Here is a 121896-nt window from a genome sequence, read left to right as displayed (position 1 = left end):
ACTTTTGCCCTGAAAGCAAACATATTGTTGGAAAATTATTAAAAATATTACAATTAGAGAAAATTAAGATTACAAGAGTTTCGAAAGCATCAGAAGACCCCATCCGAATAAAATTTACAATACATATAAAACCCGATTTAAAACTAAATAGTTTATTGGTTCAATATTTCTTAAAAAACATGGAGCGCTCTCAGATTTCGGTGATTTTGTGAATTTTCCCCGTATTGGGTCTTTGCACGAAAAGAGTTCCCGACCACTAATCTAATGCGATCTTCTAATAACTCGAAGAATTGTTTTAATTTCATGTCGCCTTATTAAAATTCACCGACCGTTTTGAGCACATTCTTTTTTTCACAAAATATTGATTAGCCTACTTGACCATTTGAACTTACAATTTATGTAAATTTCATTAACAACACCTTATATTAATTAATATTTTGTTATGGGCTTCATGGGAGTAACTGGTTTTTCCTGAAAAAAAATGGAGGAAAAGCCCATCGTTACTAGTCATCGAAATGTACTCAATGTGTCATCGAAATCTACTCAATGAATCGATATCTTATCAACTTAATAATTTTACGAAACTGCAAAAAATATGGAAATGAAATGATTCTTAGCTTTTTAAGCATTCCAATTCATATACTAGTGTTCGGCGATACACGAGATTTTAATTTAGTGTGATTTAACAAAACATTTTTAGATTTATCACATGCATCATCGCGTGGTGCATGCAACAAATTGAGGTCAACTGGTAATAATCAATTTGGGATAAATTTACAGATTTGTCGTTAATATTTAATCTCGAAATCGAAAACAAATCGGATTGATTCTGAATAACTGGATATATTTACTGGAATATGAGCGAAGCTATCCAACTAGCTTGAGGAAAATATAATCAACTGCAATGCAGTTTTTATCCACGACTTTTCAATGCGGTTTTTCGTGGAACGCATCTATCGCGTAAATCGAGGGACGGGTTAGTCCACAAAATGGTATTTTTGATTTTTAAATGCTTTTTATTATTACGAAATTATGTTCACAATACATCTTATATCTACTATAATAGCTACTGATCTACTGATCATTTTCTATTTTACAATTTAATTTATTTGGATAGTATTCATGGTATTATATTATTCTAATGTTAATCTACAGCATAATAGGAAAAAGAGCTCAAAAACCTATTTACAATCCTTATAAATGCTCATAATACATCTGATATATAATATTAATTAAAGACTCACTAAAGTCGATGACCTAAAGCAGATTGTGTTTAGGTAATCTGTGTTTATACCTGAAGGGTATAGATATTTTGTTGTAATCACCGAGACTCTTCACAAGTGTGTTATGTAGTATGGTTATTAGTGATTCTGTCATAGAATCTACTGGTTAGTTTGTTAGTAACGTCTGTAACAAACGGAATATTATATATGGCATGCAGTTTTTTCAAGTTAGTATATATGGGTGTATTATAAATTATTTTTAGGGATTTAACAAAATGGTATGCAGATAGATCTACATACCTATTTTGAATAATAAATTCTATTCTAAAATTTTATATTCCATTAGATAAAGATTATCCATTGACGGTTTAATATAATAGGTCACGCAGCCTCTTTAAAAATCACTACTGTAGTTTCGTAGTCTGTAGGAGTGAATGTTGCGAAACCATTCGAATAGTATGGGGGTAAGGGGGAAAATGGTGTGGGTTCTATGGGGGTTCGACCGTGCGTCGGAGGCTGGGCGCCAGACTGGCGCCATCAGTGGCTCGGTGTCCTCCAGTTGTGCTGCGGCGCGCCACTAACAACCATGGCCGTCGTGTGGCTGCTGCTCTTTCTCCTCTTCCAACTCTCCAACGCTCATCCAGTCAGCTCCGAGGAAAATCAAGACGACTATCCAAATAAGTTTCAACTAGTTTATCAATGGCACACCGTCAATTTTACTTGGCCCTCCCATAGACACTACAAGAGTGTATTACATCAACGTTTATACATCCCTGAAAATGTATTTATATCGAATGTTAAAATTTTCAACGACACGATGTACTTGGCCATGCCGAGATTAAAGCTAGGAGTGCCAGCAACTCTGGGGCAACTACCTTTGGAACCGGAAGTTATCACGGACAGCCTCGTCACACCGTTTCCCAATTGGGAAATGAACACTTTGGGAAAATGCTCGTGCTTTCAATCGGTGCACAGTTTCGAGATCGATTTGGATGGCGTAATGTGGGTGATCGATAATGGAAGACCGTCGATAAGTTATATAAGAAATAGGAATGGAAGAATATGTCTGCCGTCTCTCGTTTTAGTCGATCTCAAAAATGACAGCGTCATCTTGGAGCGGTACGTCTTTCCTAATACAATTGTTGGTGCTGATAGCTACTTGAAAGACATAGTAATTGACGATGTTGATGGTGGTTACGCATACATAATTGACAATAGTAAAACGAATCCTGGAATTGTGGTGTACAGTAGGAGAGAAAATAGCGCTTGGAAATTTTCGGATTCACGTTCAATGAAGGCGGATGCGAATGAAAACCAACACCCGGGTGATATGGATATATCCGGAAACATTAATGGAATAGCGCTCGGTCCTCGTTATACAAAAGAAAATGAAGTAATTGAGAGATACGTTTTTTTCTCATCACTTTTCAGCTTTAAATTATACGCAATGCATGCATCTTGGTTAAGAAACAGATCGATCTCGAACTCGTTTTCTATGATGACTAGAAACATCATCGAAATGGGGAGCAAATCATCTTATTCAGACGGGATGATCATGGACGAGAAGGGCATCCTCTACTATGGACTACTTCAGGATCATTCAATCGCTAGCTGGGATTCGTTCACGGTGAACTTTTCGATCGGTCATAGCATTCTTGCTCATGACACGAAACACATTACTTGGGTGGAGAGGTTTGCATTCGACGAAGCTAATAACTTATACGTATTATTGACGCGTTTTACCAAGTTCGCAATGAAAGTCACTAATCCGAAAAAAGTGAATTATAAGATTGAACGGATCAACGTTGGTGCTAACAGCTATTTGCAACCGTCTGAAAACGTTACAGAACCAGAACCCAGCCCACCTGGCGGCTCAAATTCAATCAAAGCAGTACGTGTGATTTTAATGTTTTTATTGTTCATCATTACATCAATGAATGAATATATTTTCAACGTGTTCCATTAAAATTTGTATTTCAAGAATAGTAGGAGTGGAAGTTCTGGAGAGTCGATGTGCCAAAACTTAAACATGTACTTAATATTTATATAGAAGCTGTAAAGTTATATAAACAAAATGATACACAGTAATAATGATAACAGTAATAACGAAGTGGTAAAAAATTCGATAGTTTCAAAATTTTAAGTTCCGCATAATCAATTGCAAACCATGATATTTATAATTTGATGACACGCTTAGGAAACATAAATTTGTCACATTTATGAGTAATAACCATGATATAATTCGTATATATGTATGTATGTATGTAGCTAATTTTCGGTAGGAAATAGGGGGTGAAAGGCTGTGACACGCATTCGAATGAATAATAAAATAATTTTGTAAGTAATTTTGGTAATGAATTTATAATACTTTACATATTGGAATGCATTCGTTTTTTTTTTACTGAGTTATAACTAAATATTAAAAAAAATTACTTTTTGGATAAAGTGTTTCAGTCCTACAAATCTGGCACAGACTCTTTAGAACCGCCATTCTTTAGTTACCTATTTTAAAAATACGTGACAACCATTTTATCTCGCATATTTGATGTTTTGTGGATGCAATTGAAATGTCAATTTTTTAACTTAAATGCAATATAAATAAAACAATATATATAATAAATTGTGAATTCCGCCTCATTAACAAAACAATTTTGTGTGTATAATAAATATGACAATATTATGTAATAAAGAAAAAAATTATAGGTAAATATTATCAAATGAATATTTTATTTTCAAATCTTACATATGATTTAATTGAGAAAATTAATGTTCACTTTATTATAAAAACGTAGCAATTAAATTTAGTCAATCTAATGATATTTCAATTATATAATTATTGTTAAAGCTTCCAAAAATTTAATTTATGTATTATGTGAGTAAGTGTATATATATTTTATCAATCTATTACATATTATATATAAATAAATTTATTATATTATAAATGGTTTAACTTAGTTGAAATAAAATAATGAAAATATTGAGTGTAATGAAAATAAAATTAACTTTCAATTATTATATTAAATTCATCACGAAAAACTTAGCTGATATTTTTATTTAAAATAATACCTAGCCTTCGATAGAAACAATATATTCAAAAACTGTTTAATCGCAAATCCATATCGTCCATGTGAAAAATAACGCAAGTACGTGTTAGGGGTATGTATATTTTAATTTTATTTATGATGTAGTTTGATTCTAATGTAAAAAATTGAATTGAATGGCAACCAAATTGAAATTTAAAAAAATTGATACAGATATTTGTCGTTCTTTATCCCTAATATTACTTAGTATTATACAATAGTAGCAATCGGAAAAGGAAATATTGTTATGTATAGTTTACTTAATTATGGATTACATGTATGGATAATGTTTGTACAGTACTCAAATATATTAATAGAAAATTTTATTTATTATTAAAACATTTATTTTTAAATAAAGTGTATCTATACAAATCAGTCGAATATATTATGTCATAATTTATTGATGAAGTTATTATTTCATAAACATATATTTCTTGATATTTGCAGGAATTATGTGTAAATTATCAGAAAAGACAAATTTATATAGATATTTATTAGTAAATTTGAAACACGGCAATAATTTTCTTTTAAAATATTTATCATCTTATACAATAATTTATATACTTTATATTGAATGTAATTTGAATTTTTGTGAGATCTTGTTCAATTGTATGTATGTATTGCTTGTTACAATAAAATTTTTGAAACAGTTTCAATGATTTTTCCTTTTAATTTTGGATCATAGTTAAATAGCATTTGTGGGGTATGGAATTTTTTAAATATTTCATTTGTTATTACATAAATTTTATGTAAATTTACAATACAATAAACATTTTTTATACCATAAATAAATATTTATTGCATTAGTAACAGCATTCATTTTGTGGTTAGGGTATGCTACTAACGACTGAAGTTCCGGATTTCAACCCTTAGCTTGAAAGAAATCATACGATGTACAATATCATGTATGATTAGAAGTATTTTATGAGGCTGGTTGATGTTCAGGTCGACCGTTTCTTATCAGAGTTTGTCAATTTATCCATTTGATTGTCGGGACGCTCCACAGAAATAGGCTCATAACTAGTCACCGGAGCCTGAGGGGGCCGTGTATTGTTCAAAGGTTGTAAATGCATTGTTAAAGGTTTGCCGAACAATGGATAGCACTGTGACTATCCTACCTCTACTCATAACTACCTATTATTGACACCTGACTATTATTTTCAATAGTAAATGGTACATTATGTAAATGTTTGGCCATAGTGTCGATTTGGGGCAACCTGTTATGGTAAAAATGAAATAATAAAAATATGGTAAAAACGAAATAATAAAAATAACATAAAGTAAAATAAAACAGTTTACATTTTTTGCTTTCCTGTTATAGAGATAGATAAATATTGTCATATTGGGTAGTATAAGATGATACTGTTATTTATGATTGTTGAAGTCTGGGTAACGTTGAATTTATGTTGAAAAAGTTGTGGCATATTTTTGGATGTGGAATAAATAGTTTCATCTGGTAAATCTTCCCGTTTTATGAAAATTTATGAGGTCCACTAATTCACTACAGTCCATAGAGCCACTGAGACATAATAGATCATTGATTATTCTCCTGTCACAAAGTTTGATCATATTCAATTTTATATACTTATTAGTGACAGGGCCAGATTTAAAAAAAAATTATAATTAATGAATCTAATAAATCTATTCTGAATCTTCTCAATGGAATTACTATGTACCTGTGAACTAGGGGACCATATTGATGAATTGTATTCAAGTTGATTCCTTACTAATGAGAAAAATAATAATTGAATTGTGTTAATATTGTTAAAAGAATTGAATTTCTAATAACAAAGCCTAGGATTTTTGAAGATTTTTTAGTGATACAATTAATATGAGGAATAAATGTAAGTTTTTCGTCAAAAAAATGCCTAGGTCTTTAATAATGGATTTAGACGACAATGCAACATTATTAATTTTATAGTCAAAAACAAAATTGGTAGATTTTCTACTGAATCTAACAATACTACATTTATCAATATTTTAAAAAAGCCTGCTAATTTCAAACCATGCATGCAGATTGTTTTGATTGTTTTGCAGAGACAAACAATCGTTAATATTACTAATAGAATTGAAAATTTTAACGTCATCTGAAAATAAAAGTATATGAACATTATTGAAAATTTGAATCATGTCATTAATAAAAACATTGAATAGTGTAGGCCCAATGTGCGACCCTTGTGGAACTCCGTTTGTGGAGGTAAACGAATACGATTTGACAGGACCAATTTTTACAGTTAATGATCTGTTTAGCAAATAATTTTTGGACTAGTAAAGTAAAACGCCCCTAATGCCAGCACTATACAATTTTTTTTTTATAATTTCAATGTTCACTTTGTCAAAAGCCTTGGAAAAATCTGTATATATGGAATCAACTTGAAGTTTATTAGCGAGAGCGTTAGAAACATAATTTTCATATACTAGTAGTTTGGATAGAGTAGATCTACCAGATGCGAATCCATGTTGATGCGGTATAATCAGTTTTTTTTATGAATGATGAAATTTCATCTAGTACTTAGCTTTTGAAAAGTTTAGGGATGGTAGACAATACAAAAATAGCCCTGTAATTTTCAACATTATTCGTGTCGCTATTTTTATGTAGAGGTAACAAATAGCCATGTTTCCATAAACTGGGAAATATTCTGCAGGATAAAGAATGATTAATTATGTTATAAAGTTTGGACATAGATACATTTACAGTAGGTAGTGAGTCGTTAGATGACGTTTCAATTAGAAATTTGGATATGTTAAAATTATTATTTATAGTAATGTCATAGACAGATTTAAAAAAGTCAGCAAACAAGTTCACTGAATCATTGACGCTGTCAGAAAACTTATTTCCAAAATAAACGCTATTGGGTATTTCGGGTTTGCTATTCTTAAAGGATTTAGCAAAACTCCAGAAAAATTTGGAGTTAGATGAGATTTGAGATTCAGCTTTATCAATATATTATCTAAAACAATTATTTTTAGTAATTTATACGTTTAATTTAATGTAAGTTTAAATTCAATGAAAATATTTAAATAATTGGTGGATTTGTAACACTTATTTAATTAAATCGAGTATCGTTTCGATTCGACATATATATGTCACATCTAAAACACTGCCAACAAAACGTACGAATATAATAACAGATCAAGAAAAAACTTCTATATATACTGTTTGCTACCAATTTTTCGTCTAGGGCAATAGTCTCGGAGTATTTAGCGCTATCTATTGAAAATTTATTTAATTAATTGATTTTTCTATTGGTGTTTTATATTATTTATATGTAGTTAAGTAGAGGGTTTTTACTTATAATAAAAACAATTTAATTTTCATCGGGTCCATCTACCAGTGTCATATTGGGGTGACCTAAGACACTGGTAAATGTAAAAAAAATTAACACGCAATTCCAGGAGCAGATAATTATAATTACAAAATGTATTTATATAATGAGAATAAAAACATATGAAAGGGAAAAATAATAATAAAAAAAACGTTATAATAAATATTCACACAGCATTAAAATATGATAAATTAACTTTCAAAAAACAGCTTTATAATATTGCATTATTTGTGATTTGTTTAAAGACGGCCGTGTTGTAGAGAGAGCTTTTATAAAATGGTTATTTGTTATTGTTTTTACATCCATACCATCTTCTGATAGCGCTATAAGAGCAGCCTCTGCACAAATATTCTTCATATCAGCACCAGAATAATATTCAGTTTTTGAAGCTACATCACCTAAATTAACGTCTTCAGCAATGGGCATTTTTTTGGTGATTAATTTGAGAATACTTAATCTTCCTTCTTCATTTGGTGGAGGTACAAGTATATGTTTATCAAAACGTCCAGGTCGCAAGAGAGCGGGGTCAATCATGTCAGGTCGATTAGTTGCACCGATAACGATGACCCCATCATCTATATTTACAGATTTACTCGCATCGGCCACATTACTACGATTTCCAATCCCATCCATTTGCGTAAGTAACGATGCTAAGATTCTTTCTTGGATATCTGAATTTGTTTCTTTAGAAGCACCTCGAGAACCTGCGAGCGCATCTAATACAAACACAAAAATTTATTAAAGAAAACATGGCACATACCATATTTTAAATCAATTGAAGATCATGAAATATTTACCAATTTCATCTATGAATATCAAACATGGCGAGTTTTGTCGAGCTCTTTCAAAAAGTTTTACTATCAATCTTTCAGCATCTCCGACAAATGGAGAATATAATTCAGCAGCAGATAATGACAACAGTGAGAATGTTCCTAAACATGCTAGCGCTCTTATTAGAGATGTTTTGGCACAACCAGGAGGTCCATATAGTAATACACCTGCAATATGAGTGGGATGAATGAAACTTAAAATATTTAATACAAAAAGACATTGTCCTTTTATATTTAAACTTTATTCATCAACTTTGAATATTTAGATGCTTATTCGTTAAACTAGTATAAAGCCATTTTTGAATACGTTTAAGCACTATTGTTGGCCATTGAATCTTGAGTTATTACATAATATTAAAATAAAAATTGTTCAGTTTAGCTGTGCATAGATTTCAGTTTGCAAATTATATAAATCAAGACAGTTATATCTTTGTCATTTATGGGTATCGATATAAAATTATTTAAAAATTACCTTTAGGTCTAGTTATGCCCATTCGAGCAAAGGCCTGAGCATGCGTTAGTGGCCATAAAACAGCCATTTCTAGTGATTTTTTTATGTCTCTGAGTCCAGCAAGATCATCAAATGTTACATGACCGATAGTTACTGAGCCTAGAGTACCATGTAATGATGCTGGTTTCATAGTAGAAATTACACGCCGAAATTCATTTGTCCAGAATTCAAGAGTATTATCTTCCACTTCAAACTACAGATAATTTTAAAGTACATTTAAAGACATGTTTAAAAAGTGTCGTTTGTTAAATTAAATGAGTATATTTACAGTCTTATGTGTGCATTTAATTTTTTGACAAATTTGTTTCAAATCGGCTCCGACATATCCTGGAGTCATTGATGCTAAGGATTGACTCAATTTATTAGTATTGCTTTTAGATAAACCTAAATTTAATTCGGTGATTAAATTTTCCAATATAACTTGTCTTTGTATTTCTGTTGGAGGAGCAATATAAATCTAAAAAGAAAAAACATAAATATATAAAAATTAGAGAAAAATTACAATAATAATATTATTATAGTGAAAAATTAAGTAAGTTGTTTTATTAACTTCAGTTTCAAGTCTGCCATGACGTCGTAGTGATGTATCTAATTGATCGGGTTTATTAGTAGTGGCTATTACAATTATTCCAGGCACTTCTTGAGCTTTATCAAGTAATAATAAAATTTGAGTAGCTGCTCTTTGAACATGAGAACTACTGTTTTTTCTCTTAGGACAAAGGTTTCCTATTTCTTCCAAATTGATAATACATTGACCTGAAGCACAAATCATGGTCAAAAGTAACTAATAATAATAAAAATTTAAACAGAAAGTTAAAAATTAACCTGTTATTTTTGCACAAGCAAATGCTTGGTCAAATATATCTCTAATGGTTGACTCAGTTTCTCCAGGTTCTTTCTGACTGATTGCGTGATCATAAATAGAAAATATTGAACATCCAGATTTTTGTGCAATGAAAGTTACAATTGAAGATTTTCCACATCCTGTAGGACCCACAAGAAGAATCTAGAAATATTTATTTTCATAAAATTATAAATTCAACCAAGAAAATATTATAACAATTAAAAATTAAATGTTATAATTTGAGCCAAAAGAAAAAAGTAAACCTGCTTAGACGGTTGTAATGAGAGATCTGAATATTTTGTCGAAAACAGTTTGTTAATGTTTATTATTTCCATCAATCTTTCAACATGACAATCCATCTCATAGAGAGGAGGCAAAATTGTATTTTCTAATTTATATTTTTCTTTGTAGGTAATTTTGGTTATTAAAATTTTTGTATTTTCAGATATCATTCCAACATTTTTATCAGGGTTATCATTATTCATATGCACTATTATTTCATATATTCCTAACTTTTGATGATGTTGAAAGTTGTCTAAATTAACATGGCATCTGTTTATAACTGTTAAAAGAGTCAAAATATAATTTTTCAAAAAGCCACAAAGTTCCTTATCACTGCCATGAGACAATAACATGTCTTGAAATGTTTCAAAAATAATTTCCACGTTTATTTCTTTCAATGCACGTGGCTTCGTGGAATTCGTTTTGATACAATTTTTATGAATCTGAAATTCGGATGAGCGATTGTCAGATTTGTTATTTAATAAATATACACTTCTATCAAGTTCAATTATATAATCTGCTAAAAGCATCTTTGGATATATTTTACATATGAATGTGTGTGAATTTTCGCCTAATAGCACTGTACTACCAGGTAAAATGGACAAATTTTCAAAAACATTATTGGATACAAAGCAAGTTTGAGTATTTAAAGGATCGCGCTTTAGATATTTAATATTTAAAATATCGTTCAGTTGAATGTTTTCAAATTGTGAAATCAATTGATTCATATTTGTGTAATAATTATAGATCGCGGAGATATGTTAAACGTCAACAAAACACGTGGTTTTGACAGTTGTATTTTGTTGGCCCAAAGAAGCTATTTTTAATGCAGTGTGAGCTGTCAGAAAATATTTCAGACAGATCATTATAAAAAATCTAATATTTTAGTGTTTTGAGTTTAATGTGTATGTATATAGATATTTTGTTAGAAATTAAAGTTTTAAATATTTATTAAATGGTAAATTGAGCTAAACGCGAATGGATTTATTAATTTTTTGATTTTTAAATGCTTTTTATTATTACGAAATTATGTTCACAATACATCTTATATCTATTTTAATAGCTACTGATCTACTGATCATTTTCTATTTTAAAATTTTATTTTATTTGGTTAGTAATCATAGTATTATATTATTCTAATGTTAATGTACAGCATAATAGGTAAAAGAGCTCAAAAACCTATTTACGATTCTTATAAATGCTCATAATACATTTAATACATAATATTAATTAAAGACTCTCTAAAGTCGATGACCTAAAGCAGATTGTGTTTAGGTAATCTGTGTTTATACCTGAAGGGTATAGACATTTTGAATGGATTTATTATGTTGTCTAACGTGTGCTTGTATTGTGACGACGATTACGTGTGTTGTGCGTTGTGTGTGTGTTTGCGTTTTATTTCTCGTTGTTTTGTTAACATAAAAGTTAACGATTGTTGTAATTGTCAAGTGTTTGCTCTTTTTATTATTATCAAATCGTATTTAATTCTAAATAGGCCATAAATGAATTAGAGCCACGTACAAGCTTTGAGGTTAATTTGACAGCTGTCACGTGCGTCGTCGAAAGGTAATATCATTTTCCATGTTTTTACAATAGTTTTAGTGTCATTTCACATAATTTTAATTGAAAATTTTCAAAACATTTTGCAAAAATATATAAATGATCAAATTCATTTCGATAATCCAAACGATATTTTTCAACAAATTAAATAAAAAAAAACGTTTTTAGTTACAGGTTTTAAATATAAATCTGTCTTTAATAAGTATTGCCATTCATATACATTATGAATGTTTTGGGTTTACAGTGAAATGATTTTTTAATTTTTATTATTTTCCATTTAAAAGTTAATAACATCAATTCAAATCAAATCCCTATTTTATTCAAATTAATTCCTATATTGTTTTGTTTATATTATTGAGAAAGTTATTTTATTGTACCTATTGTATCAGTTACCTCCTTTTTGTGTCTGAAATTTTATATAAATAATTCTGAATTATCTGGTTATTTTCACACATATGTATGTATGTATGTTGAAAAATCATGTTACTCTTTACCTTTACAATAACAAGACTTATTTGTAGTAACGGATGCTTCATGTTTTGTTTTGAAAAAATATGACCCTATTAATTATATATGTATAAATTTGTCGGGAAGCCACCTGATGAAATTTCATTCAATCGGGATTTCATTCAATCAATTCTAAGATTGTTACTTGGTAGGTACTTAACACTTGATCTACTCAATCAGAGCGCTATTGGATACAGTTCCAGTCGATCTGATGAATTATTTTATTCATAAAACTTGAGTCTATAACTGAATAATTCGCGTGCAGTCTTCGCTGTTAAACATATTAATTCAAAATGGCAACGTATCTAATTTGGTTTCGATTGACTCAATTTAGCCGAATTGTTTAGCTGTTGAGTAGATAAGTAATTGTGATCATTCCATGAAGTGGCATTGCCTGTTCACAGTGCAAGTAATGAATATGATGCACTAATCATTAAAATTTAGAGGAAATAAATACCACGAAAATGGCTTAGTGAAAAAACTAAGCCATAGATTTGTATTGGTTTATTTAACGTGTTTTGAAAGTATTCTTTTCAAAGTTGAATCAGATTCATTAAACCTTTTAATGCTGATCAACGCCGACCGGCGTTTTGATATTTATATTCTTGTAAGATATATTAGAGAGTCTAAACACGGCGGTAGTTCTCTAGGGTTTGTTTGGATTAGCTGCAATTTTTGTACCTGCTTTCTATTGGATTTCTAAATAATTCTAGTTGGAAATGTTGGCGAAATTTTCAGCGTGGCGGGCTTTCAACAGAAAAGACGTCAGCACTCAAAGGGATAATATCAGTTATAACCAGGCGCAGCTCGTGCATAGGAACTGCGGCGCTGCAGCACCCCCAGAAAAAATACAAAAAAAACACATTTGTATACATTTACAACTTGTGAATATAATTTAAATAATAATGATTAGATATTTGACATAATCATTATTAATGAGTATGTCAAATATATCTAAATACAAGTTGTAAATGCGATTTTTTTGTAATTTTTCTGGGGGTGCTGCAGCGCCGCAGTTCCTATGCACGAGCCGCGCCTGGTTATAACTAGAGGTAGGATAGTCACAGTGCTATCCATTGTTCGGCAAACCTTTAACAATGCATTTACAACCTTTGAACAATACACGGCCCCTTGAGGCTCCGGTGACTAGTTATAACTAGTCACCGGACCCAGAAGGTGCCGTGTATTGTTCAAAGGTTGTAAATACATTGTTAAATGTTTGCCGAAATTTTTTTTTTCAAAGGATTTATAACAATGGAACAATGCATAGCACTGTGACTATTCTACCTCTAGTTATAACTTCTTTCTATCTAAAAAATGACTTAGTGATAGGATTTTATGTCATATATTTAGGCAAGATAAAAAAGTTTGATCGTACACATATTATATAATCTTCTTCTTCTTGTTAATGCCTTGTCCGCATCCGGACGTTGGCGACCACCTCGTCGATTATTTGAATATATCCGCATCGGTCTTCAGCGGCTCGGAACAGCTCTTCGGCGCTCATATCGGTCCACATGCGCATATTTCGAAGCCAAGATAACTTTTTCCTGCCATAATTTATATAATACTAATATTAAATAAATTGTCAATTTTGATAATTTTCTTATAAACAATTGAAATTGAGGCTTATTTTTCTGTTTAAATTACATTGAAGAAACTCGCCGAAAAGCCATTTTTTTCTAATTCGAACCTTATATCATATAGAAATTTTCACATAATTGAGTATTTTTGTGATGTGCAAGATTTAACTAGAATATATTTTTAAAAATATTTGAAATTTTCCAAAAGAAAAAATTTATACACAGGAAATAAAGTGCATAGATCGATGGTTGATATCCGCGCCAGATTCAGCTCGTCGGTAGGGAAGTGTGTTGTTGTTGTTTTGTTCGACCCCCTTTGTTATAGTTTCGGAGATGCGCCATCGTAATGCTATCGGCCCACGAGCTGTGCCCATTGGGTTAGGGGTGGGACCCCAAGAATTGGGGTAGTGGGGTTGGTGTTATTGTATTAGGCGGTTGTCCCGGGGCGTCAGGTGGGTAGGGGGTAGTGGGTGGTCTATGGTGCGCCGTCGCGCAATTGGCCCCACGGGTGCCGCCCCCAAATCGATACTCCCACACCATCAACACACAACCAGCATGGTTCTCCTCGTCGAGGAGACACACGGCTGTGACGTTCCACAGGCCACGGTATCGTCGAGCGGGACGGACGCTTGCATCCACCCACCGCCGCTACCACCACCCACCATGCCGTTGCGCAACTTTTGACATTATCAAAGCACGTGCCCTGCGTGCTATGGGTACACATCGACTAAAGACAGTGCCAAGTGTCAAGATGTGATCGGACGTTGCCAGCACGCCTCCGCAACATGCTGGATGGCCCAGCGGAGAGGTCGGAGCCACTCTGTTCGTTCCAAGACACGCAAACTGCCCCCGAGCACAGGAAGTGGAGGAGGATCAACGGACTCCAACTGCCGCTACATCCCCAACAAGTCGTTGGGTGGCTCGCCATCGCTGCTTTTGCGGCGGCTTGTTTTGTCGTCCTCGTACCAGCTCTCGCCTCTTCCCTGCGCTGGATTGCACTCTACGTGTTCATCACACTATTCGTACTGCACCTTATACTGCACGCAGTCGCCCTTGTACTAGATCCGGCTGAAGAAGAATTGCGGAAGACCAACTCGCATCGAATAATACCCGAGTTTGATCGCTCCAAGCACGCGCACGTCATCGAGAATGGTCGCTGCCACCTGTGTAACATTCGCACGAGTGGACCTAGGACGAAGCACTGTAGCGTGTGCAATAAGTGCGTGGATCGTTTCGACCACCACTGCAAGTGGTTGAACAATTGTATAGGAGGTAGGAATTATGTCGCTTTCTTCATGTGCGTGGTGAGCGCTGTGACGACGGCCCTTGCGGTCGGGGCCGTCGCTGTCGCCGAAGTGGTCCTCTACCTCATGGAGCCCAAGTGGCTCTCACCGTGGGAAGCTTTGTACAATGACACCATCACAAATTCAACGTCGGCCGAGAACGAGATCAACAAAGCGCTCGCAATGCAAGATACGATATTCCTCTTGATTGTTGGAGTGCTCGCATTGCTCGCTGCCGTCACTGCTGGGTTGCTCTTGCACCTCTGCTTCTTTCACGTGTATATCTCATTCTTAGGCTTGACCACCTACGAATACATAAGAAACTATCGCCAACAGTCGAGTTCTACGGCTACTGCTGCCGGTGAGACTTCGGTTGAGATAGAATCGTCCAAGAACAAAGTGTACATCTGTTCTAACGTGCGAGCTAGAAAGCGCACGGATGATCAACGTCACCGTCCAGCAAGCTTATACTGTTGTAATACGTCCAGCGAATACTATGAACACACGCATAACACTTATTATTTCTGTTCCGTCCTAGACGAGGCCAGTCCGACAACGAATGAAGTGTTTGCTTCGAAGACGTTCCAATGTTGCGCCGAGACGCGCCACTACCGTCCCGATCCTCAGTCCAGCGTGGACATCGAGCAGATCAAATCCATATCGCAAGGTTGCACTGTTTGCACGGTCAAGTCGAGGAGGCAGAGTGGAGACAATGGTGCCAAGTCTTGCGTAGTGAAGACAATAAATAAGCATCACAGATGGAAACGAAAGTGGAACTGCTGCTCAACGACGCCTGAGAGTCCCAGTACACCCGAGAACGCCAATTCGATACTGTCCGAGAACGGAGGCGCTCATGCGTCTACGGATGCTGCTATAGCCACGATAGCCTCCGAGGACTTTCACATGAACGGTGATGCCAATAAAACCGAAAGGCAAATTTCTCGTCTGTGGCCCATAGTCAATTTGAGGCGAGTGTTGAATAGGATGAATAGGCGTAGAAAGCGTGCTTCAACGCACCCGGTCCGGGGGAACCAGGTTGAACCGTTCATTTGCCAACTGCCGCAGCCGGTTAAATTGAAGCAGCAGCAGCAGCAGCAACAACCACAAGAAACGACGAAGTTACCCTCGTTGCCTCCCCCTGTTAGACGTAAGATTCGCAGCGTGGCCGACCTGCAGGAGTTGGCTGAGTCTTTAGCTCCTGTAGGGACATTGGTTGGATCGCAGGCTCCAGTAGTACCATTGCGTATTCGCCGTCCTCGTCGAAAGCCCTTGCACAGCCGCCCTCGATCTCCGGCCCTGTCTCCGATCCACGAATCGGGTCTGTCGAATCCTGCGTCCCCACAGCCGTGCCGAGCCGCCCTAGCCATGGCGCTCTGCCCCCGCCCCGCTCAAACAAGTGACCTTTAGGATTACTGAGCATAATTACTAATTAAATAAAAATAAACCCAGCCGTCTTCGATATGTTGCCTATTCTTCGAAAAGTGATGTCGATATACGTCCGAGCTAATTAATCAAAATGATAAAATATATTCCTATTTGCGTATGTTAAATGTCGCCAACACTTATGTGTACATAGATGATACTATTATATTATACATATATTACAAATTAAATGATATTTATTATTGCGATGCGAATGAATTGATATTATTTACAAGATGTACTATTCTCAGTTGTCGATTATATTGTGTATATATTTTTGCCAATTAAATACAATTTTTATTACAAAATTTGAAATTTTTCTATTGCATGTTAGACTATATATAATTCCTCTAAAAATTAAATAAAAAACATCATTTTATTTACCTACCTTAATTCGATTATAATAATTAATTTAAATTATTATCAAGAACATCTTTCTGAAAGCGTTGTTTAATTAAAAATAAATATGTTTTAAAAGTCTATGGTTACCTTTATAAACTATTCATATATTAGCCAGTATAATGATTGCCTACATTACATTTTTTATATAAGTATATAGTATATATTCATTACCTTTATGTAATTCACAAAACATTGAGAAACACTATAGATTTTATTTTCATTATCAATATTTCTTCAGAATTTTGCATATTTATGTATATCAATTAAATTTTCATATTTCTTTGTAACTTCATGATAATAAATTAAATTATATTTGATCAGGACTTTTATAATATACGGAGTGCCCTTCAGATCGATATAAATCTTTTGAGAGGTAATAAAAGAGGTCATTTAGAAGCTGTATTATTTTTGTACAATTGCTTGAAAATCTGAACGTCGCCATGTGTGAAACACTTTTCGTGACTTCAGTTTCCGACATTTATTATTGTCTTACTATCGTATAATTACGAGATTTGAGGATTTTTTACAAAAGGTAAAAACTTCGGATTATCTTGAAAACCGCAAAACCTGGTACTAAGGTAAGTGTGGAAGATATCTTCTAAACAACCTCTTCCCAAAAGATTTATCTCGATTTGAAGTGCACCCCGTATAATATAATATTTTGGGAATTTTATATTTTTCTGATAATAAAAAAACCGTGGAAACACTTTTCCAAAGACAACTGAAATTTAACGTCAACTTCTGGATAATGTCAGGTAGAAAAATAATTCAATATAATATGCTACGGTACAAGTGTTCACTTCGTTCATTACTAGTTTGTTCATACACGGATCAATTGACTAGTTATAGTGTACACAAAATAATAAAAAAATTTGCAAACGAACTATGTATAATAATAGTTTATTCATGCATCAACTATTAGTCGCAATTATAAGTATTTTCAATCCTTTCAATGTATATATGCTTACCCTGGGCTGCAATGTTTTTAATAATGTTTTATTTAAACGGGAATTATAGTAACGTTGTAATCTGGTTTCCATAGAATTTCTCTTTTAAATACTTGGCGTTTGAGATCTCAAAGGTTTTGACAGCTAAAATACTTTAACCACCAAAACTAAACCAAATAGTTCGTGTATGAACAAACTAGTGTATTCACGAACGAACTGGAGTGAACATTTAGACTGCAACATATGTACGGAGGTAATTTGTACAATAATCTCCATAATTTAAACAAATATTCTAAATCTACTTTCGGTCTTTATGGATTCCATATCGCGCTAAAATAAATGACTATAAATGACTCAAGAATAAAAGCACAATAGAATTTGGAAATTCTATTTTATGTTACCATATGAAAATTGTATCGTCATAGCGGTGGAAAAATTGACTTGCTAAATTTTTCTTTTGATACTTTTCGTCTACTGTGGATTTAGTTCACTTTCGTACTCGACAGCGTTGTGTCAAAATGACAATTAACTGCGATGAGACCGCGTTAAAATTTCGGTACGAATATTGTTTCGTTTTAATTAAATTTTGGACCACTTTCCAGTATGATTAATCTATTGCGCAGTAATGGAATGTCGCGAGAGCGCTTAATTTTCAATTAACTCAAATTAACCCTATAAATTAGCCAGGGAACATCTCCGGTGCCGTGTCATACAAATAAGCTCTTTTCGTATTTTATTTAATTTAAAATTGCCCTCAAACCACCCTTAGTGACCGGGGTTCAAAAACTCGTGTTATTTTGACGGTCATTTTTATTATTAAACGTCATAATTTTGTTACATTTTTTTCGTTAAATCGTTATACATATATAACCTGGGCGATCGAATTTACGCGCTTAAACCACGGAATATCGCGTGTTATTACTCAGTTTTTTTTTTTGGTGTTTGTACACGTTTTTTGGTTATATATATTTTTAATTAACGGAGTTTTGGTAATTTGTGTGTATGTTTGAGTGCACGATTTCTTGTTTGCACACTCTTTGTATTAGATAAATTAACAGGAGTATCACGCGATTGTATACCCCTGTGGGTCGTTTTGTTAGCGGTGATAATTTAAAAAAAAATTAAAACGGTGTGTAGGCATTGATTTTATGTTTGTGTAATTTTTACTTATTTTTTTACTTTCCAGAAAGCTATTTTTGTAATTTAAATTCACCGTATACGAAGAGAGCTTAGTTAAAAAACTTCGGAAAATCTGTAGGCGTTTCCGAGTGCTTGAGATTTTTGTCTTACACAACGTAAACCATTTGAGTCGGAATGTTAAACACATGAGAAGTATGCTCAAGCATTTGAGGATTTTCCGCTTTTCATCCTCAAGGAAAATATATCCTTACCATATAATACTCTATATACGATACATATACATACTCTGACTTATATATGCTACAGTTAAAGCGTTCGTGAATACATTAGTCTGTTTATACACGAACGGTTGGGTTTAGTTCAAGTGCTAAAAGTCAAATATCTTCAAAATAGGCTCACCAGGTGTCGCTAGAGTTTTTAAGACGTTTTCACATAAACCTAACCTTTCCATCCAACTTTTCCAGCCAACTTATAGTTGAAGTACATTTTCAGTTTTAATGTATTTTGACCAGTTGGAATGTAATTGGCCATATTAATCAACTAACGTGGGCTAGACGGAATATATTCCAATTAGTTAAAATATATTACAATTGAACTATAACGGTAGTTGGTACTAGGTTGGATGGAATATATTCCAACCAGTCAAAATATTTTAAAACTCGAAGATACACCTCTAGACAAGACAAACGATCGAGAACACTTAAAATTATGCCTAATACTTTGTGCCCGAAGTTCCTTTGTCAATTTGTTCTTTTGTGTACACTAAAACTGGCCATATTGGTTCGTGTATGAACAAACTAGTATGTTCACCAACAAATCGAAATGTATACTTGGACTGTAACATATGTATATATTTATATGTATGTATAAGGATATTCATAGACGAAATTCGTATCAAAGGATAGGGCTTGAATTATAAATGAACTGTTTTATCGATAGAGAACGTATAGCTTTTCCTTTTACCTGTATATGTATGTATATAAAATTGAATTGTCTGTTTGCCTGTCTTTCTGTTTCGTATAGGCTCCTAAACCACTCAACAGATTACGATGGAACTTTCAGGATTTGTTGTATGCATGTCTGGTAAGATTACTGTGAAAATAAAACGGGGAAAAACCTCTTAATAATAATATTTGTAATTACGATTTTACCGACGCGAAAGTATGAAGCGCCATTGTGTAGTTGTAAGGAAATGTGTTTGTTGGTAACCACGTTAGCAGGTTGGTTCCATGACGACACGGCGTTGAAGAGACGTTACTCCACGGCGTTAGGCTCCAACCATCACTTGAAACGGGAACGGGAATTGCATGTCTTATTCTGCCATTGCAACGCATGCCGGGTTCACCTAGTATATTATAATTTTATTATTTACTAGCTGAACCCGGCATGCGTTGCAATGCCACAATAACGCATGCAATTCCCGTTCCCGTTCCCATTTGTCTGAAAAACGCAGGCAGCGAACACATTTGAAATTATTGCATTGCAATGACACTCATTCACGTTTTTCCCGTTTCCGTTCCCGTTTTTTTGTCACAGTAATCTTCCCGGACATGCATACAACAAATCCGGAAAGTTCCATCGTAATAGCTTCAGTGGCTTAGGAGCCTATTCGAGACACACACACACACACTGACATTCATTTTTATATACATATACAGCAGCAGTCACATAAAACGGAACGCTTAAGCGAAACATGTTTTTGCGTGAAATTTCGGTAATCTTATATAAAACCAAAACCGAAAGTCATTTAAATGATAGGTTGTATCATAGTGCATTCGTGTAACACCAAACGTGAAAATAAAAGGTGATAAAGATGAGTTGGGGAGAAATTTAATGGAGGGCAGATTTTACGACCGTGCGTTGACTTCACGGTTAAATGAAATTTGAAATGAAAATAGCACTATACATATACATTTTTAATTTTATTACAGTCACATATTATTATTTACAACTTATAAAAAAGAAATTAATATTTTGCAGCGGCTCCTTTCGATTTTATAACTTATTTTATTCGGTTTGGCATAGAATCTACTAAAGTTTTTAAATTTTCGATTGGGAGGTCTTCGTACCATATCTTTTCTATTATTTCTTTCAACGATTTAAGAGTAGAAACATTGTTCTTCCTTATCCTGTACTTGATACACATCCACAAATTTTCGATTGGATTTAAATCGGGACTATTGCCAGGTCATGGTAGTGTCTTTACACCCATTTCTTGTAAATAGTCCCGAAATTAAAAAAAAGTAAAAAAAAAATTTCAGTTTTTTGATTGAAATTTTATAATTTATATTCAATGCTATCAAATAAAATGAATACTCACCAATTTAGCTCGATGACAAGGGGCAGAGTCATCTTGAAAAATTATATCATCGGAATATGAAAGGTGGTTTTCCATCGATGGGACAAAGCTTTCTTCTAAAATTTTTTTATATTTTTTTCCATCGATGGCACCTTGTAGAAACTCCAATTGTCCAATGTTATGGTACGAAAAGCATCCCCAGACCATTTGACTTGGAAGATCCTTTTTACAGTTTTAAGGGTACAATTTTCATTATACCTTTCGCCAACTTTCCTTCGGACATACGGAAAACCATCAGGACTATAGAGGTTAAACTTTGATTCGTCGGAAAGTATCACTCGTTGCCAATCTGATGGACTCCAATTTTCATGTGCTTTCGCCCATTCCAATCGATTGTTTTTCATTCTCTTGGTTAGTAATGGGTTTTTTGCAGCTTTCCGACCGTACAGTCCAGCTTCTCTGAGTCGCCTTCTTACTGTTGAGTCGCTGATTTCCATGGAAAATTGTGAAGATACATCTGTTCTTAATTCTACAGCAGTTTTGAATCGCTGCTGTAAAGATAATCTGGTTATTACACGGTCTTGCCTCTCCGATGTGCATCTTTTCAGTCCGGTCCCCTTCTTACGATCAAAACTTCCAGATTCTCTTTTTTTTTCCAGTAATCTCGAAACAGTCGATATAGAACATCCCATTTTCTTGGAAATTGACCGAAAGGAAAATCCTGAACTCGCCAATGTCGCGATTTTTACACTCTTCTGCAATGATAACTGAGCTCGTTTTTTCATGTTGACGTGTTAAAATTCGAATTTGATGCTTTCTCCTCAAAAACCCACACTAAACTGAACTCAAATCTTAGAAAACAATCACATTTAGAATATTTGGTCGTTAAAAACCCTACACATAAAGGGATAATCCTTTAATGGCCTCGAAGTCGTAAAATTCACAAGCGTTCCGTTTTATGTGACTGCCGGTGTATATATAGATATTCTCCCGGGTTCCGGCTTTAGCTGTCATACGAATGAAATATTGATCTTGATTAGTAATGTGATTGCGTATTTTTAAACTAAAATTTCTAGAATATGACAGTTTTCGTTTTTGCTGAAAATGCACCCCTGATTTATTTGATTAATAAAATCTAAATTTATTTTTTCTTTGAATTTATGGTACCTATTTCTTTTGCATGTACATAAAACGAACTACTTTTAGTAGGTATATGTATATAATTTTGATTTCCTTCTTAATTTTAGTATTCTTATTCAAATATTCTACATTTTAAATTTGTCTCGACGGTCGCACCCTTGAATACGTACGTACGTGTTTATTTTAAGCCCAACCAATTCATATACTTAACTGTGTGATTGTCGCGTGATAATTAGTTATTTTTAGCCAAATTTAGCTTATTACATCACACTCGTAAGCTTAATTAACATAAAACCTGTATTATGTTATAAATAACGTTCAAACTGTACATATAATATATGGTCGACTTCGTCGACAGACTTTTGCTGGCGAGCTTTCTATCATGATATACAAAAATATTTTACTTTTAGTGTTGACTTTGAGGAAGGCTTAGGTTACTTTGATGCCGATGGAAATCGTCGAAGATTACAAAGTATATTTTCAAAGGATAAGAAAATGGTACGCAGCAAACGAGCTTTTAACAATAACACTTAAGCGGCCAAATCGACCCGGGCTATAATCGGAAATCGCGATATATAATTCATCGAAAGGGCTTTTTCTTTAATGATATATATTATATAGCGGGCGATTTTCGACCATAACGACCGTTATGGTGAGATAGCATCCGAAATGTTAACAAACGACCGAGTTTCGAAACGGTCGTCAATTGAGCCAGTTTCGTTTTTTCTGAAGTTAATTGATGACCGATCGATGTACACTTACTTACCTAAGGTGTTGGTTTTATTATGTGTGTCATTCGTATTTGAGCGGGTTGGGTATTTACCGCGAACTTTCAGACCGACCTATTCTACTTCAGCACTGAAAGATTAGGTCATCGCACATAGCACTGAAGCCTTCAAAGGTTGCTCGGATCAGGAGTTCTATTTTCACGCCCATAGAAAAGGTCACTTTATTATTTGAATAGAGCTATATTGAAGTGTTAGCAAAAATGTCTATGAATATTATAAGTTTACAAATTGCTTAAATTTTGGTTATCAAAGTGAAATAACTGCATTCATAGATTTATATTATTCACAAGTTTTTATATTTTATACTACATAGTTCGAGAACTGTCAATCTAACAATTTACATAAATCTAACAATTTTCAATTCAGAAGTAGAAAGCGTCAGGCCCTGATTTACAGATACATATACTCCAGGGCGTCACTATAGCTGCTCATATACATGAAAAAACAATTAAGAGATACAAAAATAAACCATGAAAATAATGTAAAGTAAATAATAAAAAAGGGATGAAAAATAAAAAAAACACATTTATGATTTCAAACTAAACAATCCCTCAATCAAATCCAAGTAAGAAAAATCTGATTGAGGAGCTTGATGCCCCTTACAATAGGCGACGTACCAAATTGGTACGTGCCCCAGGAGAAGAGAACAAACTGTGGCTGATAAAAGTATGATGACGGGTATAATGACAAGAAAATGGAACCCGTGGGTAAGAAGACGAATAAAGCGGATTGAGTGAAAACGGAATGCATATATCGAATGTATATCGGTATGAGATGTAATGAAATTAAGAAAAGTTGGTTGAATTTTGGACGTTCAGTAAAACTTTTTAGGACGTAGTCCAAAAAGAAATATTTTAAGTACTAAAATGACCGGATAAGATTAGATTTTACATTCTAGTAATTTATATTTATATATCTGGTGATCCCCATTGTATTGTATGGATTATCCCTTTCTCGCTTAAAAAGAGAAAGGAACACTGGTGTGGTGTTGACGTCAAAATGTGGCGTTGACGTCAAAATGTGGTGTTGACAAACGAACATCTCCATCCTCCAAAGTCTCTCCAAAGAGCTGGAGAGACTCCACAATATGTATATAATGATTATTTTCTACTTTGGCCATATTGTCATGTGGATACTCCAGAGAAGCTGGTAGTCACCGGAGCATTAGAGGAAAGGCGAGAGAGGGGATGATCTCGCATTTTAAATTAAATTGAAGAACTAACGGGATCATCCCTGAATCGTACTTTCATCTTAGCACAGGACCAGGAAGAGTGGAAGCGAATCGTGCATCGGATTCCAAGTGATACAAATGGCCAAAGAAGGTGATGATACAAAGAAGATGATTTTTACCATTTTTTGTTTTTGTAGAAAGTCATACGAAAATTAACCTCTGGCCAAATTCTGGCCCGCGGGCAGTAGTTTGGAGACCCCTGCTGAATAAATGAAGCAGTAACAGTAATATGGAAGAGTTTTTTTTATGGTGAACGAACTAAATCGAATTTTATAATTTACATCATTTGTTATGTCATAGTGTGTCTTTTTTTATTTTATGGTTACGGCTTTAGGGCGGTAATAAAGGTCTTTTTAGTGAGTGGTAAATTGCGTAGATTGGCGATTTCCTACCCCGGCAAAAGTTTGTCTGTCGTCGGTTTTATGGCGCAACTCGAATAGACGATCAACTCTGTATATGACCTGTTGATTCAAGTTCGTTTTCATTTTCGTTTATTTGCTTTTGTATGCGCGAAATGCCTACTTATTAGTTTTGAATGGTAAAATAAAGTTGTTTGTTGCGCTTACCTTAAATATATCGTGCCGTTTGTTGTATCAGGGGTATAAGTGTACGCGAAAGTTGGATTGCAAGAATAGATTAGTGAACATCCATACTTTCTTACCCTTGTGCTTAATATACCCAAACGATGCTTTGCAGATTTATTCCCTACGATCATGTTAGTTCACAATTAATATTATCAAGTACAACAGTGAGGTCACAATGTGCTATTTGTGACGCTTTTAATGAAGTAAACGAAAGTTTATACTACATACGACACATCATTGTCGTTTTAATAAATGGTCAAATACTCATATTTAATAAATGGTCAAGTACAAATACAAATATTTCCCTGAAACATAAGCACTTATCATGCCACATGAATTAAGTTATATATCTGATTATGAATTAAGAGTTAAGTAAAGGTATAATCTAATATATAATTTCGAAAGAGACTGTATGTTAGAAAATATTGTTGGGTGGGATTTGGTTGGAAACTTCGAAAACAAGTCAAAATTTCCATGACAACATGGGGACCGTGGACGGGGGGCTCCGGGGGCGAGGGCCCCCGGGGTTGCCAGGGACGAAGGCCCTCAGGCTATGTGGCGGGGGCATTCGCCGGACGGGAACTTCGTAAACTAATCAGTTTCTATGACGATTCAATTTATATTTTTTTCGATTCAAATAAATTTAATAAAAAAACAAATGAATATTTACTATTAGATTCGCCACGTTTAAGCTGTTTATATTACAAATACTGAGCGAAGCTGGGTAAAACAACTAGTACATAATATGTATGTATTTTACAGTCCAAGTGTTCACTTCGGTTCATTCATGAACATACTACATAGTTTGTTCATACAGGGTTTTAGTTTAAATGTATTAATATCCAAAAGTTATCTACAAATAGACTCAACAGGTATCGCATGAAACTTTTAGCTGTCAAAATGCCAAGTATTTGAACTGGGAAATCCAATGGAAACCGCATTAAAACGTTGCTGCAGTTTCCGCTAATAGGAGATAAATAGAGGATCGGACGAATGATCCAAAATTCTAATAATCTTACGCTCAATAATTTGTGTATGAATAAACTAGTTCGTTTGTCAATTTAGTTTTTTGTGTACACTAAAACTGGCTAGATTGGTTGAATGTATGAACAAACTAGTATGTTCGTGTATGAACAAACTAGTATGTGCATGAACGAACGAAATTTACACTTGGACTGTAACATATAATATTTACATAACATATAATGGAGCATATTTACAAACCTATGTACTGATTATGTACATATACATGTTCTAACTATTTAGACTTTATTACAGGTAGTGATTTCTTGATTATTAGAAATAATAATATATTAGTGAATTAAAAATGAAAGATTAGAACGTATAAAAACATCTAATATTACGTTTATATGATATGAGAGTAAATGAGAGTGAAACAAATAGCTTTACTACTGTTTCAATAAGTTGCAAAGGGGTGGTAGAAAGAGGCGCATGGAAAGCGAGCTATCATCGCTCCGATCTGACACAAGATTCCGATGTAAATTGAACTGTATTTTCCGTTGTAATATATTTTGACCAGTTATGGTTATGTTAAGGAATGTTATTCGCATTATAAATCAACTTATGTAGGTTAGACGAAATATGTATATTCCAGCTATTCAAAATATACTACAACTGAAAATATACTACAACTGAAAATACACTTCGACTATAACGGTAGTTGATACCAGGTTAGTTGGAATATATTATAACTAGTCAAAATATATTACAACTGGAAGATACACTTAAAATGTAACATATAATTTATAGGTTATATGGTTTGATTACTTTAAGCTTAATTTATTGTCTGAATTAAATTTCGATTTCAGTATTTTCGATTAAAGTGATATAATGCCTAAAAAGAACTTAAAACCGAGCTTTATCGTCCGTGGTTAGCTTAACATTATAATGGACGAATTTGCGTAGAGAATGTCTGCTTTCTCGGCAACGATTTTCTTTATCTGTCGTAGACGCCTTTTTCTGCTCGTTTAACACTTTCTATCGCTTCCTTTTCTGAATCAAATTGCTTCAGATTATATTTCTTCGACAATTGTTCTTTTTTTTATTGCACAGTTATTTGTATATATATACACATATATATATATATATATTTTTTTTTTCAGTTTAATCGATGACCTTTTTGCTCGTTCAAACACGCACCAATGTTACGCCCAAATTTTCGGTCACCATTTCAAACGTCGACCTTGTCGATCTTTCACCTTATTTAGCAACATGTATAATTTTTTTTACGATACTTTCGCTATCGCCGATTTCGAATATGTAATTTTTATGTTGGCCATTATTCCCGCTTTTACGTAAAGAATATTAAAAACGTACGTTCGGTAATCGGAGGTTGGTCTATGGTGCGGAGCTTTTGTACGGACACATGTTTTTTTTTTATTTTCTTCAAAAAATCCAAATAAACTACACATTCGTCAAGCTTTATTGTTCGTCAAAACTTATACATTCGACATAGCTCGGCTCTGCAGGTCAATGCCCTTAAATATTTTAATTCCAACTTAAGAAGGTGTTTTTTATACAATGCTTAAAAGAAAGTATAACTGATTACATAAAAATACCTCAATACTAAAAAAATTAATTACGGTTTTATAATAATTCATTTATTTCTACGATATTTTCTTTTTGAACATCGTTAACAGTTTAATTTATTGTAAGATTTTATTCACTTTTCGCGTAAAATTACTTCGTGGTCGAACATTTTACAGCATGACCATTTCATAGCGGTGGCTTTTTATCGCGGGGGCAACCCTTTGACAGATTTCATGCAAATATTTTTTATCCACAATATTAATCTTTAATTTTTATGTTGATTGTACTTTTTGAAATGTTCATATATTGAAACCTTAATTCAAATATTTGGAGCAGTGATTTTCTTAATCATATTTACACACTAGTGTTGTAACCGATGACATATCATCGAATGGGTATATTAAGTTATTAAATAAAAAAAAATTAAAAAAAATGTGTCGTCGGTCATGTGTTCAATCCCACGCGGACGATTTTTTTACCTTTTAAATATATTTATATTTAATTGTTTAATATGAAAAAAAGGTAAAAACTACCGACCTACATGTAAACAATATAAAACACCAATAGGAAAATTAAGTAATTAAATAAATTTTCAAAACATGGCGGCAAAGAGGAAACATTGGTAACAAATAGTATATATATGTAGAAGGTTTTTCTTTTGTTATTGTATTCGTATATATATATATATATATATATATATATATATATATATATATATATATATATATATATATACGTTTTGGCGGTGGCTTAGCTGTGACGTACATACATATGTATGTCGAATCGAAACGACTACATATTATACATAGTATGCCGAGCGTTATATCTGACAGACAGACAGATAACTAATGTTCAATAGTTATTGCATGCCTGATGGCATTTCATTAGATGATAATCCAGTAGAAGTAGTAAATAATTATTTATGTTAAGGTCAAATAATTGACATGTCCGGTAGTAAAGAAGAAGAAATAAAGAGACGTATGAAATTAGGATGGAGTGCATTTGGATGAATGCATGCGGTTTTTAAATCAAAAATGCCACTTTGCCTGAAGAAAAAGTTACTTATCAATTAGTAACCTAGAATCAATTACTTATATTGCGGACTTGACTGTAAGTCATCCGGTCAATTAAATACAGTACAATGGTATTTCGTACTTATGTAAATGTCTTCTTATAAATTTGGAGTAAAAGTTTCAAGTCTGCTGAAGATGAACGTTGATGCGACAGCGATTGCTTTTGGCAAGGATACGAGAAGAAAGGGTCTAATTAGGGTCGACATCACCTGCGCCCATCTGTTCTTATCACGAACACCGTAAATATAATCAATACATATTTATTTCCGATGAATATGTATTTTGTTATACATATTCATGATTTGTATGAATTTTTATTATATTTAAAATTTCGGATACGTTCGTGCGTGCACCCATACATTTGTATGTAAATGTATTCCATTTTAGATGCGTTATCGACAAAACGACAATTTGATGTCATATCTAGTCTTCTCTCCCGTCTATATTTTCCCCATATTTTCCATTTTATCCAACGCGGGGTTGCAACTTTGTTCCAAAGGGCGTTCAACCCTTTCGACTCTTTGCTTGTATGTTCATGATATTATCTAGCACGCTACCCTGTGGTGTCGATGTGACGCAAATCGTTAAAATTGAAGAAGTTCCAACCACTGATCGATTCACACTATTATTATTTTCATTTTATTTTTATTTTAATACACAGTGAATGCCGAGTCATTCCGCTATCGATTGATTTGAAACACTTGCGTTCCACGAAGTATGTATTGTTATACTTCTAGAATTATTAACTTTACGATGTCTTTCGATTGAATAATTGCGTGATCGTTGTGGTCGTGTTTAGACGACTCTATTGTATGTACTATATACAAATTACATGTCGTATCAAAAGTCACACGAGTTATAAAGACACATGGGTGAGAATTTTTCTATACCAAATGTGAAGATCCTATTGGTATATCTTCTAATATTAATTTCGAAAGAGACTTTGTATGTATGTATGTTTGTTTGGTTTGTAGAATCCGTGACGTTCAATTTAATACAAAAACAAATGAATATTCAAATAAATTTAAATAAATAAAACTATTCAAATAAATTTAATAAAATGTTCACTATTAGATTGGCCATGTTTAAGCGGTTTATATAACAAATTCCCTAGCGAAGCCGGGTAAAAACACTAGTACATAATATAATCAATGACTATCTCCTAAAGAGAGCTCTTGTGTTCCATTCCTATAAAATTATTAATGTATAGCTATTTAATTTAAATTATTAGAAAAAATGTGTTTGTGCTAAGAGTTGAGGATTTGAGAGTGTAAATTAGTTTGCAGTTTCTATTGTTACAAAAGACAATGCAATTTTTGCTCGCTAAGTCTTGGGTGTGTTCAAAATATGAAGTGGATGAATGGGAGGTTGCGTGCTCGAGTAAAATGATTAATTAGTTTGTGTGAATTTCCAATCAATCATTAAAAAATTGCATTTTGCACATAAAAACCATCAGATTGATATATATTTAATTATCATATTCGTATTCAGTGGGAAAAAATGTAAAAGAAAAGTTACGTTGCATTGATGATACAAAAAAGGTCAAAATTTGATTATCACTGTAGAAATTGACAAAATAGAGATACAGGTGTAACGTAAAAAATGTGACAATTTGTGGCAGCAAACTTTTGGAGTTTCGTATAGTTTAATAGTTCAACTTTAGTAATTAATTAAAATCATGGCAGAGTTGAGTGGAGGTCCACTTTAAAAACATTTGTGAAATTTTTAATTTTTACAAAAAAAATATCAAACTCGGGGATGGATATTATAATCAAAAATTCTACAAAAGTTATTAATTTTAAGTAAAATTTTAATTAATATATTAGAGCATATCTTTTTGAGTAATATTCAATAAAAAATGTATCAATAAAGCTTTCGATTAGACCACAATTGAACTCTAATCTGGAAGTCACAAACGCACCCAGTACAAATCTTCTTTACATATCATAAGTAGTGAGTGGACCGGAAGCGTGCCCTTCATTGTAAATTGTTCGCCGTGCTTTGTTAAAGGTTCGCCAAACCTTTTTTTTGCACTCTAGCTTTGTAAATAGACCCAAAACGCCCTGATTCCTGGAAAAAGCACGCTTCCTACCCGCCCTTTAATCATAAGACACGAGTTTGATCAAGTGTGACGGACTTTCGACACGACCAAATAAAATTTTATTGACAGTAAATCAAAGTATAGACATTCGACAATATAACACGACCAGTGTTGTACCCGATGAAATATCATCGCTTGGGGGTTGGCATATTAAGTTATTAAATAAAAACAAATTAAAAGAAATGTGTCATCGGTCATGTGTTCGATCCCCACGCGGTCGATTTTTTTTTCAAATACTTTTTTAAATATATTTATATTTCATTGTTTAATATAAAAAAATGGTAAAAACTACTTACCCACCTACAGTCCCATGACAGCGAATTACTAACACCATGCGGATTTTGCAAATTCTATGTTTAGAGCTATATATTGAAGAGTAGGTTCGTAAAATTAAAACAAAGATGTGTTTATAATGATTATACATAGTTTATTTACAATATTAATACAACATATATATATATTATTAATATTTTGTATGTCCACCCTTATTTCGGAGACACGATGCTATTCTTTTGGGCATACTCTCGATACAAGACGCAATGGTTGACTTTATCTCAGGATCTCCCTGCCACACAGAAATTATGTTTTGTTTTAGGATATTTTTATTGGTACATTGGAGCTTATTTAATTTCATTTTAAGGGTATGCCAGACATTTTCTATAGGATTTAGATCGGGAGAATTACCGGGCCAGTGAAGGAGCGGTAAATTGTGGTCGGACATGATTTTTTTCACAATTTTGGCTTTATGGCAGGGTGCAAAAATATTGCATTAAGTGCAGGCGATCCCTTTTGTCAATTTTGTTTTGTATAGAGTGCAATAGGGTGTATCGCAATACCGTTATATATTCATTCGAAGCATTCATCAACCCTTCTACAAAATACAATGGCCCCCGACCTTCCGCACTAATTGAGCCCCAAATCATGAGTGACAGCGGGTGTTTCACATTTTTTATGACACAGGACTCATTATACCGCTTGCCGACTCGCCTACGTACGTATTGGTGAGTCGGTGTCATCAATTGAATTGACGACTCGTCAGAGAAGTGAACCTTAAAAATGTTAAAAACATCGATTAATTCAATTCATTCAAAAAAAATTAAACAAATAATTTAATTTCAATTAAATTACCCCTTTCCTATCGTCGAGGGTGAAGTGGCGATGCTCATTAGCCAAATTGAGCCTGGCTTTCTTCATTTTTGGCGTCAAAAGCGTTTTTTTAAGTAGTTGCCTGCCATTCATCCCCGCGTCTGCGAGACGGCGTTGTATTGTCCGAGTCGATATTTCGGTTCCGCTCCCGTAAATTTGTCTGGATTTTTTTATTTGTGGCAAACCGATCCTTCTCAGGACAGTATTTATAATATATCGATCGACTCGAGGACCGTATTTTCGAGTGCCACAACAATTCTTACGCTTGGTGACCGTAGGATTTTCACCTCTTTTTAGTTGGGTGCTAATTTTATGCACACTGAAAACTCTAACCCCCTGATCTTTAGCAATATATCGTATAGAATACTTCCCAGTATTTAATAATGTGGAAATATTGGCGATTTTCTCCATAGATAAATCTTTATTTCTTCCCATCTAAAAAGGAAAGGGGTTTTTTCACAAGCAATTTAAACAAATAATTAAGTCACATTTAAAAAATTTAAACACTTTAACTTACTTCAATGATATCGATAATATACAGGAAAGCAAAAATCTCTTCAAAACTAACTTTTCTCCCAGTGAAAGCACACGTCTACACCAAACGAATTTCAAAGCCAAACTGTGTATTTGCACTTGTTCGGTTTTTAAACTATTTGTATAAACACTACTCATCTTATCCTTCTCTAAATACATAGAATAGGATACAATGAATGGTCTACAAAAAAAACCAACCCAAAATGTTACTTAAGACGGCGCAGGTACACAAAATAGGGTAAATACGCGGGTGTTAGTAATTCGTTGTCATACGACTGTACATATAAACAATATAAAACACCGATAGAAAAATTAATTAATTAATTAAATAAATTTTCAATAAATGGCGGTAAATTCTCTGCCAAGCGGAAACATTAGTAGCGATCAGTATATATAGAAGTTTTTTCTTTTGTTATTGTATTCGTATATACGTTTTGGCAGTAGTTTAGCTGCGACGTACATATGTATGTCGAATCGAAACGACTATTATAGTACGCTGAGCATTATCTCAGATACAGTATAGTGATATGTATGATGATATTTTAGAACAACGTATGATGATACTTTAATAGTTTTTCGGAAAATATTAAAATCGTGAATCAGATCTGCAAATTGCTATACTGCAGCGCATTGAAAAATAAGTGATATTTGTACATATGTACATTAAAAGGAAATTAGGCATTTTTTTTTAAATCAAGTACATACATACATACTCTTTAAACAATTTCAAATGTGGGTCTAATTTTATTTCCATGATATTTCCCGCATATTATTTTTTGTATGTTTTAATATTTTCAAACAAATTGTGTAAATTTACACATCAAAGTCAAAATGCTTGTAAAAATAGCGGATGATCAAGTATGCGATTTATTTGCTTCAATTTTTCATATATCAATAGAGACATGAGCCCAGTTTCTGGTGTCCGTATAAAATTTCAGCTGAAAGTTCAGCGTGCCCTTTCAGTGGCGACACGCTCTATTTGGGAGCGTCGACCATTTTCATGAAAGGCCTTTTTTCTGTCACAATTTCATAGTTCAAGCTTAAGTTCATTGTGTCAGCGAATGATGTCATCGGGGAAAAAATGAGTTTCCGCCCTGTTTGACCTATCATCGTCTTAACGTATACGTATTTCATCCTCCCTTTCCCACCCCACAACCATCTTCGCTGTCTTCTCTCATTTCTTTCAGTTTGAGAGGTTGATGGGTTTTGGTATTCAGCCAACACTATGTATCTTATTATGATAACCTTGAATGGATTTTTCGAAATGAGAAAAATAACATTTGTATGTTAGCGATATGTTTCATATTTCATGTTTACGTGCGGAAAAAAATTTCGTTAGCCCTCATCATAAAATGTTGTTCCATATTAAAATTGTTTTAATGTTTGCTTTTCAGCTATATTGAAGATGAAGTCACCTTTAATAAGTTCAGCTCGATATGTCGTCGCGCCTATGGTAGATGCGAGTGAATTGCCTTGGAGACTACTATGTCGTCGACATTGTGCTCAACTTTGTTATACTCCAATGCTCCATAGCAACGTTTTCTGTCGGGATGTTAAATATCGCAAAGATGCTCTTATGTCATGTTCTGAAGATAGACCTTTGATTGTTCAGGTAAATAATCAGGGCTGGATTTAGATAAAAGAGGCCCTAGGCTATTCCACATACGAGGCTCCAACACCCATTCTCACTTTATTAAAACATATATAACAATCATTACTTATGTTAATGACTATATGTATGTACGTGTTTGATTAAATTGAAATGTCACCGCCATCTAATAAAATTGAAAACAAAAATAATGACATTTTCAGTATAGTAATATAATTACTATAATAAAATACTACAGTACCATAATATGTTACTGTTAAATGTAATATATCGTGATTAATATAACTTATAATTATCTCTGTGATCTATGATAAATTTATGCAATAACTAACCTTTATAAAAAATGTGGTTTTTTATAAAGGTTAAAAAATAATTTTCGAGAATATCAAATTATATGTTTATGAAAACAAATTATAGTTATGAAAATATAATACAAACATGCGTACATATTTGTAACATAAATTTTAGAATTTACAAATTAAAAAAATATATAAAGAACTTACCTTGAATTCCTCAAAATTAAGATTTTAGCACAAAATTAACGAAAGTATAAAAACTGTTTTTAACTATGATACAGTATCGAAAACAACAACTCGACACTTCGAAAGTTGAAAATGAAATGATAAAATCCCGAAAAATAAAAATCTTTTTTTTCAACACGTGCCATTTATTCGGGTCTACCTCACGGGCCCGAAAGTGAAACGCCCGAAAACGCAAATATCGGAAGGCAAAGATCGAAAATCGAAGGATCTTAAGTCGAAAGATAAAAAAAGGGTGCATGGTAAACGGTACTATGTATATACATATAATATATTTGAGTGGCATGCGGTGAAATTATCTCTCTTTTTGTCATACAGCCTTGTTTAATGTGCGCGCGCAGAATACGGGAGGAAAAGCCTCTTCCTCTTGTTCCTGTTGTATCCTGCTCGCGCAAATTACATAAATGAGTATGTACCGTTTACCATGCACCCTTTTTTTTATCTTTCGACTTAAGATCTTTCGATTTTCGATCTTTGCCTTTCGATATTTGCGTTTTCGGGCGTTTCACTTTCGGGCCCGTGAGGGAAACCGCATTTATTCATATTAGAAAAAAAAATTTTTACAAAATAAAAATTCGGCTTATTTCAGTTTATAAAGTCGGCTTATGAATCATAAACCGTTCTCTGATTTCATAAATTATGACATTGCCTGAACTTAAATTCCCATTTCTTGTCGGAATAGTCTGTATATTTACTTTTTCCGAGAAAGTTGTAGTTATGAAGCATACAAAAATAACGATGCATAAAGTACATTTTTAAAAGCTTTTTTAAACTGTTCAAATTTTCAATGTGCACATATTTTTGAGCGTAAGTTTTTATTATTAATCTGATACACATTGGCTGGAGGCCACCTAGATTCTGAGGCCCTAGGCTGAAGCCTAATCTGCCTATAGGGTAAAGCCTGCACTGTAAATAATCCCTGACATTAAATTAATTTTGGTCAAGACCTATGTATATGCACTGATATTTATTGATTGAAATTTTATTTTCATTTCAGTTTTGTGGTAACGATCCAGATATACTTTTACAAGCAGCCCTATTAGCAGAACCTCACTGTGATGCTATAGATATAAATTTAGGTTGTCCACAAGCCATTGCTAGAAGAGGACGTTATGGAGCTTTTTTACAAGACGAATGGTCTCTACTTCAAAATATTGGTACCGATAAGCTACTTTCATCGTTATTATTTGTTTATCCAGTATCGAATAATTTTTACTCTTAATTTTAACTTTTATTCATAGTGGGCAAACTTAGTCAATCTCTTTCAATACCTGTTACATGTAAAGTGCGTGTTTTTGAGGATATATCAAAAACTGTAGAGTATGCTATGATGTTGCAAAATGCAGGTTGTCAGTTGCTTACGGTTCATGGACGCACTAGAGAGCAAAAGGGTCCTCTCACAGGTTTAGCTAGTTGGAAACATATCAAAGCAGTTAGGTATGTATTGTATTAAAAAACTAAAAATGATTGTTTTTTTTTTTTTTTGAATAACATTTCTCATAATAAATTGAATCCGTATATTTTAGGGAAGCTGTGTCGATACCTATTTTCGCGAATGGAAATATACAATATTTAGAAGACGTCCATCGATGTTTGGAAGCTACTGGTGTAAATGGAGTAATGAGTGCTGAAGGTATTCTTACAAATCCAGCACTTTTTGAAGGGACATCTCCACCTGTCTGGGAACCAGGCTTGGAGTATTTACAATTAGTTGAAAAATATCCATGTCCATCATCATACACAAGAGGGCATATTTTTAAAATGTGTCATATTTTGTGAGTCCTTTATTCATTCATTTTTAATAATGTATATACTATATATTTAATTTAATTTGTTTTTTCTAGGCTAGGAATGGACTCGAATTCCCAAGTGCGCTCAGAATTGGCTACAGCACAAACTTTAGAAGATTTCAATAAAGTTGTAAATAAGTTAAAAGATAAATATTTACCATATCATTTAGGAGAAAAAGTGTATTATGACGAAGCTGGGGAACCAAAAGAAGAGCACAAAAACGATGAACTAAATGATTGCAATTTAAAATTGCCACCGTGGATATGTCAACCGTATGTACGAATACCACCCAGTGAACACATTAAAAAAATGGAAGAAAAGAAAATTGAAATACAGGTTTTGTTTTATTTTTCACAAAATTTCTTTTTTTTGCATTGGATTTAGAGACAATTTATAGTTATATAAAATGGTCTTTTTTTTCAGAATGGAGGTGATGAATTAAAGAGGCACTATGAAGATTCAGAAGGTAATATAATTACAAGGAAGAAAATGAAAAAATTGCGTAGAATACAACGCAGGCCTATTAAAGCGGAAGGACAGCAAATAAAAAGAAATGGAGATATATGCGAAAACTGCCCAAATCCTTTGGTAATTCTCACAATAAAAGTAATTTGCCAATATTAATAAATTATAGTTAACGGTTAACATATATGTACATCTGTTTCAGGGTATGAAGTGTTTGTTCAAATTATGTAAGAAGTGTTGTAAAAATAAATGTTTCAATGAAAATTCAGACTGTCCTGGTCATCGCATATTAGTTAAAACTAGAAGAGAAATGGCGCAAAAATATGCAGCTGAAAGAAATGGAACTGTTTACCCAAAAGTACAAGAAAGTAATCTAGTTACATAATGTTTTATGATAATAATAATAATTTATAACCAGATTTTTCGTATTACTTATTCCTCTCCTATAAACCCCCAACATTTTTATTTTATTCATTAAAACATAAGTTGTTGCTTTATTCATTAAAACATAAGTTGTTGCTTAAATTAATTAAAGGTTTTCAGTGAACATTACCGATGGAATCAATAACGTGAGTAATGACTAAATATCAGAAAAGAACAATGTATATTATGTAAATACATACAAGGTACAAGGTTGAAATACAAGCTATGCAAATAAACCCCCTTTTAAAGATATATGCACCTACGTATGTATGTATGTAGGCATGTATTATACATATACTTGTTTAAATGCGTACTAATTATAAATTTTTACTAGATTTAGTATGACATTTTTTATTCACATTATGCAATAATGCAATGCTTGTATCATATTGTACTGTATTCTTTCAGACATGCTCTCAATGCAAGCTATATCTCTTCTTAGTTTGCCTTCGCTCGTTCTTTCAACATCAGGATTTCCCCGCCATACTGACTACATTTTCTTTAAGAATGGATAAATTGGAACACGGGAGCTTATTGAATATTTCAAGATTTAAGATTTAAATCAGGCCAGGAAAAAAACGATATTTCGTGGTCAGATATACTTTTTGTGATAAACGGGTTACGTCGCAAAAGTGAATCGCTAGCAGGATAACCACCGCTACGAAAATCGCGTGCGTTGTTTTCCCAACGCACGAAAATTCGGCGTATAGAAAACTGCGCGAATGTTTTTTTACGAGATTTTTATTATTATCATTAAAAAAACATTCGCGCAATAATATTTGTGCAATTTTTGGTGTTCCGTTGTCGAGATTTTAATGACTTGCGCAAAATGGCTTTTTGCGGAATAATCACCGAACCGTTTTTAATACGCGCAAAAGCCGTAAAATTGGCGTTCTTATCAATCTGTCGAGAAAATGTATGTACATAAATTGATGACGAAGAACAAATTCACCCTTTTCAAAAATGCGAACTGTGACATGTCAAATTTTCGGTAATTGGACTATTCGTCACATTGCGGTGGTCACAAAAACAATTTTTGCCATGAAAATCGCGAATACACAATATTTGGAACTTAAGTTCTCGTTAGTATGATAGTTATCGTCACGATGGACTTTCCGGCTGCCAGATGTTCCGTTATAGAGATTTTAGTGACTTTGTGACGAGTGCTTTGTGACCGATAATCACCGAACCCAAATTTTCATTACGACTCGTAAAAATGCTATGGCCAGTAAAAAAGGAACTTAGACCACTATTATGCAATTAAGACAGTTCGTAGCTGTCAAGTTTCCGTGCTATTTTGGGGTTATGTATTTGAACGTTTTCTTGTAGAAGCAATAATGAGTGCGAACAGCAGCGAAGAACCAACCAGCTCCGATCAAAACTCATCGTCAAGTAATAAAAATACAAAACGAAACGAAAAAAATGAAGAAATGTGGGGATATGATTTGTTTCCAGAACGTAAAGGTGCTTATAAACCAAGTATGGGAAGTATCCTAGTTGGCATGGAAGGCCGAGAGACTATCGATAAATTCAAATGCGAAAAGAATGTTTACAAATGCGTCATGAAAAGTGGGTTTGCGCTTCAAAGATTTTATACTAGTGATTAAATTTAAAATGTGTGTGTGTACATAAATAAATTTATAAATTGCTTACATATCAGGTCCATTGGTCCAGTTAATGATGAATGCATTGAAATCTTCCGGATGGTAAATTTTAGATTTAAATTTAATGAAATCTATAGGTTTTCATATTGTATTTAAAAATATTCAACTTTTCTGTTTTTGAATTTTCTAGCGAAATAGACATCAGAAGACACATTACATGTGAAGTATGTGACATTTCTGTTAGTGGTGGCTATGATCCAGAATTGAATCAGGTATCTTCACTTATAATATTCGGAAATTTATTGATTTAAAATAAAAATAAGTTTTTCATTTACAATTTCTTAAGTTATTTTAATAAAAGGTGTATATTGCAGATTGTGGTATGTCAGAATTCAGCACGGAGCACAGGATTTGTGCAAGGTGTCTTGGCGCATGAAATGATTCACATGTTTGATTATTGTCGAAGAGAATTAGACTTTAAGAACATGGAACATTTAGCTTGTACAGAAATAAGAGCTGCTAATCTAACCCATTGTTCATTTTTAAGCGCTTGGTCACAGGGCGATGCCAATTTCACAAAAGTCAAAAAAGCCCACGAGGTATTAAATAATAATATATATATATATATAGTTAATTTTAATTAAGTCGTACGTATGTATGTATATAATTATTAATATTTTGTTTAGGATTGTGTTAAAACAAAAGCGCTTTATTCAGTTCTTTCCGTAAGACAGATAGCAAAAGAAGAAGCTGTGAAAGTGATTGATAAAGTTTTTCCAGTGTGTTATGCTGATTTGGAGCCGATTGGAAGGCGTATAAAATCTAATTCTAGAGATATGCATAGAGCTTATATAGAAAGTATACTTTATGGATATAATTAATAATATTCTTGAGTTAAGTTGGTGTAGTTAATTTTTATATGTATTATGTATTTGTATCAAATCTAGCAGTTTAATTAAGTTAAAATGAAATATAGTTTTCTGTTATTAAATTGCTGTTGTTATTTTAATTTATGATATACTAGTGGTTTTACCCGGCTTCGCTCGGTATTTGTAATGTAAACCGTTTAAACATGGATAATCTATTAGTAAACATTTGATTAAATTTATTTTATTTGAATGTTCATTTGTTTTTTTTATTAAATTGAATGTCACGGTTTCTACGAACCAAACATTCGTTTTTTTGAACACTCGTTATTCGTTACCTTACTTATTAGCTACTGTATGTAGTATATGTAGCCCGAAATTATTAATTAAATCAAATTTTTAAATTTAATTTTTTTAGATTTTATCACACGTTACAAGAAACTGAACTTAAGAAACCACTTGTACATATGTACATATATGATTGCCCCACAATCCTGTTTGAAAATTCTATCCTTTAGAAATGGAAGTATCTTAAATATTTATTATTTTTTTAATATAACCTTTACCTCTAATCCTTTAATTTGGCCCTCATTTATGGCGGATCCAGAGGGGGGGGGGGGCGGTGGCAGCAATCGCCCCTCCCTAAATTTCATTACCGTTTGAAAATTATAAATTGATTTAAATAATTTTGTAGCGACGTAAAAAATGGTTGTCCTTTTGTTGACAAAAGCTGGACAGTCAATGCGCCACAGATGTTATTTGTCAGGTGCATCCCGGGTGATTCCCAGATTTTAGGTAGTAAGCGACAAGGACGAAAACGGATTTTGAATGATAAAAAAACGATCTTACAGGGATATTCAACTTTCACTTTTTTATTTATTTGTTGGCAATTTCAATTATAAAAAGATGTTTCGATATCACCATCTGCTAATAATATTTGTGCCCTTAAGAGGGCTGGACAGCAGCGCCTTGTCCATACAAACGTAGTATACTTCTCCTTTCCTCAATTATGGCACTAGAGAAATTATTTTTTAATATGCTATGGATATCCACCATTGGGGTGCATCTATCGTTTTATTTTTTTGATTAATTATTTTTTATAGGAGCTAGGAGCTGCCAAACATCTATAAAATCGCCTCTTTTTTACACCCACGAAACGAGTCCAGCGTGCTTATTTAACAGTCGATTTAAAAAAAAAATACGCCAATAGATGCATAGAAGGTATCTTTCTCATACCGATGATGATTTTTTTTTAAAATTGGTCCAGTTTTGGAGGAGAATACGAAACTTTGTCAATTTAAAATACGTTTTATCTGGTCGAAGCGCAACTGTCGCATTCACTCAATATATACATACACTCAATATATGTATATATCGAAGAAAGGAACGGTAACAAAATTAAGGTTTCGGGTGTACAGCCCTCTTAATTATGGAAGCGGTCTAAGTCAAGATTTTTTTTTTTAAATCGATTATTTTGTAAAAGCGATATATATACATATAATAGAATAAAAAAAATAGTTGGAATAAAACAAAAATGGAACTTTTTCAATTAAATCAGAAACAAAACAAGAAGAAAATATTTTAAACAATATTACATTTTGAATTATATCTGAACCGTACTTTCTTATAGTGTGAAGGCAAACAAATTAGATAAGAAACGCAAATTCCGAAATTCACAAAAAGAAAGATTAGATGTATATAAAAAAGTAAACGAACCCATTTCTTTATTGCTACATTAGTGAAAATCAGATAAAAGGATTAAGTTAAATATTATGCATAATATTTAAATTACCAGTTAGCATAGCTTCAGTCGAAAGAAGCTTTTCAACTTTGAAAATTTTGAGAAACATTATTAAATATTCATCGAAATATTGATGTTAATGTAGAAAATATCATCAATAAATTTGCACATAGAGCAAAAAGAAAATTAGATTTTTTAATAGAGTAGTAATGAAATTAATTCAAAGTTTTATTCATTTTTTGGTCTTATAGAAAATAATTTTAGTTTAATGTACATATGCAATACCTTTTAAATGTACAATAATTAACTATTGTCATTTTTTTTTTCATTTTCTACATTAACGTCAATATTAACTGATAATATAAATACTATACATAATAAGTGAATCATTGGATTATCCTCGTCAAAGTTTTAGAAGCTTTTCCTTTATAAACTTGTATTCTTTAATCGGAAATCTGAATTTTTATGTAGATTTTATATATGTAATAGATAATATTATAAAAACGAGAACATCCATCTTTGCTAGTTTATATACAATAATATGCTTATTATAATATCTAAATTTATTCCTATAAAAATCTTTTATTTAGTGAACAATATGTTCAAGTGAGTCGAAACAGTTTTTTTTTTATATTAATTTTTTAATCATTGTATTTTTATTGTTAATTGCATCGTGAATAAATATAATTATTATTATGAATAATTCTATTTTTTTTAAATTAGAAATTGCCCTCCCCCTTAAAAAAATTGCTGGATCTGCGCTTGGCCGGCAGTTTTCAAAGGGCCCCTGTTTTTAATTAAATAAATGAACTTACCTTTTAAATGATCTTTGCACCTAAATTTGCAAATTCTGCAATTACATAATTTGAAGAGCTTCATGTTTAATAGACAAAATTGCAAGTTCACTTAGTCTGGATTGACCGATTTAATTTTTTCTTTAGTATTTTATTCATTTTAATTTTCCACGTGTGAATATAATTTATTAAGATTGTATTTAGTTAGTTTGTGTCATTTTCTTAGGGTTATTTATATAACTTTATCCTTTTTCTTTAAAATTTATGTATTAATAATATTTGGAGATCCTTCCAGGGACCCCCAACCCCAAGGGCTCGTATACCCCCGCATCATAGTAGTTAAGCCACTGCCTTACATATACATATGTACATATGCGTATGATCCGAAATTACAAGGCCTCTATATATCATTGAAAAAAAAATACTTTTATTTATATTTATCCTTACATATACATTTTTAATCAACCTCACTTGTTTTCTTTCACATGAATAAAAATCATAAATAGTTTTTTGAATATGTATATATATATTTATTGAAAAAAAATTACATAATTGCACTTGAAATATTGTTACAGTAAATTATGTTTACATTATTGATTGAGTAATGAGTAATATAACAGATACGAGTATTTTATGTGTTTATAAGTATGTATGTGTTTGTTTTTGATTTTTTTTGAATCTATAAAATTTGGATGTATGATAACCAGAGATCGGCGGTCAGGATTCTTTAATGCACAAAAAATGGTTCACTATTGTCAACCTATTGATTTTGCTCTCTTGCTTTGAAGGACAATAGTAATTGACAATAGTGAACCATTTTTTGCGCATTAAAGAATTCTGGCCGCTGATATCTGATGATAACCAGAGATCGGCGGACAAGTTGTTTTTGCCCACAAAAAATGGTTCACTATTGTCCTACAAAGCAAGAGAGCAAAAAAAAAAGGTTGACTACAGTGAACCATTTTTTGTGGGTAAAAGTAACTTGTCTGCCGATCTCTGATGATAACATTTAGATATCATGATTTTTAAAATTATTTCTTTTTGATCTTTGATATAAATATTTTTTTATAGTTAATAAATAAATAAATAAATTTAATAAATTTAAAAGTTAATAAATAAATTGTGATTTAATATAATGCTTCAATGTAACTTTGTGCTATTTTATAAATAAACTTATTTTTTGGGATGTTGCGAATGACTTGTAGAATGAATAGGAATAAGACTGGAAATTGTTTATCAATAAAGAGTTATTTAAATAATTTTTAAATATACTTAGGTTATTATAAAGTATGTATAGTATAATATTTTAATAATTAAAATTATATTAATACTTTCAGATCAGAAAAATATTGACAAAGGTTTCTTAACTATAGTAAGGCAAGCTATTTCTGGTGGGCTATCATTGTTTTTAAAGTGGTTTTTTTAAATGTACATTTTATATTTGTGTACAAAGCACTTGCGTGTATAATTTAAGTAAGCTCTATTATACATATGTATATATATATATATAAGATTTATGTTTTATCACTTTAACTTTCGAAATTTTAATATATTTTTGATTATTTATGTATTTTGGCACTTATGTAAAATGGGACATTATAATCTCTTGAGTTGCAACTTTATAATAATCACAACCACATTAATATATGATAAATTATATTATCTATAAATACAGACATAACTGGATATCATTCTTTCACCCGTGCATGCATTGTATTTGATTTAAAATCTGATATGAATTAATACTAGAGTCTGATTTATATAGACATATGTATTTTAGGTAGTATATTATATACTTGTTATTCAAAAAACAAACGCATTGGAAAAAACATTTTTATGAAAGTATGTGATATTAAATTTGTGTAAAATTTATAATAAAAAAAAATTTAATTTGTGGCTAATATCAAATGGTGAATGATCTTAAATATAGATATTCTCACAATTTTTTACTTCAAGGCATACATAATTCACAGCTTCATTTTACGATAATTATGAGTATAATAAGATGATAATTTTGTTTCTGAACAAATTTCATCACATTGTTTTTATGTCCAAGGCACATATTGTCATTCTTAAATTAAAACAATCACTGATTAATCATCTAAACTTAAATAATAATGACTAGTATATTTTGAGATGCACTTTTTGAAATTGACTAAAATTTAGGAGCTCATTATTTGTGTATTATATAATATATGTATATTCATATTTAAATAGATATATTATAAATATATATCTCTATAATAAGCTTGTGTTTCGTAAATATTGTGATAGTGTCATTAGAACATTATTTAGTTGAGGAAAAATCCAATTTCCTCAACAACATGATCTTCGGGTCATTTGTGCATTTGCTTTTGAGATGCATTCAAGTAAATTATCCAATAAACTGTTGTAAATAACAAAAAGCAGATGGGAAAAATTATTAAAGACACTTGATCCATCATTCCTCTCTGCGATCCGCAATACAGCACCGCTTGCTCGGCTACAGCACGAAACCGTGCGCCTCGTACAGCCTCGCGTCCAGCCTCTCGCACGGCTTCAGATGATTCAACATTCGCCTCCTGCTATGGGTATACGCATAAACTATATTATACATATGTAATTTCTTATAATTAAATCGTTTGTACACACTGTAGAACAATTTTTTTCGAATTTTTTTTTGTTAATAAAATTTTTAGTTCAAAATATATCGACGACACATCATATTATATTTTACATATTTGGTTTTGAAATGTTAAAATATTCAAAGGTCTTTAATATATATTTTTTTTTATTCTTCGGATAGTACATACATATGTACTTAAAACAATGGTACCATATTTTATATTCAAAATTTGAAAATTGAAATTTACCAATATATTTGAAATATAAAAAAATGCGGTGTTAAATGCAAAATCAATGAAATATTTAGTTTAGCAAAATAAAATTAAAATTAATTTGCGATACTTTAATAGCTGATAATGGACTCTTGAGTTGTGCAATAGCTGCTGGTATTAAATTATATATTTCACTCCTCAATATTGGATATACACATGGGCGTCATTTCAGTTTTTCCCAGGGGGGGGGGGGTGTTAAATAAATGGGTGTATAAAAAGCACAAAATAATCTGAAAATCTTTCAAAGCAAGACAAACAACAAAACAAAATATATTGGTGAGTTAACATTTTTTTTTTCTGGGAAAAATCGTCATGTTTATACCTGACAGCGTTCTAAAGAATTTCAATATTCTATTTTTGTTGGTTCAGTATTTTAATTCAAATTCATAATAATAAATTTAGCAATGTGGATAATCTTTTCAAATCTACGGGGAGGCGGTTGACCACCCCAGCCCCCCCCCCCAAATGACGCCCCTGGATATACAATTTAAGATATATTATTACTATACAATATAAGATATAATATTATTACTATACAATATAAGATATTATATTATTACTATACAATATAAGATATTATATGTCAATGAGTTATTATGAGGTTGTCGTGCAAACATATAATATAATAATACTAATATACTAATTTTGATCACACTATTGTTCACAAGCATCACATATACATAGGTTGTTCTTATAAATTATTCATAGACTAATATAAGCTATTTCAAAATTATGTTACACCTACTAGAATACAACGTAATCGTTATGTATTGATCGCAATGATCAGTGTATTGAAAGCGTCTAATAAGCTTAAAAATAAATGTTAAATGAACGTTTCAATGCATACATAATTTAATAAAGCTCATACTTATATATGTAGATATACTAATCTTTATTCTGTCAAATGTATGCATTTTTGTACGTGCTTTTAATCATACATACTCTGTGCATTTGCAGCCGTGGTGGGAGAGGGGGTGTGGGTTCTTTGTGCATCGTGTCCTCAGGACCAATCTTCCTGTGGCCGAAAGCTCTTAAGTTTTCTATGCGATTGCCGTTTTGCCCGCGATGGATCAGAAGCGGTAATTCGGCCGTTCCTTGCATCAAAGCCTGTCAATTTGTATACGACCCAAATATTCAAAAAAAGCTGTTTTCCAAAAATATAATTTAATATTTATTTTGGGCTAATGTGTACAATGTTTTCATTAGACAGTTGGCATCGATATTGAACAATGCCTTGGAGACATTTGTTGAATTAAAAATGCCGCATATCTCAAACATACGAAATAATGAAATGCGAAAAAGCTTGCAATTTTGGTATTCCTAATAAAGCTTGCAATAATTTATCATCATGCATCAAGTGTTTGTAAATTGTTTAAAAAAAAATTATAATTCAGTTCAAAGTAATATTTTTTTTTCAGAATTCTTATCTTGTCTGTGAAATCTACTTCTAAGAGCAAGTTTGGTGTGTAGAGTTGTGTAATACATTTACCTGTGTGTGGTTTACTAGAACCGTCGGAGGCGGCAGAGGCGGCGGTGGCGGAGGTGGTTCACACGGTTTGTCGAGGTCTTTAGGTTTATGTCTCCAATGTTTGTCATATCGTATGCCAAACAAAACAATGAAATACTCAATTAGAGCCAAAAACACAAAAAGCGTGCATGATATAAGCCACACTTCGATGCATTTCAGCTCGAGAGCTTTGGGCGAGTTGTTCCTAGTGAATTCAAAAATTACTCTCAATAAATATTGTACTATGATATACATATTATGTATGTGCGTATGACAAACGAATAGCCGTTCAATACACTCGTACGTGTTTGCTTTTAATTGTATTTACACACCTAACTGTGTCGATCATTGTGACTAGCGATAATAAGGTCGTGACAAGCAGGACCATTCTTCCGGGAACGATTTCTGGTATGACACAAAACCCACCCCAAGACATGACCACGAAAAGGGTCGATGGCAAGTAGCATTCTAGAAGGTAGCTGCGTAGCTCTCGAGACATTGTGATGAGTAAACGAGCCGTGGAGTGATTGCCTAGAACATTCGAGTGTTACCGTTCACATTTACATATTATGTTTTCTTATCATGCATATATTTTATTTGTTTTATTATAAATAGAATAGTTGACATACCTTCACCGTAGTATATGTTGTGTAATTCATGATCAATAGTAAATGATACTACATATTTAGGCAAACGATATCCATCACTGAAATCACTAGGAAAACTCACAGGATCATCCCCTTTCCAACGGAATGTCATATCTTGCATAGTGTACTTATCTGAAGAAAAAAAGTTTATATATCATATAAATAGTTTATATGTATGTATTTTAATTTCAATAAAATTCTAGAAATGTTTGGCGGTCTGTGGTTAATTCAATTAGAAAACTTACAACTGCTAAAATCTACAGCACAGTTTTGGACGTCTAATGGATACAATACAAAATCCATGTCACATTTGATAATTACAGTCGCTCTGTAAAGTTAAATTTCAAATTATTATAATTGTATTTGCTAAATATAATTGTATTGATTTTATTTAATTTTCTATTCATTTTACCCTATGCTGATCGCTAAAGTGCTGTTTTTGTAGAGACGGAGAGACGTCATCTCTTGAAAGACGGAGAGTACTTTCATTTCTCTCAACTGACGGATGTACAAGTCGGGCGTCCAAAACATGTTACGCTGTTCCCAAATCAACTCGACAAACGGAAGTTCAGACACGGCCTTCATCCTGTGATCTTCCCAGTATACTTGCAGAAATAAGTCGAGAGAAATCTCCTGGTCGAAATTTTCACATCTTAGTAAGGGTTCATAAATTGAATTCTAATACAAATTTTCAAAATAACGATTAACTCAAACTGCATTGATGTACTATTTATTACTTATACATTTTTAAAAGTCTCAAAAGGTGAACTCTGTCAATCAGTGAAATTTCACCGAATTCAGTAGACAATTATACGAACATATGTACATATGTACTAATCTGACCCTGATTTGCCCCATTTCTATTTTTCGCTTTGATTGACACATCGCATTTGCACGATATCCAATATTGGAAAACCTTTGCTTATGGCTGACTTCAATTCTGTGAAAATTTTCATCCCCCATCCAATTAATTTTATATGCACTAGTACAATACAAATTTTAAATTACCCTTAAATTTTTCACATCAACGTGAATGTCTTTCTATTTTGATTCAAAATTGGAGAGTTGAATAAATATAACATTTTATACATCATATGCCGTTTTAAATAATAATGAAATATTGTAGTAACAAAATTACTTAACACCAATTTCTATTTTTTTTTCATTATTAAGAATAGTCAAATATTTAGAAATAGATAGTGAAAATTTAAAAAATAAATTGGTCTTAGTTAAAGTATCATGATGTACATATTTATAGGTATAATTTTATGCTTCTAAATAATTAGAGACTAGATTTGTATAATGAACAAACAAATATACATTTTTAGACAGTACCTAGATTCTAATTCAATAGGTCCCTAGAAGTTCGTTATAATGAGGTATGACTGTATACAGTTTAGAATTTTATATACATATATAATTCGCAGATTATTGATATAATTTTTTTTGATAATATATATTATTCATACTCCTTACCTCTTTGCTCTCGTCAACCACAGACACCCTATTGATGAATAGTGATATTGATACATTTGTATTTTTTCCTGAAACAAAGATAAATATGTATAATGAGTAGGTGTATGTATGTGAACAATATTGCAAATCTTAAATATATTTGTATATAATATATTATAAGAGTTTATATGTAATATATTATATAATCTTATTGAGGGATTTTTTTCAATACATTTTTAAAACTTACTTATCTACCAACATTTATATGTACATATGTATGTATCTAGTCGAGAGAAAGCGTAATATATAATATTAGATTTTTCAACGACAAGCGATAATTTGTTGTGGCATTTGGTATTACCATATGTGCTTTGATATTGAGGAAAAAATGGTTTGATTATGCCTGTATCAATTTGCTATACAAATACCGTTTTATCTGTTTTGTTTTTCAAATACTCCAACAAGCGATTTATTAGCAAAATTGGTGCAGCAAAACAAACACACAGGGATTAAGAAAAGTTTTTGTTTAATATTAAATATCGACACCTGTTTTGTTCATTCATGCATATTATAAACTGTTAACAAAAGGATACGAAGTTTAACATTATGATTTGAAATTGAAATTTAATTAAGAATTTCAAATGCAATGAACGAAAATATTACTTTTCAATTATATTTTCATAAATCGGTCACTAGTGTCAGTGGTTCACGAATTCGAAATAATACTTTATTTTAGTTTTGTTATCGCCCAGTAAATAATGGCTCAAATAAAAAGCTTATAAGAAATTGAATTTTCGAACGTGTATATCAAGCTACATGACGGGAGATAATGCATTTTTTTTATATGTATTTGGTAATTGCACATTCAAATATTTTTATATATTCGTATTGCAAAATGAAAAAAAATGGTAAAAAAAAATGGTAAAAAAAATTAGAGACATGTTTATCACATTTTACATATTATTGTTATTATGCAATAATAATTAATTTCTATTTTTGTAATTTTTAGATAAAATTGAACTTGTTTTGTCGCACAGTAGTTGATATCATTTTTTTCAAATTTAATTTATACATTGATCATAATATCTGAAAACATGATTGTATTTCAAAATATTAATAATACAGGTTTATTGAAATTTATAGCTTGTCAAACTTTTAGTTAGTTTTATGTCAAGAAAACAAAGTATCTACAGAACGAATCAAGTTTACTATTTTTTTTATAGTAAGTGGGAATATTAGATGCTCTCTTCCCCCAATATATAACACGTTGCAATTTTTCAACCAATTATTATTGGAATCATTCCCTTATTTTCTTACTTTTTCAATCATATTTTTATATTTCAAATTCATCATAATGGAGTTTTTTATGGCGTCAATTTTGACAATATTTCGTAAAACTGCTTCTTATGTTCGTTCATTTAAATAAAAGATACATTTTAACGCTACAGATACATATGTATATGCTTTCAGCGACTGAGTTGGCAAAAGTATACTTCTACTAGTGAAAGTTTGCGTTCTCAGTACAATATAGATTTACTGTACTATCTATACAATGTCCATTGAAAGAAGTAGAAAGCGTTTAAACAATTCGTTATTATTTCAAGAATTTGTAATTTTCCATATGGTGTTGTTTCCATATGGCTGCTTTGGCATTTGCATGAAAAAATTGTGAAATTTTTTATGTATATTCAAACATATGTTTTTTTCAAATGTATGCTTGAAGTATTATATTTTTAATAAATAATTATTGTGCTAAAAACATAAACTTATTTTAATAGGATAATTTTTAAATTGTATTATTAGGTAACTAAAATATATATTTATGTATATCTCTTATATTTCTGTGAAAACAATAACAAATATATGTTTTTTGTAAAAATTTTGTTAACAATAAATATTCATCATTCACATTCATTTATTTAATTTTCAAATATTTTTGATATTTTGAATATTTCATTTCTTTTGTACGCATGGTCTGCCTTATATATATATATATACATACATACATATTTATGCAACTTTTATATAAAATCTGTAATTAATTGTCTTTAAAAATCGTCAACATCCCACATTAAGTATATATATATATTTAGCAAAATTGAAATGTAAAGTGACTGGAAGTGAATAAGAAGGGTACTTAATATACATATGTACATATGTATGTCCGTATGCTCGTTCGCCTTTACAGGATTTGCTTAATATTTAGCTTTGTTCTACCCACTATTTTTGGGGATGAAATTGAAGAACATATTGTAATAATATCACTGATTAAAATGCGTTTTCTTTGTTACCATGTGGAAGCCTTTCGCGATAACCCTGTGTTATCTGGAATCGTTGTTGACGACCGGGTATATAAGGCTTGTTTCACATCACACATGTATCTATTCGCTTTGAATCGATCAGGAGCTTCTCAAGGCTTGATTTTATTATTACTAGGAGTGACCGAGTAGTACTAACCATGTACGATTTAAAAGGTAAAACAGCAGTGGTAACTGGAGGAGCCACAGGGATTGGATACCAATATGTGAGAGACATGCTCAAGGCGGGCGTCACCGTAAGTATCTATTGAATTATTTTTATAAAATAAAAATAAATAATTAAAAAAAAATCATTGTAAATATACTTGAATATTTCAGAAATGTGCGATCCTCGACATGAACGTCACTCTTGGCGAAGAAGCAGTTAAGAAGTTAAACACTGAGTTCGGCAAGGACCATACCTACTTTGTGAAATGCGACGTGACGAAGATGTCCGAGTTCGAAACTGCAATGAAAACTGTTATGACTATGTTCAAGACAATCGACATCTTGATCAATAACGCTGGTGTGATGAACGATTCCGATTGGGAAAAGGAGATTCAAATCAACATGGTAAATTTCATTCATATACCTATGTATGTATATAAATACCCAAATGTATGATATGAACGAGTTTACAGTGAAATTTTGTTTCAGAATGGCGTGATCTACGGCACTATGCTGGGCATTCGCTTTATGGGTAAAAACCATGGTGGCCATGGTGGAACCATCGTTAATATTGCTTCCATCCTTGGCTTGGGTCCTTTGGCTGGATGTCCAGTTTACTGTGGAACTAAGCATGCCGTTGTCGGATTAACTACATCTTGGGCAGTAAGTGTTATTTGTCAATTATTGATGCCCATTCCTCTTTATTTCAAACAAGTAAATAAGTTTCATATGGTTTTTTTCTTTGGAACTATTAGTTGCCATATCATTACAACAAGACTGGTATCAGGATGATGGTTATGTGTCCCGGTGTAACAGACACAGATCTCATCTCAGGAGCTATCAAACGCCAGATGAACGAGGAGGATAGTAAGGAGTGCCATAGGGAATTAACAGCTCTTCCTAAGCAACCGTGAGTTACACAATGATCTTATTTTGTTTTTAGTGAATTGAATGATTATTGTGGTGTGATTTCAGAACTACCAACGTTTCTAAGGCAATGATGCATATGTTGATGTATGGTAAGAACAGTTCAGTTTGGGTTAGCGAAGGTGGACAAGATTGCTACGAGGTCACCATACCTAGCAGGGTTGAAATGCGCAAAATACCCTGAATACAGTTTATTCACATAATATCAGTAATAATAAATGCTGAAGCACAGATCATTTTAATATATTATATATTCATAGAACACCCTAATTTGTGTTTTATTTCTGATTTTAAAATAACTTTTATATTTATAACAAGTACCAAATTTTATAAATAAAACAAGTGCCAACAATAGATTGTTGTATAATAAATTTTCTATTCTAATATCGAAAATTTATTTAATAATATAATATCAAAAATTGTTATTTAGTAATATAAACATTCTTTGAAGTCACTTTATTCTGACTGAAGATTGTAAATTTTGTAAATATCTAAAGTTATATTATAATTATTTATCTGGTCAATCCCGTCTTTTGGTCCTATATTCTTTCCTACGCTATTTACTAACACCATCAATCATCACTATCACAAAATAATACTTTAATAACGAGCAATCCACTTTGAATATTTTATTTATTTTTTTTAGCGGATAGATGATGGTCTACCGTTAAGATTTATCAATTTGGCAAATATGCATTAAGAAAATTAATTATTCAAATAAAAAACCTTACAGTGCATGCAATATATTATACTTTGCTTTCTGATTTCCATAAATAAGTTGTATAAATAAAAGAGATGATGAAAAAGTTAATTCATGTTGACAATAAAATATTTAATGGCCTTATCAAAGTAGCAACATGTACATACATATTCGTACGTCGTTTTGCCTAATAGATCGAGTCCTCAACAATCTGCTTTAAGATAATTTAGTATTTAGGTAAATTTTGATAACTATTAATAACACTGTTCGACAAATGACGACTTTTTTTTTGGTTCAGAGATGAGATGTAGCTTTTCTTACAGATATATGCCCAGTGAATACGAATCTGGTAATAAAAAAAGTTGATTGGCTCGAGATTCAGAGATATATGTGTTTTTTAAATCGCGCGATTTTTCTATATCTTGGTGTTGTGCGGTCGATGTCTCAAAATCTGTCATTTTCCTGTTCAAAATGAATATTGGAATCTATAGTCGGGTATTTTATCTTCCATTTGTAGTACTTTTCAGCTCACAAATCTCTCTAAGTAGTCGTCCAGTTCAAATCAAAAGTCAAAAGTACGTATTTTCACTTGGGATTTTTTCCCACTGTTAATACTATTTTATATTGATTTTTTTTCTATTGAAACATGTTTATTGGGATAGTATTCTGACCACACTATTTTTTGTTTTCGTTTAAAAGGGTTAATTGGAAGTGCGCTGAACATTAAATCGGTAAAATTGCTTTAAAAAAAAAAAAACTACTTTGTTAATATTTTTCAATTTATTGAATTATAAATATCATAATTTCACTGAAATTAAGAAGTGAATTTGTAATTCTGTTGTTAGATCCGTACTTACTACTTGAGTCTGAGTACGAATTGACAATAACAATTTCACCGTAACATATACATACATATGTACATACATATAATGTGGCAAGTAAATATCTACTAATTGTAGTCAATATTAAGTTATATGGCCAGTGGTAAATTGCCAATGATATAAAATGTATACTACAGGTACCTATTTATTCTTTTACTGTACATATGTATATCTTAAATAAGATAATTTGCCAATTATTGACTATGAAATTGAAATCACACGCATGGCCATAAAAAACGTCTTGCTTAACTCCACTAATATCAACATGTAAAATAAAATTGAAAATGGAAGTATGTATTATATTTAAATACATATTTGCATACATACATATGTACATATATTAAAAAAAAAAGATAAAATTATTCAAAGCATCAATCTCAAAATATCTAGCTAAATAACTGAAAATATTCAATTAATATAAAAATTGCATACAAAACTATTTTACTCGACGGGAAAAGAAGAAAAGACAAATAAGAAATTATTATTACATCGTATTTAAAGTTTTGAGATATATTAAAATGTCGTGCTAAATAGATGTATTGAATCTATTACAGAACAGTATGAACTTCCTCAAAATACATTGTAGTTCATAATTTAATTATAATTTGTATTATGTTTCAAGCAAAATTATACGTAGTTAACTTGTTGTACGCCAAGAGATATTGAGTTACATAGTTGAAATCACGTTATATCTACATATGTTCATGAAGTACACGTCATTGTACAATTTGTTTGACTCGTCACAAATATATTATTTAATAAATTAACGAGCTGCCAGCCGCATTAATAAACGAATAAGATACATACTCTTTTTTCTAAAACTTCAGGCGTATAATCATTCCAGCATTTTTTTTGGAAATAAAATACCTGAATGACTATGACTATGGAATACGAATACATATATGTATATATATATACCTACTTTTATGTATATACAAATTATTAATTTTTATTATTCTACTATTTTATAAATGATTTATATTATAAATGATTATAAATGATTTTATAAATGATTTTATACAAATGAGTTTTTTTTGTGTAACTTCAATGTGCAGAAGTCGATATACATATACATACATACATACATATGTACAAATACATTGACAGAGTAAAATCATTATATGTATTACAAATGGAAGTAAATTCTTCATTGTTATTCAATTTTTTTTAATACATTATTACATTATTGTTGTGATAAATTAGCTATTGAGCTATTTCTTAAAATAAATAAATTTATATTTAATTAAATTTAAATCAGAAGTAATAATATTCATTTTGGAATTTGAAACAAATTGTACAAAAAAATTAAAACGTATGCTAATACGATTTTTGTATCAATTATTTTGTTCTTACAGCATGGGATTGTTGAAATTTGGACGATATTAAAAAGAAAACTACATATATTGCAAAATTGAATTGTAGACCTGAGCCGGAAATTAAGTTTAAATTGATGTTTAATTTGCGATAACCTTTTGTTATCGCTAAGGAGAAGCGGTAATAAAACCTGTGCTAAAATCCATGCGAATGTCTGAGTTTTCGAATAGATTGGCTTATTTTCTCTATATAAATGACTTATGCACATTATATGCTACAGTTGTTGAGTGGTGAGCGAGGTGAGCTGATGCCAACACTAATCAGCAAGACAATCACCTTTGTTTCCTTGCAAGATGTTCAGTTTTAAGGATAAAACTGCTATAGTAACTGGGGGGGCCAGAGGAATAGGCGCAGATTGCGTCAACAGTTTATTGAAAATGGGTATCGATGTGAGTTTTATCTTTTTTTTTTAAAGTAACGTAACGTAAATCTTATCAATTTCAATACATCACATGTATGTATATACATATGTGTAATGAATTCAAGTTTATATACTGAAGAACATTCTGTATGCGTTGATTTCATACACGGTTACATATACATATGTAATATGAACAATCATTTCTTAAATTATTTTCATGTCCCCATCTATCTAAATATTACGAGACAGTAAAATTTAAAATTAGCACTTATTAATTTTTGAAAATATAGACAAGTACGGTTAATTTAAAACACACTCGATAATTACAAATTTTATTATATTTAAGAAATGTGCAATATTTGACACGAATTCAACGTTAGGGAAGCAAACAGCTGATAATTTGAACGCGCAGTATAAATGTGATCGAATTTCATTCGTCAAATGTGACGTATCTAATGTGACCGACTATGAAAATGCCTTTAAAAAAACAATGAAAACTTTCAAGAAGCTCGACATTTTAATAAACAACGCGGGAATGTGCAATGAAGACGAATGGGAGAAGATGATCGAAATTAATATGGTAAGAATTGTTTTTTGTACTGGTTTAAGTTTTTATTATTTATATCATATATGTATTTTGAATTAACTATTATTTTAGAAAGGTACTATAAACGGTACAGTTTTGGGTATGCAATTCATGGGAAAGGATAAAGGAGGCCAAGGTGGAACTATCGTCAACATATCCTCTGTGATGGGTCTGAGCTCGTCACAAGGGTTTCCCATATATTGTGCCACTCAGCATGCTATTCTAGGAATGACCAGATCTTGGGCTGTGAGTATTTTATATTTGTTAAAATATTATTAACATCACATGTTCTGCAATACATTGCTAATTAAAAAATTGTTATAGACTAAATATTACTATGAAAAAACTGGAGTGAGAATGTTGATGCTGTGTCCAGGAGTAACAGAAACCGATATGGTATCAAATGTTCACAATTCCACATCTAACGATGGTATAACAAACGAGCGCAAAATGGAATTGAACTCTCTTCCAGTACAAAAGTAAGTCTTATTTTTTTTTATTATAAAATGTAAAATATTAGAATAATTAATAATATTTTTTTCTTCAAACTAAGAGCATCCCATGTGTCTGAAGCCATGATGCAAATGATCATTTTCGGTAGAAACGACTCAGTTTGGGTGAGCGAGGGCGGTCAAGAAGTGTACGAAATCTATATACCAAATAGAATTGAAACGCGCAAAGATGTTTCATGAAAATTGTAAAACAATATTGTCACGATGGAAATGTGTTGAAATTTATTGTGGATTTGAAATAAATTTGTATTGTTATGATAGTTAAACTATGAATTAAATTATTTATATTGGAAAACCGCTATTTGTAATATACTTTTATTATTCCCATGCCAAATTATTTTGTTTTACATACGTAGATATATGTACATATACCAGGAAAGTCTAACAGGTATACCCAATGCGCCTCCCTTGACAATTCATTACAAACATTGCAGCATTTTTTATTACATAAATCGCTGTATTTTGAGAGGCAGAAGAACACGAAATTAACAATTAATTAATTAATGAATTAATTCATAGAGACATCTATGGATTTAGACTTGTACATACATAAATCGAATTCAGGTATTTGTGACATAGGGGGTAGGATAGTTTTTGCCAATTTGATAGAGGAACCGTTTCAACAATGAAATCAGATAAATTAGCAAACTCTGATAGGAAAGGATTGATTTGGAATCACAAATATCCAAGTCTGACCAGCAGCATTAAAGAATAGTACGCGATCGAACCCGGTAACCTCTCGGTGCTAAACATAAACGCAACCACCGAACCATACTGCTGGCTATTATGTGTCAAATAAGGTGATAATGACTAATGATATAAATGTTAAACAAAAAGAAACAGATAAATTCACATTGAATTAATAATGAGGTCAGATGTCGTACAGTAACACTGGACAACAAATTTTTGCTTTATTTTACACACCACGCTTAAAATTCAAAAAGATTAATTCAAACTTACATATGTATGTATATGTACATACATATTTGCCTTGGTATATAAAGCGGAAAGTTTGTTTCAAACATACAAAGTTAGTGTACAGTTTTTAAACTTCAAATTCGTCATTTTACAAATCAAATTTGTCGTTTTACAAATCGAATTCGTCATTTTACAAATCAAATTTGTCGTTTTACAAATCAAATTCGTCATTTTACAAATCAAATTCGTTCAATTGGATGTATTTTTTTAATATTCATTTTATTATACGTAGAGAAATTTATAGAGAATATTATAGAGAAAAAGAGAATATTTAATACAATATGTATGTATAGAGAATATATTATACATAGAGAATGTATTATTTATAATTTATAATGGTTCATTTCCGCAGCTACAGGCAATTTCATATACATATTCATATCATATTTATTACAATTTGCAGAAGTAATAGCAGCAACAGACTGATTTATTACGTCTACCAAATCTAGATGATTTGATGGATCTGCTAGCAAATTCCTAGCAAAAAAATTATTTTTTGAAAAAACCTATTCCATTGGATTCATCTTAGGTGAATATGGCGGAAGAAAAAATAGAGTATGGTGTGTGTGTTCAATAATCTCACGCACTTCCTGGGTATGGTGAATGCTAGCATTATCCATTACTAGAGACCCGTATTTTGGGCATCTATTTTTGTCAATTTTAGCATTTTAGCGTTTTAGGGCATTAAAAATGTTCAATTTAGCATCTTTTTTTATGAAGAGTTTAATTTTAAATAATAAAAAATTTCGATGAATTTTAATAAAATTTATATACATATGTACATACATATATAAAATTTAAAGACAACACAACCATTAAAAAATAATAGCAAAATTCAAAAATGTTACATGAATATAAAAATACAAAGACAAAAATATGAATATAAAAATATAATACTAATTAAAATTGATTAAAACTTAACATGGAACATATTTCTACAGATTATTTTTTGAGATTCGTGCGACGATCGGTAACAATTATATTGTATTTACTAAAATACCTTTCAGCATCCACACTATTGACGGGACACCAAATAGATTTTAGAGCTGCACAACCAAACTCTTCATATTTAATTTTTGTTGTCATCAATAATAGCAATATATCCGGCGTGGATTCACTTTTTATATTCTCTATTAATTGTCTTAAAAGTGCTGACATCCTTCCAAACATTGAGCCTCTGTTAATACATTAAACAATGGCGGGTTTCTAAAAAACAAAACTGTTTCTTTATTAATATTAAATTTTGAACTTGCTACAGATGGATTGAATAGTTTACTCAATGTTCGGAGGAATATATTTGTCTCATTAAGTCTTGAGTGGGAGTCTAGTTTTAAGACGCTTTTTTGAGCAGCCTTTTGGATACACAGCTCCAACTGTCTTCTTTTGTTTACAGTAGTAGACAAAAGCAGTTGCTTGATTTCGACATGAAAAACACCGTCTATGGTAAACTGCAAGCTCTGTTTTATCCCCTCAATTTTTTTACATAATAAATGGGCAAAGGGATAGGTTTGTCTATTAATGCTATTAATTTTATGCAAATTTCACTTTTGTTTGTTATTTTAGCATCTATTCGCATATTTTACGAATTTAGCATCTATTAGCATCTATTTCAAATTTTAGCATCAATTAAGCATTAATAGCAAAGTGCCCAAAATACGTGTCTCTATCCATTACTAACCATACCTGTTAAAGATTTTTCTCTGTTAATTTCTGCAACAATCTTTCAAGAAAGTTGCAGAAAATATTAGAATTAACAGTGGATTGCGTAATTATTTCATGTACAACCATTCCTTCAATGTTTATAGCCGCAGTCAGGGAAACATTTCGTCCTCTAACTGTTGGCAAGGACACGTATGCCGGTGTGCTAATTTTCGATCGCGCTTTTGCTCGCCGAAGATGGCAATTAAACCCCGATTCGTAAATGAATTTGATCTGTAAAATGACGAATTTGATTTGTAAAACGACAAATTTGATTTGAAAAATGACGAATTTGAAGTGTAAAAACTTTATAAAGTAAATTATATTATATAAAGTAAATTATAATTAGATCACGCATTACCGGATTCGGTAAACGGTATTGCCAGTAAATACGGCTAAATTTCATTACCGAATTACCGGTAAAAATACATATGTACTTAAGTACTGGTATTGCGGTAACTTCAAAAATCATTTTTATTTATTTTCTATTTAAACTGTGCTATTGAGTGATGTTTTCAGTGGACAAAATTGTAGTACATACATACATATAAACATTGTTCTAAAATGAATTTATATAATTAAAATTAAAATCATATAATATATTTTATAAATTCATATACATACAATGTACCTACTCTGATCTGCTCCACTGCAAACAATATCATTTGATGTCACAATGTCAACATCATTTAAAGTTACAAGATAATATATACATATGTACATATATACATATGTACATATTATCTCTAATATTTATATGTACATATACATATTTTTAATTTCTGTATAGTTAATTATTTTTTTTCTTTTTTGTTATATTTTTTGACCATTGTTGCGCATTAGGAATTCCTGTAATGCCACAATGGTCCAAACTTCCAAACGTCCAAAATAAATAAATAAATGTTTAAATACGTATTGAAAATAAATTGGTCAAAATGGCAAGGCTGTCGAAATAATGTTTTTTTTTATATATAAATATACCATAATAATTATCATTTAATACTTTCAAAATTACCGATGGTGTAATTTCGCGGTAAACTTGCATGTGCTAATATGTAACAAAAATACAATCTTGTTAATGTTTTACCTATAACCCCGATATATTTTGTTATGATTACGTTAATTAATTAATTACTATTTACACTCAATTATAAAAACGACATCTATAAATCGACATATTTTGCTCGACATCCCATGAGAATAACATCCTTTCAAAAATGTGTTGCAGTGACGCATCTACATACCAATATCTATGTATGTATGTTGGTGACCATACGTCTCGTTTTGGCCGGGACAGTCCCGATTTTTATGTGCTTCGCGTTCGTTTTTACCGTTTATATATTGTATATTTCCATATTTTTCCTTGTTTTTACAAATCAATTTGTTTCCCAAAAACAAATATTATTACGTAAATATATTATACATACAATGTATTCATTTTAATGTAACATTTAAGTATTTTCATTCATTTCATGTTTATGATTTATTTAATGTTTCTTAAAAAAGTCGCTTTATAAATATTTTTAAACACAACTGTAAGACACAAAGTTATATTGTATTTAATTTTATAATTTTTTGCTCCTTTTTGTTCTTTTAAAGAAGTGTACGTTCTGCTAAAAATTATATTACTTAACAAAAGAAGAAATGAAAATTAAAGAAATCAAAATTTTCCGTTGCACATATCGTTTTGGAGAATTTGTAGCTGTTTAATTTGTTAATTTCACACGTTTCAGAAAAAAATCAGCCTGTGGCACATTAACTTTAAATATTATAATTTTTTATATCTTGTTTCTATTTTCCTTGCACATTAAAAATAAATATAATTACTTTAAAATATTAATGGTTTATTATTAATTTCATGGAAAATTATAAAACTTTGGACGTGCAAACACATTTTTATATAGGGGGGGGGACAACATTTTTACGGAGCTTCCCATTTTCAGTCCTGAAAAATATGGTCACCATAATGTACATATGTAAGTAGGGTGACCGTAAAATAGTCGACAGTGAAAAAGCCGATAATATTCGTTTATCATGCATACATATGAAAAACGGTTACTATATATATATATCAGTGGCGTGCGGTAAAACTCTCTCTCCCCCCCCCGTCGTAGATCCTCACTTAATTTACGCGAGCAGGATACAACAGGAACAAGATGAACAGGCTTTTCATCCCGTATACTGCGCGCGCACATTAAACAAGGCTGTATGCCAAAAAGAGAGATAATTTCACCGCATGCCACCATTGATGTATAATACACTAGATGGGCCCAGACGTGTTATTTTAGTCGGAGATCTTGTCTTCACTAACTGAGGGGTGCGGGGGGTTTAACTACCGGGGAAGTTGGGTTTTTTTCCCTACGACGCAGCGGTACCTACCTACCTACTAAAACAAACTGTGCATGCGCCAAAAGGGAGAGAAGTATAACGCGTGAGGGCGGATCTAGTATATTATACATCAATGCATGCCACTCATATATATTATATACATATACATAGTACCGTTTACCATGCACCTTTTTTTATCTTTAATATTGTTAACCATTAATATTGTTAAGATCTTTCGATTTTTGATCTTTGCCTTCCGATATTTGCGTTTTCGGGCGTTTCACATTCGGGCCCGTGAAGTAGACCCAATAAATAGCACGTGTTCAAAGAAAAGATTTATATATATATATATATATATATATATATATATATATATATATATTATATATTATATATACATACATAGTACCGTTTACCATGCACCCCTTTTTTTTGATCTTTCGACTTAAGATCTTTCGATTTTCGGTCTTTGCGTTTCGATATTTGCTTTTTTGACCTTTTCACTTTCGGTGCCGTGAGATAGACCCATTCATTAGCAATTTGCTATTTTAAATTAAATAAATAAATGAAAATATTTTAATTGAAAATTAAAAAATCAGTTATAAAAATATTTTTTGTGTAACAATGCTTTTGAATTAGTTCGGTTGTGGTTTTTTGGCAAAACTCCTGTTGAAAAACCATTTTTTTAAATGTATTATTAAATATTTTCGACACACGTAAAATGTGATCGTCGACGAACTCAGCGTCCACGTATCAAAAAATTATATAGAGTTTGACGGGTTTGTCTAAACGTTATCACGTTGTGTGCAAGTTCACGACAAACGATTAGCGGGTGAAAATTTCGCTAAAATGCGCAATTTAATGTCGCATTCAAAGAACGAGGCGATAGCATGAGGTGCACGCATTTCTGTCGACTTGCACAAATTGCACAGTGACGCACCTAGGACGCGTGATCTCACATTTGACCCTTACGCGGACGCGTGTACACCGTGCGATAAGAAAATCATGCACGCTCATTAAGTAACGTCAATTGTAACTGGCTGTGCCGTTACTTTTAGGCGCAATCTGGCCGTATACGGTCTACCTTGAAACGCAATTAAATTTTTCACACTATCGTTTAAACTCCAATCCAAGAGTTTTTCACGATACATGTATGTACATATGTATAGTATGTACGTATGTATGTACGAGTACATGAATAATTTCAAACAAGAAAATTTCGCTTTCAACAATATGGGTATGAAAGTTAAAAAATGAACGATTTACATAATTTTATTGACCCCTTTTTCTTCGGTTCATTGGAAATATGCATGTGAATAAAAATAATGTGCATGTTAAATTATCGCTTTCTACCGGTGATCGACACTGATGCATAAGAATTATCGTTTCACGTCAAATATACCTAAATATGGGTCTACCTCACGAGCCCGAATGTGAAACGCCCGAAAACGCAAATATCGGAAGGCAAAGATCGAAAATCGAAAGATCATAAAAAAGGGTGCATGGTAAACGTTACATACTCACTTAATTTGCGCGAGCAGGATGCAATAGGAACAAGAGGAACAGGCTTTTCCTCCCGTATTAATGTGCGCGCGCAGAATAGGGGAGGAAAAGCCTGTTCCTCTTGTTCCTGTTGTATCCTGCTCGCGCAAATTAAGTGAGTATGTAAGTCGAAAGATAAAAAAGGGTGCATGGTAAACGGTACATACTCACGTATGTACATACTCACTTAATTGGCATGAGCAGGATACAACAGGGACAAGAGGAACAAGCTTTTCCTCCCGTATTTAATGTGCGCGCGCAGATCACTTTTCTTCATGTCAAGAAATAGTTCGCAAAACATTAAATATAATGTTTTGCGTTTAGCAATATTAAAAAATACTAGTGGCCTCTAATACATTTATTCTTCTTTTCCGAGATTCTGGACGTAAAAAAAAAATAAGTGATAAAAATTTGTGAACTAAAAAATTGGATTTCCATCACTTTCAAATATAACGGCTCATATGTCGATTGATTGTTGAAATTTTTATTAAAATTATAAATCGTTCAAAGAGTTTAATAAAAATTTAAATAGGTTATTCTTGTTTTGAAATTTACTACGTACATATTTAAATATGAAATTGGGGGAAATTTATTGAAAAAAAAAACAGATGTGTCTTTGATTTCAATAAAACATTTAAGGAATTAAATATTTATGTATAATAAAAAATGAAAACGCTTAGCAATTGAAGCACATCTGAAAAACATTGTTTACATAATGGTTAGCTTTCAAATTTGTACTGCGAAGTTTTAATATGATACATAAGGGTACTCGGATATCCTCAAAATATACATACATATGTATACATATATTCATAAACATATTTAATTTTTTTCACGTACTTTCATCACAGACAATAAACAGTTTTAAATATTGCACTTATATTATAATTACTTTTTGTTCCTGTTTCTTAATTTTTTTTTGTCAAAATTAGGGGTACGATGGTAAAATATATGCGTGTCTCTAAGATGTATGAACATATTTTAGTTTTGGGAAACCCTGCTGTATATAATAATAACTGATAAATATTTAAATGTATGATAATTAAGGGCTATGTTACTCTCTCTTACCAAACAATAGATAGGAAGCGTTTACATCACTGGACAATGAACTGCACATTAACCTCGTCGAAAATTTTAATAAATAAAAATGTCCCTTCGTCAAAATTATTCTTCCTATATCCATCTTGTATATAAATGCAACTCACCGCCGATATACAGGAACAGTTATTCACGATGAGCAACCACATGACATTCGAAGCGACGGATGAATTTTCCGGGAAGCACGCTTTGGTGACGGGAGGTGCTGCTGGAATTGGATTACAATGTTGCAAACAACTGCTGAATCAGGGGATAGAGGTATGTATGTATGTTTTTTAACAATGCGCGACTTACATACAAACAGATACTTTCTTAAATTTTCGATTTGAAAATTTGTTTAGAAATTAGCTATTGTTGACTTGGCAGTAGCACACGATGCATGCAGACGATTGGTGACAGAATTCGGAAAGAGTCGTTTGATGTTTGTCAAATGTGACGTTTCGAAATCAAACGAATTGGAGGTTGCATTCAAAGCCGTCGTGCAACAGTTCAGATCCTTAGATATTGTTATAAACAACGCAGGAATACTGGATGATTTTAATTGGGAAAAAGAATTACTAATCAATGTGGTAAGATGATTTTTAAAAATACTTCATACAAATAAAAATTTCATACAATGCATGAAATTGAAATTGAGTTTATAGATACGAATTTTTTCTTTCATATAAAAAACAGAACGGAACAATACGCGGTTCTTTACTTGGATTGAAGTACATGAGCAAAATGGAAGGAGGTTCTGGTGGTATAATTTTAAATATGAGTTCTATTTCCGGTTTGGTGCCATCAGCTGGCTGTCCGATATATACTGCAGCATCTTATGCGACAGTTGGATTTACGAAGGCATTTTCGGTTCGGTTTAAGATATAAATACATAGCTATTTGATATGAAATTCTAAAATTTGACTAAGATTTTTAATGTACATGTACAATTTTAACAAAGCTTCCCTTTCATTATGCGAAAACTGGCGTTCGTATGATTACCATGTGCCCAGGGATCACATATACGAAAATTATATCTGGTGCTTGCAAGAAGATGCTGAATGAGGATATGGGACGCGAATGGCTAAAGCAATTGACGACAACGTCGACACAAAAGTTAGTAATTAAAGTTGATATATTATAAATAAGAGTAGGTACAGGGCCGTGCCTACCATATTTACAAATGTGTGCACTATATATTCACTAAATACACACATGCGGCTGAAATATAAACGCGGTCGAAAGGAATGAGGGTCGAAAAAATTATATTCCTTAAAACATACGAAACAAGACATCGTACTTTTTATGCATTTAGGTTGTCTTGTTGTATACTTGTGGATTGCTGTTACAAGTTACAACTTGTAAAATACCCGAACTATAATTCCGTATATCTTCGGTCCGCATAGAGCTAGGTCTTTTATATTCTATTATCTTAGCGACTGCCAGATGTATTTCTTTAAGGATGTTGAGTATTGGTTGGTCATCGAAAGATCAATGTCCTAGATTTGAGATTGGGGGTAAAAACACTATATTTTCATGAAAGAACTTAACATTTTGGTTTTCTGTCTGTTATTCTGGTTAATTTTTATTGGGATTAAAATTTTCAACACTATTTTTCTCACACAACAATTATCACAAGGTAAGATTTTTGCACTACTCGCATGCACTTCATTTTTAATTATTTTATGTTATTAGTTTGATTTATACAAATGCTGATAAAATTAAAGAGCAGCCGATTTAAGTTTGCACACAGGGGGCCGAACTTCTAGGTGCGGCCCTGAGTATGTACTATATACATATGTATATAAAATCTTACATATATTGATACCAAATATAATTTTTATTTAATCAGGTTTACGATACAAAAGTATTTTCAGTTATTCGGTAAGGTACATTTGTTAAATATCGAAAAATATATGATATAAATTAGACACTTTGTTTGATGAAAAATGTAATTATTAAAGACAATTTAATTGCTTATTTGTTTGCAGAACTGAAAATGTGGTTAATGGAATAATTCTTGCGCTTCTACATGGTGAAAATGGTTCAATTTGGGTAAGCGATGGTGGACAGCATGCGTATAGAGTGGAATTACCTCAATTAAGCGAAATGCAAGATATTTTAAAAGGATTATTATAAATAACAATATTTTATTACAATATATAATATAGAATATTACGGCTATAAAAAAGGTGCATGTATGTACAGTCGCGCTCACATAAAACGCAGCACCAAAGTAAAACGCAGAACTAAAGTAATCCAGTGCTTGCCAAAGTCACGATTTCCATTTGTTGCTCCAATGATAGTTCGGTGCGTTTGTTCATATTGATTATTTCTAATTCGATTTTGATGACATAAAGGGATAATATTTTTACTGCCCAAACACCGTAAAATAACAAGTGCTGCATTTTATGTGAGCGTGACTATATGTATGTATGTTTGTAGGCAAAAACATTTTTGTGTGTTTGTGTCATTCATAATTTAAATCCTTTGTGCGAAAAATTAAACACGCAATATTTTGCGAAATACGATGCGGGTTTTTTATGTTTTAAAATTCTATTTAATAATAAGGGGTTTCACAAGAATCGTAAAATGTGACTATCAAGCATTGTATGTAAGTAGTATAAAAATTTAATTATAAGGTGGATTTGTACTGCAGTATTGCTATATTGATACATATTTTGTACGCACGATATGAAAAATGTATAATGAATAAATTATGAAAAATGATTTTTTTTTCATTTGTATTTTTTTTGTTCCGATAACCAAACACAAAAATTTTTTTGGAATGTTCAATGAATACGAAACATTGTACTTTTTACTACAGTTTCGTGTTTGTGCGACACTACGAAATTCTCGACAGGACTTGCTATCGTCGTGGCCATTGCTGACATGCAAATAGTGGGGGTACAATGATTGTTAAAATTTATAGTGATTTCGGTCCTTTCGTACTACCCTGTACGACGACGACACCGAACAAAGGCGACCCCCAACCGATTTTGATTTGTCACCACTAATTCTCAAATATAATATTTTTCTCATATTATCTTTTTTGCAACGGATTCTGAAGGACGACAGCGGAAAAATATTTCATATGAATATTAACATAAGAAAATACAACTCCTTGAGAATAGAAATTCATCGAGTTTTCTTTCTCCATATATGTACATTCCTATGTACATACATATGTATATAGTAAGTGCATATGAAAATGTATACACAGTATTTAGGGATGATTTTTTTCGTATGTCAGGGGTACAAAATCACGAGTGCGTGTGACAGTCGCGGTTGATCGCTCGTCCTTTGAAATATCACTCGTATAAAAGTCACATATGTGGGACATTTGTCTCGGAAAAGCTCACCATGGGAAAAATGTCAATGCGGATACAGTCTTCGTCTGGCTTTGTTCAACCATTGTCGCAATAATGGCGAGGTTAGCTCGCGTGCTCATTGTTCAAGGTGACCGGGGTGTGGTTTAGCAGATCCACGCAAATGGGTTTAACGCAATTAGCCGGGGGCTCGTATTTCTTTTTTTCTTTTTGACTGATTGCCGATGCCGAATGTTGCACGTGCATCTTACAATGCAGGCCAATGATGAATTGAAAGTGGACAGTGCCGCTAAATATTTATTGAACTATTCAATCGATATATTTAAATGAATTGATGAAATTTATTTATTTTCAAATCAGACTTTCAACAAAATAAAAATACACACATTTCTTCCAATACGTCACTATAGCTACACGACAATAGAAAGTTTTAAATATTTTACCCGGCTTCGCTCGGTATTTGTAATATAAACCGGTTAAACATGACTAATCTAAAAGTAAACATTTTATTAAATTTATTTGAATAGTTTTATTTTATATAAATTTATTTGAATACTCATTTGTTTTTTTATTAAATTGACTGTCATGAACAAACAAACAAATATACAAAGGTCTTCAGGGTTGCCACACCGGACTTTATGCAGGGTGGCCACACTGGGTGTCTTCGGCGCCTTCGCCCCTGGCGGTGCCTGCGCCCCCAGAGGCTTTGCCCCCGGCGGTGCCTGCGCCCCCTAAGGCTTCGCCCTCGATGGCTGCACCCCCGGCGGTGCCTGCGCCCTCTAGAGCTTCGCCCCCGGGGACTTCGAATCCTTTGAATCGAAAAAAATCAAATCGAATTTGTCTACGAACTACGACCCCACGAACGAAGGTTACATACATACATACATATATACAAAATCTCTTTCCATATTATTTATTAGATAAGTCAAAAAAAGCAATAAAATTAATTCGATGTTTTATTTGATTTCAATATCACTGAATCCACACTGATCATCTCCTGTAAAATTTGCTAATTTTAAGCAGTTTTATTATTGACTTTAATTAATTCTTTCGTTTATGCATTCGCTTACAATCAAGGCTGTGGAATCGCTTCAAAATTTACCAACCCTGACTTCAAAGTCCGAATCGTAACAATTTTTTCGCCGACGTATAAAATTGTTAGTGATAAAAATAATAGCGATTTTTTAAATATAATAAAAATCACTAAAAATCTACATGAAACCCAATTTATTGAATGATTGGTAATAAAATAGCTATAAATAAAAATTAAGTACATTCATAGTGTATGTGTATGAACTTCATACAGAAACGATTCAATTTAATAAAAAAATGATAATAAAATATATTAGTTGGAGGAAACAATCCGTTTTTGGCCACAACACATCAAAATACGTGTAATTTAACAATTTTATTTATAATGTAATTTAAATTCATAATTTTTGTAAAAAATAATTAAATTTTAATTTATTAGTGTGTACATTTACTTCAATAAAATTGTTGACACATAATGTAATACTATTAATTAAAGAAAACAGTAAAAAAGGGTCAGAGACGGTTAATTTTTTATGCCTCCGACTCTGCTTGAAATGCTACGACTTTGACTCCAACTCCAACTCCACAGCCCCGCCCGGCTTACAATGAAAAATCACTGGAAAAATATGCACGCTTCTCAACCAATTTTTATTAAGGTATATTATATGCACGGTCAACTGTCTCGAGGCAGTAGTCAAGTGCAAAAATAATTGACTTATAAATGAACCGAATAAATGCAATCATTATACTTTGTAATATATGTATATGGATATTATTGCAAAAAGTCATTCAATTAAATAAAAATGATAGCAGGGGTCAAGGTCGAATAATTACGTTGTAGTTAAAAATATAACACCGATAAGAATAAGACGGTCAATAAGTTAATGTCCTGAAACACCAAGATAAGATATTCGGATAATAAGTTTAATTCATCCTTATGTTGAAACATTTCTCTGAAAGTTTTAATATCTATATATTTTTTCATCAAATATTCAACATATGTATATGTGTTATAATTGGAACTTTGACTGATTTCAAAGACGGACAGATATCGATGCTTTTATATTACATAGATAATCGAACCACTTTCGCAATATGGCAAATTAAAAATTAAAAATAACCTCAACCACGGATAGTACGAGTGAGTGGTAAGGGGAGCTTCCGCAAATGGATTACCGTTAAGTTAAGCTAATGTTTGAGCTTCCTGGTCAACAGGAAGCTTTTCAGACATTATATATGCCTCGTGAAAACGTTATACAACTTTGAACATGCACATGACTAATATGTATTCCGGCTACGCCGAAATAAATTGAGATGTATTAGAACACCGTTAGTAAGCATTGGAAGACCGGAAAATTTCCTGATATTTTCGAGCAAAATATACACATACTTACTAACATACATACGTATGTTGTTGAATTTTAGCGATTAATATGGCGTAAATATCATGATATTTGCATTCGAAAAATGGCAGGCGACATGCGATGTTAATTTGTAGTATTTGCGTGTTGACCAATATGAATGACCAAAAATTTGACATATGTTTCAGTTTTGAACTTAAATTCTAAGTACGAGAATATATCATTTGAAAAATATACGACACTTACAAAGCTTTCACAAACTATGTATGTATGTATGTATATAAATATGTACATATAATAAAGGGATCAGTTTCCGTAAACGAAACAACAACAGTACTTGTACGTGCTGGGGAAAGTTTTACGTTACAAATTGACGAAAATAGACTATTTTATTGTATTACCGTGCAACATGAATATCAGACCCCCCCTATGACTAAAATGTATGTACATAGATATATACACACTGTGCCTAAATACTGATACGAATTGTTTCATTCACCGCGAATGCGGATATCGATTCACCATTTTTCATAATCTAACATAGCGTACATAATATGTATGTATAGCCGCAAGACATAAATATGCATTAAAAATTAATTTACATAAATAAAAATAAATATATGAATAAAACATGGCTGGCGAAATGGATCGAAGAAAAATATGTACATAAATATGTATGAAAGTATACACATGCATAATAGCACCAAGTAGATTTTCTCACCATGTTGAACTACTTTGTTCAGTTTTGTGTATTTGATAAATGTATATATGTATGTATGTATGTTCATATGTAAAATACACATATGAAAGAAAGCTTTCGCGTGTTCGTACAAGATGTAAAAAAAAAACTCATATACATACATATGTATGTACTTATACTTGTCAGCCCACTCTCTACAGATACATGTATTATATGTATGGTGACCATAAAACGGGACGTTCTGCAAAAATTGCCCCCCCAAATGACCTGATTGTTTACGATAAAAACAAGTTTTAGTTCGATAGGACTAACGGTGTTCAAAAAATCCCCAAAATACACAGACACACAGACACACACACACACAAATTTTTCTAGATCAATGATCGATTCTGAGTTCGAATTGGTCTAAATCTCTAGTTCGAATTTTCGCATGATCACAAAACTTCATCTATTGTTACTACGTACATAGATAAAGTAAAAATATATAATATTCGATGTTGATGGCGCATCAACATCGAATATGCCCCACAGCGGGCTGATATTTTTCTGAAACCTGTAAAATTAACAAATAAATCAACTTCAAATTTTCCAAAAAGATATTCTCGGTTTCTTTTAATTGCAAAAATATATACCAGAAAGGCCTTACAGATAAACCCCAATGCGCCTTCCTGGCCATTGTTTCCTAATGAATTTGCAAACAATGCAACATTTTTTTATTATACAAGTCACTGAATTACGAGACACTGAAAACTCGCAAATTAATGAGACATCTATGAATTGTACATAAATTTTATTGTACATTAATCATACTCAAATAATGGTGACATAGTAGGTAGGAAGGATTTTAGCCAATTTTAATCGGGAACCGTTTCAACAATGAAATCAGAAAAATTGGCAAACTTTGATAGGAAACGATCGACCAGGAATCACAAATATCCTAGTCTGACCAGCAGAACTACAGATATACTCTTTTCAATCGAGGTCAGCTCATGGGATCGAACCCGGCGCATCTTGGTGTTTAGTAGAAGCTTAACGACCGAGCTTATGGTGCTGGATAATTATGTGCCACTGAGAATTTTGATTTTCATTTCAATTATAATTTTGTTAAGTAATATATTTTTTACCAGAAAATACATATATTTAAATATATGCTCTGGAAAAAATCTGGTAATGAAACAAGTAAAAAAATTATACATAATATAAATATTGTATTTTACAGTTATTTAGAAATAATAATCGCGAAAATAATAGCACAAAGCGATTTTTTTTCGAACAATTCTTCTGTGTATCAGTAGACGAACAAAATGGGACAAATCAAACAATTTTACGAAAACGACGGGACGAACGCAAAGCACATAAAAAACGAGACTGCCCCGGCCAAAACGGGACGCATGGTTACTTTAATTACATGCCTATTTTTTTGAAAATGAATAAAAAAGTTTGAGTCCAATGTGTATATTTAATTATTGGCTTTTATACCCAGATTTAATGGGAACATTTATTTTGCTGAAATAATTCGAAAATGATAAATGCAGCTTTAACTTAACCCATAAAAATACCCAATACGTTGGAGAAAACTGCATTCTAGTTATATGTAATGCCACTAACCACATTGTAAATTTAGCAATTGTACATTTGCTGCAAAACAACAAGAAATTATATTATTTAGAAATAATATAAAGCGATATCTGCATATTTTTCTGGGGCTAATGGACTAGGTGAAGCAGGGTATAAGATCTCGGTCAATTACTGCACGTGCTAAGCGCAAATTACGTATTCAAAACGTGTTAATATGTTTATCTCTATTATTTGTAAATGCCGAGAATTCTCTCCCGTGACTTTATACTTATATTATACTAGCTGTATTACCCGGCTTCGCTCAGTGTTTATAATATAAACCGCTTAAACATGACTAAGCTAATTTAATTAAAAAAAAAAAAAAAATTAAAAAATTTAAAAAAAAAATAAAAAAAAAAATAAAAAAAAAATAAAAAAAAAATCAAAAAAAAAATAAAAAAAAAATCAAAAAAAAAATTTAAAAAAATCAAAAAAAAAAAATCAATTTTTTTTTTGCCTTCTAGGGCTTCGCCCTCGGCACCCCCCTGAGCCTTTGCCTTCTAGGGCTTCGCCCCTCCACGCCCCATGAGCAATTGCCGTTTAGGGCTTCGCCCCCATGATCAGTTGCCTTTTAGGGCTTCGCCCCTCCGCGCCCCCATGATTCAAAGCCGTCTAGGGCTTCGCCCCCCTTAGTTAATGCCTTTTAGGGCTTCGCCCCCCGCGCCCCCAAGATTAATTGCCGTTTCGGGCTTCGCCCCCCTTAGTTAATGCCTTTTAGGGCTTCGCCCCTCCGCACCCCCATGATTAAATGCCGTCTAGGGCTTCGCCCCCCCTAGTTAATGCCTTTTAGGGCTTCGCCCCCCGCGCCCCCAAGATTAATTGCCGTTTAGGGCTTCGCCCCCCTTAGTTAATGCCTTTTAGGGCTTCGCCCCTCCGCGCCCCCATGATTAAATGCCGTCTAAGGCTTCGCCCCCATGATCAGTTGCCTTTTAGGGCTTCGCCCCTCCGCGCCCCCATGATTAATTGCCGTCTAGGGCTTCGCCCCCCTTAGTTAATGCCTATTAGGGCTTGCGCCCCATGAGGCTGGGCCCCCCGGGCCCCCTTCGGGGCCCCACGGGGCTGCGTCCCTTGTGGCGCCCCCTTTTGAGCCCCATGGGGCTGCGCCCCATAAGGCTGGGCCCCCCGGGCCCCCTTCGGGGCCCCACGGGGCCCCACGGGGCTGCGCCCCTTGTGGCGCCCCCTTTTGAGCCCCATGGGGCTGCGCCCCATGAGGCTGGCCCCCCCCGGGGCCCCACGGGGCTGCGCCCCTCGTGGCGCCCCCTTTTGAGGCCCATGGGGCTGCGCCCCATGAGGCTGGGCCCCCCGGGCCCCCTTCGGGGCCCCACGGGGCTGCGCCCCTTGTGGCGCCCCCTTTTGAGCCCCATGGGGCTGCGCCCCATGAGGCTGGGGCCCCACGGGGCTGCGCCCCTTGTGGCGCCCCTGGCGGGGCCCCATGAAGCTACTCGCCTTGCGCCCCCGCGGGGGTGAATCCATTGAAACGAAAAAAACAAATCGGCGCCCATGGATCGAAAAAAAAAAAAATCGAATCACGTGTTCGATGACGTCACCGATCTACGGACGACGAAGAAGACGAAGAAGACGACGACGACGACGACCAAGGATACATACAAAGTCTCTTTCCAAATTATAGATTAGACTAGAGACTAGATTTTATAAATATGAATAAAATAGAAATCAAAATATAATAACATTGATTATTGAGCATATAACATCACTTTTTATACATACAATGTATAAAACATTGTAACATTGAATATTATTTAAAGTGTAATTGAATACTCGTAGATCGTTTGTTTAAGACCATGGTTCTAGGACTTCAAACGTGACGAATTCAAGCACGCCAAGTTTCGTGTGTGCTATGTATATGTTGTTCTCGAGGTGCAAAGAAAATGTCGCGTGCTACGTTTTTTCAGATGAAGTGAAACCGCTGGCTGCGGCTTTGGAAAATTATTTAGCAATTAGCGGGAAATGCTCTGCACGAAAAACCCGAGACGAAAAGGTTAATCGTCTAGGCTAGGCGACTTGCCTGAGCCCTTGTTAAATTCCTGGTTAACAGGTCACGGTCGATTTCCGCAAATTTTAAATCATTTTCCCGAGAAAAACGTAAACCACGCAGCTATAATTTTTGCAGTATAAGAATAAGTCGCACTGGATCACATTTTAGCATAAAAAACTCACGAAAAGTGGAAAAAAGCCTTTCGTCCATGAGAATTTATACACCATGTAAAATCGATCGATTAAGTTTCAAGAGTAGATTTTAATCTTAATTCGAGTTTCTTCTACGGCGACAAACTTCTCAAAGTTACATTATACTTGAAAGTTTCATAAGGTTTTTGATTACAAATCAGATCTTGAAACAAACATTTGTATTGCATTAGTATATTATATTATGTACCTTATATAGTATATTATATATAGTATATTATATTATGTTATATTATGTGACTTACGGTACAGTTGGATATAAGACGAATATATTAAGTAATTACATAATGTATGTATGTGTGCTTTATAACAAAACATTTTTATTGTAGGAAAATTGATAGAAGTAGTAAGAGTGGATTCAACCACACACATATATACATATGTAGGTGCATAAAAATAAAGCATACAATATATGTAGCTATTAAGGAAATATGAGGAAATATTATGAGAAAATATAAATACATATTACCCCTATTTATTTCCCACTGCCTTTTTACAGTTATTTAGGTATTCTAGGCTTTGAATCATCTTCGAGAAGAATTATTGCCATTTCCAAATATTTCTTTGGAGTATTAAAGGGAAGTATTGACAACCCTTCGATTTTATAGGAACTTAAATTTTGGGAACCTGACTGCGGTAGAGCTTTGCGTCATCGTTTACTTTTCCAACCTATTGCTGCGAAAACGTCTGCTTTCAATAACTCGTCTCTTGTAAAGGCTATCCGGTTCCTTAACCCATTTGAACCCAGAGCTCGCGTGAAAACACATGTCCCATGTGCCCAGGATTATTTTTTCGTTTATTTTCCAAAATCTTTGAGTTATTTCATGGGAAATATTTTTTATAGGATAGGGATGGATAATTAATTGATTTTTCAACATTTTTAATTTTTTTCAAGGTGGTGTCGTGAACGACCTTTGGGGCTAATGAAACATGTTTTTTAAAATAAAACAAAAATCACAATGGAGTCACATAATCAGTTATAATACTTTCTCACTGGTTATTTGTAATTTTATTGTTAAGATATTTATAAAATTAATTTTAAAAATAACAAACACGCATCTCTTCGATAAAATGATATTTTCAAATCGCATAACATAACACACGTAGGTACATATATTGTGACATATACACATCGTCAACAAAAAAAAGGGTGCACCCTTTTAAAAGAAGAAATGTCATAAACGAGATTTTGGGTTCAAAAGTCGTAAAAACAAAATACATGAAGACAAAATAATTAATTATTATGATACGGTACAAAACATTTGTCATGCAATGGAATTTCACAGTTATCACAAGCGGAAAACGTTTTATTTTTACAGTGTCCACAATTTCTCCTTTTCTGTTTGACCAATATCAAATGTCTTCCAACTTCCTTTTGATTTTGATTAACTTTGCCGGGTCTGAATGGGACCAATTGTTTTCGTTTTTGACCATAACACTTGCACAACGTCTCTGTTACCTGTCTGATAAATCCTAATTTATCAAATTTACAACCAAAACTTTTGCTTAGAATCCAAGCGTTATTCACAGCTACATCGATGTTCCAAAACAGAATAGGCATGTACCATTTTTTCCCTCTAATACTTATGTTATAGTTAGAAATATGGTTATCCATTTGATCAACCCCACCCATATATTTATTATACATATTTATACTAAATGGTTGATTGATTTCCACCCTACTTTTTTCTTTAACCGAATATCAGTTTCCAGGGGTGGTAATATGTATGTATGTGGAATCCGGAAGTTGAGACTCGTCCCAATTATCAATTTCTTCCCGTATCTCTGCAGTAGTAAAATTGCATTCTCTGGAAAAAAATATGTGTCATTATCCCAAGGAGTCATATACGACTCCGTCGACTTTTGATTTTTTTTTTCAGGAATATGAGATATATAAACGCAATTTCTCTTATGCATATTATACAATAAGTCCTACTGTATTAGAAACAAAGATAAATAAAAAATATGTAAAAATAAAAAACTTACGTATGTTTTCTCTTCGACATATCTGCAAGTCGAAAAGCGCTCGATGTTATTCCCTCAAAACTCCAAAAGGAACTGATTTAATTTCGTGTGACTTTCTTAAAATTCATCACCAACATCTAACCAAGCGTAACGAAAGGTTTTACGGCCGGCCTGAGTGATCCCTTTATTTTACGACGCAAAATTGTAAAATGCCGTGAATGACCGCGCTGGCATACATCGAGTAAGTTCATAACTGACCGCGTGGGTTCAAATGGGTTAATGTGATAGACTGATATTTGGACCTGTTTGATTGTCATGTTGATGAACTGGTCATTTTTATGAGATTCAATGCGAGTCTATTTGAATGAGATGCGTGATTGCCAATTTATATTGTTTTTTTTTTTTTGTAACACTGGTGTGACGCATTGGGACAACTTGTCAGGTCACATTGGTGATTATTTTGTTATTATTATTATTATCTATCCATTTATATAATGTATTTATTATAATTATAAATCAAATATAAATAAATAAACAAATTATACACGCACATACATATACGAGCCGTTATATTTGAAAGTGGCATCCACTTTTCAAAACCAATATTTCGGCAAATATTAGTTTTGCATTTAAAAATATTTAAAAATACTGGTGGCCTGTAATACCTTTATCCTGCTTTTCCGAGATTCTGGACATATCGAATTAAAATAAGTGATAATAATTTGTGATAATAAGTCAAACAGAAATAGTGTTTTTGGAACTGAAAATTGAACGTTCACTACTTTCAAATATAACAGCTCGTATATGTATTTAAATTTTATTTCAAGTTACATCTATACAAAGAAATTTTTCATAAATATATAAAGTATTTAAAATTTACTATACTTGGAATGGTCCTCATACGCGTATACAGGGCTACCGAGAGGAATCCCGGGCCCTGGGGAAAAAAATCCGGGCCCTATGACCGCCTCAAAAAGAAGATATTATAAATATATTTTTAATATGCGGAAAATCTATCAGAATTATTAGAAAAATAGCAATAGATATGTTGATTGCTATTTTTTTTAATTGAATAAGAAAGTATGATATAACAGGTACGATTTCAAAAATGCGTGGATCGAAAAATAATAAACATTTAGCATTAAATAAACACATTTATTTTTATGTAGAATAATATAATATATATCAATATTGGTCATTCGGACGTCCCAACGAGTTTTCCGGGCCCTGGAAATTTACCCCGGCTCCCCCTCCCTTTTGTTTGTTACTTTGTTACTTTGTAAGGTCGCGTGGTTGAATAAATTCAAAATAAATAAATTGAAAATAATGTACGAAAAGATTTCGGACTTTTCAAAAATCGCTCAAGTTCAAACCGTTGATCATCAATCTATGACTCGATATCTCAAAAGCCACGAAAACCTTGTTCGAAAGTATTTACAGCCTTCGAATGAATAATTTTTTCGCGTTTTCGGAAACGGATGTTAGGTTAGGTTTGGATACATATCGCTGGGCTAAAACGAAATTCGCCGAGTTGTTTCGGAGATGCTATCTGCAGTAATTTCGTATCTGTGCCCGAATTTTTTTTACAACAACACGCATATGAAACGAAACAAAAGTGAACTAAATCCAATGTAAATCATAATACTTTTTAAAATGTTCTGTTAAGTACTAGATCATTTAATTAATTCTACGCTTCTGATATTTTTCACATTATTGTATAATTGTTATCATAGAGTAAATTAAAAATATTTTTGATACAAATTGACCTTCGAAGTAATATCATATTCGACATAGCTTGTCACGACGATCGTCGTCATCATCATCATCATCAACATCACTATTGTCGTCACGACAATAATTATCTTAAAGGTGCTGAATTAATTTATGCGTTTCTTTCGCAACCTATCCCCTACCAAAGCCAAAGGGAAATCTTCAGGCACGCGATGCTTAATATATGTACCTATATATACGTGTGTGTGAAACTTTTTTTCAAGTTGTGGTATTAAACGAATTGGGGTTTTATTTTAAGAAGAAATATGAGCGCCGAACGGAAAACTGCGAAACTACCATATTAATGAACGTTGTCGTTCAATTTTTTATTCCACGTGTAAAACACAAAAGAATATATTTTTGAATGGCGGAATGAGAGCGACGATTTTAGGAAAAACTTTCACTATTTCGAGGTCACCAGTTATGTATAGTTGACTATCGGAGATTATAATGACCCCAAGCCTGATTTTTTTATTAAAATATTATAGGAAATCCAATTTACATACATACATACATATTATATTTACTTTAATTATGTACGTCGTAACAGTAGATGAAGTTTTGTGACCATGCGAAAATTCTAACTCGAGATTTTGACTGATTCGAGCTCAAAATCGATCACTGATCACGTTTTCATGATCTAGAAAAAATGTGTGTGTATTTTTTGAACACCGTTAGTTCTATCGAACCGAAACTATGTATCGATTACTGAAATTCTTATCGATACACGATCAATGTAAATTTAAAAAATAATTATTTTATAGTCAAACTGTGCTTATAATTCACACAAATAAATACTCAAGTCTTGAAAATATAGAAAAAAAATTGCTGTTTAATCACTTTATAATTATTAAGTTGAAAATAATGTAGACTTGGTTATTAATTGCATCGTTACAAAGTTATTTTTGTTATTATTAAAATAAAATAAGTCGAAGCGATAATTCAAACGGTAAATCGTTGGGATCGTGAACTGAGAGTCAAAGTTCAACCCCTCAAGAAGGTCACAAGATTACTCGATCTTCTAGATGATTTCGAACATATTATAATATCAAACGAAGTTTAGATGCTATAATAATAAAATTTAGCTGATTCCGGTAAGAATTTTTTGACTTAGTTTATGAAATGTTTCCATCTATCAAAAAAATTAACAACCAAATCATTATTCTCTATTTTAATCTCCCTGACTTTTTAATAGTATTTCTTAAGCGATCTTTTACGGAACTTTGGTTCATCCTTGAAATTGACTTTACGTAGCATTATTTCATTGAAAATTCTAAAACAATTCAATGAGTATGCATCGCGAATGCTAATCCACAGACGGCAATGAAGGGATTAACTTGGGTCTTTGGCGTGTGTTTAATCGAATCAAACGTCGCAGTGTGAAGATAAAAATGAGCGTTTACGAATACAATTTTCACCCGTTTGGCCTTACCCTAAAATGACGGAAATGCGGATGCCGTGACCTTGAGTCCTAGGCCAAGTCAGACCTAGCCAGACTAGGCCAAACACACTCCTGAAAAGGTTGAAACCCCGAGAGGTGCGTGCCTCTAGGCTAAACTGAATTACCATAACGAGTCGCACAGCTCAAAACAAATAATAATACAACCTGAAATTTGTAATTTTGTCGTTAGTCGAATTAATTCAACATTCACGTGTCCGTAACAGCTATCGGATTAATCCAATTTCAACGTTATGAAGTTTGAGAAATCCATACTCGACTGGCGACTATTATATTTCTTTTATTGCAAGTGTCGTCTGGTGAACGAAGGGTTAGTTATACTTTTGATCGGAGTCATGGATGAACATACGAAAATAAGAGACGAAATAGATATGATGCTATTCGTGGCTGAGGGCCAACACGTGATATATCGTTTGTGCTTTTTTTTTGTGCTTTATATTTGGCTGTTGTAAATTAAGGGCTATTTTGTTTGATGAATGGGATCAATGAGTTTAAGACGTCATTCAAGACCTTAGGTATAATAAATTTAAATACATGCTCAGGAAGTACTCGGGTTCCGACTTTACGATTAAATCGTAGATGGAATTGAAAAATGTGATTAGTTTGTTCGGAAAAAAATACGTACAAATTGAAAATTGTTTGAGAACATTTTGTATGAGGAATTAAAATATACAGCCTTATGAGACATTAAAATAAACTACGTTCGTTTTGTATTTAAGTAGAGCAATGACCTCGACGGGGGTCGCGTCTAAATTGCTTTCCTAATTTTACATTATAATATGCAAGAGGTCTAAAAATATATTTTAAATTTGGCTTCGAATCAGAAATAAAAAAAAAATTATTCATCTCGTGGCTGGTCGGATTTTCAGATGTTATAACCGCTTGTAAACGTCACGCTATTCCCATTTGACGTTTGTGTTACGCACTTTGTAAACAGTCATTGAATAGTTTTGACGTATTTTAATCTACATACATATGTATCTGTGTTTTTTTCACCTTGATATATGTATGTAAATAGATTTAATGTCGCGATCCCTGGTGATTAAATATAAAGCATTTCAGACCAATTAGCGATCGGATGTTAATCTATGTTGATCTTTTGGGATCATAATTCAAAATGGCGTTACCGGCATTTTGAATTGGGATATATGTAAACGTAATATAAAAATGTACTTACCGGGTGGAAGACTTTTGTTGTAATCTTGGTCCAATTCAAATCCATGACCCTCTGAATTGTTTGGATTGCACAAGGCACTGAAATTTGAAAAAATAAACTTTATGGAAATAGTTTTTTTAGTACCTACAATGAAAAGATTTTTATGGCATAAGTAATCAAAAGATTATTTCACATTCCAAAAATTGTGGAATTTTATAAAATTTCAATGCGGTAAAAAAAGTAAGTTTTTATCGTCCAATATTGACGATTCACGACGGTTGAACTTAAAGTTTCATTAAGTATTTTATAGCTAGAAAATTTTTCCCGTTTACGCGAAAATAGAAAATTGCTCGCATTAACATGCTGTGCATTTTAATGCGAATTATGTACATATGCATTAAAATTCATCAAAGAATTTCGCACGAATGCGCATTAAATATATCGTTTTTACATATACGTTTTCCATAAACCTACTTATTTTATATAAAAAATTGGAAATGCCAATTTTGCAGAAAACGATTCAAATGACATTTTCAACAAATTTGATATTTTTGAATTTTATTTTAAGAAATATCAGATAATCTAATTCCGGCAACGTTTCACGCGTTTTCAGAAGCGATCGTTATCGACTGAATGGGATTTAAGTTTGCATTTGCGTGTAGCCAACTTTTAACATTGATTTTAATTAAAAATAAATCAAATTTTATTACCTTTAATTAGCGATAATTTGAAAAGATTTGAACGATAAGATTAAATATGATTTTAAATTTGCTCCATATTATATGACAACACATAAATTCACGTAAGTGTTATATTATATCAAGATTTCGTTTTGTTATACGTACATACATACTTTTGTTATTATGAATAAGTTTAAGAAAGATTACTGTATAATATAATGCTATTCATAGATTTTTCACACTATTTTATTATTTTTTCTTACTTTTACATAATATTTTAAATTTTTTTTAATACAAGGTAATCTTTAAATAGTTTATAATTATACTATTCTTAGTCTATACGAAATTTTAAATCGATTAAACTGATTAAACTTACTTAATTAAACTCAATATGCATTGGAAATGTTTTTATTCTACCGTTTTAAATATACATACATATGTATATTAATAGGAGCACATATTGCCCTGTTTCATTTACAATAACATTATATTCACAAGTTTTAATATTTGTGAATCGTCAAAAGTAAAATAAAACTAACTTTATTGTGAACAAATTATTAGAATAATATTCAATTGAAACTAAATAATTTTTTTTAATATTAAATGTAATCAAAAGTGAAATTTGTTACAGCTGATCCGATAGTGCGGTAATTTATCAAACTGACTGGTTCATTAGTGAACGGATCGCTTCAGATATTTATGAAATAAAAAAAAAACGATTTTCAGGTCACGAAACACACTTTAGCTACTGCAGAAAATATCAGCAAAAAGTGCCTGTATACTCAACTGAAATTGAAAAAAAAAAAAACCACAAACGAGCCTACTACACATACAAAATACATACATACAAACCACGACACGTAGTATCTACATACAAACGTATACCGAAACTTTCGCGCGCTCCCGAATCGATACGCGTGACGTGCGCGAAAAGTAAAACTACCGAAATAATAAATAGAAACGCAGGAGTAGACTTGGCGAAAATGGCGTGATGGTGTATTGTGTACGTGTCGTATGCAAATCGATGCCAGCGACGGCTAGGGGTTAAATTACCGAATGTTTTCGCAGAGAAATTCGCGTGTCCGAGTATGCTCGGCCCGTTCGGCGATAAGTGCGACGATAAGGAAAAGTCGAGTTTTCTCCGTTGCTTTTCTTTTACCCAGGCGCCTCGCACTATATACTGTGAGTATTTAGTGTGAGTCTGTGTGTGAGTGTGTGTATGTAGTACGACAGCGAAATCGTAATAATAATAAAAGTAATAATAATGAGAAAAGCTTGGCTCGGAGCCGTCGAGAGGAAAAGCGACATTTTTCACATGTGGTCGCACTGAAAATAAACGCGCACGGATACTTCGGTGTTCTCATGAATTCGGTTACATTGTGATAACACTACGCCACGGGATATTTGCCATTGTTTAAATATATTTATACATATTTATAACCGGTAACAGTTTGAAACACGTGTACAGTTTATTATCTGCTGGATATTGAAAGAGGATGTACGATGAATCACTGTTTTCAATGTTATATGAATTTTGATAGTGTTCAATTTGGTTCAAATTCGTAGTACATAGTGAAAAAGTTTCAAGCATGGCTCGATGTTTGGGCTTTTGCCTAGCACCGAGAGGCGCCGGGTTCGATCCCGTGAGTTGACCTCGATTGAAAAGAATTTAATTATATCTGTATATGGATAATGCTGCTGGTTAGGCTTAGATATTCGTGACTACAGGTCGATCGTTTCCTATCAGAGTTTGCCAATTTTTCTGATTTCATTGTTGAAACGGTTCTTCGATTAAATTGTCTAAAAAAAACCTACCTGTCACCACTATTTGAGTATGATTACTAGACAATAAAATTTATTTACAAGCTAAAATTCATAGATGTCTCGCTCGCTTCGAGTCTCGTAATACAGCGACTTATATAATAAAAATGCTGCATTGTTTGTAATTGGCCGGGAAGGTGCATTGGGTTTACCTGTTAGGGCTTCCTGGTATACATACATATATGTATAAAATAAATAAATAAAAATGTATGTACATATTATGAGAAGTAAAAAGTACTTGAAGGTTTCTAATTGTTTTATAGAGAATTCATAATGAATAATACAAAAATATAAATATCAAATACCAAATAAAGGTTTCTAATTGTTTTATAGAGAATTCATAATGAATAATACAAAAATATAAATATCAAATATAAAAAAATTGAAGAAAAATATAAAAAAAGTAAAAATTGAAATATACATAGTAACAAAAATTAAAAAAAAAGAAAATATAAAAAATAAATTGTAAAAAGGAAGAACTACAAAACCAATTTATTTTAAGGTAATCATCAAGTTCATTGGAAAGACTACTCCAAACTCTATTTGGAAAGAAGGATTCTCTAATTATTTTGAAGTGAATATCTTGAATAACCTCTCAGATAAGTGTTATTGTTAAACGTAAGGAGGTTTATCATAGGACAATTTTAATGATTATTTATAATTTTATAGATTTCTATTAGATTACTTCTCTTCTTCGAGGTGCGAAAAGACACCTCTGTGACGGACAGTACATATAAGTTAATTATAAATTTTAGAGTTAAGTAATTAAGATGTATTTTTTTTTAAATTAGCTTGATAGCTTAGATATATATAAATAAATAAATAAATAAAATCTGCTTTTCTTCTCCAAAGTGGAAAAATTCATTCTTTTCAATATCATGTCATATGAAAGTTCGGAAGGCATTTTTGTAATTCTTTTTTTGATCTTTTCTAATCATACAACGTGTTTTTAAAATAGGTATTCCATAAGCATAAGCAAATTTCAGTTTTGGTCTAATATAAGGCTTTATAAATTTGTTCAAAAGCTTGGCATTGAGAGATCAAAAACAAGTTTAATAACAGAAAAGAACAATTTTAAATCGCCAGTGGTAATAACTCCAAATCAAATGTATGTATAAAATGTTCATCATTATTTCTAAGTACCTACATATATTTATGCGTATAGTGTTTTGATATTGTAATTTATTTAAACAAAAATATTTAGGCAATTTTTTTACACCCCGTAGAGTAACATATGTCTATTATACATATGTATGTGTGTTTACTTAGATTTTAATGAATGCTGTGTCAATGACTGTATCGCAAAATAAAATGAATAAATCAATAGATTTGATGTATTTAATACATTGCATGTATTTACGTAAAATTTATTGTAAACCATGTTCTCTCTATATTCTAAAATTCATACATGTGAAAATTTTCCCAGGTGAAATGAGACATTAAACATTTAAGAAAGCCGAAAAGTTAAATATTCCATTATGTTAGATATTATTGATAGGGACGGAATTATTGTAAGCGTACATAGTTTCTTAGATATTAACGATTTTATTGGTCAATTATATCGTTAACGTTCAAAATGCATAATTATGTATAGTGAAGCATTCGTCAATTCGTGCATGTGTATTCAATGACAATTTTGCGTAAATTATGTATTCGTTGCGTGTTCAAAGTGATCTTTTTATCAGTTAGGTGATACATAAATTGTATTCAGTTAAAAAAAATAAAAATATATTGGGACAATAAACTATATGTATAATGGAAAAATTAAAAAAAATCAAATACAGCTCGCTATGAAAATAAAATGGCGGGAATTAAGAGCGCCGTGACATTTTTACTGTGTATTTTTATAAATCATTGTAAGCATCAAATAATTTATTATATTGTGATGTTGAATTTAAATATATTGAAAATTAATGAGCGTGGTGCCACAAAAACGGAACAATTATTTATTTTTGTAAAAATTTCTGTCTATTAATTATTTGCAACTCGCATACATTTCAATATCATTAAATTATACAGTTTCTGAAGAAATGTGGCGCAACACGCACATTGAGTATTCCAGAAAGAAAATGATTAATAATAAAATAATTATAAAAATTTATACGTAAGTAAATTACGTTCGAGTAAAATGCAAATTTTTTATTCAAAAATTAAGTAACTGTAACGCAACACCATTTTATTCGTTAGGATTCAATTGAATTGTTGAAAAATTAATTATAGCGCAAATTTCAGCATTGTCGCATTGCAACTTTTAAAGAAATACCGGTGAAAAATTGAACGATCATACGATTAGGGTTATAACATAAAATTGTACATGAAAATGCATGCACGCACGTACATATGTATTTTCAAGGAGAGTAATTTTCACTCACTTAATTCATGACGTTTGGCACTGCATGCGCATTTAGGCCAGATCTTAGATAGTGAATATTAAAATAATAGGATTTTCACCCCCCAATCAGGTGACGAACATTCTAAAATATGCCTAGAAGGATAATTACATTTTTTTAAACAAAGAAAGTCGCCATGGTGGTTTAATTTGTTTTCGTATTAGTTTCAACGCTACCGTTGCATGAGTTAGTAAAATAAGTATATGCTGGAATAAATATACATACACATATATACTGGTAAAAAGCACTTAAATTGCGATATAAACCAACAAAATAATTTTATCCAAATAAAATGTGTCAAGGCTCTACATATCGTTGCAAATTAATCAATTTCAGTTGAAAGTGTCAAAATACACTTTATCAGACAATTTTACAACAATGCTAAACTCAATTTTTAAATGCTAAACTCGACTAAACTAAAATGCTAAAACGTGCATATATGTATGTACAATAAAAATAATTTATAAGAAACATATCAAAGCGACGTTTTAATTTTCTTTTTTATTTGGGTAACATCAAATAAAAAAATATATAAATATTCATATAAAAGTCATTATTGCATAAACAACAACATTGGATTGATATGTCAGCCGAAAACGTGTCACGCCAACGTAGTAATGTCTGTCCGAAATAACGACGTGAAAACGAGCCGAAAATTGACATTTTGTGATGTGACGTTTCTCTGTTTTGTGACGTCACAGAAACTGGCGAATCGCGAGTGAAATATTAAGCCAAAGTTTAATTTAATAAAAATTATTCTATTTATTTCTAGAAACATCGTTACATTTGTTCCGTGCGCTCAGAACCAAAATAACCATTTTAATTATCATGAGTAATTTGGATAGTCGAGAAACATTTGTCATGTGAATGTTCTTTAAAAAAACGTTTACATATTTTTGTTCATTGCTCGCCTTTTGTATTATTTTAATAATTATGTATTAAATATAATTTAAATTATTATTTGACCAATGTTCCAAGACGAGACGACAATTTCGCTGCGCGGAAAATCAAAGGGCTGAGAAGGAAATTTTTTGACAATAGATAAAATTCATAAAACCAAATCAAAGTTCACAATCAACATGATGTTTGAAAGGTTCCACAACAATTTGATGGTTGAGAGGTTCCACAAATATCGTGGAACCTCTCAACCTCCTGTTTGAATTCGTCATTTTTTAGGGCATAAATAACTACATACATACATAAAATATCATATATTTCATATTCCATTATTTATTATTTTTTGAACTATTTTCAAAATTGCTTAAAAATCATCAATGTCTAAATTTTTTTGACACATAAAATTTAAGAAAAAATATTTTTCTATTGATTTTGGGACTGTGCGTTAGATTCTGACCAGTGCGGGGGGAGGGGGGGGGGTCTGAAACACAGCTTTAAAGGAACGTTGAATGTGACTCAATATGAAAAATAAAATATAAATGAAACTGATTGTTAGACTAAAAAACATATGTATGTATATTTATATATGAATGTATGTAAAAAATCTCCACCTTCTGATTTTTTTGTACTAAAAATAAGAAATCAAGTTAATTAATTAAAAGAGTTAAAAACAGCGAATTTTAAAAACGATTCAATAATAATAAATTCATTAATTGTTTTATTTCAAAATCTATGTAGACTTCAAATGTAGGAAAATCGTCATACTACGACGAACATTTGAACTGAGACGTTAATTATTTACACAAGACGATTTTGTATCGAACTACCTTCTTCATTGCCCTTTAAAATATCGATTAATCAAGATACCTACTGGGATTGGTATGTAGTTAATTGCTAACAGATAGGATAGCAATGTCTACAAAAGTGACCAACATATGTAATACCAAACGACAGGTGTGCTAGTAGGTTGGATCTTAAATCGCGTGCTTAACCCAGCTGCTAACCGCGTCTGGGACATAAAATTTCATCCACATTACACATTATGATCTTCAGATCTTTTATTGTCTGGGCTGATTCTGGCTGGGTCGTGGCTTCTGGTCGTGTTTACGTCTGGTCGAGCTGGCCGCTGGCCCAGCCTCGACTGCCCTAGCCGTCACACCACGTGTTGCATCACCTTATCTATGTACTGTCTTATGTTCCAACTGCACGTAATCCATCTTTGATCTTCCTTAATTCGACGGTGCTCAACCCTCCTGCTCAAAGTGGAGATAAGCCTCCACTTTGGACACTGTCCATCGGTTATCAGTTTTACAACACGTATGTAGACATCGGCAATAAGCTATCATCGACGAGATAATTAATTATTTTTAATCTGTAGCTTACGATTCCAAATGATTCACTTGTAGAGCTGTTTCAACGAATGTATATATATATATATATATATATATATATATATATATATATATATATATATATATATATATATATATATATATATATGTATAGTGTCGTAACAGATCTCATTAAAAGTATAAGGTAGTATGAAAGTTTCGCAGAAATCGTCACCATTAGACTTGGTACACACACCAATGTACTATTACAGTGGAGGTATTATATAAGAAGCCATATATAATGATGTAAAAGTCAGGTACTTTTTCTATAAAATGCTAGTTTTACTGCAGTTTTAATGCACTTTTAAACAAAATTAGTACTTAATAAAATTTAATCTTCAATTTATTCAATTTAATGTATTATCGAAAGATTTATTCTAGATAAAGTCACACTTGATAAAATTTGTTATTTTGATTTTTCGTTTAAAGACAAATTAAAAGAAGATGAGGAATCTTTTAAATATTTTTCTTATTATAGAAAAAATATATTTTCTAAAAAATGTTCATATTACATATAGCCAGCAGTATGGCTCGGTGGTTGCGTTTATGTTTAGCACTGAGAGGTTACCGGGTTCGATCTCATGCTAATCTTTAATACTGCTGGTCAGACTTGTATATTTGTGACTCCAAGTCGATCGCTTCCTACGGAATTTATCTGATTTCATTGTTGAAACGTTTCCTCTATCAAATTGGCCAAAACTATCCTACCCGCTATGTCACAAATATATTAATTTGAATTATGTACAAGTCTAAATCCATAGATGTCTCTATGGATTAATTAATTGTTAATTTCGTGTTCTTCAGCCTCTAAAATTACAGTGATTCATGCAATAAAAAATACTGTATTGTTTTTAATTAATTGTCTAGGAAGGCGCATTGGGGTTTACCTGCTAGGCCTTCCTGGTATACATACATATATATATATATATATATATATATATATATATATATATATATATATATATGTAAAAAAAATATATATCTGTTAAGTGACTGAAAAAACATACTACAACAATTTTCCACAATGCTTTGACTGTGATGTCTTTTACTATTGAATTTTCAAGCTCAAATCGTACAATAAGACTTGACTCAATATTTGAACAACATGTCGTACGCGTGAACGGCCAAGGAAGAGCGATCAATGGCAGACAACAATTGGCCGAGGGGTTCATTTTCGCAACGTCAATTGACGTCAATACACGGGCAATACCTTGTCGGACCACTGACTATTCTCGTGTCGGTATTTAGTGCAGTTGGGCACGACGCTGCTACTAGTGGTCAATTTATAGATTTATTTATTTTTGTGTCCGATTATGTTAGCCCTATTCCACGTGCTTCCTCACGACGAAGGTCACAACGATAATCAAAAGATTCATCTCCACGTTGAGCTATGAATATAGATATGTATGTATGTACGTATGCAGTTAATGTAGCGTTCAGCAATTATCACATACTTACAGAAAACGAAAGTAGAATAGAACGAAGACAATATTGAAAAAAAATTGACGATTTTTTGAGTGGCATTTCAATGCCAAGTTCAACGTATTGGAACCGGTCCAATGAGAATTTTTCAAATTTTTAAATTACACCTACTTTTCAGATCGGATTTCTTGATTTGATGGTGGCGGAAGTCGGTGACCTTTCTCAGCCACTTTCGACTATTTTCGATAGGAAGTCGTGTGAAGGGCCTTTATTTTTGAACCGGAGAGCTTTTTGGCGGCTCATAGGGTCACCGTAAATTATCCGGCGGTGACTTGCAACTAAGTAGTTAACCTCGCCGTTAACAATGGACCTAGCTTTCAACTTGGAAAGCTCTCCATTAGCGCTAGTTCTGTCCGGAATAAATATTTGCATAAAAGTTCAACGCTGCCGTAGGTAATTAGTGATTGTCATTAATTTTCACCTACTATATATCTTAAAACGCACTGTTCAAACATCAATTAATTTGCAAAAATCAAACTAAAACACGTTTCATTAAGTTTGTCGAACATGTTATCAGCCACCGAAATGGAAAAAGTTTCATGTCGTGTTTCAATGATTTATAGCTGTGTTCGAAGAGACTCATGCCATTTACTGTGCCTGCTGAATATTTATTATGTGATTTTTTTCAGAGCAAATTTAAGCCGATTCGTTTCATATCTGCATACATACATGAATAGGAGAAATCCTTTCGTTTGATAAGTGTATTATATAAATTTATTTCGGGTTGTCAAACCTTGGTGAGCGCCCGACCTTGTCTGCTAGTCAACAAGGGCCGAGACGACAATTGACGCCGCAAATTTGGCAATTAAAAATGCGATTGGTTCCAACAAAGCAGAAAATATGTGCGAAGCCGTAGCAAAAGCGCAATTATCCACATGCAAATATACCAGACAAAGGGGTACAAAATGCGCAAATACTTGATGAACACTATTATTCCTACAAAATGTTTTGCAATAATAATCCCCAGCTAAAAACATTATCCAAAATAACGTACTTTAAAAAATCATCCTCTTTATACCTATAATGAGGTAAATAAATTTCATAAAAAAACGGCAAAAATGAAAATATAAGAAAAACAATATATAGGAAGATAAGCTTTCTTACATTTTTAAATTTTTCTTATGTTTTTTTTTCTGTTCTACATAATCTATCGTGTTAATGGACGGGTTGATAAATTTGAAAAGGTTGTTGACCAAGTATAAATACTAATAAAATATTTTTACACGTTCCACTTGATAGCTTTGAAACAACTGTAATATATCAAAAAGCTTAACAACCTTTCTCGAGACGATTAAATGTAGGTTACTGTTTATTGAAATTAGAAACAGCAACTATAATTACTCCAAAACAAAATTCTTGGCACCAGAAAAACCATAACATTTGATGGTTTTTACAAACTTTGAAGACAATGTATGTTGTAAAAACCAAATTTTGACCTACCCTCCAATTTTCAACCCGACTCCAATTTAATACCGGTTAATTTTGATATTACATACATATATAAGAAAATCTTCTATGTACATATATTATACATTAAATATATAGGAATGTTTAATTACGACAAAAAAAGTTGATATGTAGCAATATTTTTATATGAAAACCTACAAATTAGATATTGCTAATTTACTTTTCAAACCTATTTTAATTGATGATTTGATTTTAAATTAAATTAAATTTGAGAAAATTTTAATTCAAATTTCCATTTAAAATTTACAATTGGCACATTTTTCATGAAAAAAAAATATTTTAAATATTTACTAAAAATCAAAGTTTAGATATTTGTATTACATCATGTGGAGAAAGCTTTTAGCTAAAAAAACTTGAAAGAAAACTAGATTGTGGAAAGCACAAAGAAAAATAATAAGATCTAGATTAGATAAAAACAAACCTGATGAAGAACAGGGCGAATAGCAGCGACGAGCACAAATACTTAATAGTCATTTTCTCGCGCTTTTCCAACGCACACTTAACCGAAACCACTCTTGTCGGGAAACTTCCTCACACTTTTCCGATAAAACTGGTCATTCTTGCGCCGCGGCGGGAACTTGAGACTTTTGTCAAACATCATACATCATAACAGTCGGGTTAGATATGTCTCACGTGCACCGCGTCCGTTCGTACCCAGATAAAACACCACTAGTCACTAGAAGAAACAGCCCCGCAATTAGTACTAGCAGGAGGGTGCAGTTTGATTATACCATCGGTTTATGTGTCGCAGAATTCTGGGTTAAACTGGTATTAGCTACGCGTATATATACATATGGACTAGAAAAAATTACACGTGTATAGCATACGATTGCCGATGACGACTACACCCCTGACCTTTCGGGGGCAGGTGGTGTAAAGCGTGTTTCCAAAATATTCGGCGAACGATTATTATTTTTATCGGGGGTGGCGGTTATACGTCGGCATTTCTCCGCACCCATTATCATTACGAAACTTTCGCGTATATAAATAAATGTATTATTTACGTACACCGAATCGATGTTAATTTTGACAAAACAATAAACTATTTTATATATCAGTCACAGACAGGTGTTCGTGTGTGTGTAAATATATTAACATAGCACGAAACTTTTCGATAAAATACCTACTTAGTATCTCTGATATACTATTATTGTACAATAGATAGTAAAATGATTCGAATATCGTCGTAAATTTAACGGCAAGCTGTAAAATTCGACCGACGTGCAGCACTGCAATAAATGTAACGGTAAAATGCCGAAAATTTGCGGACAAGATTTATCATAGTCATATATAATAAAAAAAATGTAAGCCAAGCCAAAAATCGACGATATCTTGAATGGGTGAGATAATTTCAGAAAATGGTACCCTTTATAAATGATCAATTTTCGTTACATAAAGAAAGCTCTGTAGCATTTGATTGAATTAAAAGATATTTAAGCTTATAGAACCGTTTTTAAGTATTACTTTCTTATATGAAGCATACATAAATTTGCGTTTTATTTTGTCACATTAGAAATGACTATCAAATTTTCAATTAAATGAAACGCTTTTAATTAAAATTAATCTATTTTTATTTAAAATTAAAATTGAATATAGTTAAAAATTTGTTTTATCTTTGTCAATATTTAATTTCAATAATAACTAAACTTTAGTACAATTTCAACGATAGCTGCTGCCATCGTAATATAATAGATAATTTCCATTTACTAAAAATCTATTATATTATTAAAATTGCGCATCTTATTGAATAATATTTTATTATTATTCTTCAAAACGTGTCAAACAAGACAATATTTTCAATACAAGTGTACATCTTTCGCTTCACATACATACTCAGATGCAATCGTATACATGTGAGATACATGTAAAACCTCGCATAATCATTATAACGGCATTAAAAGTCCAAATACACACTTTTATCGCGATTTTTTTTAAAGATCGACTATGCGATATCACACATTTGGGATGTCGCGAAGCACCACTCGACTAACTGTTGATTCGCACTGACTGGCACTGACTGTCAAATTTGTGGGGGTGGTTCGGCCGAATTAAGCTCGCATGTTTATATTTGTATATGCATATGTATGCATGTATAATGTGTGAGTATTTGTGTTGTAAAAGAGCGATTTGGTGGGTGTGTGTGTGTATAGGTTGGGGCAGGTCTGTTGGTGGTGGACGACTGCGGTTTGGGCCAGCTCTTCGCTAGGTCACGGGCAGAACCTTTGACGGTCGCTTTCTGCGCAACCACCGACGATTGGCGACATGCAGGACCGAATCGGGCTACACTACAATACAAACTAAAGGGAAAACAAAGACAACTCACCACACCATCCTATGTATAGCTGACTATAGTATAGCTGACTAGCCACGGTCGAAAACAAAACCAAGAACGAATGAATTCAGTCATAAAAGTTGAGCATCCCTAAAAATAATTTATAATACACCCATATATACTAACTTGATAAAACTGCATGCCATATATAATATTCCGTTTGTTACAGACATTACTAACAAACTAACCAGTAGATTCTATGACAGAATCACTAATAACCATACTAACACACTTGTGAAGAGTCTCGGTGATTACTACAAAATGTCTATACCCTTCAGGTATAACACACAGATTACCTAAACACAATCTGCTTTAGGTCATCGAATTTAGAGAGTCTTTAATTAATATTATGTATTAGATGTATTATGAACATTTATCAGGATTGTAAATAGGTTTTTGAGCTCTTTTTCCTATTATGCTGTAGATTAACATTAGAATAATATAATACTATGATTACTAACCAAATTAAATTAAATTGTAAAATAGAAAATGATCAGTAGATCAGTAACTATTAAAATAGATATAAGATGTATTGTGAACATAATTTCGTAATAATAAAAAGCAGCAAATCAAAATGAAAGTTGAGTTTGGTGTGTGTGTGCTTTATTCTACCATAATCACATTTTAAGCTCAACATTATTAATATATACTAGTGTTATGCCCGTTAAAATTTCAACGGGTGGTTTCGAAAACAAATTGATTTAATAGAGTTACAATACCAATAGTAATAATTAATTAATCGGGATCGGAACTGAAACAGAAATCGGGAATCGGAACTGAAACAGGTATTGGAAATCGGAACTGAAACAGGAATCGGGATTCGGAACTGGAAAAGGAATTGAAAACTGGAACTGAGTAAGGATTCGAAATCGATGTACAATAATAATTAATAATACATCTATGTATATAAATAAAATTGAATGTCTGTCTGTCTCGTATAAGATTCTAAGCCACTCAACCAATTATGATGGAACTTTCAAGATTTGTTGTATGCATGTCCGGGAAGCTTATTATATTAGCTAAATATATAAACAATTATTTAATATGAAAAAAAAATGGTAAAAACTACCTAAATAAATTTTCAATTTATGGCGTTAGAAGAAACATTGGTAACAAACAGTATATATATAGAAGTTTTTTCTTTTCTTATTATATTCGTATTATATTTGCACATTTTGTTGGCAGTGTTTTAGCTGTGACGTACATATGTATGGGTGTATATCGAATCGAAACGACTATTATAGTACGGCGAGTGTTAAGGCAGATACATAGATACACAGACACACAGAATTTGATTTGTCAAATTTCAGGATAAACTTATTTTTTATTTTTATTTTATTTCATACCAGGAAGGCATTACAGGTAAACCCCAATGCGCCTTCCTGGCCAAATTACAAACAATACAGCATTTTTATTTTTTTATTATATACATAAGTCGCTAAATTACGAGACACTGACTTAAACTCGACAGTTAACGAGACATCTATGAATTGTACATACATTTTTTATTGTAATATTTACATTAATCATACTCAAATAGTGGTGACATAGTGGGTAGGAAGGAATTTTAGCCAATTTTTAATCGGGAATCGTTTCAACAATGAAATCAGAGAAAATTGGCAAACTCTGATAGGAAACGATCAACCAGGAGTCACAAATCCTGGTCTGACCAGCAGCATTACAGATATACAGAAAAATTCTTTTCAATCGAGGTCAGCTCAAGGGATCGAACTCGGCGCCTCTCAGTGTTAAGCAGAAGCTTAACGACCGAGCCACGCTGCTGGCTATATATGTATGTATACCGTAACGGTCAATGAAAAAGTGTCCACACTAAAAATTCGTATTTTTTTAATTTATTTGCTCTTAATAATATCTATCCAACAATTTTGAATGACAAGTGTTACATAAATATATTTTAAATGATTCGATATCATTTCAGCCTTAATATTATGTAAAATAAAAATTTTATTCAAGTTTTTGTAAAACTGTGTTTTTTAAAAGATTTTGGTGTCTATAGAAAAATATGTTTTTTGGCATAAAAGCTATTTATTTATTAATTTTTTTTTACTTAAATTATATCTAGATATATAATACTCATTACAAACACTTAATTTAATATTGTGCAACCCTTCCTTTATTTTATTTATTACTTTTTTCATTCTCGAAGGTATCGATTCCACCAATATTTTTAAGCAATCGCCTGTAATGTCGTCATACCACACATTTTCGAATGTTTGTATAAGCTGGTATTTACAAATAGGCTTATTGCTATTCACTTTTAACCCCATTATGCCCGATAAGTTCTCGATCGGGTTTAAGACTATTACACAGCCACTCCAGTGTAAAAATTCCATGTTTTTTAATAAAGTCTTTCACCTAAATATCATAACATATAAATTATTTAAAAAAACACAGATATAAATTATTTAAAAAAATATAAACATACGGATTTAGCGCGATGATATGGTGCAGAATCGTCTTGGAAAATGCTGTGTTTCATACGTGCATTGAATTTCAATAGATGGAAATAGGTTCATTGTTAATATATTTTTGTAAACTTTTGCGTTTACCGTTCCGTCAATAAAAGCCATCTCGCTCACCCAAAAGTAAAAGAAGACCCCAGACCATCTATCCTGCAGGACACTTCACCGTTGGCAAAAAGCATTCGTCATTTAGACGCTCCCCAGTTCTGCATCTCACACACCGCATTTAATCGGACCTGAATAAATTTAGTTTACTCTCATTCGAGAAAATCGTATTCTGCCAATCACTTAGGGTCCAATTTTCATATTTTTTGGCCTATTCCAGGCGCTGCAGGCTCATTTTTTTGATGAGAAATGGATTTGTTGTTGGTCTTCTTGCAAAAAAACCTCATTCACGAAGGTGATGTCACGTTGTTTCTAGACTTATTTCTGAACCACTAGCCGCTATAAACTCCGATCTGACATCCATGGTAGTTTTGAAGCGTTCTGAAGACAGGAACACTTCAAAAGTTGATCCTCAGCAATTGTGGTCTTTTTCGGTCTTCCCGGATTTTGTTTTCGTTCTGGAGGTGTAGGATTTGATTTAATCTTGATATATTTGAGCACTGATGTCTTGTTGCATCCAAATTGACTAGCTATAGATCGGGAGCTGACATGTTTGAAAGCATAAATCCCCAGCCCCAAAAAAATATATACCGTAATTTGAATGTGGACACTTTTTCATTGACCGTTACTGTACGTGCACTCGGGTCTTTTTTTAAAAAAAAAAATTGGACTGTATTAACATAATGAACATCATATTGTTTACATACATATAGTACGTACGAAATTAGATGCTTTCCCTGTTTTTTCGCGAGACGTTGTCACGTACATATGTATGTACTTCAGTGTTGAAGCAGGCAAGCTCAACCAGCAGTAAATAAGCGAGTCTCATGTTATGAGTAGAATTACAAGTATTAAAAATATATATTAAATATCACTAGTTTAATTATTTATGAAATTTCAACGATGAGAGTTCGAAAACGACAATTCACAATATGACTGTACTCTACTGAATATCGGAGTGAAATTACTTTGCTTTGTGGATAAAAAGGAATAACAAAGTTGAAATAAAGATACATAATAAAAGTAACGTGAATTATAATAGTCGTAAGTGAAAGTAAGAAGAGGTATAAAAAAGCTGCAAAATATCCAAATTTCAACGAACATAGATATATTGCACTGTGCGGCATCAAAAAATACAGCCAAAAAAATAGTCAGCAGTATAGCTCGGTCGTTAAGCTTCGTTAAGACCTCGATTGAAAAGAGTATATCTGTAGTTTTGCTGGTCAGACTAGGATATTTGTGACTCCAGGTCGATCAGACTTTGCCAATTTCTCTGATTGCATTGTTGAAACAGTTCCCGATTAAATTGGCTAAAAACCATCCTACTACTATGTCGCCACTATTTGAATATGATTAATGTACAATAAAATGTATGTACAATTCATAGATGTCTCATTAATTACGAGTTTTCAATATCTTGTAATTCATTGGCTTGTGTAGTAAAAATGCTGCATTGTTAGTAATTGGCCAGGAAGGCGCATTGGGGTTTACATGTAAGGCCTTTCTGGTATAAAATGTAAAAAAATACGAAATGTTCCCTTATTCGTTAAGAATAATAGAGTTATTGGCTCAGCTTTACTTATAATTTTAGTAACAGTATCGGATAAAAAAATATTGAAATGTGAAAGAGTGAAAGAATTTATTTTCAGCTATCAGCCTAAAATCCCCCCCCCTCCCCTTTTCTAAGTTTTTCATGCGTTGTTATTTATGGGGTGATAATTGAGTGAACTTTAATTTTTACCACATTCACTTTCATAAAAATAATTAACTAATTACAAATATATGGCATGAAAAACAAATTATGAACTTAAGTGTAATGTAATCAACAGTATATAAATTATTCCAACATTCAACGAATTTGCACTTTGCCGAGTAGCCGAGCTTAAGTTCAGTGTACGTAGTGAAAACTTTTTCTAAATCTTATATATAATTTCGAAAGAGACTTTGTATGTACATATGTAAGGTTTGTTGGGAGCACCGAAAACAAATCAAAGTTTCTATGATGACGACATATCGGCGAATGTTTTTTTTTCGATTCAAATAAATTTAATAAAAACACAAATTAATGTTTACTATTATTACTATATTAGATTGTTTTGCCATTTTTAAGCTATTTATATTACAAATACCGAGCGAAACCGGGTAAAACATCGGTCTAAATATTAAGATTCAATTATATATTATTCTTTTTACTTTATCTATGTACGTAGTAACAATGGATGAAGTTTGGTGATCATGTGAAAATTCGAACTCAAGATTTTTACTGATTCGAACTCAGAATCGATTACTGATGACTTTTTCATGATCTAGAAAAAATGTGTGTGTGCCTGTGTGTCTGTGTATGTATCTGTGTATTTTGGGGATTTTTTATGTAGCATCCGAATGCATTTTTTGCAAAAAAAAAAACAACGAATGAATTACCACAGAACTAATTACATACATACATACATATGTATGTATATTGCTGAAATTGAAAAATAATTAAATTTCTGAAGGTAGTTGTAGGAACCTTTAAATATAAATTTCAAGAATAAAATATATATCCGGGATAAAATTGAATTTCTGGGAATAAATTCAAATTGGCAACTAATTGTTGTATTCAAAGTTAAATTAAGTTATTAATATGCTATTATTAAATCAATCAAATTATACGAGTAATATTTTACATATATACTGGTGCAAACATATGTATGTATGTATATATGTACATACATACACACATATGCACATGTATCTACCTAGTATATGTTTATGATTAACTTGGGATCATGATCGTGATCAAGAATATTATGATCTTGAGAAATTTAGAAACAAATTATCGGGAATACATATATGTATAATATATACATATGTACATATGTACATTTGTATGAACATATGTATATTTGCTTTCGCCAAAGTGAAATTTCATAATATTATTCGATAGTGGTCACTATTTAATTAATTGTTTAAACACATTTAATATTTGGAATGAAAAGTAAGTTTTTTCCTAATAAGCTTGAAACACTCATATTAAAGTAGCATAAATAAATAATTTATAAATACTAGCAAGAAAAATAATACCTAAAATAGATAATGATCACTGGCTCACTATTTATTAAAATATAATTGAGATATATTGTGAATATAATATTATAAGTATAAAATTTAACAAAAAGCATTTTTAAGAAATAGGCATTGACAACATTTTGTTACATATAGGTGTACATATAATATCGCTATTCTGTGTGTCTGTCTGTCTGAGCGTTCTATAATAATGCTTGCCGTACTATAATAATCGTTTCGATTCGACATATGTACGTCACAGCTAAAGCACTGCCAAAACGTATACGAATATAATAGCAAAAGAAAAATACTTCTATATTTACAGTTTTCTACTAATGTTTCCTCTAGGCAAATAGACGGCGCTAATTCTCTGAGCGTTTACTACCATTTATTGAAAATTTATTTAATTATTTAAGTAGGCAGGTAATTAAGTAGTAGGTAGGTAAGTAGGCAGTTTTTACCATTTTTTTAAATTTAATACAAATATTAAATTTAATATATTTAAAAAAAATTAACCGCGCGCGGATCGAATACAGAACCGACACATTTCTTTTAATTTAATAACTTAATATGCCAACACTCATGTGATGATATTTCATCGGGTACAACACTAGTAATGTATTATATATTTAAGAGCGGTCTCCGTGACGAGACAGAATGTTAAATGACAGAAAACGCAAATATCGGAAGGCAAAGATCGAAAATCGAAAGATCTTAAGTCGAAAGATAAAAAAAAATGGTGCATGGTAAACGGTACATACTCACTTATTAATGTGCGCGCGTAGAATACGGGAGGAAAAGCATGTTCCTCTTGTTCCTGTTATATATATCCTGCTCGCGCAAATTAAGTGCTAAAATCGAATGGAGTAGGGCATCCAATCCCGGAAGGTTTTTTCAGGGATTGCGGTGCTAGAAATTTCCGATCCCGGGATCCTGGTGCTGACACCGGGAAATTAAATATATAAGAAAAAAATATTTTTTTCAATAAAATATTTTTGTATTTATTTAAAAAAATACACGTAAATAAAAATATACTTAAAATATTAGTAATAATAATATATAATAAAACACAAGTATAAATAATAAAATAAAACGAAAAAAATGCAATACAATATGTACATGTACAAAAATGCAATATGTACATGTACATATTTAGATATTATTATATTTGTTATTACTTTATCTATGTACGTAGTAACAATAGATGAAGTTTTGTTTTGTTATGTAGTACTGAATTATTATTATTTTTTTTTTAAATGAGATCGAAGTAAACTTAAAGTGCTTAAGAGGGTTGTACACCTGAAACCTTAATTTTGTTACCGTTCCTTTCTTCGATATATATATTGAGTGTATGTATATATTGAGTGAATGCGACAATATATATCAATATATATATTGAGTGAATGCGACAGTTGCGCTTCGACCAGATGAAACATATTTTAAATTGACAAAATCGATGTTTCGTATTCTGCTATTTTCTCCTCCAAAACTGGACCAATTTTTAAAAAAATTTCATCATCGGTATGAGAAAGATATTTTCTGTGCATCTATCGGCGTATTTTTTTTAAAATCGACCGTTAAATAAGCACGCTGGACTCGTTTCGTGGGTGTAAAAAAGAGGCGATTTTATAGATGTTTGGCGGCTCCTAGCTCATATAAAAAATAATTAATCAAAAAAATAAAACGATAGATGCACCCCAATGGTGGATATCCATAGCATATTAAAAAATAATTTCTCTAGTGCCATAATTAAGGAAGGGAGAAGTATAGTACGTTTGTATGGACAAGGCGCTGCTGTCCAGCCCTCTTAAGGGGGTATTTTAGTCTAGAGGCATAAATTGTAGGTATTTTTTAAGGTGCAATAAAAAATTAAAAAAAAATTACCAGCCATTATTTTACCAAATATTTATTAATGACCCTGGTTGACACGATTGCCACCCTCCTAGTAATTTTAAATCAAAAAAACAAATTAATTCTTAATTCAAGTAAATGTTGCAATCACCCGACTACGGAAAAGTCAAAAAATATTTTTTTCGCAACATAGCGGTTGTCTGAAATGAAAAGACATTTTTTACCAGTTTTTTTTACTTTTCCGAATTTTTAAAAAATAGTAAAAATTGAAATTTTATTATAGTTTTGGTTAGCGCGATAGAGTAATGTATAGAAAAGGCTCACACCTAATTTCAAGTAAATTGGTTCAGTAGAACTTGAGATATCATGACAAACCTTTATTCAAGTTTCGGGTAAAGTTACGCGTCGGTTGGATGCCACGTCACTAAAACAGCTATATCTCCGAAAATAATTTGAATTTTGAAAAATCCACATAAGGACATATTTTTAAAGGCCCTTTGTGGCAAACCTCTTTTTTCTTTTTTTCTCTGGTAACGCTAAAATCGAAGTGGTGTCTAAATGGAACCACTGGGACACTAGGGAAAAATAATGAAATTGTGGTCATTCCACGGCACCATTGGGACACAAAGGGTTAAGCTTTGAAAATATGAAAAAAAATCGATTTTTTCAAATTTCTAGACTAGGATACTCCCTGAAGGTTTCATCGTCCAACGATGATCCTATTTTAGTCGCGATTATTACCCATTCGGAAAAAACACGTCCAGATTCCACATTAGCGGGTAGTATGAAGCTTAAATTGTAATAACAATTTTCGAGCTTTTATCCACGCTTACCATCAATTCCAAAATTTGAAGCTCTTTTTTTACTATATTTAATAAATCTGGTGTTGTTGGTATTTTTTTGAGTGTTGGAATTTAATTCTTTGTTAATTACTTTATCAAGTTTTTCTTACAAGGACTGTTCAACTTCTAGTTCGACTTCCTCTACATATGTCGTCATCTATTTCATGTGTTTCTGTATCTGGCTCTGAAGTATTATCTGATGATTTGGACATTCCAAAAACCAGGTTTTTAAAACTGGAATGAAGAAGAAACATGAGTCCGAAGTTTTTTTATTCGACGAGCAAGTAAATCCTTCAGTTGAATTGTTAAATCACCGTTTCCTAAATTGTCCATCATAAAATTTATAGTCGTGTCAGCTGAGAGATGAGTTGCATCACGACGACAAAATTATTCGACTGCTATCTTTACAGGTTCTAGCGGCAACATGAAAAACATGCTGTTCCACTGAGTTTTGACATAAATTTTCAATTGAATTTCTTATCCGTATTGTTCAATACATACATGCTACAATATTTGTTCGACACAATCATTCATAATATTTCTAAAAACATATTTTTAATGAAAATGAAAAATGAAAAAAATATTTTCAATAGCAAAATAATTTTGAAGTTGTCGACGAAGAGTGCATGCGTCCAGAACACGTGTTCAGACCGGAGGTTGAAACACAACCGATTCTCAAAAATCCGAATAAAAAACAACATTTTCTATACCTAACCTATGACCTACGTATAAAAAACAACATTTTCGATCGGATGACCTAATATAACACGTTGTTTTATGTTTTATAAATTTTATTTTTGTAAAAATAATATTTTTAAATAAATTTATGCCAGCACCGTAATCCCCGTATTGAGACTAGTTTCAGCACGGGGATTCACGGTACCAGAAAACGCCGGGATCCCAGAATTGGATGCCCTAATGTCGAGTATATCTGCAAGTGATCTACTGAGAGTAGTACCTTAATACTTGAGCTTAACTTAAATATGATTAAGTTTTCCATCAGAGGAATCATCCATATACTTCGTGTAATGAAATTGTAATGCAAATAGTTAAATTTAATCACTGACTTTTACAATGGGACGTAATAATAATTGCGGTTTCGCAGTGGCGACGGCACGAAGAGATCTCTGAAACAAAATGAAGAGACTTGAGATATTTTCAGATGATTGTGTGAATGTGTGTGTGTAAAATTGTGATTGATAATCCAAATGCGGTCCTGTTGGACGACACTTGGCGGTCTTCCCCTGAAGCCACGTGGTTCGCGGTTCACTATTGCCACCGTTCGCTCTTACAACTACATTTAACATCTTTCGTCGTGGAAAAAGTTGTATTATGACAACAGTCGTTATGTAGTGCGACTTTGTTCTTGCGTTATTTTTGAACAACACCATTGTCTAGGCGAGCCAACGCTAAATTTCCCAGAATTGTGGACACGCTCATAACATATTTTCTATTAAATCATATTTTCACTCAATTTATAATTTTTCACACCTCAGTTTTCTTTGATCATACATACAATTGAGATATAAAGGTTAGTTAATTTAAAATTTATATTATATTGTTTTTGATTGGCCAGGTAAGCGCATCGGGGCTTACCTGATAGGCTTTCCTGGCATAGGAATAAAATAATATAAATTTGCGCTCTATAATTAAATGTATAAATTAAGCGAATATAAACTCCGTCAAGCCCACAACCATAATAGTCATGTAAAGCTGTGGGAAAATTTTAGGAAGCGCTTTAATAATAATAAGCTACATACATATGTATGTGCAAGTGCGTCACACGAGAGACTTTCACCTCGAGATCTTTGGCAAAATAACGAAACGTGTAACACATTCTCAAGATTGTTTTCAACTCGGTTTCAACGACTTGGTCAAATGACCTGTGTTAATTTTGATTTAATACAAAATCATAAAATAACTTTAATTACGAGTCAAAAATATGTGTATGCAAAACAACGAAGCCTGGAGAGAATTTTATTTGAATCCTAATTGTTCATTGAGACTTTTACCATAAGGTGGATAATTAATCTGTTTTAAAATATCGTTTTACTACTTGGACGAAGGTAGTTCAATCTCGTAATTGCTCGCTATTATCGTCCAGACCACAACTGGTCTTTCCCGGGTGGAGCCCTGTTTGTGCAAGATTGATCGATTGCACGCCGATAAGGGTATCAATCACGCATGAAAAAAAGTCCATTCTTCAAATGTTTTAATTAAAAATTCAAATAAAAAAATGGAGACAATTCTCTCTTATGTTTTGACTGTTTTGACGGTTTTAGTTTTACTGTATACTATTTATTGTGTTGTTATAAGATGTCGACATTCTGCACAACGATGTTCGAAATATGTCACCTGGAATGTTTCATATGTATGTACATACATATGTACATGTGTCATTGTATGCCCGTCACTATATTTTAAATAAAAAATATTTTATTTGTCTCGGAATGCTTTTAATTCTCCGCCTATTAACCGATGAAAATAAGCAAACAGAAAATCACGAAATAAGTGTACCTATCAAAAATTTTCTTCGTGTATTAAATTTTGTGCATATACATTTCGCTGCGTACTTACTATATACCTACATGCTCATACGACATACCTACATAGTGTATGTTCATATTCAAATAAAAATATTATAGTATTTTTTTATTATTGAATTATATTATATTTCAATGTCTCAAATAATTTTAGTTGAAGAAAATGGAGTATAGAACTATTTTCAAGAAAAACCGTCAAATACGTTTAAATGTTCTTTCATAGATGGTGTTTTCCCATTACATTTTTTAAGTATTTAATTTAAAAATAATATTATAAAAATAAATTTCTTTCAATTTACAAAATATTGTTAGGTAATTGTTAAATGATATTAAAAGATTAGACATATTTTTTTCATTGACAGTTTATTTTGGTAGAGGAAAAATGATAGATTGTATATTGAGTAAAGCTTCATTTTTTGTTTCACAGATGGGTTCTTTCTATGTTAAGCGATTCAATAATTTTTACCTTTGCAAATAATATGTATATGTATATGTACATATATGTATGTATGTATGTGATTTTTTTTTATTACCCCAATTAACGATAAATCTTGAAATGTATTAAACCTGAAAGTATCGTAAACTACTAAAACTAAAAATTATAATTTAATATTTTGATACCCCATTTAGTATATTTGACGAAAATATGAAATGCTAATTAAATATCTTGACATGGAATAATAACCTATTATAGATTGTTATAATTTATATTAGTAGTACATATGTATACATACATGTATAGTAAAATAACCAGGATGTGAATGTTTTTCAAATGAAATTAAATGTGTTTTTACTATATATTTTATGTGTATGTATGTACATATGTTTATATAAAATATGTGTTGTTTATTTATTATCTGACCACAGTGTCATAGTGGGGTAACCTGTGAAGTCTCCTTGGAATATGTTTACTAAAATAAAATAAAAACCATAGGATAACCATTTAAAAAATTAAATATGAATGATCAATAGACATAAGCGTATTTCATTTGTTCAAAAAGTTCCGTTTTTCTTAAACAGATTTAATTCCAACAGTATTATAATTCATATTCTGTTTATTATAATTGTGTTTCGAAAAACATGATTATATTTGGAAACGCAGCTGAACTCAAGTTTTTCGTTTTATTTTTTTTTGTGACATATTTTATCCAAATCCAATATATTTATGAGGGTGCGTTTGTTTGCGTACATTATTTATAAACGGATAACCTCGTAATAAAGACGCACAAAGTTGGGTAAATTATCCCATTCACCGTGGGTTAATACACAATTTGTCCAATTAGCATATAAATCGTGTAATTTCAGTACGCCTGAAACTTTCAAAGAAAAACAGCGTCGCTAAAAAATACACTAATGCAAAAAATTCAAAGTGAAATTACTCACAAAGACTTGTGACCGAAGACCATAAAATTAACCGAGAATAACTTTTTTTGCAATTTCAAGTGGTTGAAATCACATACAAATTGGAAATGACATACATATATTTACTTATTTTTGTGTGTTTCCACGCCTTAATTGTGGTTATATGAAGCACAAAATAAAGGCAGCAATACAATTATGAAGAGAAGTTTGTGTTTTTCTTTTAAAACTAATCTAGCGGTCTTAACAAAGACCTTTTACAGCCGGATAAACCTTTGAGTTGCTTAATTGCGGAAAATTTCTCTTCATTTTTATCCAATCTCTGTATTTCGTGCTCAAAGGGTCGCTCAAAACAGGCTAAAGGTTAATTAGAGAAAAAATGTATACACACCTAAAAACAAACTCTCACTTCGATAAAAAAAAATATAAAAAAACCCCGTTGACAAACGATAAAAAAGGGCACAAAGAAAAAATTTGCATGTCTTGTCAACTCTTTCCGTTTCGAAAATTAAATTTCAAGCGCTGAAATGTTAATTAAATTCATTCGAAAAAGCTCGCATCCAAAATGGACCTTTACGTTTTGATGTATATATACCCATGTCCACACGGGCATCCAGCGGAATAATCAAATTGCGAAATGTTAAAAGCAAACGTGTCGTCAATTTTGATTAATGATAAAGTCAGCCATGCACACTTTTGAATCTTCCTGTACATTCAAAGTTCGAGTCTAATATGATTTTATGCCCGAGTAAAATTGATACGTAGATTAATTAAATTCGGCGAACAATTGTGTAAGCGATTAGGGGTTAAAACGTTAAATTCAAACGACACGGATTAACAATAGCGTTAATTAAAATTAGGTACACCCACGACATCCAAAATCGAACGGATCATAATGTTAAATATTTATGTGATATTTCAAGCACCGTAATAATTGCGAAGGGAACCGAGGAAACCCTTTCAATCGCCTCATCAGTCTGGGAAATTGTATGAGGAAATGGGTCGACACGGGGATGGGAAAGCCGTTCGTTTCTTTTCCGTATTACCGTTCAATCTCACTTCAGTTCTATAAATATTTTCAAAGCTTTTGACTATTCAAAAGTATTCCAACCAAGTTGGTACGCAATCAAGATGAGTCACTATTGTATCAAAAGAAAACCAGCAGCGTGAACTAGTGGTTAGCATATATGCTTTCGAACATAGTGTTCGAGGTCCACTGGTTGCTGCTGTCCAAACCTTGGTTTATGATTCCAGGTTGATCGTTTCCTATTAGAATTTGCCAATTTATCTGATTTTCATTGAAACGGTTCCAACAAATTGGCAACTTTTACCCATTTCTCGCAATTTTCGAGTTTTCAGTATCTCGAATTTCCCTAACCCTGACTATAAAAATGCTACAAATTTGGTGATAAATGTCTCACAAATTTTCCAGTTTTTCAGCATCTCAAAATTTGGCGATTTATATTTGAAAAAAGTTCTATCCATATATGTGTAGTTTGCTCTTTTAAAATTATTCTAAATATTGTATATCCATGTTTGTAATTGGCCAGGAAGGCGCATTGGGGCTTACCTGTTAGGCCTTCCTGGTATATATGTGGGTGATTGGATTATTACGCACAGTGCGATCGTCTAAAACAGTGCTTCCCAATTACTTTCATGTCCCGACCCTCTAAATCTGAAATAATTAATTCCCGGCCCCTAAAAAAATTTTTTTTCTAAGGTTTATTTGGCAGTAATAATTACAATTATAATACACATATTTATATTCAGCACAAAATTATAGGAACTTGCTTATAAACATTTTTTTTAAATAAAAACTACATATATACACACAGGAAACAATTTAATGCGATAGATGAGGTCGCATGATTTTACATAGCAAATCGATATCGGGTTCAATGTCAGAAATGCTAACTCGCAAAGCATCTTACAAAGTCTCCGTAGAAAGGCATGACATTTGCTTATTTTTTAATATAAGTAATGACGAAAATGCTGTTTCGCATGGGTACGTAGACGCGAAAGGAATAAGAGTTACCAGGGCTTCTTTTCCAATAGCAGGATATTCTTGCTGTCGCCTTAACCAAAATTCTGAAATACTTTTTCATTAAATTCCCCTTCAAGCAAATTATCTGATCTGATATCGATCAACTTTTCTTGGGCTGTCCACGCAATATGATCATATTTTAAGGACTTGGCAAATGGTGTTCTTATCCAATTGTTCCTTTCATCCTCATTCAAGTTTGGGAAATATTTTTTGAAAAATAGTATCGATTCGGTAATGTGATCAAGTATAACATTTTTCATAGAAGTCGACAGTGATATTTCACTATTTGCGAGAAAATCATTCAAACACGAAAACATCTCCGTGCATCCTTGACTAATACCTTTTGACCACAAAGAAAGCTTTTGTTGGAAAGTTTTCATATAATGTGTTATTATTTAACAGACTTAAATATATAAATTCCCTTAATACGCAATGTGGAAAAATATTCATAAATGAATATTTTCGCGGCCCCCGCGAGAAATCCTACGGCCCCCCAGGGGGTCGCGACCCCCCAATTTGGGAAGCACTGGTCTAAAAGACAATATTTGCAATTAAAATCGCGAATACGGAATATTTGACACTCGAGTTCTCGTTAGTATGATAGTTATCGTTAGTATGATGGACTTTTCGGCTGCCAGATGTTCCGTTATAGAGATTTTAGTGACTTTGGGGCGAGCGCTTTGTGAGCAATAATCACCGAACCATATGTACATATGTATATGTAACAATAAAATTAAATTAGAAAATAAGATCTTTGGAAAATAACGATTTCTATGAAAAAAACTACAAATTAAATAACTTCATTTTTAAAATTCCACTATACATATGAATATACATTTACATTTTCTTGAAAAAGGTTCAACAATGAAATATTTAAATTCGCCACGTATTGTTCGAATAGAATAACTTTTTAATGTTAATTCACGCTCTATAAATTTAAATTTCCTTCTATGAAGTGAATTATATAAAAATTAAAAACATCACATACAACTATCAAATATATAGCAAAGTTCTACTGTATTGTATATGTACATATGTATTGTTACAGTACGTAGTTTACTAGGATTTCGCCCAAATCTATTTTCATATTTGAAATAATCTCGCATAATGAGATTTTCATTGATTTCATTCTAGGGGTATTTTACCCTCCGTTTCCGGTTCTTTGACCCTTCCAGAGTCGGGTAAATGATTTGGTGTTTTGCTAGCGTACTAGTTGGCGTGCTGCGAAGTCCGCAGCTACCACTCGCTGCCAAGTGTTCCATTTAGCTCCACTGCACCAAAATCTACTCCGATATTTATGTTGCTTGAGCCTCGTGTGATCCTTACAAAACTTGTCGACAATATCTGGATTTGGATTTTGGCCAAAAATGCAACGCACCGTGCAGCCTTATGCCCATTCATTCCCTTCGATCCGGCCCTTATCCTTTCGCCTAGTTAACTTTTCCACATTTTACAAATTTCACATTAAAAAATACAGTTTTCACAAATCATCCTCATACAAACTTACATGTATGTATATGTATGTATGTAATATAAAATATTATATTGTTTCTAGTGGAAATAAGCCGGTAAAAGTACATATGTTGTACATAACATACACACACACACATTCGTACCTTGGGGAAATCATTTATTGATTTCATTTAAGCAAGGAATAGAAAATCATACGAATGAAATCGGGATATAATTAATTTCCACAGTAACTATGGAGAAAATGTGGATGTAAAACTTGGAGATTAAATATTAGAATATTTAATGTGGACATGTACCTAAATATATGTATATATATGTACAGAAGTATGGTTAGAATATGCGAAAATTCTTAATGGTTTTTCTTAAAATAATTATGTTCATCAATTTTGTAATTTAATTTTCCCAACAAAATAAATAAAATAACATGGATCTACGAATAATAAGTGGAGAAATAAACATGGATAAATATACGAATACATAGTATACCTACATTATATTTACATACATACATATGTATGTATGTACATACATACATACATATATGAAAATTATAAAATTGTATACATAATAGTGATTGCAATCTAATAGACAGAACCTTTAACGCTAGAAGATTCAATGAAACATATATTGTTACATGCATGCACGTACATTATCATGTATATACATAAATATGTATGTACGTACATATATACGATATGTAAATAAAAAGTCGAATGATATTCGAATGGTAAATAAAAAGTCAAAAACTTGTAACTTGAGAACTTGAGAATGTTTCTATCCTGTGGTAGATATCTAGCTATTTAAAGACTTGAGTCCATATAACGCATACATACATACATATCTATGTATATTTATGAATGTATAGTTAATATTTTGTTTTGACTTAAAAATAAATTTTATATTATTGAGTTCAAAAATGATTCTACTTATAAAATAAACGAAGCCAATTTTCTTTATAAATAATTTAAACAAAACTTGTGTTTAATTTTAGATTAAACTTAAAGAGTAGTTGACGACAATTAAAACTAAAAAAGTAGTTGAAAGTGTTCATATAATTACTTGTGGATATTAAATACGTTCGGTTACATTCACTGTCCTATAATAATTATGTACACATGAAATTTGCCAATTATGTACTGATACGACTCAAAAGTGAATGGATTTATTAATTAATATAAATGTATAAATGTATGTATTAATTAATGTATCCAACTTGAACTATTTTACCGCCGGGAGCGTAATTCAGTAACTTATGCGGTGAAGCTTCGGTACTGAAGAAGCTTAACAGCACGTCAAAAGCACGAGCGAAACATTTACTTATTAGTAATTGCTAGTTGAATGAATGCCACTGTTGAGTTTCATTGTGTTTCGAGAAAGTCATATCAATCGACTAATGAAGGTGTATTTTATTTATATCATGATCCGCATAAGTAAAAGGAATATATGTATCTATGAACATACGTAAATATTTTTTTACATAAAAATATTCTTTATGAATGCACTCAATATTGGTCACTTATACGTTCCAACATATATGTATGTACAAATTTGTTTCCTCTTTATTAAAAACCCGTTCAATAGAATTTCCAAAATATGAGAGATTAAAATAGTGTACGTAGGTTCGTACGCGCTATTCGTTCGTTATAACATCATTTACATAGTAAATCAGCGATTGTTATTTATTCATAATGAATTGGAATGTTCCGCTTTGGAAATTGCATTAAACCACAATAATGAACAAAACATTAGTTACTAAATGGTCGATTTATTGATGAATAGACTCTGATGATGGAAGCTGCAAAATTGCTTAATTGAAAATAGCACTACGGGTGATATTTTTAATGCGATTAGTAAGGTGTCTTAAAATTTTTAATTAAAAAATATGGTATCATTAAACGTAACAAAGTTAGTTGAGCGAAAGACCGTTTTTCAAAGTAATTGTGTACGTAACTAGAGACGTTCACTTCGTTAGCGCGACTCGCGCTAAATCAGAATGCAAATTTGCATTAAATTATAATTACAACATGTGGCTTATACATTGATTCAATACCAAGTTAAAATGTGTATTTAGATTACGCATGCGTAATTGAAAATTATATAAACATTTAATGAGTACATCGAAACGTTTAGAATCTCAATTAATTAGCAAACTTTATTTATTCGCGTAGTAACAATAGACAAAGTTTTCTGATCATTTTACAATCAAATCAAAAAAAATATTACCTTTTATAACATTATCCAAAAATGTTGTGATGAAATGTTCACCGTATGCGACATAATATTTGTTAGAAGACAAATATAATAAAACGATTCGAGAAAGTGAAAATAATATTTAAAGGTTTAAGCAGTTGTAATACGTTTCAGTACTATAGAGATAAGTCACCTGTGACGTCTTCAAATTGAAAGATTTAATTATTAGTTTTATGAACAATAAAGGATAATGGAGATAAATGTTGGTGAAAATTAGAAGTGACGTTTTCCAAAGCTACATACATATTGAATAAGCGAGGCGGTGTCGTGGTTGATCAATATACTAAAAAAATGCCGTTGATAGAATTTTTACGTGTTTTGAAGACAACAAAGGCTAAAAGCAAAGTTAAATTCTAATAGTGAATTCGAATAGTTTGAATTCATCAAAATATGTCTATCAATTAAAGAAAATCAAACGAATTTGAACATAGCCGTTTCGTATTACAGATTTGCTTAAATATATACAAATTTAGCTTGGAATGTAAATAGAATATAATGAAATCAAAGGTAAAAATAATTGTGAAATATATATACGAATATCCATGACCTTTTGTTGAAGAATTCCTAATTGGATATGACGAAATACACTTGTTCGTCAAGGATGTGTACTCTCACCGCTATTGTTTAATATTATTGCTGAGGCCTCGGAAGAAATGGATTCCGGAAATACAATAAATGGTATGACCATCGATAATATTTGATATACAAATGACGGTTCGGTGATTACTAGTCAAATGTGAACCGGTCACAGGACAACCGGTCACTCTTGATCGGTCACATGTGATCACCCGTCACACTAAAACTGGTCACGAGAAAACTGGTCACACCCTAAAACTGGTCACGAGAAAACTAGTCACACCCTAACAACCAGTTTTCTCGTGTCAGATTTTAGGGTGTGACCAGTTTTCTCGTGACCAGTTTTAGGGTGTGACCAGTTTTTTCGTGACCAGTTTTAGGGTGTGACCAGTTTTAGTGTGACGGGTGATCACTTGTGACCGATCTAGAGCAACCGGTTGTCCTGTGACTGGTTCATATATGACTAGTAGTCCGTTTACCGTCATGGACATAGTAGGTACGGGTGGCAGTTATGGCTGCCGACGTTCTAGGAGGACAGGACACAAGAAGAAGAAGAATAATACATATGCACATACATATGTACATTGTAAATACATTGGAAAGCCGACAAACGTGTGTAAGTCGGTGGAAACAAAGAATAAATATGTATGTATCTACATACTTTATAGGCAGTTAAAGTGCTAAAAAATGTGCTCTTTAATAAATGTATAGGTATTCATATATCTGCATAAAAATTCACAAAATGATATGAAATAGGAACGGGGCAACGAACATGTTTACGAAAGTTTAAATTTTAATTGTCGAACTTTTAACAGTTTTTGCCAATACAAAAGAATATGCTGATATTAAAAATGTTCTACCCAATGAAGTTCCAAATGTGTGATCACCAATTTTGATAACCCCTCGAGAGTTGATAATAGACAGATAGGAAAATGCAACATAAAAATTGTATTTAAAAGGTACGAATGAAAGAGAAGTAATGGACTTCGCAAGAAATATTTTGTGAGCTGAGAGCGCAGACGATATCAAAGCATTAGTTAGTAAATTGAAATTTTATATTTCAGCTTTGACAAAATCCATCGACTTTATCGAGGACCAACAGAAAATTCTCAAATCAACGAGAGACGACAAATCAGATATAAAAACGTATACTTATATGTATCTACGATGAGTGAAATGGTATAATACTTAATAAAAAAAATGATGACTTTTAATATTCAGTTGCACAAAACGACGAGTTTAGTCGTTGATTTTCAATTTTGCAACAATACAATTAATATGATTAAAACTCATATTTCCAGAGGCTATACCCAATCGCCGAAACTGCTGTTGGATAATAGAATTATGGAATTCTAAAAGATTTAAATAATACAACACCTTTAAAATGTGTGGCATCACATGAAAATAAGGATACTTAAAGATAAAGAGGTTGATCTCGATAAAAACGAACGAAGACAGCTCAACGCCACTTCATTGTGCCGGATTGAAAAGCAATTTTAATTCTTTCAAAATACCCTTGGAAATGGAAGCCGATTTGAATATAAGGAATAAATAAGGTTTAGCGCCACTTCAATCCGTTGCGTTGGGTTCGAAAACAGTCTAGATAGGCTCGTGATTCTCTCGGCAAACAGAGCTGATGTAAATATATAGGACAAAGAAGGCTCAACGACGTTACATTATGTTGACTACAATGGAACACTCGAAATCATTAAAATGTTCATGGAAAATGGAGCTAACCGAAAACGTACGAAACAATGGCAGATTAACACCTATTCACTGCGCTGCATCTCAAAATATTTTTGAAATATGTACATACATACATTCAAATAGAGGAGATAGGGCGCCTATAAAGCTAAAAGACAACCTATGAAGATTATTTTCAAAATGAAGCTGATTCAAATACCTAATTAAATGGTTTCGCATTGTGCTGCATTTGAGGATAAAATGTATGCTCTCAATCTTCTCTGCTGCATGGTATCGGAGAAATCGGCTTCTAGAATACAATATCGCAATTTAAATATATGTACCTAGAATACATTCATGGCATTGGCGATGATGGATGAGATGAAGTTATTGATATGAAAATATGCCGACAGAGTCAAACAAGAATTCAAAAAATGTTCAAATCGATGAATGTGAATAAATTTATGATGTTATTAAAGCTTTTTATTAAAAGAAAATCAGCAGAGAAAGTGCTCTTTTTATTATATGTAATATATGTACATATGTAACGTATTTCAATTTTAATGCGATAAATATTATACTTATAAATTATAGTAATCCTGTACAAACACAAACACACAAAAGACATCGAGGTTTTCCGATTCGAAGCGGTGACCTAAATAAATTATTCCGTTTATAGCTGATTACTCAGGTAAGTAAACCAAACCACCACTTGTGTATAGTGGTCAAAGTAAATTCAACCGTATTATTAAATATCTTCTTTGAGATATTAAGGGTTGATGTTTCCATAGCTGGAGATACATTTCAAAGGTAAAAGATGATATGGAAGGTGATGCTGAAGCTGAATACGAACTGGAACATTAATCAACCACCGGTTAGCTATGTGGTACAGTAACCGGAAGCTTATAGCAATTATAGCCTGTAGCTATTGAAATATGTACATATATTGCAACGAACTAAAATGTATGTAACATAAAGCCACTTGCGATTTTTAATCGAAACACTGTTAATTATTTGTTTATAAACAAAACTAAGTCAGTTGAATAATTTTAATACAAAATAATTTTCCTTTAAATGCAATGAATTTTTATTGTTATTTGAGACAATTTTACAAATTTCAATTTCAATAGAAGTCGATTTATTATTTCATTGATTCTTTTTCAATGGATATACGTAACAATGAACTATTATTAGTGAAGGATAGGCTTTTGATTCGATTTCATCTATGAAAGGAAATGAATTTCCATATTACAATTTTACTGCGGCACAATCGATGAAAACTTTTCTACTAAAATCAACATAACTTTGTGGTGGCCGGCGCTTTCAGCTTCCAGCTTTCAACTTCAACACAAACGAAAATCAATTATCTCGCGCAAATTTTCAACGCCGTTAACCGTTTTCCCGATGAGTTCTCAACGACGCATCGTTGCCACCATTCGGTTCGTTTTAAAGCGTTGCCATTTGGGATTATAGAATATTTAAATACACAAGTTACTTTCAAAACTCAAAAAAGGTCTTCCAGTTAATGTACAAAGATACAATATATAATAACATTATATGTACATATGTATATAGATCGAGGGAAAAGTTAAACATTAGTCGAACTGCTCGCACGAAAGTAAAAAACTTTTTTCTGTTGTGTTTTTTCAGGACGATTCCCTGTCTCACTTTTTTAGTCACTTTTCTCTCACAATCAATTGAATCTAAAGTATTTGAAGTCCACAAAGAAACATTTAAACTTCTCAATTTATGAGCACACATTTAAAATAAAAAGAATGATCGCAATGTTGATCATTTGTAGGATTATAATATTTTAAATTTCCTAAGCTTTGTTTATGTACTTATGTTTTACAAATTCAATATGTCTGAAAATAACATGAGCATATAATATGTATTATATGTATGTACATGTGTGGAGTCTAAACAACATCGATATTTGGAAATTGCTGCTTTGAAAACTTCTATTCAAAGGAAAAATTTCACATAGACTCTCAAAGGCCGAACGCATCGATAAATTCGTCTCATTTATTAATTTCTTGGCGAGGAAAAGTTTTAAATTATTTTTTTTAAATTACTTACGTGAATAAATTGATTGGTTCGTATTTAAATTAAACAATTTAATTATATTACTTATTTACTAAGGTTTGAAATAAAGAAAGTCATATAAGGATTCAGTTCACAATTGAACGAATCCAAATAAGACTCCAAGTGTATATTAAAATACTATCCAGATGTCAAATTCGCACGTTAATAAAATGAATAAATCTCTTGGTTCTTTCTTGTGAAAGTCTAGTGATAGACGTGTGCAGAATAAAATAAAAATCAAGAGGGGAAAACTGAGAGGTGGAAATACAAAGGTTGCCATCGGCAGTTGGGGGGGAATGAAAAAGAAAAACTTCGTCGAGGAAAAGAAAAAAGGGAAAAATAAGAACATAGCGATGTGAGCTGTCAAAAGAGCGTTTTATGAGATAATTTTTTTGGCGTGACTAGAACGAATCTTATTTTCACATTAATACACAGATTACTCACTATATTTACACAATTATTCTATTATGTCGTTTTAAAATAAAATGCTAACGATAATTACTAATTACACAAAAAAAAAAAAAGAAAAAAAACCAGTTTTGCCTCCAACAATGCAGTTTTATTTGTTTTGAAAGCCTATACTTCCATTGTAAATGCTTTCAGCTGATAATGTCAAACTCTGGGTGTGGCGATATTCACGAGGCAAGAAAGATGGTTTGAATTGTTATGTAATAAAAATTTAATACACATTTTCACAACGAAATGCTTACATTATTTTACAAAGCGATACGATAGTGGCCATTGGACTTTAACGGAATTATGTATGTACATATAATATCTATGTATATCATACCTATGTATATCATAGATCGATTCATCGGTCATAAATATCGTAATAGCTTAATACAAACACGTTTTTATAATGTCGGGCTGTTGATTTATGAATAGAAAATAATGTTGTTTCAATGAACGATCGATTCTACCGTGAAAAATTACACTTCTTTGTATTTTCGAAAGGGTAGGTATAAAACTTTTACACAAATATTATATGAATTTACTATTAACATACATATGTATATACTATGTACTACCTACTACATTAATCAAATTCATAAATATGTATATGTAGAAAATTGATATACTTATATTCGTGCCGTTTTTATAATATCAATAGATTGTTTAAAGATGACTTAACGACCTTTTATAAAAATAATTACATACATACATACATGCATGTATGTGTGTATGTACATACATGTATAATTTCGGTTCGTTTTCGTCGATCTTGATATACAAATAGAAATTACATTAATTTTGTATGTACAGAGCTGCAAAATCCAAGCCCGGCTAATCTGGTTTATACAATTCAATTATTCACGACCTAATCCGACACTACTTAATCAACATTCCGTATAAAATAGGCCCGTGTTAATATTTAACTCATCCCGTTGCCTAAATGATACAAATTTCGACGCGCTTGAAATTCCTGGAAATTTTTCATTTCATGTATAACAATTAGGCATAACAAATCGCGCTCGGGTGAGTAGAAGGATTAAAAAACCGAAAATAAATCATTTTGATCATATCTTGGCAGTAACGTATATCAAAATCTATACGAATATTTTTAGAATTTGATAATTTATGATCGCTACTAGCGATCATTCAGATTAGAAAAGGAAAAGTGGATAGTGATAAATTTTCAGCAAACTTTACAAACCGAAGTAATTTACACGGAAAAACTTTCTATCGAAAGCCGCATAAGACAAATCGAAAAGAATTCTATTCGCAAAGTTAATTTTACTTTAAATGAGAATTTTGATCGACCGATAATTACTTTAAAATTCGATAAGCTTTTTCATTACATTTGCAGATTAAAGCAGCTGCTTCTCGGACGATTCCCAAAGCCTAGCGTTTGGAACGGCACCTTTAAGTTAACTTTGCTTATTTAAATTATTCGCTGATAATTCGCGAGCAGATATATATACATACATAGGTATGTAATATAATGGAAACGAGACGAACAAAAGCAAAACAGCAAAACAAAGAACGGCCTCTGCATTACGAGGCGTAACTTGTTTAATAATATCGCATTTCGCCAGCCGCGCGCTAAGGGTTAATTGAAGGAGCACTAAATATGTGAAATAATTAGTAAACCTGTGACGGTGAATACTCGTCCCACTAGATAAGGGAAAATTATGCAACATACTACTCGCTTATTCTACATTATTCAACTACGGTGTAATGAGACTATGAATAGTGTGTATAAACGGTGAGATAAAACATTTTACTCTCTATTATTTTGTTTGTACATATATACATACATACATACGAATGTTTATTGTGAACTACAGCTATAAACCACTGTTTTAGTAAGTGTTGCTCTGACCAAAAAATTCACCAACTTAATTTACTTATTTTGTATGTATGTATTAATGATAAACTAAGATGTATGTACCTATGATGTAGTACATACATATGTACATATATCACGCAAAACCATAATTTTCTATATCATCGTAAAAAAATAAAATGTAATATACGTAGATATCAATTTGAATTGTGTCATAAAAACAGCAATAAAAAGGACAGACGATATTAATTGGAAGTATCGATTTGTATTTGCGTGTGAAATAATGTGTGTACACCTACACAGAGTTATTTTATCGGTACTTTTACATACATATTATATTATAGGTTTTTCATTCCAAATTGACCCTTTTTCATATCAAATCGACTCTCCTTCATTTCAAATTGACATTTAAAGGGGTCAATTTGAAATGAAAAGCAGGGTCAATTTTGGAATGAAAAACCTGTATAATATTATTAATTTTCAATTCAGGTTTTCAATATGTTCCTATGAAATTGTTAAATAACTTGACCCACATGCTAAAAACATTTTTACCTAAAAAGTTTACGTGCGTATATGTACATATGTATATAATAGATGCTAATAAGATTTGTTGGATATATGAGGGAAATTTTCATATGTACGTGCAAACTTTTTCGGTATATTTTCAGTATATGAAATTTATGGCTCAATGAGGGACAGAAGTTTATTTTTAGTTTTCGAGAAAGTTTCAACCTATAAATTACTAATACTTTTATTTAGTTACGAAAAAGTGTATATTATAAATTCGTTTATAATTATACTTACGTACATACTTGACGTACGCATATTTAACTTTTAATTAATTTCCTAATATCTGTTCCAAGCATACTCAAATGAGCCACTTAATTTCCAGCTGAAAATTATTATGTCATCGTCAGGGGAATTTATTATCATACAAGCTTAGCATTAAGTATATATACATATATGTATATGTATATCGACTTATATAAAATTATTGAAAAAAATATATTAAAGAAGAAATTGATATTTCATGAAATAATATTTAATTGTAAATGTAGACTATTAAGAACAACGATTCTAGAAAAATATTTAATTTGAAATTTCAAAGAAAAAATCCCATTAACCAATTTCTTAAGGCCAGGATACGTTTTCGTCAAAATAGTTCAGAAAAAAATAACGTATTTACGAAGAAAATAGGAAAAAGCCAGGAAAATGCCTTTAAACGAGACCAACTAATTCGAACGATAAATCTTCTATGAAAGCAACTTTACTCGTCGTTCTTCTTCCATTTTGTTCTCGAATTTTTTTTCAAAGGTCAGGTTTTTTTCTATCCTTCGGATGATGAGGACACTTGGCAAATTCTTTTGACCCACTTATCCGTATGGTTCATGTGTTATAAATTATCAGTTGGTACAATTTAATAACTGTGACAAGGCTCGCGCTAGCATTTCTATGAAGTTTAACAGCTTTCGCATATCTACATACATACATATATACGTAAGCATACACATAGATATATACATAGCTCAGTATTAGTTAAAAGTTTAAATGGGAGATAGCTTAGCATTTCAAAGTGATGATAATATGTCGACGTTGAAACTAGATCCATGCTCGGAATTTAATTTACAGTTTCGCTTTGTGGACGTGATCACATATAAATATATGTATAATACAGAAGAATGTACACATCATATAATTCCCATGGTGTGAATACATTTTTCATAAGCGAACTTTCAAAGCCGTACACACGAATACAATGCCTGTCATTTTTTCCATTATGTTCGTTGGGAAAATCGGCGTTTGTCACAAAAATGGCGCCATTAGCGAATCCCGAGAGATTTGACGCCTACCATTAATTATGATCATTTTTTATTCTCACTAGCTTTATCTGTTGTCGGTGAAAATCTCGGTCAAATTCAGTATAATTTTCCAAAATGACCATTTTCAATAAGTCGTTTAAATTTCATAGAAATATGTATGTTCTATTTGAAAAATACTGTTTTTCTTATTTTTGATCCTACTCAGCATTTTAGATTAAATCGCTCTATGTATGTATGTGCATTTAATATTGTTTGTATTTAGGTATATTTTTATATACTAAATTCTGTTCACGTACAACGGTGTCCGCATTATCTCCTGAATATTTCGTATATGTACACAAAAGCCGTTGAAGATTATGACTATCGATAGAGATAGCAATACGTGACTAGAAAACAAAAACCCGATCATTGAATGGCGTAAACTTTCAATTCAACTTTCAATTAATTCAAATAATTTTGTCATATTTTGAAACATACATTAAATCCTTCAAAGCGAGTCGGCCGAGATATTAAGTTTTCTTTTCTCGAAAATCTTTTTAATCTGATGATTACCGCCAAAAACTCTACAATGTATAAATCTTAGATAAGACCGGAAGGATAAAAAATGTCAAAGAGACTTCTTTCAAAACTTACATTATTTCAATAAAAGGTGTCCGTCCACCTTTACAAATCTGAGTATACATTTTTCATACTTTGATAAATACTGACACTCGATTAAAATTCAATTGCAATCGCAATTAAATTGTGATATTTAAGGCATCGCGGGTCGTAGGTTCGATCCCACGATCTGAAATTAATTTCATTTTTCAAACATCGTTAAAATATAAATTAATTTCAATTAAAAATATACATTTAATTGTTTAATATGAAAAAAAATGTTAAAAACCTCGCTAAATAAAATTATTATAATTACGTATTTTTATATGGCGAAAACGAAAAATTCAATTAATGTTTAAAAGAAGGCCATTTTAAGAATCGACTTTTGGCTTCGTGGTTGAGACCGTTGATCTCAGGTATACCTAGAAGAGGATATTTAGAGGTCACTGGTTCGATACCGCGGCAAAGTCTCGACGAATGAATTTATACAAAGTCTAAGCTTTTTATCGATGCATATATTATGGTCGGCTAGCGTTAGAACATACACACACACAAATTACCGTCCTTATATATATATATATATATATATATATATATATATATATATATATATATATATATATATATATATATATATATATATATAATAATAATAAAGAGACATCTTACATACATTTTATATAAGAAATCGGATTTAAAACAGTTCAATATTCATGTAAAAATCATGTGTGCGAGGAAAATAATAAGCTTCGAAAAAATAAAGAGGGAGATAGAGGGTAACGTTGATGTCAAGATGAAGTGCCATTAGCATTTTTATTAAAAAACATGTGCCGGAGTCAGAGGACTTGAGGTGGCTACGTTATTTTTCGGTCCATCGAATTCAATAGACGTTCATGTATGTACATATATACCCTATTTGGCGACATACATAAATAAACGTACATTATATGTATATGGTCACTAAGGTGTGGTTAAATAGTCAAATTAACACCGAACACAAAGTATCACAAATGCCTTCATTTTGACTCTTGATTCAGTTTCTTTCTTTTTTTGTTCGTCATCGAAAGGGAGGCTGTGTCGAAGTGCGCTGATGTATATCTGTGACCGATTGTTTTCCAGGCCACTCGGGATATTCTTCTGTTCGCACAGACTAAAACCCCGAGTGGTTCTTTCCTCTTGATCTTCAAGGGAGGACCGCTTTGTTGGAGAAAATGAATGGACGACGCTGTTTCCATTCAGACGATTTCTTTTTCTAGCGTTTTACTCGGTATATATCGACTATTGTCTCGGGAGACGCAGCTTCCGACTTGATGAGGGGGAGGAAAAAAAGGTTGTTTTTCGATACAACCTACCACAATGCTCCTTAGCAATACGATTATATTATTTTATTTCCAACCAGTATTATATTATTTCTTTCCTCCATTTATGTATATACATGTACATACATACGCGTAAGCAAAATTTATCGGTTTGTTTGGACCAGAATTTTTAAAATAAAATTTATTTTATAGTTTGCGCTATATTGCTTTCTTTCAGCATTATCTCTTTTAAAAGAGGAGTCGCTTTGAAATTTAAATGTCGTCAATTCAATTATATGCTAATGACATACACACACACACGTGCATTCATCACAATATACATATACTTTCAATTCCTTTTAAGAT

At 32.0% G+C, this 121896-nt stretch overlaps 8 protein-coding genes across 10 annotated transcripts; 6 read left to right on the top strand and 2 right to left on the bottom strand.

The window, feature by feature from the left end:
- Positions 1-1809: 1809 nt before the first annotated feature.
- On the top strand, positions 1810-3189 carry LOC143909169 (protein yellow-like). Its single transcript, XM_077427071.1, has one exon. The coding sequence runs from the start codon at positions 1810-1812 to the stop codon at positions 3187-3189; it is 1380 nt and encodes a 459-aa protein (XP_077283197.1).
- Positions 3190-7695: 4506 nt separating this feature from the next.
- On the bottom strand, positions 7696-10920 carry LOC143923078 (ATPase family gene 2 protein homolog B-like). Of its 2 annotated transcripts, none has more exons than XM_077446579.1 (8): positions 10877-10920; positions 10078-10539; positions 9796-9976; positions 9521-9726; positions 9239-9427; positions 8932-9163; positions 8427-8627; positions 7696-8345 (listed from the first exon to the last, which is right to left on the bottom strand). In XM_077446579.1, exons 2-8 carry the CDS (start codon positions 10447-10449, stop codon positions 7828-7830), a joined length of 1899 nt encoding a protein of 632 aa, XP_077302705.1. In that variant the 5' UTR covers positions 10450-10539; positions 10877-10920; the 3' UTR covers positions 7696-7827. The 2 variants fall into 2 exon arrangements, with proteins under 2 accessions (XP_077302705.1, XP_077302704.1); XM_077446578.1 differs by having other exon boundaries at positions 10644-10906.
- Positions 10921-11412: 492 nt separating this feature from the next.
- On the top strand, positions 11413-37209 carry Dus1 (Dihydrouridine synthase 1). Its single transcript, XM_077446811.1, has 8 exons — positions 11413-11662; positions 33781-33998; positions 35532-35691; positions 35776-35971; positions 36061-36309; positions 36379-36661; positions 36749-36913; positions 36993-37209. Exons 2-8 carry the CDS (start codon positions 33792-33794, stop codon positions 37173-37175), a joined length of 1443 nt encoding a protein of 480 aa, XP_077302937.1. The 5' UTR covers positions 11413-11662; positions 33781-33791; the 3' UTR covers positions 37176-37209.
- LOC143909168 (uncharacterized) lies at positions 14532-16436 on the top strand. The gene has a single exon (XM_077427070.1). It carries the CDS (start codon positions 14532-14534, stop codon positions 16434-16436), a length of 1905 nt encoding a protein of 634 aa, XP_077283196.1.
- A 1089-nt stretch (positions 37210-38298) lies between the features above and the next one.
- Positions 38299-40002, top strand: LOC143923125 (mitochondrial inner membrane protease ATP23 homolog). The gene is made up of 5 exons (XM_077446647.1): positions 38299-38782; positions 38874-38919; positions 39008-39089; positions 39192-39416; positions 39504-40002. Exons 1-5 carry the CDS (start codon positions 38551-38553, stop codon positions 39696-39698), a joined length of 780 nt encoding a protein of 259 aa, XP_077302773.1. The 5' UTR covers positions 38299-38550; the 3' UTR covers positions 39699-40002.
- Positions 40003-44499: 4497 nt separating this feature from the next.
- LOC143909037 (glycine receptor subunit alpha-4-like) lies at positions 44500-91424 on the bottom strand. Of its 2 annotated transcripts, none has more exons than XM_077426927.1 (10): positions 91276-91424; positions 80748-80824; positions 48725-48792; positions 47661-47881; positions 47494-47576; positions 47231-47380; positions 46934-47132; positions 46584-46806; positions 46037-46201; positions 44500-44782 (listed from the first exon to the last, which is right to left on the bottom strand). In XM_077426927.1, the coding sequence occupies exons 1-10, from the start codon at positions 91326-91328 to the stop codon at positions 44555-44557; spliced, it is 1467 nt and encodes a 488-aa protein (XP_077283053.1). In that variant the 5' UTR covers positions 91329-91424; the 3' UTR covers positions 44500-44554. The 2 variants fall into 2 exon arrangements, with proteins under 2 accessions (XP_077283053.1, XP_077283054.1); XM_077426928.1 differs by having other exon boundaries at positions 47661-47878.
- On the top strand, positions 51040-52617 carry LOC143909039 (15-hydroxyprostaglandin dehydrogenase [NAD(+)]-like). The gene is made up of 5 exons (XM_077426929.1): positions 51040-51257; positions 51340-51573; positions 51658-51831; positions 51924-52078; positions 52144-52617. The coding sequence occupies exons 1-5, from the start codon at positions 51162-51164 to the stop codon at positions 52277-52279; spliced, it is 795 nt and encodes a 264-aa protein (XP_077283055.1). The 5' UTR covers positions 51040-51161; the 3' UTR covers positions 52280-52617.
- LOC143909985 (uncharacterized) lies at positions 55251-66271 on the top strand. Its single transcript, XM_077428311.1, has 12 exons — positions 55251-55439; positions 55758-55991; positions 56070-56243; positions 56322-56476; positions 56551-56684; positions 59293-59404; positions 62572-62584; positions 64274-64411; positions 64495-64722; positions 64829-65002; positions 65094-65248; positions 66124-66271. Exons 1-12 carry the CDS (start codon positions 55344-55346, stop codon positions 66269-66271), a joined length of 1761 nt encoding a protein of 586 aa, XP_077284437.1. The 5' UTR covers positions 55251-55343.
- Positions 91425-121896: the final 30472 nt, after the last annotated feature.

Source organism: Arctopsyche grandis, chromosome 3 (assembly GCF_051622035.1).
Source record: "Arctopsyche grandis isolate Sample6627 chromosome 3, ASM5162203v2, whole genome shotgun sequence".
Taxonomy (NCBI): domain Eukaryota; kingdom Metazoa; phylum Arthropoda; class Insecta; order Trichoptera; family Hydropsychidae; genus Arctopsyche; species Arctopsyche grandis.
The sequence above is the reverse complement of the archived record's forward strand: the minus strand, read 5'-3'. Positions and strand labels throughout refer to the sequence as shown.

What these genes read in the sequence shown, in the direction of transcription:
- LOC143909169 (XM_077427071.1), top strand. Translation starts at nt 1,810, where the DNA reads ATGGCCGTCGTGTGGCTGCTGCTCTTTCTCCTCTTCCAACTCTCCAAC.
- LOC143923078 (XM_077446579.1), bottom strand. Translation starts at nt 10,449, where the DNA reads ATGTTATTGTCTCATGGCAGTGATAAGGAACTTTGTGGCTTTTTGAAA. An exon ending in CATTACAACCGTCTAAGCAG is followed by an intron (nt 9,977 to 10,077) that starts GTTTACTTTTTT and finishes AAATATTTCTAG; the next exon opens with ATTCTTCTTGTGGGTCCTAC. An exon ending in GGGCATAACTAGACCTAAAG is followed by an intron (nt 8,628 to 8,931) that starts GTAATTTTTAAA and finishes CTCATATTGCAG; the next exon opens with GTGTATTACTATATGGACCT.
- LOC143909168 (XM_077427070.1), top strand. Translation starts at nt 14,532, where the DNA reads ATGCTGGATGGCCCAGCGGAGAGGTCGGAGCCACTCTGTTCGTTCCAA.
- Dus1 (XM_077446811.1), top strand. Translation starts at nt 33,792, where the DNA reads ATGAAGTCACCTTTAATAAGTTCAGCTCGATATGTCGTCGCGCCTATG. An exon ending in GTCTCTACTTCAAAATATTG is followed by an intron (nt 35,692 to 35,775) that starts GTACCGATAAGC and finishes TTTTATTCATAG; the next exon opens with TGGGCAAACTTAGTCAATCT. An exon ending in TTTAAAATGTGTCATATTTT is followed by an intron (nt 36,310 to 36,378) that starts GTGAGTCCTTTA and finishes TGTTTTTTCTAG; the next exon opens with GCTAGGAATGGACTCGAATT.
- LOC143923125 (XM_077446647.1), top strand. Translation starts at nt 38,551, where the DNA reads ATGAGTGCGAACAGCAGCGAAGAACCAACCAGCTCCGATCAAAACTCA. An exon ending in GCATTGAAATCTTCCGGATG is followed by an intron (nt 38,920 to 39,007) that starts GTAAATTTTAGA and finishes TGAATTTTCTAG; the next exon opens with CGAAATAGACATCAGAAGAC. An exon ending in AAGTCAAAAAAGCCCACGAG is followed by an intron (nt 39,417 to 39,503) that starts GTATTAAATAAT and finishes TATTTTGTTTAG; the next exon opens with GATTGTGTTAAAACAAAAGC.
- LOC143909039 (XM_077426929.1), top strand. Translation starts at nt 51,162, where the DNA reads ATGTACGATTTAAAAGGTAAAACAGCAGTGGTAACTGGAGGAGCCACA. An exon ending in AGGAGATTCAAATCAACATG is followed by an intron (nt 51,574 to 51,657) that starts GTAAATTTCATT and finishes ATTTTGTTTCAG; the next exon opens with AATGGCGTGATCTACGGCAC. An exon ending in ACAGCTCTTCCTAAGCAACC is followed by an intron (nt 52,079 to 52,143) that starts GTGAGTTACACA and finishes GTGTGATTTCAG; the next exon opens with AACTACCAACGTTTCTAAGG.
- LOC143909985 (XM_077428311.1), top strand. Translation starts at nt 55,344, where the DNA reads ATGTTCAGTTTTAAGGATAAAACTGCTATAGTAACTGGGGGGGCCAGA. An exon ending in AACTCTCTTCCAGTACAAAA is followed by an intron (nt 56,477 to 56,550) that starts GTAAGTCTTATT and finishes CTTCAAACTAAG; the next exon opens with AGCATCCCATGTGTCTGAAG. An exon ending in GATTTACGAAGGCATTTTCG is followed by an intron (nt 65,003 to 65,093) that starts GTTCGGTTTAAG and finishes ATTTTAACAAAG; the next exon opens with CTTCCCTTTCATTATGCGAA.
- LOC143909037 (XM_077426927.1), bottom strand. Translation starts at nt 91,328, where the DNA reads ATGACTATTAAGTATTTGTGCTCGTCGCTGCTATTCGCCCTGTTCTTC. An exon ending in ACTTTAGCGATCAGCATAGG is followed by an intron (nt 47,577 to 47,660) that starts GTAAAATGAATA and finishes TTAACTTTACAG; the next exon opens with AGCGACTGTAATTATCAAAT. An exon ending in CAACATATACTACGGTGAAG is followed by an intron (nt 47,133 to 47,230) that starts GTATGTCAACTA and finishes CGAATGTTCTAG; the next exon opens with GCAATCACTCCACGGCTCGT.